Genomic DNA, 110804 nt, shown 5'->3' on the forward strand with positions numbered 1-110804 from the left:
ACGGAAGCAACGTTAATCTTCACTGTATCTAGTTGCGTGTTTCTAATCCTAGATTAACTTTCAAAGAAAAAGAAATTTCGTAATTTTTCTATATTTGGACAATTATATTTTGGATTTTATTCCACCCCTTGCGTGTGTGTGTGTGTGTGTGTGTGTGTTGGCAAGGCATTTAAGTTTAATTGCACTTAGCTTTATTACTGATATTTTTCTATGAATCTGATTTTGATAGATTTTAACTTCTATTTCTAGCTGGTCAAGTGACCACATAGAGGCTCCATCATTGGCTTGTGACTAGAATTGTTCTGTACCGGTGGAGGTGGTAATGAATATTTTTGTTGTATCTATTGTCATTTAACCCCAGGCCAGATCTAACTGAACAGACACATGATCAGTCATTCCAACCATGGCCATCCTTTACTTTTTATCTAGCATTAAATGTCTTGGACTATTTTTGTTTCTTTGTTGTTTTTGTAGGATGGTTTTGGTATAATTTGAGGGAGGTTTGGCTGCTACTTTGAGGAATCTATTCAATGGCTCATATACTTCTAGATACAATTTACATATATTTGTTACAAAGTGAATCTTGTTACAGTGTGATACAAAGGGAATTTTGTTACAGTCTGTTACAAAATGAATGTTTTTAAGGTTTGTTACAATGTATTATAGGGTGAGTCTTGTTACAATCTGTTTCAAGGTGAGTTTTGTTACGATGTGTGTTACATGGTGAATATCTGTATCTTTCACAGGGTGAATCTGGTTCCAATGTATTTCAAGGCAATTCTTTTCTATATTAGAGTGAATCTTGTTACAATGTGTTACATGGTGAATCTCTTTATAAGTACCAGTTGCATACTGGGGAGAGCTGGTTCTATTAACTCTCACTTTCCTCTCTGTAGAAATGTTTATTGTTGAGTGAAAACAAACGATTTGTGCGGAACGTTTTGTTTTTGAAAGTGTTTTACTGGGTTTGTTGAATTTGTGGCTGACTTTTGTTTGCATAAAACCTCTCTGGTCGGTCATGGTTAGCTTGACCTCACAACTAAGCTAATCTGTGTTAGCATAATGCAGCCAGCCTGATGTAACAGTGTAAATTATATTAATGACTCAACAATGCTTTCTTGATTAAATCACCATGTCAACAAACGTGACTGAAAATGAGTGTTAAATATGATATTATTATTATTATTATTACAACATTCCCTGTACGGAATTAAGTTTCAACATTGCTTTTTGATGATGAATTTTTAAGAATCGTGCTGTAGTGGTGCATGCATGAGTGGATGTTTCAGTGCACATGTCCAACTTTCAACATCTTGCATTCCTTGAAAACATTTCTCAGAGCAAAAGATTGAAGATAGTTTTAACTTTGTACCAAATTCAGATTTGGCTAAACCTCTAAGCTTTTAGTTGATACTAAGAAACTTCATTGTGGTAAGCAACATTTTGTTTGGGACTTCTCCCTTCCCTGCAGTGAAGGGTGGGGGTGAGACATGAACTCAATACTTAAATCTGGTCTAGACAGAGAAGACTCCAAGTAAGATCAAATATAAGCAGAACATGACAAGCAACAAAGCCTCCAAAATCTTGATTAAAATGCGAATTATGCATACGATTAAGGGGGAAATATCATTAGCAGAAAGACTAATATTAATTTAATCTGATCTTTGGTCAGTACAGCGTCAGTTCTCCAGACATGTTTCGGCTTGCTTGTCAGTCTGCTCTGGCTACAAGAACAAAAGCTAGGTTGCTTCTCTTTCTCTAATCCTTGAACAAAATCTGTTTGCTTGTCAGATTGTTAGAAACAATGGAGAAGCTATATTTCTGTCTTTGGTACCAGATCATAGTGCCGTAGTTTGGTTATCTCTGAGTGTGCTTATGGTAAGGTTTTTCCTTTACAAACAAATATATATAATATATATATATATATATATATAAAAGACATCAGTATCTAAATTCTGAAATGAATACCAAAATTTTCCTTCAATCTTTTTTTTTTTTTATTTCTTTTGAGTTGAATTGTTAAAATTTCTATTCCAGTTTTAGTAAAACAAAATTCAAATAATAATTGGTTTATATCCATGACCATTCTCAGACCGTCTACCATACACACCTCTGTCTTCCTCTTCAACAGCGTACAAGATTACACGCACATTCATTCAGGACCAATTCTATTGGCACTAAAAGCAATGTCTTCATTGCAGGAAAAAAGCTTTATTGATTTTGGTATTTGTGGATTTTTTTTTTTTTAAGGTTTGTTTCTTTGGTAAGATTTCTGAGAATCTGTTAAAACCGATATTGGTGCTTCTTGATAGTCTCCCCAACCCCTTTCTTTCACCATTCAAAGACACACGTGCACTGTTAGTGACTTCTTTACTCCAGTAATATTTCTTTAAATAGTTGTTTGGTTGAATGAATGAAGAGCCTTCTTCAGACATCTCAAACTTGGTCGTTTATATTTTACAAAGATAGTCTTTGATAAATTTTACAATTTAAACATAAACAAATAAATAATAAACTAGCTTGTGTTTTAAACAGCCAGACTAAATGAATACAGATGAAACAATAATTTCTTAATTGAAAAAATATGATTTAAGATGTGAAGAGTGGTGAGGTAATATTTTTTGTAAAAAAAGAAACCTGCTTCTTTTGGTATATAAAAAGTTATATTTTTCCATAAAAGTAAATAAAATGATGAAAAACTTACAAACTTGTTTTTTCTTATTATTTTAAAATGTTTTCTGTGCTTTTTAATAATTTATTAGTGCAAGATGCACTTTTGAAATGTTCAAAATTTAATTTAGATATTTCAGATTTTATCAAAAACCTTTTAAGTAAATTATATTCCAAACATCGGCTTAATAACGAAAATGTTTTTTGGTTTTTTTTCACTCAATCTTTTCAAATTCTTGATTATTTTAAAAATTGATTAGAATTGTGTAAATGGTGTGTTTAAATTGGAATATAGTAATAAAAGGATTTTAAGCAGATAGAACTGAACTGAAGAAAGAACAAGATATCTAAAACATTGTTACAGAGCTGACTTGATGCCAATATCTGGACAATAATGGGAATGGACAAGAGAGGAAGAAGTGAATTAAAATTGTCATGGAAAGCACAAGAGTTTCAGGTAGATCAAAGAATATTAGGGATGACATAACGAAGCTAAAGAATGTAGGACCTTGCTGTTGTGATGAGACAAGGGTGAACAAATTGAGATTGATAAAATACTGGAGTCAATGTAATTAACTTGTCCCCCTCCCCTTAAAATTCTGCCAGCTTGCTGCCTCAGTAATAATAATAATAACTCGTCTGCTCTCACAAACGAGAATTCTAAAAACGAACCCGACTGCTCTCAAAAATTAAGTAAAATAACAGGAAAAATAATCTAGAATCCTTGTCCAGTATCAGATCGATCCCAAAATCTAATCAGTTCGTACTAGTCATAAGGCCAAACATCCATGAAAGTTTCATCCGAATCCATCCAGCAGTTCTTGAGATATCTTGTCCACAGACAGACAAACAAACATGAGTGAAGTCAATACCTCTGCCTTTGTTAAGGTGGAGGTAATAATCTTGAGGTTATCATATACAGTGCTCCAGTATGATTCATATTAATTTTCTTGTGTTGTCATGACTGTGTTGAGTTTGCTGAAAAACTTTGGATATTTCGTCAAGTGTTTTAATAGAAACTTTTGTGTTGCTGTTATATACAAGCAAGAGGTGTGTCACTTATTTATTTTTAGTTTTAAAATGTCTTCATAAAATGAACAAAGAAGGTGACATCATGTGACAACAGTCAGACACGATTTCATATTATCTGATATGGGGTGAAGATAATGTTTTGTCAGACAAGATTATATAAACGGAATCAAAAATAACTTCAAGAAATTAATAGAGCTTCAACTTTTTATGTAACCATGTTTAAGTTAACATAAAAGAGACTCAATTTTGCACAGCTAGAAATAATTATGAGCTAATAAATATTTTTACATTGTGATAATCTAGAATGTTCTAAGTGTGACAATTGTAGAAGAGAACACATGTGTAGGTGTTCTACTCTAGGTCAGTTGTAATTAGAAAGATCTATTGCTCAAAGACATTTCTTTTGTGATCATACCATTTTTTTTTTTGTCTTTAGGCATTGACTATTTATGACTACATTATCCAATGATTGTCCTGAGTTCAAATAATGTCTGTGGAAACTTAGCCTTTCTTCTTTCTGGGGTCAATAACATAAATTGTGAACAAGTGTGGCTGCATGGTAAGAGGCTTCTTTCCTAATATCATTGGTTCTGGGTTCAGTTCCACTGTGTGGCATCTTGGGTATGTGTCTTCTACTACAGCCATAGGTTGACCAAGGCCCTGTGAGTAGATTTGGTAGGCAGAAACTGAAAGAAGCCTGCCATATATATATACATACGTACATATATATAACTATGTGTGTGTTTTTGTGTCCATGTTTATTCGCCACCACCACTTGACAACTGGTGTTGGTGTGTTTATGTCCCTGTGGTTCAGCAAAAGAGATCGATAGAGTAAGTACCAGGCTTTAAAAAAATAAGTACTGGGGTTGATTCATTCAACTAAAATTCTTCAAGGTGGTGCCCCAGCATGACCGCAGTCAAATGCCTGAAACAAGTAAAAGATAAAAAATACTGGAATCCTTCCCTTTGTTACGATATTTCTGTTGAAAATCACTGCTGATGTTTGGGATGTAAATTAAGAAATTTGATGAAAGGTTTTAATTTTGATCCCTTTAAAACAGGAAATTTGTAGAATAGAACCAGGTGGCAGTCTCAGACAGGTAGATATCAAAAGGATTAGATGATCAGTTGGGATTGGGGGGCTATTTCTAGCAGATAAAATAAACATGTAAAAGCCCCATCCTTAGCATGTGTGTGTGTATGCGGTTGTATAAAAAGTCTGTGAAACATTATCTGTGAAGTTTAGTGACAGGAAGAGCATCCGGCCATAGAAACATCTACCTCCACAATTTCCTTTGACCCATGGCAAAGTGAACTTTAAAATAAACAAGACAAATTGACATGCAAATTGTAGCATATAAAATTTTATTCAGAGAACAGGATATTTACAGACGCTCTGAGTATTAAAAATTCTAAAGGGCTCTTGGATTAAAAAAATACAAAAAAAATTTAAGGCTTGCTTAAAAAATATAACTAGATTTGAAATGAGGAGAGAATCGAAAATGGTCATCAGTATTTTAAAATAATATTTATATTTCTTGTCTCCAATGTGTGGACACATGCACACGAGTAGAGATTTTTTTAATGGTAGCCTAATGACACATAAATGATACATAAATTAGATGAATGAGATATTAGTTTCAAGTTATTTATAGTATTTCCAACAGATTTTTATTAACATCCTGTTTATTGTAAGTGTTTAGTAGTAGAAGTTGAATTATGGGCAGCCGTCTACTTGGAATCTGGATGTTATTGTCCATTAAAGTGACTGTAGTGCATGCATCAGAACAGAGGGCTTTCTAAGGGGTCAAACAGTTTATTTATTGTGTAGTGAAAGTAGGGCAGGGTTTGAAGGGGAAAGAGAGAAGGGAGGCTGTGTACTGTTACAGAGAATTATTTTGCAATCGACAAAGCATGGAAATTAATTGTGAATGCATGAATCTTGCCAGTCTCGACCAGTCAAGAACATTCAATACACAGAACCAACTCTAAAGAACACTGGTGCCAAACATGGTACTAATTAAAAATGCAGTGCTGCACTCTCTTGCATTAATTAACTTAAAGCTGGAAGGGTTTAATTAGTGAGCAGAATAAAATCTCAGGAAATCAAGGATTAAATCCTTAACTCTATGAAATAATAATTTATTACCTTTAATTAAAACCTCTGTTAATTACTTAATAGAAAAAAGTTATGGAGTATGGAAGAACTGTTTTGTTGAGAGAAGGTATTTCACAAGAATTTTAAGAAGAGAATTTGGTGTGGCTGTTTGAAGGAGTTTGCTTTCCAACCACATTGGTTTCAGTTTCAGTCCCACTGTGTGACACTTTGGACAAGTGTCCTCTACTATAGCCCTGCTTTGACCAAAGCCTTGTGAAGGTATTTGGCAGTTGAAAACAAAGGAACTTGTCCAAGTGTGAATGCCTTTGTGTCTCCTTGTCTTGACATTACGTGATTGTTGTCATTGGGTGTCAGCATCATGCAAACAGGGTCATTCATTCCCAGTCTTCCATGAAAACATGTCTGGCGATGAGGAAATAATACTTTGCTTTCAAACAGGTGAAAGTTGGTAGCAGGAAGGGCATCCAGCCATTGAAAACCTGTCTCAACAAATTCCATCTGACCCATGCAAGCATTAAAAAAATGGATATTAAAATGAGGAATACAGCTCATGACTTTGGGGTTGAGTACACCACATCACAGGCTTTTTTGTTGTTTCTTTATCATCACAAATTAATTCTCCATAAAAACCCTTTTCACGGTCAGATTTGTAACAAAATACATTGCCTGTATGTTGCAGGTCCATTGGAAGACAATCAAGAATTTGGAGGGATTTAGTAAAATAATTAACATTGTCATTATTAGACTGGTGTCTTTAACATAAGGTTTTTGTTTTTTTGTAAAATTATGATGACTGATTTAAAAGTTTTAAATTAAAATATGAACACTTTAAAATGAAAGGTATTTTCTCTTTCTTTCTTTTTTTTTTATAGAACCAGAATTTGTCTCAAGCAGGATTGTGTCAAAGAGAGCTAAAACCTTGAGATTTAGTTGTGTCCTCTGCAGTGGCTGGCCAAATGATGCTGGGATTCCAAGGAAACATTTGACCAATATATGGTCACATAATATAATATAATATTTGACCAACACATGGCCACATAATATAATATAATATTTGACCAATACATAGCCACATAATATAATATAATATCTGATATACTAGAATATAATATATGATATAATACAGTAGAATATGACAGAGAGACTGATGGGGGAGAAGGATATACAAATAGGATTAGCAAAAAGTCAAGACTTAAATAGTAAAATGTCTGTTGAGAGAAGATGGACTGATATATTGAGCAAGTTGATTATCCAATTTTGGTAGGTTATGAATTAAGATGTTTGGAATTGGTGGGGATTCCGCAAGATTAGACGGTCATGCCTTCTACAGGAACTTTAGAGAGTTTTTCAACAGTTTCTTGATTCGTTGTTTCTTTCTTTTCTTTTATAATTAGGAAAAAATTTAAATTTACTGGTTATTAGAAAAATAAACAATTTAAAAGCAGTAGAAAGAGGTAGATGAGCTGTTAGGAACAGGCCATTATTTCATTTAGCTTTATGTCAGCAATGATTGAGTAATCGTATGATTACAGCTGAGGCCATCAAACCTTTTTTTTTTACACACACACACACACACATATATGTGACATACCATATTTTGGTCTATATTACATCCAATGCCTCTCTTCTTTTTTGTATGACAAAAGCATGTAAGTTGAGTGGGGGTTTGGCTGCCATCTCTAGCTAGTTGAATGAGCATGTAGGGGCTCCTTCTTTGGCTTGGCACTCTACTATTGAGTCTGCATTGACTTGGAATAATGCAAGAATAGTCTTCTTAATTGATATTCAAAGAACATTGATTGGGAAATTCAGAAGTAACTCGTACAGGGTTTGCTGATCAGCTTTAGATACAGTGACCCAATGAACCAGTGTTTATATATTTCTGCATTAAGAGCAATACACCCACACTTATATAAACCTGTATTGCAGGGGAGTCGATGAAACTATAAAAACAACAACATTCTATGAATGCACATACAGGATGGCGGTGGGGACAGATGGCAGTCAACTGGTGGAATCAGTTGAGTTTGGTTTATTGCATTCTGAGTTCAAAACCTGCTAAAATTGACTTTGCTTTGTATACTTCTGGGGTTGATAAAATACCAGTAAAGTACTGGGTTGGCTCTTCTTCTTATCTCTCCCAGAATTGGCTGTAAAAGAGTCATGTGTGGGTGGGGGTGATCTCATGCAGTGCTCCCTTCCTCCAAGACATTGCTGGTCGAAGTGCAAACAAACTCTTCTCATTGAGTATGTGACAAAAAACATCCAAAGTAACCACAGAATATGGCAGAGGTGGACAGATTGATGTATTGTATGGCACACACACACACACACACACACACACACACACACATAAAGATAGGCATAGATATATATATCGAGTATTACAAAATGTATATTCAGTCAGACCTGGGTTTAGCTTTGATGTGAATTGTTTTATAGAAAAGGCTATAATTTTCTTTAAAAATTTAGTTGAATTTAAATTTTTTTTTTTTTTAAACTGCTCTTCGCATTAGATTTTTAGATTTTCATGTTATGTATTTTCATATTTTTTATATTTAAAATTTATATTATTACCTCATGTTTAATATTTACATTTTTAACTCATGTATTTTTTTTTCAAACTTTTACACTGGAATGTCAGAGCTGAAAGTAATGGAAACCTGTGTGGTTGAAGTTAATATGTTATATAAGGAGACTTCCTGAAGTGTCTCCAGAGGAGAATGGCCATCTTGAAAACAAAGAAAGCGCCACTGGCAGACAAACAGATCAGAATCAAGATGTCTATCCGGTCGTAGACATCTGTATTCAACTGCTTGTAGACCACACCACAGAAGGCAACAATGAACACAATGTACTCGCTGAACAGGTAACGAGTGTAGTTGTCAAGGGCAATGACATCAAGAAGGAACCAGGTGCAGATGATGACAAGAAGCATAATGACTGCAGTGAGGTCACAGGTATCGCTGTCGATTTCCCAGGAGTAACGCAGTGCAATGTCTAAGTTCAAGTGAGTGGCAACTAACAGCCATGCCGCATAAAATGCGATGCCATTCTGCACGAAAAAACGAATCAGCCAGACATGAACAGACAGCTTTGTTTCGTTGATGAGGTCAAAGTTGTTGGTGAGAACGTAGCATGAAATGCAGACACAGGTGACCGCACTGATAAACATGAACAGCAGCACGAAAAGGCTGACTATGAACAGCTTCCGGTCAAAAAGAATGAGCCAAGAGATATTGAGGAGCAAGTTGACAGAATAGATGAAGAAGAAAAGGCATGGCATGAAGATGACACTGGTGTAAAGATATTCGTTGCCGACTTTCAAAAAGATGGCTACTGTACTGTATACGAGCCAGAGAATCATCCAGAAATAGATAAAACCCCAAATGCCAAAGGTCCAGCTAGCTGGTGTAAGTCGGGTTGGGTAAAAATCTGACACATTTCCTGTTTCAGTCGTGTAAATACCTGAAATTATATCAAAATGAAGCAGGTAAGTATGGAGAAAGGAAGGAAGGGAAAAGACATCAATAGAGAAAATAGAAAACAACAATAAGAAAAATGCCAAAGAAAATCTAATCAAAACATAATTACACCATTACCTTTTACCATTCTTGTATGGAGTGTGGGATGCTGCAACTATTTCTGTAGTAGAAACACCTGTTGGAACCTTCCTAGGCACCTAATTTGTGTGGCTAACAGACAATGCAACAAGATTCCTGGAACGTCTGTTATACCATTGCCAACGGGGGAGATTTTATGTTGTTATTTGATTGGTTTGTAATAACAATGAAATTTCCACAAATCACATTCTGTAGCCTTAAAACAAGAAGGACACATTGGAAAAGGAAATCCAAGAATTACAAATAGATGAGGATGGTGAGGCCAGCATGCCTTTGATATTAGGTCTACTCAATCTAGGCTGACCTAGGGCTAAAACAACATCAGGCATTCTTATAGACACATTTAAGCATTTAGAATACAATACTTTATAATTACAAACCCATTTCTGATAGCAGCAACCATTCAACAATGAAGTATATATGCTATTTATCTCTCATATATATATATATATATATATATATATATATATATATATGAGAGATAAATAGCATATATACTTTATTGTTGAATGGTACTTTTTATGTGCCAGGCGGCATTGGCTAGTGGTATGCAATAAGCACCATTCATGCATGGGTCGTTACCAGTGCCGCCTGACTGGCTCCCATGCCGGTGGCACGTAAAAAGCACCCACTACACTCTTGGAGTGGTTGGTGTTAGGAAGGTCATCCAGCTGTAGAAACTCTGCCAGATTAGACTGGTACCTGGTGTTGCCTCCTGGCTTGCCAGTCCCAAGTCAAACCGTCCAACCCATGCCAGTATGGAAAACGGATGATGATGATGATTATATATATATATATATATATATATATATATATATATATATACACACACACACACACATGAAATGACTGGGGGGAATATGTAGGGTTTCTGCTGCATGAAAACTTGATAGTAAAGTGGGTGAAGGATGGGTTCATTCACAAACATATGATTTACTGCTCTAATCGTTTGAGTTCCGCAGTAATAGTTAGACCATGCTTAGCTGATGAGGTCCAATAACATTGAAACTTAGCCTGTTAGATGTCAGACTTATTCTCCGACTGTATTTTATATTCAATTAATTTACATTATTAAAATTTCACAGTTGTTCCCATTATCTTTTGTTGTTGTTTTTAACCAGAATTAGTAATTTGGACAATGGTTGTTCTCATCACAAAAGTCTGCTTATAATTATAAATAACAAAAATGGACTATCGTTATTGTTGTCTTCTAAAAGATCCCACCAAGAAAATTTGAAAAGCATTGGAGTAAATCACCATATGTCAAACACTATACTCACAAACGCCTATGTAGAACTCTTTCTCTTGTTTGTCAGACAAAAAGTGTGTGCATATATGTCTCTCTCTCTCTCACCATCTGTCTACATATGTAGTAAATACGTCTGCATGTGTGTTTAAATAAGTTTCCAATTTGCAATTACTTTCAAATATATTTATAAGAAGTGTATTCTTTTTGTTACGATGTTTGTAGAATAGATTTTAGAAAATTAGTAATAATGGCATTTAATCAGTGACTTTTAAGTATTACTCCGATTACGCAAGTGTATTTCTTATATTTTCCCCATATTGTTTGGGTTTCATTATCAATCCTATTCAAATATCAACCAAAAAACTTTCCCAAACTCGGTGAAGGATTATAGTTAATATCGACCCCAGTCTCTGACTTGGGTTGACTTTTGGAATAGCTGTCCTACATACGATAGAATCTTTCTGTTTAGTTGGAAGTTATCCAAATATCTTTTTAATACATATTTCAAAACAATAGGAGGGAAACAACTTAAAAGAAAGAAAAAAATTAATCCATATCCCCCCCCCCCCCAACCACCACCACCACCTTATCGTAACCCTTCAGAACAACAATCATTATTATAGTTTGTTTTTTTAAAAATACATTTTAATTTATTTCTCGCCATTTTATTATATTTATTCTACATTCTGAAACTTTTGGAATTCGAATTACTTAGAAAGACAAAACAAAACAAAAAGTAAGTTAAATATTTACACCGCCCCTCCCCCCGCGCCATTGTATCTTTCCTGAATTACAAAAGAAGGACTTTTATCGCCAAAAAAAAGAAAACGAAACAAAATAATATTTTGAAAGAAGTATCAAAAATTTCAGTCATTTTAAATGTAGAAAAGAATATTTTTTTAATTGAAGAAAAGCATAATGAGACCCCTAAAATATCTCTTGACTATAAAAACTGTTGTCTTTTGTGAAAGATGAAAAAACGATTTATGAAATGAAATTTGATGAGAATTATGTCAACTAAATAAGGTAAGTGTTATTATATTCTTCTTTTAATTCTCTCAATTCAGTTTTTATGCCGTATTGAGAAAAAGCTTGGCCTTCCAACACAAGTGACCTTCTCCACCGATTTTCCTTCCTCGTAACTTTCTGAAAAATGAATGTTTTTTAATGAGATTTTCACAATTACTTTCCTGGTAGAGAAGATTACGATTATAGAAGTAATTTAATGTAAAAAGAAACTGGTGGGCGCTTACACGAATACCTACAAAATGAAACAAAATGAAAACTGTATGTCTGTATGCACCCACCAAGGTCTTTCTATATTGTTTATGAGTCAAACGCTTTAGTTTGACCTAAATAAGATCGATGTGGAGGGTCACTTGTGGAGGGAATGGCAAAAGTATAAAAAAAAGAAAAAGAAAACAAAATTAACGAAAAAAAAAATTCATTTTAATTACGAAATGTATGATCAGAGTAGGAAGAGGTAGGAATTTTAAAAATTTCATTTTAATTCGAATTGCAAATATTTGAGAATGTGGAATGCAACAATAAAATGATGAAAGATATTGTGAAAAGGCAAAAATGTGATGCTTCAAACGAAAATATGTGTAATCCTTCGGTAATGGTAGACGTCATTCGTCCTCAACCTTTTCCGAATCACAGAGGCGAGGCTGAAAAGGACGGTGAATAATGTCTCCTCATACTGATACTCTATAGACCAATACCGAAGGATTGCCAAATAATATTTTTTTTGTTTTGTTTTAATTTTAAAATGTGTATTAAAAAAATTTCATCTGGAAAAATCCTGGCCAAACTGGAGAAATTGCAATTTATAGGGGCAGCTATTCCGAAAGTGGTCCCTAGTCACTGTAAATGGATAACTGAAAACTAACAAGATTTGTGAAAGATGGGAAGGGCTTCCATCAAGGAACCATTATTTACACGTCAGGCCCCGGTCAAGAATCTGCAAGGGTGATGAAGAGAGGAAATCCTAAAAATAACTGGCGGTAGGATAATACAGAAGTAGAGCGAAAAAACAGGGATTGAAAAGACGACCCAGAATTGAGAGCGGTTGGAAAAAGTCGATGGCCTCTCTGTGTGTGCCCCCATAGGGAGCACGAAGGGCTTAAGTAAATAGAGCTGAAAAGGCATAGTTGACTTCGGCAGGATTTGAACTTTGGGACAGAGATAGGTGAAAGTAAATACCACAGGGTGGTTTTGTCTGACTCTCCACCCCTTTAAATGGTTACAGAACATTCGAGTGAAACAGTTTGTTATGTAAGATCAAAGTTAAACGTTTACATAACGAGTATTATTCACAAGCTGTTATGTAACTTATGTCGCTGTGTTTAACAATAACCACTTTAATGACAGCAGCAGCAGCTCCTATTATTCTACACAGCCAGGACTTATTTATAAGTTGTAGTTATATATATACACTCAGTGATGATGTATGTTAGAGTTATCTGACAACAGAAAGTATACGATATTATCAAATAGTTCACACACACACACACACACACACACACACACACACACACACTTCATGTCTTACTTCACTGAAATTGGTTCAATTGAAGTTGATTACGTTCATATGTAGTACTCAATACAAAAAAGCAAGTGTACACTAGTTCCTTTTCTTTTTTTTTATCCAAATGGTTTACACTACAATCATTTCGACCCTCTGCCCTCCTCAGTTACTTAAGACAACCTGGTTCCTAAATAAGCGTAGTGCGAACTCTTAAATGAATAAATAAATCACACACACACACACACACATGCATATATGTTTATATATATTGTATGTACACATCCACAATATCTGTATATTATCGTCAAATGGGTTGGCTAGGTTGTTATGTCCATCTCATTTCTATTCAGAATTACTGCCCTCCTAGTTGGGTTGAGGACGACATCTTAATTAGGTTTCATTATGTTTTTTTATTTCTATGGTTGGATGCCCTTCCTCATATCAGCCACTCTCTCCACACACACACACACCTGTATGTGAAATAAAGGTATAGGCATATCTTGGTGGTTAAGAAGTTAATTTGGGAATTATACTTTACGTTTCAGAGTGTTGCTGGTGTCTTCTACTACAGCTGTACATTGATCAATACCTTTGAGTGAAATTTGTGTGTATCTGTATATATCTACTCCATATGTGGGAAATTCTGTCTGTGGGGGTGTTTGTGGAGTTGTTAGCTAACTCCTCCTACATCGTTTTATCGATTTTGATGAAACTTGACACATGACTAGAATTCATGTCTGGAAACTACGTGGCATACTCAGATTGTTTAAAAACATCGATAATAGGGCCCCTGGAAGGGATCCTTATATATATATCTAATATGTTTATTTTTAAAGCCAAGAGAAATAACCCATTCGCCCCTAGTAGGGATCCTTATATATAGCCAATGGAAATAACTCAATTTTCCTAAATTATTTGGTAAATGAGTATGCTCATTTCTTAGTATTTGGACTAATACTATTTTCACAATTTATTCAGTACAATCCTTAAACAAATAAATAGTATTTTTCTAAACAATAGATCCCTTATTTCAGTTAGTGACTTATTCACGAATATACCAACACTAGCGCCCCTGAGGATAATATTCTCTGGGAACGCACAAAAGTCCTTTTCTGGGTTATTTACTTTGAATTATTAACTCATATCTGATTATCCTGTTATTACGTAACATGCTTCACAATTTTAGCATACCTTAGTATTTCCTCCTATGTTCTATATACTCTGGGAATGCATCAAAGCACTTTTCAGGGCTACTTTATTTGAATTCTTACTATCAGGTAACTAATTTCATGTTATTACATAACTGACTTCACAATTTGGGTTTTCATAACTTATTGCGAATCCCTAAAAACAAGATCCTGTATAAGACAGTTCGGTATTCTCTGTAAATGCACAAAAACTGTTTAAGGGCTACATGCTTTGTATTGTTGTTACTGGATTAGTGAAACAATTATGAGAACTGAACCAAGGGATAAGCTCTGCTTTCCTGGGAATTACCGAGTACGTCAGCTAGTATATGTATATATATACATACAATATATACACCTATAAAAGCATATGTAACCACATGTGAATCGTTGTTGATTTTCTTCCTCTGTTTTCCTTTTTATTGGACTTTCCTCTGTTTCCGAAGAAGAGCGTTTGCTTGAAATGTTAAACCATCTTTTTTTCCTTCCCTGAGCGTCTGCTAATACTTTACATGTACCATGTCCTCATGCTGTTGTTTTTTTTTGTGTTTGTTCTTTTTTGGATTTACTATATATATATACATATATATATATATATATATATATATATATATATATACGGGCATGTGTATATCCTTGAAGAAATTGTGAAGACAACAGGCTCACATGGAATTCAACATCTCTGCTCATTATCATAACCCTATTAATGATAAAAAGGTACTTTAAAGCAACAGAATGTTCAGACTAGTGAATCCCCAGTCTGCCTCCAATATGTACAGAAGTGTGTGTGTGTGTCTATGTTGTGCCCTGACCCTAACCCTGACCTTGACCCTGACCCTGACCTCTTGAGTGAGGTGATGCTAGTGCTGGCACTCCATGTCATTCTTTGCTGTCAAAAACCTGTGGAATAAAGAAATTCCTTGCACCTTGCTTTATTGATTCCCTGATTCCATGGAGCAAACACATGATGAACAATGACTTTCTATTAATTAAAAGACCAACATCACCTTCACACTTGAGCGACTTTGGTATGCTTTATTCTTCTTTGATTACAGTGATGATGATCCAGTTTGCTATAATGGCTGCCTCACCATTCCGTCATTATTGCCACACTTCCATGCAGCCATGTTTAATTACTTATTTAAGAAATTCAACAGAAAATTTTCCTCAGCACTCAAATGTGACTCAGTTCTCTTTTTCGTTTGTCATCGGACACAGCACAGACTTAGCAGTGACATAAGGCATCTGCAATATTTCTTTTAAACTTATGTGCCATGGACTTGTACAAATGCCTGCTTCTTGGGAAACTTCATGGATAATAAGTCATGATTTTCATGGTTCCCCACAAACACTTTCACAATGTCATCATCATTTGTTAATGTAGAAAGCCATCCACACATAGAATCATCCTTAGAAGATGTCCTTCCTGCTCAAAGATTCTGGCACCTCTCAATAACATTGCACATGGTTCCAAAACTCCTCACCATAGGCTGTAAGTCTATCAATTTTTGACAAAGGGAAATATAAAAGTGATTATAATGTGACGGAAGTTGAAAGAAACTCAATGACACCAACCTAGCTGTTAATTTGTGTCTAATGAGCATATAGGTAATTAGTTAAATGGGAGTGATACATAACTATTTCTGTAAGGGCATTGATAAATTCCCTCTAAGGTGGACATAGGCGTGTTCCTGAAAATAGCAGTACGAAGATCTGTAAACATTGTTAGGGCATTAGAACACAGAATATTTGTTAATGTTGGACATGCTGTGTTAACCTTAGACATTTCTTTACTCATGAACTCCTTTGTTAACCTTGAACTCTTCTCTGCACATTTGTGCTCCAAGATATACCTAAGTCCCTGGTTCAAGAAAAACTCTCTTCATGTATTACTCAGATCACGAATAATAGCAATAATAATAATCTTTTCTACTATAGGCACAAGGCCTGAAATTTTGAGAGAGGAGGTAAGTTGATTCCGTTGACATCAAAAGGATGAAAGGCAAAGTCAACTTTGACGAAATTTGACCTTAGAATGTAAAAATGGACAAAATACTGCTAAGCATTTGGCCTGGTGTGCTAACGATTCTGCTACCTCACCATGTTGATAATAATAATAATAATAATAATATTAATAATAATAATAATATTAATAATAATAATAATAATAATATTAATAATAATAATAATAATAATAATAATAATAATTGTTTCAAAGGCCAGCAAGTTTAGGGGGAGTGGTTAGTTGACTGCATCAACCCCCAGTGCATAACTGGTACTTATTTTATTGACCCTGAAAGGATGAAAGGCAAAGTCAACCTTGGTAGCATTTGAATTCAGAATGTAAAAATGGAATGAATGAGTAAAAGTAATTAATATAATTTTCTTTTATTTGCCACAGGGGTATCAAAGTGAAAACACAACTACAATATCATCGTCTGTGCATCAGAATATTTATTGCCAAACCAAAGTAGAAATACAAATATAGATTTGTAGTTTTACAAAAAGCTCGTGTCTGTGTGTGTGTGTGTGTGTGTGTGTGTGTGTGTGTGTGTGTGTGTGTGTATGGTGCAAAAAATACAATAGAGTTAAAAAAAAAAAGGGGGCAAAAAAAAAGAGTGTATTAGGTTGACAATAAAGAACTGGCAAAAAAAGAAGAGCATGTCTTTTATGTTTCGAGTATTCACTCTTCTTCTGAAAAGAAGGAAGGATAGACAAGAAGAGAAAGAAATGGGAAAAGAAAATGGAGAAGGTAAACTGGATAATGTGTGTGTGTGTATATATTTATACATACACACACACATACATACATATATATATATATATATATATATATACACACCATCATCATCCTTTAACGCCTGTTTTTAGATGGTATGTATGTAAAAATATGTATGTATATATATGTGTGTGCACATACACACACAGACATCTCACAGCATGGGAGACATAATTGACTACGTTTATGAGAAAGAAAAACAATCAATTTAAATTTAGTTTTTACAACACTTTGCAACTGTGCTGCAAATATTTCATGTCATTTACATGGCAACTCTATCTGTCTTCCATGTTAGAAGATTGAGCAAAATGCCTTGTGGTGTCTTTCCCTCCCTTTATACCTGACAGCAATGCTTGAGATGACAGAGATGTTAAACTGTATAGACCTAAGTTGATGGTTGTTTGTCTGGAATAAAAGATCAGAGACGTTTTATTGTATTAGCACAAAGTCTCTATCAAAAGCTGTCGTAGAAAGTAAATTTTTCTTTCTTTTGAGAATAATAACATATTCAATATTATTTTCAAGAAAAAAACCCCTAAGAATAAAGATAATCAAATATGCAGTCTGTTCTGTGGTTGTGTGTGTGTGTCATCAATTAATACCCATTTTCTATGCTGGCATGGGTTGGACAGTTTAACAGGATCCAATGAGCCAATGTGTGTGTGTGTGTGTGTGTGTGTGTGTGTGTATACATACACATGTAGATATGTATGTGCATACATACAAATGCACAAATAGAGTTTACAAATGCAAAGTCGAATACTTTTCAAGCCTTTTATATTCCAGTCTCTCATGTTTGAGATGAGATTGCAAATTGTCTTAGTTATTCTTCTGACAAAATAGAGAAGTTTTAATGTTGTGGTATTTGATGCCTGATTGCAGAAGGCATAGTGTTACCAAGTAGAAAAAAAAAGCGGGGAGCAGATACAAAGAATTTAGTAAGACAAAACCCAAGGCACAAAAAGCCAAATAAAGGAAGAAAAAAGAAAAAGTGGAGGTTATTTTTATATGTTGTACAAAATATGTAAAGGTGGTGTGATGTACAAGAAAGGGATGCATGTGCTGGAAATGTGAGAGATTTCAGTTATGTCATGGTTAATAATTAAAAATAAATAATTGTATTGATAGCAGCCACAAGAAGAAATAGACCTTATGAATTTTATATGTCCATTTAGATTGGTTTAAGGCAACATGGATATTTTGGTGATGAAATAAAACTGAATTAATAAAGCATACATCTTAATCTTACATTATTGTGTAATGGATATTAAGAAACATCCATATATAAAATAGAGAGAGAGAGAGAGAGAGAGAGAGAGAGAGAAGGGAGTCAGGTACACAGAAGAAAATGTGATAAATTAATATACACATATACATAAATGTAATGTAATATATAGATAGATATATATATAAGTAGATAGTAGGTATGTAAACTAGTGCAGGTTCACGTACACATGTAGTTACAGAACAATCAACATGAGAATTTATAAAATACAAAGAAAATATAAAAATATATTTAAAGTTACAACTTTAAAAGAATATAAAAAGATATGAAAAAAACAAGAGAGGATAACAGAACAAAATAGCCAAGATTTCTATAACGAAATAAATGGAGTCCATCCTGTCTGACACGACCTTCAGGTTTTTGAAAGAATGTTACTAGTTCTGATGAGTTTAAATTAATTGTTCTGTAATTCGAGACCCTTTAATTTAAATATTTATATTCTAACAGTTTTACATCAGAACTTTACCCCATTACGTTATGTTCCAAAAACCAGCTTGATAAACAAATGTTATGGTATTTGCCAGTGTATAAGACATGTTTCTTTTTATTTCTAAATTTATTAAAAAACTGCCCCTGTCAACTGGTTACATCAACTCATACATAACCCACACCTGATATATGTCTTATTTAAGGACTGCATTACATTTAAGAAAGTTTCTTTTTGTTATTATTTAAGTGAAAATTCCCCAAGAAAGATGAAAGGAATGTTTCGTTAACCTTTCATATGCCTGTCAGGATTTTGCAATGAGTGGATGACACCAAAATCATAGCAGTGGTTCAGCACCCTGGTGGCAGATTGTTGTAACACAAAACATCACAATCAGTTTTGAACTAAAGCAAGATAAATTTGAAATACAATACTTATATGTAACAGTTTATTTATAGTTTCAAACTTTATTGCTGTATACTGTCACAGTATTGTATCTACTTGCACAGAAACATGCATTGCCCCCCCCCCCCAGCCTAAAATGTCTTCAAATAAGTGTGCGATGAAACATTTGTTTTTCTCCACAAAATATATTTGTAAAACAGAAATGCATCTTACATGAGAGTGTGTCTTATACACCAGCGAATATCGTAATTTTGTTTGATCAATTCCTTCCAAATACTTTATTGCTTTCAAAATTAGCTCAAAAACAAATTGGACGGTGTCTTTTTTTAGGAATGGGTTAAAGAATTTCCTGATTTCTAGTTACATGTTCCATCTTTATTGTTTGAGAATCATATTGGAAAGGATTAAAAGGAACTCCCTTCAGCTTGAGTAATTTTGAAAAGATCAATAGATCAATACATGAAAATAGATGACTTTGAGCGAAAGGAAAAGTTATGAGAAAAAACTGACTTTAAAAAAATAAAAGTTGCTGATAATAATTGTAGGAATACAATGATACAAATTTGTAAGGGAAGGGCATGGTTGGCTAAACTGAAATCAGTACATGACAGACAGGTGTTTATTTTATTGACCCTGGAAAGTTGAAAAACAAAATCAACCATGGTAAGATTTGAACACCACAAGCCCAATGATAACAATGTTAAGAATTAAAATAATTTCAAATAAAACCAGAACCATTTGCAGAATGGTGGTTGCCTCTTTCACTGGCTTTAAATGGACGTTATGATGAGGGAGATGCTGTAAAGATGCTGTAAAGACGGGAGATGATGGATGAGATAAAAAAGTTGTATATAGCACCAAGTCAACCCTGATTAAACATACCTACAATGAAAGCGGTTCCAACTGTGACCATCCAGTTTTTTATTTTTCAAATTGTGCATCTGGCACTATGCAATAACAATACAACATAAAATCAATTGGTCGACAATGACACAATATTTATGTGTGTGTGTGTGTGTAACTTTTACCAGGGAAAGGTTAACAGTAACTTTGAAGTTTTGGTTTCCTCACCTTTGTCAGACAGTCTGATAGAGGTGAATCCTTTCCTTTGTAAAAATTTAATAAACATTTACTCAACTATAAAGTATTAAACAATTCTTCAGTTTAATCTTAAATGGTTTTTATATATCTCTTGACATAAAAACAAACATTATATATATATATGTATATATATATATATATATATACATATATCATGGTGATCAACCAGACTATCAGATGTTGTTCCACATCGCTGGTCACAGTGCACTTTGCATTGTTTTAGCTTTCAGATGCTGCTACCCCACAAGCTAGGTGAAGAGGCCAACATTCCGCCTGATTGGGAGGCTGGCCCTTTGCAGGGTAACTCATTTACGCCTGAGTGAACCAGAGAAATATGAGATGAATTGCTCATTCAAAAACACAATGTACCACCTAGTCCAGGAATTGAAACCACAATCTAGCTATCGTGAGTGCAACTCCCTAACTACTAGGCCACATGCCTTCACACACACAGACACACACACTTTTAACTTGAGTTAAAGACATTTCAGTAATTTAGTGTGTGTAATTTGTGTCAGAATTGAGACAAGAGTTAACGAGAGCAAAGCCATTATTATGTCAAGGTGAAGGACAATTAATTAACAAGATTGTGAAATTGATTGAAGCGACAAACGAAGAAAGACGTGAAAGTTGCAAGGTTTCAGAAAATACAAAGTGCAAATCTATAAATTTTAACAATTTGCACTTAATATTCCATAATGGAAGAAATGAAGCAACTTGTCTTTGAAGCAGAAAAACCGAAAAATACTCCCAAAACTCCGAAATAAATGGAATAATAAGGTACCGTATTTGTTGGCATAAAAGACACTTGGCCATCTTAAATGCATCCCCAATTTCGACAGCACATAGTGAGAGAAAAAACATTTAGTGTATTAAAGCATGTAGGCCCAACATTACATATAGGACCCTGGAGGATATTCTGAGACAATTTTGAGGGGAAGTAAGTGTCTTATATGCCACTAAATAAAGTAATTACTAATTAGAAAAATTAATTTTTTTTTTGTATATTTTTGATGAGATTAAAATGACAAAGCTTTACTGATGGAAAATGAAACAACTGAGCAAGACAGAAGAAGCTAAGAATGGAGGAGAAAGCCCAAATAAAATACCATCTTGGTTATCAGGAGTTTTTATAGGATTGAAAAATAGTGCAAGCAAAGAAATGGGTGAGAGACAAAGACTTGGAGGAAGCTGTTCTAGATTAGTGCTGCAGGCCGTTGACATCGGAAGTGTCTCCAAATAGTTGCAACAATTTTATAGAGAAGACCACCACAGAAGAGGGCCAGTACAACTATCATGAATATACCAATACGAGACAAGTCCTCTATATCAACATGTTCATCAACAACGCCATAGAGGGCAACCACCAGAACCAAATAAGGTGTGATAATGTAAAGAGTATGTTTCTCAAAGATAATCATGTCTGCTGAAATAATTGTTGCACCAATAAAAAGCAGGACGATAAGAATCACTGTGTCTCCATTAAAATTCCATGCATATGTCAGAGCAATGTTGAGGTTTAGGTTAGTGGCTATGGTCAGCCATGTAGCGTAACAGGCAATGCCGTTGAACATTAGGATCTGGATGAGCCAGAAGTGGAGCTTGAATTCAGATTGGGCAATGTTTTGCATTCCCTTCTTAAACGCGTACATGGCTATGCATAAGCATGCAACGGCAGTGATTGCCAATGCAAGGAGAACAAAGAAAGAAGCAACAATGAGCTTTCTGTCGAAGAGAATGAGCCAAGTGAAGTTGAGAATCAGGTTGATGCTATAAAGGACAAAAAAGATGCCAGGTGCAAATACATCGTTTTTATACAAGTAATCACCGTCCCATTTAATGAAGATAGCAGCATGGCAGTAGATGATCCAGGCAGCCATCCAGAAGTAGATTACTCCCCAGATACCAAAGGTCCATCGAGCTGGAGTGACTCCAGTCATAAACTCATTAGATACATTTGACATGGTGGACGTGTAGATACCTAGAAAGATTTAAAAAAGAAGAAACACAAATATCAGGAAAGACAAAGTAATCAACTAATGAGGAAAATATTGTTTTTATTTTTTACATGGTGAAAAATGGCCATGCTTGAGCAAAACCACAAACACATGCAGAAATAAAACCCAGTGTCTTTTTAAAGAGTAGAAGCCATATCATGATGCATTCGAAACAGATGTTAGGATATTAATTGTGCTGAGAAACTTTTGGAAGAAAACAACATTGAACAACAATTAAAAACTAAATAGAGATAAGGACTTTTGATTTATTAATTGGTTTGATCTTGAAAAGGGGGCTTTGCCAAGGCCTTCACAAGGTCAGTGACACCAATATGGTTGATGATGTTCTTAAAGTGCAATGAGGAGGGAGTTCCAGAGGGATAACATTCTGAAGAATAAGGACTGGATAGAGTGGTTAATACAAGGCTGGGTAAGAGTTACACTCATTTCAAGAAGACCCCTATTATCAAAGGCATTCTCTCTTCCTAGGAGTAGTGAACCAAGAACCATATTTTCTATGACATATATGATGTTACTTCATACCAACATACCACACACCCACACATTGCACTATTACATCTGGAGCATTGTTGAGAGAGAGGTCAATGAACACACCCATATATATATGTGTGTGTGTGTGTGTGTGTGTGTGTAGGGTGCATAAGGTATTGAGGACATTTCTTTTTTGGGTCATTGCTGCATTTTTTGCTAACGCTGTATAATCTTTGCTTCAGAAAATAATAAATGGCAGACCCTCAGCTTATTCAAGAAATGAAGAGGCATTCTGTTATTGTGGTTATAAAAGCTGAGCATAACGATTTAGAAATATCTCGATTTTTAAAAAGTTACCAGATCTTTCATCTACAAAGTTTGTAAGGAGTTGGAGATTAAAGATGGAAACATATCACCAGTATCAAAGCATAGAAAGCATTCTAAATGCTCTGAAATCATCAGATGACCTGAATTTATCCAGCAAATTCAACAGACCATTTGATTACAATCCCAGAAAGTCCATGAGGTCATTTGCAAAAGATCACCATGTGTCAGAAGGAATAGCGATAAATGTTGTCCATGAAGACATCAGATACAAGTCTTGTATGATGAGGAAAAGTCAATTTGTCCCCAAAAAGCAAAAGAAAATCACTACATCAGATCTAAAAGGCTCTTAAACAAACTGAAAAATCCAGCAAAAGAAGATTTGATTTGGTTTTTCTTAAACGAGGAAAACTTCAACCAAGAACAAAAAGTTAACAGAAGAAATAACAGATGGTTATATACAGACCCTTATTTCCTTGTGTTCCTTTCTGTTGAAGAGCATAGGCTCTAAACAAAAGATTTTCTCACCTTCCCGAGCATCAAACTAATACACCTGCTTATTGTTTATACACCTGTCTTTGTTTTTGCCACCTCACTGGCTCCCATGCCAGTGGCATGTAAAAAGCACCATTCAAACATGGTCGATGCCAGTACTGCCTGCTAGTTCACCAGTCCTCAGTCAAACTGTCCAACCCATACCAGCATGGAAAGAGGACGTTAAACGATGACAACGATGATGATGATATATATATATATATATATATATATATATGAAAGAAAGTGGCACTCAACACATTTGATAGGTGTTCCCTATCAAATTATTTAATAATAGTTTGATTTAGCTCCATGTGACTTAAAGTTTTGTGGGTTCATAGAACAAACCCATCTTATTAGATATCAAGAGAAGAGTAATGGGTTTTGAGAGAAACTCAAGAAGGCCTCTATTGGTCAACACTGCTTAATGAATTACCAGCTTATCGACTGCCCCACCCCAAATTTTTGTGCCTTGTGCCTAGAGTAGAAAAGATTATGCTGAACCCCTACACTAGGGATCTGAGACGCTTTGGCACTACTTAGTTGGCATCACAGACATACCCGACACATTTCTTAATGTTTCTCTCCCCTCCCTCTCTCTGCCAGTGAGTATATTTCTCTTTGTGTGTCTGAGCAGGAGGGGGGGGGAAGTGTTTCTGTCAGTTGTACTTCATTAATAAATTGCAATCTCTCCCTCCCTCCCTCCCTCTCCCCCTCCTTCCCTCCCTCTCCCCCTCCTTCCCTCCCTCTCCCTCCTTCCCTCTCTGCTTATGTGTGAGCATCCAGTTGTGCTGACACACCTAATGTTCCTCTCTACCTGTACACTTTTCATCTTTTACTTGTTTCAGTCATTAGGTTGTGGCCATGCTGGGGCAATGCCTTGGTCAAATGAATCAACCTCACTACTTCTTTTCTTTTTTTTTAAAGCCTGGTGCTTATTCTATCAGTCTCTTTTGCTGAACTGCTAAGCTATGGGGACATAAACACATCAACACTGGTTGTCAAGCTGTGATGGGACACACTCACACCTGCACACATATATGATGGGCTTCTTTCAGTTTCCGTTTATCAAATTCACTCACAACGCTTAGGTTGGCCCAAGGCTATGGTAGAAGACACTTGCCCAAGGTACCATGCAGTAGGATTGAACCATGCTTGCACCTATGTACATATTTCTGTACATGCATGTGTGTGTGTGTGTGTAAGTGTCACAAGAACCGGTCGAGTGTCCAGTCTGCGAAACCAAATCATCAACAGCCAAGCAGCTGACCTCTGTCCTCTCATTCTGTCCTCTACTTACTTTAATTTCCATTTTGGTTTCCATTTTTGGCACAAGGCCAGTAATTTCGGGGGAGGGTGGTAAGTCAGTTATATTGAGCCCTAATGCTCAACTGGGTCTTATTTTATTGACCCCAAAATGGATGAAAGTCAAAGTTGACCTTAGCAGAATTTGAACTTAGATGAAATGCCTCCAAGCATTTTGGCACGCCACCAATCCTGCCAGCTTGCCACATTACTTTAATTACCATTATTAATTACCATTATTAATTACCATTATTAATTACCATTATTAATTACCATTATTAATTATTAATTACCATTATTAATTACCATTATTAATTACCATTATTAATTACCATTATTAATTATTAATTACCATTATTAATTACCATTATTAATTACCATTATTAATTACCATTATTAATTACCATTATTAATTACCATTATTAATTACCATTATTAATTACCATTATTAATTACCATTATTAATTACCATTATTAATTACCATTATTAACCCCCATTATTAATTATTAATTACCATTATTAACCCCCATTAGCATCACCATTAGTTCAATATTTGTTGCTGTCTTTGCAGTGGAATGGTTTCCATAGGAAAACATTCAGCCGCAATCATTCTTACCTATTATTAGTTTGACATTGTGGGACGACGTCTCAATTGCCTCATACCTTATCCAACTGCATTCTCTCCTTGCTTCCTAAACTATTTCCTGCCTTCTGTATGATTCTGAGTTATTTGGTCCTAACGCTGACCTAACCATCTCACCCCCAGATCAGTTTTAGTCTGTCCTCCTTATCTTCAACTAACAACATTAACTTCTCGAACTCTCTCATCTGATAATTTCTACAACTGGATGCCCTTCCTAAAGCCAACCACTCCAAGAGTGTAGTGGGTGCTTAGGCCACATATGTTTTCCCAGCTAGCAGACCCTTGGAAGTAATGATTACTCAATGAGGGGTTCCTCCACTAACTACTCATCAGGCTGAAGATACCTTAGTTAAACGGAGGTTACATACATTGTCATTAAAGAATCCCAAGTTAACTCGCCAGAGATATAATTTAAAAGTAATTAGTAGAGCACCTCTTATTGATTAATTATTACTTTTGAGGATCTGCTAGCAAGGAAACCTATGTAGTCAGGATTTTACCTGCTTCATTCCCTCAATTTTGGATTTTTATTTGCATTCATGGCAATCCTACTTGCTAACTGTGAACAATAAAGAAACTTTTTTTAGCTTATTGAACTTTGATATGAGAAAAACCTACAACCTTCAATCTCAATAAACTATTATTATTTCTGAAAGTTGTTTTTTTTTATACCTTCTACGGACTGCTCGAAGCTTACTAACTTCCTACACCTAGATACCTGGATCTTATGATTTTAATGTCCACTTTTCTAAGTGTGCATCGGGTGGGTGAAAGGAATTTGTTGAAGCAGATTTTCTGTGGCAAAATGTCCTTCCTGTTGCCAACTCTCACCTGTTTCCAAGCATGGTAATATTTCTCCATCGCTGAACAAGTTTCCATGGAAGAATTCAAACGAACAACCTGACGTGTATGATGGTGATGCTCATTTACAGTTATCGCATGATATCAAGACAAGTAGACACACCCACATTCAATGGCTTCCTTTCACTTTCCATCTAGCAAATTACGTAGCTTAGATTGGCCTGGGGTTAACTGACTGGGCTGAGGGTTTCATACATTACACTGATCATAAATGCCATGCATGACACTCTCAGAATTTGAGTCACTTTATAGCTTTATATATATATCTCACAATCCAGCAGCCATCAGAAGGAAACAACAACCAATACCATGAGAATTTTGTAAGAAAAACAAGTGGACTTCCCAAATATATGAAATAGTAATTTCTTCTTACAGCATGACTAAATTGGTTTAAAAGAATTGAAACCGGTAGCATATTTAGATGAAATTGTAAAAATATTTTCTTTTTATTCATAAAATTCTCAAAGCATTTTCTCCTTTTTTGATATAAATTTACTAGCCATTTTTGCTCCTCAAAATGTTCCTATATTTCAGCTGACATATTCCTCAAAGCTACCTCTACTATCAAGAGGTAACACAGCTCCTCAATGTTAAATGCCTTTCATCAAGGCTGCCCTAACTTCACAAATCAAACTGTTGAACAATCCAAAGTGTAGTTTGCAGAGTAAATTAGAAAAAGAAAGTCCACACATGAATATGTGTGCATGCATACATGCATGTATATGACACAACTACTGAACAAACATGCATAAAACAATATCAATACTACAGAAGCAGATAAGAAAACAGCAGTCCAACATGCACAACAACAACAATAACATGTAACCAATATCAGTAACCAGTAACATTATGTGTACACACACACACACACACACACACAGAATCTTATTGTCTGCATAGCAAAAAAAAACCTTAATTTATAGCAGACAACCAAAACAACTGCAACAATATTAAAAGCAGCCACTTCAATAATAACAAACTAATTTGTCACAAAAATACACAAGTTCAAGATTTGGGAGGTTTATTTTATATTTATTTACTAAAAAAAAAATAAAACAGCATTAATAATAATAATAATCATAATAATAATAACAATAATTGTTTCAAATCTTGGTAGAAGTACAGCAATATTAGGGGAGATGGGGTAAATCAATTACATTCAATCCCAGTAGAAAACTGGTACAGATTTTATTGACCCCAAAAGGCAAAAAAAAAAAGGCAAAGTCGACTTTGGTGGAATTTGAATTTGGAATGTAAAGAGCTGGAAGAAATGTTGTTAAGCATTTTTGGTCTGATATGCTAACAATTCTGCCAGCTTAATAATAATAATAATAATAATAATAATAATAAATAATTTCAAATTTTTGCTTGGGGAAGGTGGGGTAAGTCATTTACATCGCCCCCAGTACTCAATTGGTACTTATTTTATCGACTCCAAAAGGATGAAAGGCCAAGTCGACCTTGCTGGAATTTGAACTCAGAATATAGCAATGGGCAAAATACCGCTAAGCATTTCGTCCAGCGTGCTAATGATTCTGCCAGCTCACCACCTTAATAATAATAATAATAATAATAATAATAATAATAATAATAATAATAATAATAGGAAAAATTAATGGAATTCAGTAAAAATATAGATAGAATTTCACAAATTTTGTTGAAACCTTAATAATTGAATGATTGTCCTTTTTCAGTTATTTTAAAATTAAAATTGAGAAAAACAAATCTTATTTTCCATGTTTCAGTAGTCATGAGATTTTACACAGAGAGACTAGTCTGTGGGCCATTGAAATGCCTCCAGATCATGAAGAGAAATTTGGTCACTAAAGTCACAGAACTAAGAATTAGCATCACCAGAACAACAATCCCAATTCTGTCGATGCTGTTTACATCGACTTGTTTATGAACGACCCCAGAGAAGACAATCACCAACATGACGTAAGGGCTGAGCAGATATCGGGTGAAGGTGTCGAAGATGGCTATGTCCAAGGTGAACCAGGTGACTATGAGAACAACCAGGATGCAAAGCGGAACCAGGTCGCTGATGTAACGGCTCACCTCCCATCTGTAGTGTAGGGCTATGTCCAGATTCATGTGCATCAACAAGGTGACCCAGGTGCCAAAGAAGGCAATACCATTATGGACGAGCAGCTGGATGAGACAGGCCTGAGTGCCAAAGCTGTTTTTAATGAGTGTGTTCGCATATAGATAGAGATAGTAGATCGATATGCCGAGGGTGGTGAAAGAGAAGACAGTCATGGTAAGTGCGACAAAGAAGCTAGCAATGAAGAAGGATCGGTCATAAAGGATGAACCAGCTGATGTTGAGGCAGAGGGTAACGGCAAAGATCAGATAGAACTTAGAGGGAAACACATCGGGTTCGAGGTAGAGGTAACTATTGCCGCTCACAGTACAGATTGTAGATACACAGAAGAGAAGCCAAGCAGCCGTCCACATGTAAACGGCATACCAAAGATTGAAAGTCCAGTTTGCAGGCGAGAATCCTGTAGCGTAGACATTAGAAACATTGCGAATGGATGTAGTGTAGATACCTGGAAAGGGAAGAGGTGGTTAGTAGGTTAAAGAAGAAGCAAAATTAAATAGGGGTTAGACAGGTCAGAGGTGGACAAGGATTTCAGAGCTGAAACGGAAAAGCGAAAACGTATTTTATTCTGTATTTTACAGAATTTTTTATGATACATTCTGAAAGCTTTTGAGAATTTTTAAATGCTGTAAAAGGGAACATTTCTTGAAATATATCTATTATTTCTTTATTCTAAGTCAAACTATTATTAAAAAAAAAACAATATGTGAGGGTTATATTGGATTAATGTAGTCCAAAATAAACTATATCTGGAAAGGCAGAATGATCATGAGTGGAAAACCTTCAATTATATGTCTGCTCCACCAGATGCAACCTAAGGTGGAACAACATCAAGAACTGGTTCTTGGAGAGAAGGGTTTTGTTCTGCTTCTTTCAAGTAAGTTATTAGCTCTTTATATGAATTAACCTCAACCGTAAGACCTAGCATTTCTGCAGCTCATCTGTTTTAAGATTAGGGAGAAATTAATCGTGCAAGGTCTACTTTGGGATGGGATTTACTATGGCAATCTACTATTTTGAAGTCTATATTTTATAGCCCATTTGTTGGCCAATAGCATCGTTGGTCAGAGGTTTGCAAGAGGCCATTGGTTTACTCCATTTCCAATGGTAAGAGTGACAAGGGAGTAACTGTGAAACTCAACAAATATCACAAGGTATTTTTGTTCAAAAGCACAAGTTCATTGATTTTCTTGCCAACATTTACACGTTTTGTTTTTATAAATTGGCAGAAGATAGAACACATGCATATGTGAAAGGCTTTTCACAATTTCTGTCACCAAATTCTACTCACAAGGCACTGGTCAACCCAAGGCTATGATAGAACACTTGTCCAGTCATACTACTGCCACCTGGTGGTATCTTTGTTGCAGGTGGGATTTTCTCTCTTGTTTGTTTTTACTTTGGAATGTTTGGATCTTCATCCACATAACAGCAGTATCATTTCCTTCAAGAGGAAACTCAAAAGTTGTCTCTTAGTTCATTCTTTATAAATTAATAATATTAGTTCAGAGTTTCTCACATTAGAAACCCATTGGACCTACAGCCTCTGCACTGACCGAACCAGCCAGATTTGGGTGTTCAGATGATTGTGATGTGAGCAGCTGAATGGAAGAATGGAAAGTGAGCAGGTTTAGTTAGTCAAGCCACAGAAAAGGGGTTAGGAAGCTAGATAAAGCATTTTCATTTATTTACATGGAATAGGAAGGAGTTCAAAAGTTAAACAGGGGTTTTCAAAGGGCATCAAAAGGGTTAGAAAGCTGGACTTGAAAGATTTTAATGAAGAAATACAAGTCTCTTTAGATCCAATGTATGGATGGATCCAGTCAATATGGCTTGGAGAATGTTAGTGGACATATTTGGGTACAGAAAGGGTAGCTTAACATGGTAAATTATCTGGTATCTGCAACTGAAGCAGTATTAACCCTTAACATCCTAAACTTTCCTATCCTATAATCTAGAAAGGGCCAAAGGAAAAATAACACAAAGACCATTTACATCATGAGAGGAAGAAGATATCTTAAACCAATGCCAACAGGAATCAAACGTTACTTTAACAACAGCAACAGTCAAAAATACATTGTTTTTTTTTATTGTTTTTTGTTTATTGCTGCCATTGTTAGAATCCTGACTTCTTTTAATATCAGAGACAGACAGATGTCTGTTATTAAGTTTTGAAAAAAGAGGGCTGTGTGAGAGAAATGTTGAAATTTTTTTCTTTTCCATGGACAATATAAACATAGTGGACTGAACTGTCCTTGGCTGGGAATTGAAACCGTATTGTAGTCTCAGCTTGTCAAGTAAGAACTTACCTCTTTTTTTTATACTAACCACATTATGGAGTTATTAAAACAAAACGAAATAAAAAAAACACCTCCCCAACCACCTAATACAAAACACAAACACAACAAAACCTGGAAGTGATGATATTGGTTTCAAATTTTGGCACAAGGCCAGCAAGTTTGGGGAGGGGAGAAGTTGATTACATCAACCCCAGTGTGCAACTGGTACTTATTGACCCTGAAAGGTAAAGTCAAGCTTGGTAGAATTTGAACTCAGAATGGGAAGACAAACGAAATGGCACAAAACATTTTATTTTGCCTGGCATAGCTGACGGATCTGGATCGAAGGATATCATCAAAATAATGCAACCACTGAAAGGATTCTAATTAATAAACCAAAACCAGGAAGGGCTGTAGAAACGTTGCCAGATCAGATTGGAGCCTGGTGCAGCCTTCTGGCTTGCCAGTCCTCAGTCAAACCGTCCAACCCATGCCGGCATGGAAAGCGGACGTTAAACGACGACGACGATGATGATGATATATTTAGAGAAAGATTTTTTTCAAAAAGTTAAGATTAAGAAAAAAGTTTTTAGTGAGTAGAATGGCACTAACCTTTAGGAAGGAATTTCACAAATTGTGTGTAGGCTTTAATAAGTGTGCAAAGCCTACACACAATTTGTGAAATTCCTTCCAAAAGGTTAATGCCATTCTACTCTCTAAAAAGGCTTTGTAAATCTTAACTGTCTGAAAAAAATCTAATGTCTAACACATTGATAATCACATCACCGGCAAAGACGAAGACTATCACAGTCGTCTCCCTTAATCACTTGTTTAGACCTGTAATTACTCCCCTTGTTTCAGATTGACGAGATGAAAGGCAAGGATTCAGAAAGACGATCGACCATGTGTTTTGTGTTTCACGCAAACGTCATTCTGTCATGCATGTCCCTTTGTTGTGTCCCATTACATACCTGAATGGACGTTTGTTTTATCTGGAAACTAAAAGATCATTAAACCAAAACTTTCCGCTAGCATATTATTATTATTATTATTATTATTATTATTTTAAGGCAGCGAGCCTATAGAATTGTTACTGCGCCGGACAAAATCCTTAGCAGCATTTCGTCTGTCTTTATGTTCTGAGTTCAAATTGCGCCGAGGTCGATTTTACCTTTCATCCTTACGGGGGTCGATGAAATAAGTACCAGTTACGCACTGGTGTCGATATAATCCACTAGCCTCCTTCCCCCAAGGCCTTGTGCCTAGAATAGAAATAATAATTATCATTATCCTTATTAATTGCCTTGATGCTTTTCTCTGGCAGATGTTATACTGACACCATAGCAGAAGAGCGAGCCATATCAAATGGCCAAAGGTCGTTTGAGTCATTCTTGCCTCAACTTTCAAACACCTTCTTTAGAATCCTTTCAGGAACTCAACTGTGGCCATGCTGCAGCATTACCCTCCAAGTGTTTTTAAAAAATCATTTATATCACTCCCACTACTATTTCATATTTCAGGGATCTCTGTTCAGCAAATGTCCCAAATCTTGGTTTGATATAAAAGGACATGGCTAAACACATGGTATGTGTAACCATGCAGCCATGCACATACACGTGCGCATGTGTGTGTGTCTTACTGAGTCCTGGACATTTGCTGTATAATTGTAAACGCGGATCCTTCATTTGTGGTATTCTGTGAAAACATGTCTGGTCATAGAAAAATATTACTTTACTTGGAAACAGGTGAGGGTTGGTGACAGCAAGGCCATCCACCTGTACAAAATCTGCCTCAACAAATTCTGTCTGACTCATGTAAGTATGGAAAAGTGAACATTGAAACAAAGATGGTGATGACTGGTTGATTGATACAAACAAACAAAACACACACAGTCGAGGCACATTCTACATTATATTAATGACCAAACGGTGCCGCCTTAGTCATAATTAATTTTTAAAGTAGTTTGGTCACATTATAAAAGAAAGAAGCAATCTCTCTCTCTCTCTCTCTCTCTCACACACACAAACACATGCACACACACACAAACAAATGCACACACACACACACACAGAAGGAGAATGTAGGGGCGACACAGACAGACAGAAGAAAATGAGTCAAAATATATTTTAGTTGTCTCTCTTTTCACAGGTAAATTCATGGGATTTTTAACAAGTCAAACCTGTTTTTGTTTAGCTTAGTTGAAAACTTCAGATAAAAGGGAGATTTGGTACAGACTTCTCATCTCCATTCTAAATGGCATAAATTAGTTCATCCTGTATATCTGACTGACTTTGAAAGCGGTAGGGTAGTATTCGAGGAAGATTTGACTGCAATTTCTTACAAGCCAGACAACCACATAAAAATGTCCTTCCTTGATCAGAACAGAGCCAATGCTATACAACAACAACAGCAACAACAACAAACACTCCATTGTGCTGTGAAATAGATTTAGACAAAAACATGCCAACATACAGACATGCAAATAAGTTTACGAGTTATAATATAGACTGCATTGATAAGCATACACACATGCATGTATGTGCACATTGGTGTGTGTGTGTCTTGTATGTACATGTATATATACATATATGTGAAGTGTTGGTGACCCAAAATGAGCAGCTGGTATACATGAAAATGGTTGGTATTAGAAAAAGTATGCACACATAGAAACCATGCAGAAGCAGTCAGTGGGGGCCAAATGGAGACCTTGGATTCACGGGATTCTGTGTCAACATGTCCAACCCATGACAGGATGGGCTGGACACATTGGCAGATATATGAATGTAGGTACAGCAGGCATGGTTGTGTGGTTAAGGACTTCAATTCCCAACCAAATGGTCTGAGGTTCAAGCCCACTGCGTGGCACCTTAGACAGGTATCTTCTACTATATTTCCAGACTGACCAAAGCACTGTGAGTGGATTTGGTTGACAGAAACTGAAAGAAGCCTATTGTGTGTGTGTGTGTGAATCCATGTTTCTTTGTGTGAGTGAGTTTGTATTTCTCCTTTTCTGTATGCATAATCACTGGCTGTAAATAAATGCCTTGCAAGCATCCAGCCACAGAAATCTTTGCCCCAACATACTCTCGTCTGACCCATGTGATCATGAGGAATGATGATGATGATGAAGGTGTATATGATTTAATATATTTCTGTTATAGCTGTAATTTAATATATGCATATATGGACTGTAAAGATATAATGTATGCATGAGATATAATGTATGCAGTGAGAGGCACAGGGTTGAAGAGTCAAAGTGTTTGTCTTACCCGAACTGCTATCAGGTTGGCTGGCATAAGCATTTAGGACAGCTGTCACAATGAATATTATTAGAGTGACAACGATCACAGCAATCTTGGCAGGTCTGTGTTCCAGCATGTTGGCTGCAAAAGAAAAAGTATTTGAGTTAAGCAAAAGAAAAAGTGAGAAATGATAAGAGAAAAGTCTATTAAAAAGACCCTTAAAAAAATGAAAAAAAAACAAGGATCTTGAAATATATTGAGTCCGATAATACCTAAAAGGACTTGGCTTGAAAGCAGGTAATTTTAAGGGAAAGTCTAAGTCAATCACAACGACCCCTATGCTCAAATGATACCATTTTATGATCGGAAATGTCAGTTTTATATAGACATATGTATGTATACATGTATATATACACACACACACACACACACACACACACACACACACACACATATATATATATATATATATACACACACACACAAACACATATATATATACACAAACACATATATATATACATACACATATATACATACACATATATATACATACATTTATATACAAATGTACATACACATATATACACACATATGTACACACATATACATATATACACACACATATATATATATATACATACACATATACATTATTTACATGTGACGCATATTTGTCCTCATCTTGTTTGTCATGAACACAACGTTTCAGCTGATATACTCTCCAGCCTTCATCAGGTGTCTTGGGGAAATTTCGAACCTGGGTTCTCATTCCTAAGGTATTTATTGATATTATTATTATTATGAGTGCCATACCCCAACCAATAATCTACAAGCCTCCACACCCATGTACAGAGGTGCGTGAACTGTATGAACACTTTCTACGATACATATTATGCGACTGACTTTGTAAAACAAACACATTTCAGTAAACTCTATTTCGGTTGATGCTCTAAATTGAGAATCTTTCTAAGACTTGTCTTGATCGGTCTCCTATTCAACCAACACTCACAAGCCGCATGCTGCGTAATCATTATTGCCTTATTGCACCAACAATTTTAAAAGATGTCTATTCTCTGTAGATAGGAAGGAAATAAAACCAAAAGCAACATAATCCTGATCAACCAGGAGCTAGTCAATAAGTTACATCCTAATTATTTCCCCTTAATTATGTTATGGGAAATAACTCACTAATAAAAGCCAAATTGAAAGTAGAGTTCTTTCCCCTGAAAATATACTATGATATCGAAGAACAAAATACTTCTATTAGTCCGTTCGATCTGCTAAAATAACAGTTGAATCTAAAATTGCAAACTTGTTTTTAAAAAGAAAATAATGCATCTTATGATGTATTTCCAGACAGATTATGCTTTTAAATATAGTGATTAGACTGTCACGGCTGACTTAAAGGTTAGCTGCAGCAACAAGACGATTGTAAACTGCGGTTAACTACCAGAATTCACAAGGAAATGACGTGGGTTTAACCATTCGTAATGTTTAAAGTGCTTCCTTACAGGGACACAGGTTCACACGTTTGGTAAGGAGCCATTAGTTGATGATATCTACGTCAGTATTTCCCAATATGTAATCATCAATTTTGAAAGAATGAAAGCCAGTCGACGCAAGCGTGATTTGAACTCAGAACATAAAGGGAACTAATCTCGTTCGTTTATTGGTGGGTGTTGTGTGTAGGCGGTGTTGAAAAGTAGAGCAACTTTATTCCATGAAAATTATCGCTTAACGAAAAATCTGGGAGTGGAGGAAGGTTGGAGGGAGGGAGGGGATAGGTGGACTTATGGAATTTTATTGATAAGGGGGAAGAGAAATATGATAGGTATTTCTGTGTGTATGAGAGAGAGAGAGAGCGACAGAAAGGAGAGAATATGTGTGTTACAGGTATATACACACACATGTAAATACATAAACTGGCACTCCGTCGGTTACGACGATGAGGGTCCCAGTTGATCGAATCAACAAAACAGCTTACTCATAAAATTAACGGGTAAGTGGCTGAGCACTCCACAGACACATGTACCCTCAACGTAGTTTTCAAGAAGACTTAGCGTGACAAAGCTGGCTCCTTGAAATACTGGTACAACTCATTTTTATCAGCTGGGTGGACTGGAATAACATGAAATAAAGCGTCTTACTGAAGGACACAGCCAACCACCAGGAATCGAACTCACGACCTTAGGATCTAGAGCTGAAGACCTTGATCCACGCACTTTCACTTATTCTAAACACATATGTGTCCGGTGAAGCAACGAGTACTCGTGGATGTTCCTTAATCTCTATATAATAACATTCTAAGTGCCTTTATGTGTGACAGATATGTTATTTGTTTGGAGGAAGCGATGTGTTTATTATTGTCGTTCTCCTATGACAAACTCCAACGAACATCAGATCTGGTCATGGAGTGAAACGAACGTCATGTTCTACCCCCACCTAAAGCAAAAACAGTAATCTTTACTTCTCAAGGAGCAAACAATGTATTTAAATCGTGACATTCCGTCGGTTACAACGACGAGGGTTCCATTTGATCCGATGACTGGAACAGTCTGCTCACGAAATTAACGTGCAAGTGGAAAGAATTAGCAAATGTGACAAGGCTGGCCCCTTTGAATTACAGGTACAACAGAAACAGGAAAAAAGAGTGAGAGAAAGTTGTGGTGAAAGAGTACAGCAGGGTTCGTCACCGCCCCCTGCCGGAGCCTCGTGGAGATTTAGGTGTTTTTGTTCAATAAACACTCACAACGCTAGGTCAGGCAATCGAAACCGCGAGTCTGCTGCCCTAACCACTGGGCCATTGCGCCTCTACAATGTATTTAAATAATGGCGACTATAACAATATCGTGACAGCAGCGGCAACAGCAGTAGTAATAGTAGTAGTGGCTGCAGAAGCAGCAGCTTTCATACGTGTAATTCAAGTGTAGTTGGAAATGTATTTTCATGATTAAATAATAATAATAATAATATTAATAATATTAATAATAATAATAATAATAATAATAATAATAATAATAATAATTATTATTATTATTATTATTAAATCGTAGTTGATGCGCTGGAGAAGCCAGAGCCAAAAGTTTTAAATGAGTTTGAATTTGTTCAATTCATTCTTCGTTGTGTGGGTGGGCACCGTTTTTCTCCCCACCCCAGAAAGATGGCGTGGGTCACGTGAAACACAAAAACAAAAAAAAGAGAATCAATTAATATTCTTCACAGCCAGCATTTAGTTGTCCCCCCCCCGTCCTTTTTACAGTGTTCAAATCCTAACAGAGACAACTTTACTTTATACCTTCTGTTGTGATGCACTCACGCACACACAAGTGGGGACACCCACCCTTCTTCCAACAACCAGTGCTATGTATATTAAAGATAATTCAATTAAATCTTGTATTCTTTGAAATATTGACATTGTGCTCGGGGAATGTGTAAAAGTGCCACATGTTTGCTTTTACTTCATTTTATTATATTTCTGGGTTAACTTAGAATCGTCATATTTGTGTAGACTAATGCCACACCTTAATTCCAAAACCTATCCTTCCTGCTTTCCTGTCTTCCATCCAAAATACCTCCTTACCTCTATAAATACCTTCCCTGTCTACTCACATAGCCACACACCTAATGACCTCTCTCCTTCTCTTCCTCCCTCCAACATACATACAAAGGAGTTCTTCCCAGAATGCTAGACATCTCTCCTTTCTGGCAACAAAACAATTGCTGCTGCTGCTGCTGTTATTATTCGGGATTGCAGGACAGTGTGTGAGAGAAAACCGTGATGTCGCAGGGGAGAAATGTGTCTGCATGGATGATGGTGTGTTTGCGTTTAATGATTCTGCAAAGAAAATGGCTTGGAAATGCCATTATGAAAGACTGCTGAATGTAGAAAATGAATGCACGGAGGAGAGTCTGCTAAATGTTAACCGAATTGAGTGACCAGCTACCCAAATTGACAGTACCTTGGTAGATAAAGCAATTAAGGGCATGAAGAGGTGGAAATCCCCCCCCCCCCCCCGGCCAATTGGGAATCACTGTTGAGATGCTTAAAATATCTGCATTATGGCCTAGTTACCCATATTGTAAATCACGTGATTCACAAAGGAGTCATACCTAATGATAGGCACCTGCTACAAAGGTAAAGGTGATACCTTAGATAGAAATAATTACAGAGGTATCAAATTGCTGGATCAGGTGATGAAAGTAACAGAGAGAGTCATAGCCCAACCAATTAGGGAGAGAGTTAATCTAGATGAGATGCAGTTTGGTTTTGTGCCAGGGAAACACACCACTGATGCTATATTTCTGGTGAGGCAGCTGCAGGAGAAATACCTAGCCAAAGATAAACCTCTAAACCAAATTGGTTTCTGTTGACTTGGAGAAGGCTTTTGTCAGGGTCCTCTGATCTCTTACCTAATGGTCAATGTGGAAACTAGGGATAGATGAGTGGCTGGTGAGAGCTGTACAAGCCATGTATAAAGACACTACCGGTAAGGTGAGGATTGGCAACGAGAACAGGGAAGAATTCAGGGTACAAGAAAGGGATCAGCAAGGATTGGTCCTAAGCCTCCCTCTTGTTCATCATACTCCTCCAGACAATAACAGAGGAATTTAAGACAGGCTACCCCTGGGAGCTTCTCTATGCTGATGGCCTTGTTCTTATAGCTGACTCACTACCAGAATTAGAGAAGTTGTTCCAGGTATGGAAGCAAGGTCTAGAATGAAAGAGTTAACCTAGCAAAAAGCAAAGTCTTAGTAAGCAGGAAGGCAGACAAATCAGACAAGTCCCTCCAGGTAGACAGCCCTGCTTGATCGGTGGAAAAGGTGTGGGTAGTAACTCTGTAAGATGCACCCAGTGTAAGCTTTGAACACATAAAAAGTGCAGCAATATCAGAGGAAGGTTAAGAGGGGAAATAGCTTTTATGTGTGGAAGATGCACAGGTACAGTAAACGTTGAAAATGTGCAGAAAATAGATTCCATCAACTGCTAGGTGGATAAGCTAGAGGTAGTAGATAGCTTCCGTCGCCTAGGTGATCAAGTTAGTAGTGGAGGTGGATGATCTGAGAGCATAGCTGTCAGAATAAGATTAGGCTGGGCAAAGTTCAGAGAGCTCCTACCTTTGCTGGTAACAAAGGGCCTCTCCCTCAGAGTGAAAGGCCTGTGTGTGAACAGCTATGCTACATGTATGTATATGTGTATGTATATATATATATATATATATATATATATATATATATATATATATAGAGAGAGAGAGAGAGAGAGAGAGAGAGAGAGAGAGAGAGAGAAAGAGAGAGAGAGAGAGAGGAAGAATTCACAAAAAAAACAAAAAAAACAAAAGATGAAGACAGGTGATGTAGAAAACAAACAGATGTATTAGTGTAACGTTCAGGAATTGAAAAAGTCTTTAATGTTTTGAGCCTATGCTCTTCCACAGAAAGAAACAAGACGAGAAAAAAAATGTGTGTCGTTGTTAGCGATCTATCATGGCGAATGCCGGACAGATGATTCACACAGGAGAGTTAAGAAGTAGGGGAGATAACAAAGTGGTAGTGATCCCAAAACGAGGGTGCGCGTGTGTAAGAAAATGTTGGTGATCTTGACGCATGCATGTGTGTATGTGTAGGTGTGAAAATGTGGGGATGGGAATTGGTCAGTGCTGGTGTGCGCGTGGTAGTGTGTTGTGATATGATGTGTTGTGTGGTATGGTGTAGCGTGGTGTGGTGTTGGGAGGTGGGGGAGGTGAGAGTGAGGAAAGCACTGGTGGGGTGTGGGTTAGGCTGAGGCAATTGGAGCCTGGTGCAGTTCATCAGATGACCAGCACCTGCCAATCTGTCCAACCCATTCCAGCTTGAAGAACAGATGTCAAATGCTGATGATGTGATATGTATGTGTGTGTGCGTGTGTGTTTGCGTAATAAAATAACCCTCGTTATTTTTTTTTATTCTCACATTTCTATATAAATTGTTTGGAAATCTCCCCACTCCCTGAGAATAAAATAACCAAAGACAACTGAACTCTCATTGCCAATGTAAGATTCTCATCTCTTCAACTGACGTAACACGCACACAAAAAACAAAACAAAGCTTTCTCTTCTCATTGTTTCTTTCCCATCCTATGTTAGTCACCTAACCAGTTACACACACACACACACACACACACACACAACATAACTATTATTAATCTATCATAAAGGTGTTACTAATAAAATAACTGATCTCTCAAGCTACTTTGTTCTTTCTTTTAACAATAATTTATAGAATTTGAATAAATAAATATGTAAACATAGAAACAAAGATCTGAAAATGACAAAGAGAAAGGGAAGTGATGTAAGAAGCAGAAAACAAGTCGTGGGAATTAGGTGGGGAAAAGAATGTGATTTCTGTGCAAGTTGTGGGAAATTTTTTGCTGAGTTTTCTTTAAAAGTGAAAAACACACAGAGAACCTTTTAAAGTGTATTCAAAGAAGGAAATTTCAATGTCAAATATTTTGGCTTTGATCGATTTCATAATCTGGGATGAAGTTTTCTCTTTAACTCTTTAATGTTTTCTCTTTCTTTTGAAAACAGTTTTAAAAGGCTAAAAAGTGTGAGAAAAAGAAATTATCTCAATGTGACGGGTACATTGTTAAGTTTGCCACCCAGCCACGTGGTTTCAGGATGCATGACATCTTAGGCAAGTATATATATATATATATATATATATATATATATATATATATATATATATATATATATATGTATATATATATATATAATTTTTATTAGTATTTGGCAGAAGTAACAGAGTGACTTAAGCACTGAAAGTTTCATGAGCTGGCACTCAGATACACAAAACTCTCAGCTCTTGAGTCACTCAGAAACTTCTGCCAAATATTAATAAAGCATATATACATGCTCTTTCTCTCTCATGTTTTGAATTCTATTTTCCTGTTTACATTGCCAAACCTGCATAAGTGTGTGTGTGTGTGTGTGTGTGTGTGTACATCTACACAGAAAAATCTTTCATGTTTCATACAGCCCCTGGTGTAGCATTAGTGAAGTTAACTAAATGCAGACACCATTATCATGTGTTTAAGGTTTTTACTACTATTATTTTTTTTTTCCGTTAGCATCAAGTTTGCCCCTGTAACATTTAACTAGAAAGGTGAATTGGTGTAGGTTCTGCACCGTGCGTGTGGGTGTATGTGTGTGGGTGTCTAAGGTCTACTTGTTTTGACATCATGCAATAATTATAGAAGCAAATGTCACAGTTATACAAACATTGTCCCTGTCTCTCCATGAAAACATGACCATCCATCAAGAAATATTATCTTGACTGGAAACTGGTGAAAGCCAGCAACAGGAAGGGCATCTGATTAAAGAAACAGAATCTCCTCTCCACCCCCACCCACCCCGACATAATTCTTGCTGATTCAAAGCATTCAGCAATGTCCTCAGTTTCTTGTTTTAACCCTAAAATAGATTTACCTTGGCAGATTAATCCTTTCTATATTATTCTCCAACATTGGTGTCAACAAGATAAGAAGGAGCTTATATAAGAGGCTCAGTTATATAAGCAAAACCCCTTATGAAGTGATTTATTCAATGCGACAATGCTCCACATGTCCAATCTGTCACTTTGGATGAAAGGTCATAATCAAAATGATTTTTCTCTCCGCCAAATAATGTTTATATCATCATCATCATCATCATCGTTTAACGTCCGCTTTCCATGCTAGCATGGGTTGGACGATTTGACTGAGGACTGGTGAAACCGGATGGCAACACCAGGCTCCAATCTAATTTGGCAGAGTTTCTACAGCTGGATGCCCTTCCTAACGCCAACCACTCATCATAATTGTGTTAATGCTTGAATTGAGTAGGTATTCAGTACAATGTCTTATCAAGAAGTGGCTGTAAGGAAGATAATTTCAGAAAGCCCTTGAGAGGTCAATAAATACAAAGGTCTACTGATCTGTTGACTGATTGATTGTTTGTGGTGATTGATCAGATATTTGATAAGAAGTTTGGGAAGCTGGAAAGCCTGAATATCAATCCTGTTTGATCCAGTCTGTGATGACACTCTAGCTGTAAACAGGACTAGGAACATCTGTGGATCTAGAGTTAAAGAAGTGTCTGCAACTTCCCAACTTGACTCTCATAAAAGCCTTTTTGAAAGATTAAGGGGACAGATTCTGGGCTCCAACCATGGCATGTCTTGAGCCTTTGTTCTGCTCTTGAATTATTTGCTTCATTTTGAATATGCTTTGGTAATGAGATTCCTAGCATGGATCTTGCCATGGCCCCTTGTGCCGTAGCCAATCAATGCTCTGTCCTCTTCATAGTAACCCACATCTCACTTGTGTCTCACTTGCCTAAGACATGCAATGGCAGATCATAAAAGACAGAGGTTAGGGTTAGAAAATGCACAAAGCAGAATAAATTAATTTTGCTGTAAGAATATAATACTTCTCCTCTAAACAGACTGGGTCCAACATCCTAAGATCCAACCTTGCCACTCCTTTCTTAGTTTTCCTATTATGATGATGACCTTCTCCTATTATCATACACACCACCACCACCACCACCACTCACAGGCTTCAACCATATATACATTGTACTACAAACCATTGCAGTTACTCCTTCTATATATCTGTTAGAAATAGCAGCCAAGTTTAAAGAAAAGAAGGGAAACAGTTTATGCTGTCTGGACACCTCTAAAAGATGGGATGGTCATGGCTGGAATGCCATTGATAGTATCTCTACAGTCTCACACAACTTGCTAGAAATAGCAGCCAAATCTCATTCAAATCAAACCTGCACCATGTTAAATTAGGAAATCCAAGATATTTCTAAAATAATGGGATAGCCATGGTTGGAATACTTTTGATCCTAATTCCATTCAGTGAAGAACAGAGAACTGCAGCTAAACAACGGCACCAGGTGATGCTTCCTTGTTTAATTCTTTTGTCAGCAGACTTCCATTGAAAGACTCTGCCTTTGTTTTATTTCAGTTTGGGAATAATGAAGAATTTTATTGAAACAACTGTCATTATTAAACTGGTGCCTGGGACATAATCTAATGTGGAATTTTATTGAAATGGTTTAATTTAGATCACTTTAAAGTAGGAGATTGGTATCACAGGACCCGGAACACTCTCAGGAGTGGGATGGTACTGTAAAAGTTTAAGTAGCTTGCCTGGTTCACTGTTGCTAGGGTGATCCTGGTTTCTTGCAATGAAGATTCAGACTGTACTGAGTGATCCTCACTCCCACCCCCACCCACATGAAATACAACCTAATAAGGCAATTAATTACACTAAACAATTAGGAACAATTAAACACAAATAATTATTTCCCTCCTCCACCACTTCCTTTCCTATCAATACAGCAGCAAATAAGTCTGAGTTTGCTGATTGGTTGTTTTTATTTTGATAGGAGGGGGGTGACTTTGGAAAACTACATCTATCTATATATATATATATATATATATATATATATATAATACACACAAATGTGCACACACATACATGCATAGACACATGCACACACAAATACATGCATACACACACACACACATCACATACACATACAGCTATGTATGTGTATGTATAAGACACCGAGGAAGAGTGGAACGTAGCATTAAGTCTGGTCAATTTGGTATTTTTGTTTCAGCAAAGTCAAAGGAGGGGAGTGGAGAGGTGGAGTGGAGGTGGTCACCAAGTAGTGGTAGGGTGGGGTGAAGTGGATGGTGCAGCTCTGAGAGAGTGGGAGGAAGATGTGGAGGAACTTGTCAACAGTTAATGACAGGGATTTTCGAATCAGAAATTCAGTTGCTACGTCAGTCAGTGTCCCAAATTAAATACAGTTGTAATTAGAACCTTAATTAGTGCAACAGTAATTAAAGATTTCTAGCAAAAATAGCAATTCTTTTCTCTTCTTTATTCAATTAGAAAAATAAAGAGACAGAGAACTTTGTTTCCAATTCTGTTTTATTATCCATCTTCCTAATCAAAGAATCTTATTGCCAAGGGGTCGGCATTCTGCTGTGTTGATGGAAGCAGTGATGGGTGACAGGAATGGTCAAACGATGAAGGAAAGGCCCAACAATAGCCAGTTTCATGCACCAATATTCTGACCTCAAATCCTAAATCTGAATTTTGGGTGGCTGTGTGGTTATGAAGTTTGCTTCTCAAACATGTGGTCTTGGGTTCAGCCCCAATGTGCAGCACATTGGGCAAGTGTCTTCTGCTATAGCCCCAGGCTGACCAAAGCCTTGTGAATGGATCTAGCAGACAGAAACTGAAGGAAGCCCATCATGTGTGTGCGTGTGGGTGTGAATATGGAAATTTGTGGGAGATTTAAAACCAAAGACATTAATACAAATAACAAGGAGCAGAGAAGTCAGCGTAACAGGTGCGACAAGAATTTCGAACACGTTGATTAAAGTGGCAGAAAGATTAAAGAGTTAAGGAGAGAGAAGAGGAGAGGGGGAGGGACATGTACAAGGACGGGGGGGGGGATGGATCCAGGATAAGGTAGTGGTCAACTGTTGGTGGTGGTGGTGGAGTTGAACAGGTGTAAAGTATTGAATATTACTTAAATAGATTGAGAGGGAGGCAAAGAAATAATTGCTGGGTTTGTTTTAGGGTCCCAGCACATGCTTACCCTCTTTTTGTGCAATCCCACCTAAAACTACCTCTGATTCTTTGCGAGAAAACCCTCTCTGATTGAAGGTATTTGAGGTCCTTGAGGCTAATACATGGCACAAACATCTGCTTAAAACCGAGAAAGAAATGTGGATCTTTTTACTAAATGCAAACAAATTCTTTCCAGAATTTATTACAAACACACCAACATTAAGAATATGGCCATGAAAGAGTTGGATGCTTAACATAGAAAGAGGTTTACTGAAGCATTAAGCATATCAGGAAAGAAAGTGAATAAAAGATCTGATAAATAAGAAATAATAATAATAATAATGTACATGGACAAATATTTCTGAGAGAAGTGAAGGTTGTTGGAGAGGAGAGTTGAATAAGAGCCGTACAAATACCTGGCTAGCACTTGTCACACACACACACACACACCAATCAACAAGACTGGTTAGTCTTCAATTCTAACATTAGGCCTTGGCCTATATTCCAGAACTGACCAATTTGTGATTAACATTAAGATCCCCCACCACCACCATCAATAACCTTCAGTTGTAAATCTCCCATGGAAAATAATTCCTGTGAACTCATCAACATGACAAAAAGCACAAAAAAGATCTCAGACTTGCATAATTCTTTGTAGGTACGGGTGTGATAATAAGTTTGCTTCCCAACCACATGCTTCCTAGTTCAGTTCCACTGCATGGCACCTTGGGCATATGGCTTTCATCATTGGTCTGTTGATTTAGTGCAGACCCATGCCATCTAAACATCAACAGACTCTGGATAATGTGATAATGATGGTCTACGTTAGCAAAATATATTTTTTGTGAAGTTTAGAAATTTTTAGATGTCGATGGGAAAAGGAAAAAAAACAATGAGAAGAGTTCTTTTTTGATTTTTCTTACAAGGAATTTTAGCTTTTCTTCTTTTCTTTTTTCTTTGGCGGTTTGATCTGAGGGGGAAAAAAAAAAGACTGAATTTAGGGTCTCCGCTGAACCTCACGGACTAGGGAGACTGACGTAGTGGGTTGGCTCCTCTGTGTGGCCAGCCGCATTGGGGTGTCTCTCCTTTGAGTTCAGCGACCACACGAAAGTGGCCTTCGAGTACAGACCCTACACCCCACTGGTTCAATTTAGGTCCCTTAAAACAACGGCACACCCGACTTTGTTTCCTCATAACTTTTTTGAAAGATGGATATTTTTTAATATTTTCTATAAATAACTTTAAAATGGAGTATATTACAATTATATCAATTTAATACAAAAAAAAAAATGGTGGACTCGCACACTTACTTTCTGACGCATATCACAAAATGAAACTTGAAATTTCGAAAAACATTGTGATGTGTGTCAATAAATATACATGCGAGCCCACCTTTTTTTCCCCCTTTCGTATTAAATTCCGATTTAAGCATAATCTACACCATTTGAAAATTTCATAAAAAAAAATATCCATATTTTTTAAGTTATGAGGAAAGAAAGTGAGGGGGCGGAGACTTGTGTTGGTATGGCAAAACAATTAGATGTGGAGAGAGAGAAAAAGAAAACACGGCTAGATGAGACAAGCCAACGAAGGACCCTATATCTGATCGCTCGACAGGCTAGAAACAGCAGTCAAATCTCCTTCCGTCTCAAAAAGGAGAACAGACACACTGGTTATATAATCTCCAGTCGAGATGTTCGTTGTTGGAAGTGGAGTTAAACAACAACAACAACAACAACAACAACATGAGCAGGTAGAAGATTTTTATAGAGACGACGTTCTGAGAAGGAAGGTCCACGAAAAGGTTTAGTAGGAACCCTGGAAGAGAAACCGTTTACTAAGTTATATAAGACTGAGACGAGGCTTAAATAACAGCACGTGCTGTGACTTAGCACAAATCCTTGCCCTGACATGTCTCTGTTACGTAACACGCATCGATGACACATTCCAAGCCTGTCCCATGCACGGCTAAAACATTAAAAGTGCAACAGCATTCTTTCAACCTTTTGAAAGTTTTATAGAAGCCGTAGGGTTGGGCGTGGCCTGGAGTTTATAGACACCGTCAGAGATAAAAGCTTAATAGTTTCGTGACACTATCTTCGAATGTGTGGTGAGGGAGGACGTGGGAAGAGAAATCATTTATTAAGCTATATAACACCGAGACGAGTGTCGATACTTAGGTTATATAAGAACTTCAAACGTCTAACTCTAGACCACACACACACACACACACACACACACTTCTGTAGATTTCCAAAAACATGGATCTCAGAGCTATCTGCCTTTTTTTTTTTAAACGAGATCATATTTCGCTACTTTCGCAATGCCAGTCCTAGCACCAACGGCATGAGGTCAGTTCAGACAGCCTTCGAATGTTGCATTGTATCACTCACACAACATCTGCTGAACATTTCGTGCATATTCAAAAGTGAGAGCAACAACATCTTCAGAGTTGGAGAAGGACTCCTGTGCCGGTACTCTGAGGATACAACTGTCTCATGTGACTCAAAGGAGGCTGAACTGGCCTACGTAAACACAATCTCGGAGGAGAAGCAGGCATCGCGCCAACAAAAAGCAAAGCATGGGTACATATCCTGTAAGCTAGAGTATAACAACAGCATTGACAGGAAGAGTAGTTTCTCTTGGATCTGTGATACCTACATCCCCCCTCCCCGAAGGGTATGTGTACATTCAGGTATGAACAAGCAAATCTACTCATATCATAGCTCAGTCTAAGCCGAGCTCTGTATGTCATTATCAAAGGTTCAGAGTGGGCATGCTGTGTGCCTTTGTCGTAATAGAATTCCTAAGTTACAAGTCAGTAGGTATTATAGTTTTACAGACATTTTGCTTATCCACGGATTGCGGGATTAAAAATGACTTATTCCCGAAATCCGGAACATGTTATAAAGTTAATAAAAGCTTATGACTTTCCCGTGTTATTTCTTACAAATAACGGATAAGAACCTTAGCGTGTTCTAACAAAGTCTGAAGTTCAGAATTTGAGGGGAAAGGATACGCGTTGTGCATTAGGAAAACTAAATTATGCAGCTATGCCTATGATACCTTTGGCTAGAAGGTGGTCCCCTAAACTGAGCCTAAGTATTTTTTGCAAGTGCGCCCGCGTCTGCGTGTGTGTATGTCCATATGTTTTTAGCGGAACTGCAAAGAGGTTTTGCAGTTTTGGGTGTTGTGAATAAACTGCTTCCACCATTGTTACTTCTCATTGACTATATAATTTTGTAACGGCTCTCGCCCGAAACATGTTTCCCTGTATTATGTAGCATACACAGGACCAACCATTGAAGTTGGTGAAATGATTTTGATACCCTGACTTTAGAATGAAAGTTTACAGAATTTAAAAGATATTTAAAATGGTTTCAAGGTGAGAATATTTAGGCCACTGTTGGTGACGTGGGTTTTTAATTATCTTAGCGACATAAGGTATTTCACTGTATGCTCCATGTGGTAGAGTAGACAGTATGTTGGCGTCAGTTAGACGGCATTCGGTTGTAGAATGTGACATTACAGTGACAACTTTGTGTGTGTGTGAGTGTGAACACATTGGAAAGATTGTTTGAGCTCTCTTTATTCCGCTGTTGATGTTTTCCGTCTTATTACTTCTGTAGAACAGAGTCAGAAATTATCTAACATGCCATTTCTAGCTCCCCACTCATTTCACCAATGCATCTGTGTCTCTGCTGTCAACTATAATTCAACCAAACTTGAGATGCACACACACAAAGGAGCATTAAAATTCAGGATAGGGATCTATTTTAAAACGGGGGCACCAGTATTTTCTTAACGAAACACTAACGAAACACTTTGAAACTTGGGACACTGGTAGAATGTGTCATATAAAACATCTTTTACTCTTAGTCTTCTTAACAAAAAAAAAAAAGGAATTCGCAAGTTATTCCATGTTAAAGTTGTCGTATTTCTGTAATTTCAACCAATCACTGACGTCTATTCAGCTGAATAGAGTTACTGCTGGGCAGTCATAAAAATGTTATTCCCTGTGACATATTTCATCCGGTTTAATCGTAATTTATACACATATATTGTTTATATAATAAATTACGCTGTGCGTATCTATGTGTGTAACAATTTTAGAGTTCGGATTCTAGAGTTAGGGTTAGGGTTAGGGTTACGGTTAACAGTCTAGTTAGGGTTAGGGGATTAATACGATATACACCGTTACAGCGCTAACTGTTTTCAACTGAATAGACGTCAGTGATTAGTAGAAATTATCGAAATAAGACAATTTTTTACATGAAATAAATTCGAATACAAAATTTTTTTTCTGTTCTATAACACAAAATAGATAAGTATACGAAGTTTGAAAGTCTTTCGGTACCAAAAACACTACATAAAACATAAATGAAAACTGGTGCCCCCGTTTTAAAATAGATCCCAGGATAGTTACACAGCACTTTGTCGTAAATGAATAGAGATGCAACGGTGCGGTGTAAAGCTTCTGGTCTAGATTATGTAACGACATTTTGTGTGTGTGTGTGTGCGGTCACGTACCGAGCTAATGTTTTACACTGTAGCACTGAAACCCGTTTGTAGCCTCAACTAACAAAGAACTTGTAAATTCAATTTTAACATATTTAATACAGAGAACGAATCAAGACGTTTTACTTAATAGACTCATAAGGAAAAGAAAACGTCATAATCTAAAATAACTATGGCCAAAAACGAGGGGGGAGACAACTTAGCGGTAGTGTGTGTGATTTTCCTCAACCTGGACGCAACATTGATTTTTCTTCTACTGAGGGACAGAGGAAAGGGAGGAAGGGGAACGAGGGTTTTTTTGGAGGGGGGGGTCCTTGTAATAAATAAACGTCTTCATTCAAACAGAAGGTCCGAGATTTATAATAAATTGGAAAATGGGAGGTTGTGACATTCAAATATTTTCGAAGACCGTGAAATGAAATGGTTCCAGAAATGTGAAATCCACCCGCGACTACACTCGTCCTTTCCCCACCACCAACACCATCACCACCACCACCACCATCATCATTACAATAAAGAATGCTACCACCAACATCGTAACAAGAACAACAATAGTGACAAACAATATCCCTGACAATACTAACTCTTTTAAATATCACGATGTATGGAGGAGAGGGCAGGCGATACGGCGTCGGTGGTGGTGGTAGTAGTATTTCAGGCATTTAGTAGTAGTGGTGGTGGTGGTGGTGGTAATATTTCAGGTATTTTCGGGGAGAGGTCAGAAAGGGTCAGACTGAATTAATTAAAAGACAAAGGAGTCAGTCAGATGTGTCAGAATGGGAAGATAAGGGACATTCCGAAACAAAATAGTCGGAAACTATCTTGCCGGCTAAAACAGCCTTACCTTCTGCTATGTTTTACGATTTTGCACCAAAAAATGTCAGGGTTGCTCCCGCTTTTCGGTAATCTTTTAGTTTTTACATTCTTTTGAAACTTTTTTCTCGGATCTAAAGTTTTTAACATCTGAGATTACGATTCTTCAAAATTATGCCAAACACTTATTTAATAAAAATCGAAAAAAAAAAAATGGGTGGAGCCAAAATTGCTAGCCATTATTTCCCCCCTTAAAACAGATTTAAATATTATCCGAAGAAATTACGGGGTTTTGGTGTGTTAGATCATTTCTGACTCTATTCTATAGGAATGCAGAGGATTATATTCAGAAAACATGAAGAAAGAGAAGTTGGTGGAATTGATTCTATACGACGGACTGAGAAAGAACGAGAAGCAAAGGATCGCAGGACATTGCAGGACAGATCGGAATCACTGTGTATTGCAGCATCAGTTGAATTAAAAGGGATTGGGAAATCCCTCTGGTGATGGATTGACAGAATCCGGAAAGCGTCGAAGATAATCTCTTGACATTTTGAGTTGAAATCCCGCCCACGACAATTCCGCCTTTCATCCTTTTCGGACATTGTGCCTGTGTCAGAAACAGCAATCTTTCGGTATTGGTACACGACGTCATTCACCCACACAACTTCCCTTCATGACAGATAAAGAGGCGAGACTGAAAAATAGGGTGAATGACATCGTCTCACAACGACACTCTGGAGACCAATACCGAAGGGTTGCCGAGATTATATATCTAGGACTACACGATCTAAATTGTACTTTCTTTTTTAAGGTAGCAAGGTATAATCTGAAGGAGATTTGGCTATTGTTTCTAGCATGTTGAGTTACCACATAAAAGATCTGTTGTTGGTTCAACCCTTCAACATAGTTTCTAGCTTAACTCCAGGTTTTGCCTTCTTAGTAGAGCATGACCTATAATCAAGACATTGCATCCAACCCATCCCTTTATGTAGCTCGGACTACATCAGGCAATGTGTCCTTCTTTTCATAAGTCGGTATGGTGTGGTTTGTAGGAGTTATGCTGTAGTTTCTAGTATGTACAGCCATAAAAGACGCAACCTCAATGACTTGTTAGCGAGGAATAACGGATGATAGGCTTCGAGCTGATATTCCAGTTCGCAGAGCAACCGATCGTCTCGCCCTCCTGCCTGACTTAACACCCCAGTGAGTGTATATAAATATACGCCATTGAATATATAGATATAAATAAACCTAAATGTGAGTAGTTTACAATCAGCAGTGATGGAAATGAATCGGGCGAGTTGCCGTTTCGACATATTTCTCAATTTTCTGTGCCAGTATCTTCATATCTATTCTATTAGCTAAAACCTCCCACTCCTAAACTGAAATTCAATCAATTCCGTCAGCAAACAGTTTTCACCAAACTTGTAACACTTTCTCGTCCAGAAAAGCTGTCTCCAGTCTCCACCAACACTATCATTATTTACATTACTAACAAGACTGTTTTCAAAACTATTTCATTACTGTTCAAACAATTACACAAACTCGATCGGATCGAAGACGGAACCTCAACGCGGTCGTTCGATCTGCTAGAAATAAATCACCTCAAATCATGTCCTTTCACAATAAAAGAAAGAAGCAACTTTTGCTCACCGCCACCGTCCTGGAGCCGCCGAACAAAATCGAGCTTTTGTTTTGTCTTTTTTTCTTTGTACTTAACATTAAAAATATGTTTTTTGTGGTGGTTTTTGTTTCATTATTTAAAAAATATATATATTTGCCTTTTCATTTCCTTCCTGAATGACGAAAGGAAACGTAAAAAAGCCACACTGAAAAAGTTGCCAAAATTCCAGAGAATGTAGCCGTTTTTTTCTTCTTTTTTTTTTTCATATCGTCAATTCCCTCTTTCTGCTAATTGTCTTTGCTTTTCTTCACTAATCAAATTATAATTTAATTATTTCTAAGTTTAAATATTTATTGAAATGGTTAGGAAAATGAATCATGTGCATTCCGGTTTGTAACTCACCGAAGAGCAGTAACAATCTTGTCCTTTGATTCAGAGTGGATTTGGGAGATTATATAACGAGTCCTTCCTTGTTGCAGTTGTTGAGCCACGCAACTCAACAGTGACAAAGCAGGTCTATGACCAACGGCATTCCAACTGTGACCATTCCGTCTTGTTTCTTTTTCTTCTTTTTTTAGACAGTGTATAATGGTGTAACTTGAGAGATATTTAGCTGCGATTTCTAGCAGAACGAGAGACCACATAAAAACTTCCTCATTGGTCAGATGTTGCTTTACTAGATTAAGATGAAAGGATGTGATTGAATTCATATCTTGAATTAGGGAGCAGAATTTCATGCAACAACATTTGGTTGAATATTGTTGTTGCTGATTAACGCTCTATCCCTTGATATCCACAGGATCTTTGATCCAAAAAGCCTTCCAACAGTGACCACCGTCCTTTCTAAGAACATGTAGGTTTCTTATTTTTGACGGCTGGGTGTGACTACATCCAATTGTTATTTCTCATAGGTTCTCAATCACGGCTAACCCAATGAAGGGCCGGCCAGACATAGCAGCCAAACTCCTTCTTCACATCCCTACCGTCATCAAGAGGTCACACGAAACATTGTAGTCCTAGATATCCCTAAGAAACAGAATGGCCAATGCCTTTAATAATAGATATACTCAATCACGGCTGACCTGGGGACAGCGACAACCACGGCAATACAGGCGTTTATTGAACTCCAGATCGGTCCCTACGGAACCGACATGATTAAAAGCGTTCCGACTATGACCAACCCGTTTTCTTTTTCATTCAAATATAGTCATTGCTATCTTAAGGCTTGGGTCCCCCGCGGGCAGTGCTGTCTTAAGGCATAACCACACTGGACGGTTGCCCAGGGACCTCACGGATCTAGGGATCCAATTCTGATATATGTATGTTATAGCTTGCTATCGATAGATATTTAGGGCTCAGTGCATTGATTTGCCTGGGGAGGCCTATGATGCCCCAAAGGCTGTCCTACCCACACGTCTAGGGGCTCGATATTAATTCTATATATAATGTGGCTGTCAATTAATGAATATTAGAAACCGCAGTGCATTGCTTTGAAGGCTCTGGTGTTAAGGCGGCCCTGAATGGAGTTTATTTAGGACTGCTTCGTTCAGCATGCCCCTCCTTTTACGATAATAACGTGTGACTATGGGAGACTCGGTTGCTAAGTCTAGCAGGTCGAGGGATCGTGTAGAAACTTTCTCGCTGGCTCGTTTACCTTTGCTTGTTAATAACAATATCAGGAAGTAAACACAGGCATTGTTAATCATAGCAGCACGGGTAGTACTGTAGCGCAAATATAACCCGTAACAGGTTTCATAATAAACATAAGGCCTTAACCGAGAAAGGGAAAAGCAAATTTCTCTGCCTCTCATCTCTAGAGGAACATCTTGTTCGAAGCGAATGATGCTTAACGAAAGTTTTAGCATTAAACGAAGGAAAACTGAATCTCGGAATTCTGGTTTCATCATCACTGGGCGAATCTGGTGCAATCACTGTTATTATATTGGATCAAACAATACCATCCTTAGCCAATATGTTTTAAATATAATTATATACTTTATGAAAATTATAGATTAAAAGATTACAATTTGTTTCTTGGTAGAAAATTTAGCGGAGGTAAAGAATACGCATACCACCCGTTTTCGGCGTAACCCTAATCCCAACAGTAATCCTAACCCTAATCCTAAACGCCGAAAACGAGTGGTGTTCGTATTCTTTACCTTCGCCCGAAAATTTAATAACATTCACGTTTGAATTTTCTTTGGTGTTTGTAACCGCAACACGAAAGATCGTTTGTTTTGGGACTCATCAAAACGGTAATTAAATTTAATATGTGTGTGTGTGCGTGAGCGCAAAAACTAAAATACATGTTAGTAGCATAAAGATCTTCAGTTGTTTGTGCCACTTTCCAGGTTTTCCTTTATTTTTCTGATGACATGGTCAACAACCTCAGCAGACTTTTAACCCTTTTTCTTTCTCAAAGTCAAAACTGAAAATTTTACGCCAAAACATTTTAATAAATACAGAAGAGAAAGAGAGACAGAGACAATCATTTCTAGTTAATATTATTACGATAGAGACGTAACTATATTATAATTTATAATCCATTACATTATGTTAGCATCTGCGTGTGTGCGATTAGTGGAGTGACTTGAAAGTTTGAAAGACGGGATCGATAATTAAAAGCAACACTTACCAAGAAATTGAAAGCTCCAGTCGACGATCAAAGGTTAACAAATATAGAGAAGAGGAATTATATAAATAAGGAGTTAGTGTGGTGGTATCCAGTTGATAAACTAGTTTATTAATCACTAGAAATGGTCTTCGGCTTCTGGTTTGTGAGAGACAACAATTAACTCTGTAAATGGGAGGATAAGCGGAGGAGGAGGTAAACGGAGATGTGGTGGTGGTGGTGATAGTGCAACTTACGCTCCCCTCTCTCTTCAACTCTTTCCTGTCTATTTTATTTTCATCTCCCCCTCCCAATTTTTCTTCTTTCTCTCATTCTCTCTCTATCTTCTCATGTCCCCCCCACCCTTCTTGTCAAATACGTATATATATATATATATATGTGTGTGTGTGTAGTTGTTCATATGTGCATAATTATCATTTCTTCTTTCTCTCTATCTTTCTTTCTTCTTCTGTGTTCTCTCTCTCTCTTTCTACCTCTGTCTATCTGTCTGCCTCTCTCTCTCTCCCTACATCCCGCCCTCCTCCTCTCTCTCTCTCTCTCTCTCTCAATATATTTTCTCGTCGCTCCGCTCGTGTCACTCAGTTTATTTGTCTGCATTCTTTCTCAATTTTTCCTTTCTCTGAGTAGACACGCACATGCACACATACATATATACATACACACATACATACACACACACACGCACATACAACATGCACACACACATACATGCATACATACAAACACATACATACATACATACACATTTGACACTCATATACCTCCCCCCTACCTTAAAATTTCCTCTTCCTTTCCACTCACCCCCACTTTCCCCCTCCATAAACGACTCCCGCCACCCGTCTACCCCGCTTTCTTCACTGAGTCCGGACAGAGCGGGACCAGATGACTGAATGATTGTGTTTTCATTGGCCAGAAAGAGAGCAGAACGGCTTTGATGGGGGACAGCAGAGTCGGCTAAATTTAGAGAACGTTGGTAGTATCGGGGTGGATGTTCGGGTATTATTTGGAGAGATAGAGTGGGGGGGAGCTGAAACAGATAAGTAAGGATAGAGAAAGAGAAGGGACGCGCAGAACTGAAATGTTACGAAGGAAGACTACCGAGGGAGACATGAAGTTTGTGACATTCAAACTTGTTTCTTCGTTGAAACCATTAATTCTCAACTGGTGTCCATAGGAGACTTTTAACAAATTTATCTACAATAGGCGCAGGCACGGCTGTGTGGTAAGAAGCTTGCTTCCCAACCACATAGTCCAGGGTTCAGTCCCACTGCGTGACACCTGGACAAGTGTCTTCTACTATGGCCTCGGGTTGATCAAAGCCTTCTTTCATGTACTTAATTATTTACTTATTGGGTGGCTCCTATGAAGACTGCTCTGGGCATTTACTTATGGAATACTGGAAAGATAAACATGCTATCTATATATTAATTATAAAGTATCAGAAAAAATAAAAGTTGTGTACAGATACACACACACATATTTAACTATGTGCACACACGCAAACATACACAAATATTTATACGTTATTATCGATATATTACAATCAACTCTTGCTCTATTAGAGTATTTGAATAAGATTATATTAATGTATCCGACTGATTAAAGTTCTATTTATATATTTGTGCAACTGAGGATAGCCCTGCATTCAAATTAATGTAATGATTGCATTGTTCAATTAAATGGAGCCGCTTGAAACGGTCGTAATGCATCACTTCTTGATATCCTGTTGCTTATTTTGATAATATATATATGTGTGTGTGTGTGTGTGTGTGTGTGTGTGTGTGTGTGTGTGTGTTAAAAATGGGGATGGCCGGTATATGGAATTACCTTAGATTTCCCGTCCATAAACGGTTAAGCTTTATGGCGTATCGTCAGATCCCAAAACCCTGTTGGCCCATGACCTCTTAAAATATGGAGGGGCAGATACGTCGCTTAGGCAGAGCGACTCTGATAATCTGGTGTTAGACCTCAGTATACATTTTGCACCAGAGGAAAGCGTTATGTCGAGTAGAGAGCATCATGATAAGAGATTAAATAAATGGCGAGGGAAGAGGAAGTTGTGTGACGAACATCATTAGCTTGAAACCGTTTCTGCTACTATAACATACAATGCACTTGAAGTTGAGTGCTTGCGTCACTCTGTGACTTCGACGGAGCTTCAAAGAGCACACACACCCACACTTATACACGCGCGCACACATGCACATACGTGTGTTTGTGTGTGCGACTGCGAGTCTATGTATTGAATATTTTTCTTGTTTATGCGTGAAGCCTGTGATTCCGAGGGAGGAAGCGGGGGTGCGTCAGCTTGTTGCATCGGCAGCATCAATGTAAAGCAAGCTGCACGTTGAAATGAACACTCTCTCGCGTGAGCTGAGGTCAGCAGGTGCTCAGCGTTCTCCGACAAACACTTCTCTATATCATATGTATCCATTTATTCACGCTTATCTGAAGATATTTTTATATATAGGCTGTAACACATGATATTCTGGTATGCATATATGCATTCCTGTCTTCTTCCTAAAGATAAACAAACGCGGTTATTAACATATAAATTTGTATTTAGCTCATACACGCACAATTACACACACACACATTTTTTATCTGACTATCTCGTTTTTTATTTGGTTTGTAAGATTCTTGATGTGAACTCGTGTGTTGAAGCAAATTTTGCTGTCATTTTTAAGTTTATCTCTACAGAATGACTCTAGCGTTCAGAGCCGGCACCGAGAGTTACGATGTTTCGTAAGCGAATACGTCTGTGTAAACAATGCGATCGAAGACAGGAAAGGTGGGAAATAAAAAGCGGAGTGTCGAGAAGTAATCCCCATGAACACCACCACCACCACCACCACCACCGCCGCCGCGGAAATATAATCATTTCTGTGACGTATGGAAAACGAAGTGTTCAGAGGGAACCGACACATCGAAATATTGGAATTGCAACCCAGGCAGCGATAAAGAAATGCGACGAAGAATTGTCAACAAACCTCACCTCAGATGATGTTAGACCCATCGTAGATTTGCGAGTTCTGAATACTCGTGTCAGCACCTCAGGACACCCAATGTTTTCTTTTGACGGGGTGGGGGGTTGGGGTACTAAGTGGGTCACATGTAAAGAGATTATGGGGCTTCCAACTCTTGAACATCTCAAATAAAACTGCTTCAGTATTCCTGAAGATGCAGTTCGTTCTTTTCAGTATTTACCATTTGGAATTTATTGACATGCCAAAGTGAAGTCATACAGGGGAATAAGTCTTCTAACGCGAGAGGGTACATCCGTTGGTATGGGTGGAATTCTGGCTAGAGTTGCATCGTCGCATTTGGCGCACCCAGTTAGAGTAGTAGTAGTAGTAGTGGTATCCGAGTGAGCTCTTAACTGTTGATCTTGTCTCTCTCTGCATAACTGCAGCTGGTTTAGATTTCACAGTGGTTTTTATCGGAATACTTTTGTAGCTGGAGTCGGTGAGGCGGGAGATATTAAGATTCCAAAGAATTGAAGTTTTGCTGGTTAGGAAAACATTTGTTGCTGATCTACAGCAGTGTCTATCATCCCTAAATCATACCCAGCCGGATTTGTGGTGGATAAGATACTTTTTCTCCATGTCTGTTTCCAATTTATTTATTATATATTTGTGATTGAGTGAAGGGTGGCTGAACTATTGTTGATGTCCGATAGGCAGAGAGAGATGCCGACAACCACTGAGCGAAAACAAGAGAGACAGGGACAAAGAGAGACTGACAGACGGAAAGACATCTGCAATGCTATAACTAACCGCTCCACCGACCACCGCAGCCGATTCTACCGACTTCTGCATCCATTGCTTATTACTACAAAGGCCGTTGTTGTTGTTGTTGATGGTGGTGGTGGTGTGTGTGTGTACGTGAAAGAAATCAAACTATTTCTCTATAAATCAGGTTGTAGTTCGTGTATGTGTGTGTGTGTGTGTGTGTGTGTGCAGAGAATTACCTGTTTACAGTATAAAATGAGACAGTCGGTTGTGTTTTTAATTGATGATGAGGAGGAGGAGGAGGAGGATGGTGGCGGCGGTGGTGATGGCGACGACGACCATGATGATGATAATCAGCATCATCACGATTGCAATGAGATGTGTGTGCGTGAGAGAGAGAGAGGGAGAGAGAGAGAGGGGAGAAGAGGAGGAGGAGGAGGAGGGGATCAATTATTTATTTATTCTAAAAATCAAAGCGAACAGAAAAGCACCGGACTACAATATAAACCAAACGTTATTTTCCCCTCTTTTGTGATTGGTTAAAAAAAAAAAAACCAAAATAGCTACCCCCACCACCATCGCCACCACCATTACCGCAACCACCAAGACGACCACCACCATCGCCCGCCCTCCACCGCTCACTACCATATTATCTTCATAGATAATGCATAAATGTGGGTTTGGTAGAAGAAAGAGAGACAAAGGAATAAACTAGAAGAGGTGGCGGGGGTGGGTTACTGTCTTATTATTCCATTCGCATCTAGAAACAGTAAATCGACAACAATCCACCCCTCACCCCGCTCCAGTACTTGGCTGGTAATATATTCTATCAAATCGTCCCCCACCCAAGCAAATACATCTAAAATTACATTATAGTTCCATCTTCAAGGCAATTGGATGTAATTTAAGGGTTAATCTTTCTAGCAGATCAAACGACCGTGTAGAGGTTCTCTCATTGGATGTATTCTACAATTGTCAACTTGTAGAACTTCAAGCTTAACACCAACCAAATCGGAGTCACTTCGATCAAGGGGAGCATACATATTATTGGAAGGTGCCACCTTTCTCTTTCTCTGCCGTCTCAAAAAAAAAAACACGAGTTGTCCCAATCTCCCAGGAGGACTTCAACAATCCACGGCTACTCCACTTCCTGCTGAGGCTGCTGAGATCATATCTCGTACTTCGTGGCCTCACCATTAAATGAGAATTTCTCGCGACCTTTATAGTAACACAATAAAGGTCGCGGGAAATTTCCTTTTAAAACCTCGCCTGAAGACTTAACGTCTCCAAATGGTATGCCAAAGTCCATTCTTCTGCACAAATCACAGAAAAGAGGTGGAGTGAAATGAAGTCGAAAATGAAAACCAGGTCAGAGATCTGTCGAGACCTTAGAACAGTGTGGAGAAATAATTCCAAATTTCTCACCGTCTCATTCAGCTCTTCGTTGAGCAGAAACAATGCGGATACGGTTTCTTTGAATGTTTAGACTTGTACAGATACTCAAATATGTGAGGGCTTCTAGCGAGCAACAATGGCTCGATAATGAGTTTTAAGAAATGACTGGAGCAGAAGGAATAAAACAAAAAAGAGAAACAAAACAAAAATGACACACATTCACTCAAAGACAGAGAAACACACAGAATGCATCTGTTATTCTTTACTTGTTTCAGGCATTACTCTGCGGCCATGCTGGGGCACCGCCTTCAAGATTTTTTTATAGTTGAATGAACCGTTTTGCTTTTAAGGCTGATACTCATTCTATCAGACTCTTTTGCAGAACCAATAAGCTACGGGGACGTAAACACACCAACACTGGTTGACAAGATGTGGTGGGGGACAAAGCAAACACAAAGACACACACACACACACACATACATATCTATACACACACACACACACACACACGCACACACACACACACACAACGGGCTTCTTTCAGTTTCCGCCTATCAAATCCACTCATAAGGTTTTAGTCGGCAAGTAGAAGATACTTGCCCAAGGTGCCACGCAGTGGGATTGAACCCGGAACAATGAAGGTATTATAATAAGAATGGTTTCAGAGCAAAATGCCAGGAAAATGCTTAGCGTCATTTCGCCCAGCCTTAAGCTCTCAGTTCAAATTTGGCCGAGGTCGACTTTGCCTTTCATCCTTTCGGGGGTCGATAAAATAGGTTCTAGTCAAATAGGGGTCAATGTAATCGACTTAACCCTTCCCTTGAATTTGCTGGCCTTGTGCCAAAATTTAAGGAAATTTAAGGCAGTAAACTGGCAAAAATAAGAGCCCACCTTATATCGAAATAGGACGGAGGCTATAAATAATTGTTACTGCTTCATTTCCTTCCCTCCTGTCCAGTTGAATCAAGCCTTACTGTTAGAAATCATAATATCAACAAAGAAATTGTCTGGAAATTGCTGAAAGAAGGGACTTCGTGTGTTTCTTGCATAAAAAAAAAAAAGATCGAATTAGACATAAAAAAGCTTTTGCATTCCAGCATCAGGTTGATCTTGTTAAACGAAAGATAATTTCTACGAATTTCTTTATTCCATGCAGATATGTTACAATGATTCTAATTCTGGTCACTTATCATAGTTTATGAGCACAGATTCAGCGATTTTAACTTTTTATTCTCTGATATTGAAACTAAGGAAAGAAGCAATTAATATTTGCTCAATAGCTTTAATTATTATTCCCGATCATTACTGTTTTTGTTTATAATCTGTAACGGTGTATTAATAAAAATAGATGAAGAATATACGCTCCATAGATTCATAGAATGTTACCACAAATTCATTATAATTAGTAGTTTTATGATTAAAGTAATCAAAGAAATATCGGCAGGTGTAAAGAATGAACAGGTGAATTACGAAAGTACACAATACTTTCCCATTACTGAATGTTTGCTCATTGATCTAGAATTGCTATCAAATGTTTAGGTTTTGTGATTTGGTAAATGATCGGAAGGAATCCTGCAACACTAGTGTCAGTTGTTGGAAAAAAGGATCGCTCCGGGAAGCGGTTGAGTGGTTTTGCAATGAAATGATTTGACTGCACTTAATTACCAACGGTTTACAGATAATCCACATCGTGATTCCACAAACTCCATTTCGGTGTGGAGGGAGCGTACTAAGAACGTGAGGTGGGTGGCTTTCTGTCAAAGATGAAAGAAAGAAAGGGAAAGAAGAAGAAGAACATTTAAAACGAAACCCCTAACAGCAACGGTGGATCCAAACGATTCGTCTTCGGTGACTACCTGAATATTTATTTGTTTAACTTTCCGCATCAGCTCCATCATGAAACTTTGATATGTTTTCGAAGCAGGTCACTGAGAGACAAGCCTCGGATTAACCACGAAACAAATTCAATCCGTTGCATGGAGCATCAACGAAAAACTGAGGCTCCACCGAGTTGTTTCTCCACAGGGAAATAGGGAACTGAACCAGGATCCCACAAAAAGTGTTGAATTCTTTGGTGGTGGTCGGGGGGGGGGGGGGGGCGGTCCCCCCCGTTGCTTATTTGTAAATGATTTGTTTTTACGGCTTATTGTTTGTTATTTAGTAATATATAAAGTCATTAAAAAACATGGTTTATATTTAATGCATTCTACACAAAGAAATAAGCTAAAAGCGGGAAACAATTTTGAGTGAGAAATATCTTCAAAGCAAAATGTAAGAGTTGAAGGCAATGATTCTGTGATATCGGAACGTTTTCGACTCTGGACGGTCGTCCACAGAATCTCTTACCTGAGGCTACATTTGACGGCACCAAATTGGGATTATTACCGTTCGGTTTGGTTTGGGCCCTGGCGCTTGGAATGTCCCTTGGACTGCTTGCCATACTCTTCTTCCTTTCTACTTGGATTCTTCAACTAAAAACCACACCATGCAACTGACGATCACAGAATTTCGTTTCTGGCAACGCTTTTGTCTCGTCTTTTTCTTTCTGTCCCTCACCCACCCACCACCACCCCCGTCTGCCGTTCCATGTTTTTTCTATTTATTGTTTTAATCACTTAATTCGTTCGTGGGTCAAATGAAAAAAAAAACCAGCGTTGTACAAGTATGCATGTACATGATTGTTGTATGTACACGTGTGAATAGCTAGATATTATTATTATTATACGTATGTGTGTAACTATACGTTTTTGTAAAGGAAAACCAGAAAATATCCATTAGAAGAAGACGAAGAAGAAGAAGAAGTCTCAACAGCGGCGGTTTAACCCTTCCGTCCTTGACTCGGACATGTTAATCTGGTTTACAAAAGATTTCTCGGGTAAAGCTGGGTCAGATGTACTGATTATACAGGTAAGACAAGTTAAGTGATCTCCTAATTAAAAGAGTTTTTACAACGTCATTGCAAGACACAAACAATGCTTCCACAGAGTCATTAAGAGACGAAAACCAAAACAGGTAATAAAAAAAAAAAGAAAAGAAGGTAAAGATTGTGATTTCGGACTCAAGAGATCAGCTTTGAAATAATTGTCAGAACAATGTAAAACTTTCTATAAATTATAAGTACATTTAACATTACTAATCAGCTGGCTAATTATTTGTCAATTATTATTCATCTCAGATGCGTCGATTTCAATCAAAAATTCTAAAATTAAAAAGAAAAACAATATGAGTTGGCGATCAAAGATTCATCTCATACTTTTAACGATAGGCATATACATACATACATATATATATATATATATATATATATATATATATATATATATATGTTCATATATATACATATTTATATATATATGTTCATATATATACATATTTATATATATATATATATATATGTGTGTTCATATATATACATACATATATATATATATATATATATATATATATATATATATATATATATATATATATATATACATATCTACATATACATATATATATATTTATGTGTGTGTGTGTGTGTCTATGTATGTATACATGCATATATGGGTACAGGACATCAAAAAAACGTACACAAAATGAGAAACGAGACATGCAACGTAAAGAACATTCCCTTCATCAGTTGTCCCTTGTTTTATCAACTCCGCATTTCGAAGGTAGGGACAAGACGCGACTTCGTTAAAACAGTCCTTCCCGCAAAGCAAATTAAATAAAATTTGGGATTTTTTGCGGAGGGTTAAAGTGGTATATATATATATATATATATATATATATAATGAGAGGTGTAAGATACGATAATCTTTATTGATCACCACAACCGTTTCGATCTTTCTAGCATGGATCCCTCGCAAGTGGGATACTGTACAACTGGTTTGGGTGCATCCCTCAGTGTAGATGTGTCTCCTCGGGTGAATTCAAGAAGTATCTCGTTAAAATAAACTCTGTTTCGCACAATTTATTACTGCATGTTTTCTTCTTGGTCTTCGTAGATAGAAATGGCAAATTAAGGGATATTGTTTCATTCTTATAGAATAAGTTGTGCAAAACAGTTTATTTTAACGAGATATCTCTTGAAATCAGCTGAGAAGACACATCTACACTGAAGGATGCAGCTAAACTAGCTGTACAGTATCCCATCACAGTCCAGGCGCCCTTTCGAACTCAAAATCGAGCTTTTTAGTTGCTGCCTGCATGATAGAAAATTCGTTTTAGAAACGTGGTGCTCCTCTTTTCGAACATGGGAACGGGAAAAACGTACGCAAACATAGCTGGCCCTTCATTGGCCTCGGCTCGAATCAAACGACGGGAAACAACTCTTCCATTTTCTCGTTCAATTTTTTTTTTCTTTGGTTTTGTTAATTCCAAGCTAGCCAAAACTATATTTTGCTCCAACATTGAAGAGACTATGTGCTTCCAGCCAGCATGTCTGGTGAGTCGTCTGTATTGCCGAATGCAACGATAGATGCAAAACCAGTGGTAATTGTCCGACTGGTTTATATGAGATAAGCAGAAATATACAATTAGGCAATATTGTAGTAGGCATCCGTTGGTCTCGGGAGGCCATGGATCTGCGCCGGAAGAAATTGTGTCAGCTGCTAATGGTGGCCCGGCATCTGTTGTGGCTGTACAGGCCCACGCGGGAGTGGCAGTCACGCAAAGAGCGACTGCATTGGAAGGTGGTCTCTGCCGGCGCTGCTGGTTTTTCCTTCCGTCCAGTGCGCTTTTCTTTGGCGACGACTTTCTGTTTTTCTTCCGCTTTCTTCATCCCCTTTCGCAATATTAGTCTCCAGTGGGGGCGATCATTTGCAACCTCCTATCTCAGGACGTCCAGATCAAATGACTTCAAATCCCTCTTACAGACGTCCTTAAAACGTAGATGAGGTCATCCGCGTACTCTTGAGCCGGTGGCCAATTCCCCATACAATATAAAAAAGTATGTGTGTAGGTATTTTAATGCAAACAGGAAAATTGTATGTATGTATGTATGTATGTATGTATGAACCTATGAATGTGTACTCTAATGAAACTGAAAACGTTCACAGCTGTCACATTGCCTTCGAAGATCAAATTTTCCCACAAAACGTCATTCAATTTTATGAGAAATTTGTTCGGTAATTTCTTGTAATGACCTTCTCCTCCTTTAAGCTTCAACAATGAAGGCTTACTTTTTACAGTACATCAGCATTTACCTAAATATTGTATGTATGTATGTATGTTTCTGCCGGTGGTGGTGGTGGTGATGATGATGATGATGATTAAAGCCCCTGTAGCCACACGAGTCTTTTATTCAGATTCAGTGCAACTTTTGGACTAAATAAGGGATTGTGCCTTCACATCGGCTTAAAAGGAAGTCATGCAGTTTGGAAGCAAATTCAGTTGCTATTTCTAGCAATTTGGGGGACCACGTAGACGCTGCCATTGTTTGGTTTGAAGTGAGGAACATAGTTCAGGTGTTTGGACCTGTTTATCTGTCTTTGGTTGGCCCCTCACAAATATTACTAGAGAGAGAGAGGGGGGAGGAGGTAAAGGGGAGAAAGGGAGAGAGAGAAGGAGAGAGAGGGAGGGATAGAGAGCGTAAAGAGGGGAAAGAGAGAGAGTAAAAAGAGAGACAGAATAGAGGAGAGAGAGAAAGAAGGGCAAAGGGGAGAGAGAAATGTGGGAGAGCAAAAAAGAGGTGAGAGGGGGGCATAATTAGAGAGATTTTAGCAGTTTTATTGAAACTTGTTTGTGTTATCAAGATTACAAACAACGAACGGTATGACCTCTCAGATTTAAATACTTTGACCCAAGCCAGTTAAAGAACCTCAGCATGGTGCTTTGACATGCTAGAAACAACAGCCAAATCTTATTCAAATCATATATTTTCATCTCTAAAATATGAAGGACACATTGGATAATGAAGTCCTACTTAATCCATACTTTAAAAATAAAGTCTGCTGGAACACGACCAAGCTGGAGCTAGACAAGAACAGGAATGTACTTCCTACAGATATGTTCATTTTATTTATCAACACCTTCTGCCCTCACCCCCCTCTCAACCATTCAATATATGAAAAACAACAATGTATCAGTTGGAATGTGTGTGTGTGTGTGTGTGTGTGTGTGCATGCGTGCGTGTGAAATTTTGATTGTGACGTTGTTTTCCGACAAGTTTTCTTTTTCCTTCAACAAGTCGTCGTACAACCTACACAAACAGGTGGAATATTCCGGTTGCGATGATGTTGTGGCTGATAAAGGACAACCGAATTATTGTTCAATAAATCAGAGCACTTCCTTGAATCTCATTATTTATCTTGGAGAGTCATCGGATGACATTATTTCATAATTAGTTTTATTAATTAGGCTGACATGTTTAATAAACATATAATCAGGTTTCTTTGAATTTTACAGCAATTTTATTTCTTTTTCCATCTCCCCCCACCCACCATGATGTGAGCAGACATAAAACTCTACAGCAAGAAACCTGTTTGATTCTGGACCCCTTTTTTATATTCTAAGCTGCTGTCTGCCTTGTTCAGTTGAAGGAGATTTTAGTCTTGTAAGGGCATCCAGCTGTAGGGATCCTGCCAAAGAAGGGCATCCATGTGTAAGGACCTAGCCAAAATTGAGACAGCCAAAATTTTGGCTGACATACCCTCCAGCCTTCATCAGGTGTCTTGGGGGAAATTTCGAACCTGGGTTCTTATTCCTAAGGTATTTTTACCCGAGACACCTGATGAAGGCTGGAGGGTATATCAGGCGAAATGTTGTGTTAACAACAAACAAGATGAGGACAAATATCCGTCACATGTAAATAATGTAAATAATTCCTCGTCTCTTAAATATAGAACTGAACTTATAAAAATATTTAGCCATAGTGAAAACATGGTGAGAAAAAAATTAAGGCTTACAGTACAAAAATATTTAGCCAAAGTGAAAACACAGGGAGAAAAAAAAAAACTAAGGCTTTGGAGAGATTTCAATTTGGAAGTTAAATGAAGAATTAAGGAATAAAAGTAAGGCTGAGAGAGATAACGATTTGGAAGTTAAATGAAGAGTCAATTAAAATAATTAGTTTATAAAAGTACATATTAACAATAATGTGAGTTAGATGAATGAATGAAGCAATCAAAACGACAAGAGAATATCTTAGTTTAGCTGTGCATATCATGGGTGCCATTCAATAACCAAACAGTGGAATAAAGTGCAAGAAAGTCTGAGAGGAAAACAGGTCCCTTACACACACACACACACACACACACACATAGGATGGACTTCTTTTCAGTTTCTGTGTAACAAATTCATTTCCATGTCTTTGGTCAGCCCTGGGCTACGGTAGAAGACTCTTGCTCAAGGTGCTGTGCAAATGGGACTGAACCTGAGACCAGGTGTTTGCAAAGCGAACTCTTTTATCACGCACCATTACTTGGCAAAAACATCTGAAAAACACTGAGAGTCCCTCCCCCCTCCCCCACCCCAAATAAATATTGAAAATCTAAACTTGTCAAAAGTACAGATTGGCAGTTAAGGTGTGTGTGTGTGTGTGTGTGTGTGTGTGCACGCGTTGAAAGAGAAGAAACTCTCATGTGTGTGTTGTTGTTGTAATGTCTTTAAGGTTGCTCATTTTTAAAACAAGAAATAAGAACAAACAACAACAACATCAAAACCATGTCAGTACTTGTCTTCATCATTGTGTTGTGTAGAGGGAGAAATACTTGACCTAAAAGAACAACAAAGAAATTGGGTGAGTGAGGGGGGGCAGAGGGGCAGGGGAGAAAGAAAAGAAAAGGGAAGCTTTTGATTTTCTATCATACTTTGTGTGTGTGTGTGTGTGTGTGTGTGTGTGTGATTAGATTATTACTGTTGTTGCTAGTGTGTATGGTAAGAACTACATTTTTACTAGTGTGTGTGTGTGTGTGTGTGTGTATACACACATATATATATTTGTTTATTCTCTTACTTGTTTCAGTCATTTGACTGCGGCCATGCTGGGGCACTGCCTTTAGTTAAGCAAATCGACCCCAAGCATTTCACCTGGTGTGCTAACGATTCGGCCAGCTCGCCACTTATAATAATCATAAAATCCTTTCTGCTTTTGGCACAAGGCCTGAAATTTTAGTGAGAGTTGACTAGTTCATTATATTGATCTCATTATTTAAATGGTACTTATTTTATTGATCCCAAATGGAGGGAAGGCTAAGTTGACCTCAGCCAAATTTGAACCCTGAATGTAAAGACAGAGGAGGAAGAGGGGGGGGATTCTGTCCAACTTGTTAACAACTCTGCAAGGAATTAGTAAAATGAAGAATTTTATTCTTTTGCAATTGTTTGGAGCAGGATTTACATGAGATTGTGGCATAAAATCATAAGGGAACGGTTTATTATGTTTCTTTTTCTTTTTTTCATCATAGAACTAGACTCAGCCTGTGCCGAGTTAACCAAACTGTTTAAAAGCAAAAGAGACTTTCTTTTGAATGTTTCATAATAATAATAATAAGATACTTTTTATACCACTTTCAAGGTTTTCCACACTTTACTCCTTTAATTACCAATAATCTTGTTTATTTATTTTGTTGTTTGCTGCTCAAACATTCAAATCCATGTTTAAACCGGTTCACATTTTCAAAAGTTTAGCTGCCAACCTTTTAGTGACATTTGTAATAGAAGATGAACAGTTTATGTTTCAATTTATTTTGAAAATAACCAAGATTTTGGACAGATTTAGTACACTAATTTTGTCAGTATTTGGGTGAAATTAGCAAAAGATTCTTAAATAAAATGTTGATGGAATTTTATGAGCTTCAGAAATATTTTCTTTTTTTGCCCTCAGAATTGTTGATGCTTCTAAGAACAGACTACCTGCTGTCTGCTGCTAGTTGTAAGAACACTGCATCCTTCCAAAAGTTCTATGCTTCCCAAAATTCTCCAACACCACTCCTGACATGCCCACCCACCCTGTTCCTCTTTTAATCTTCCCTTTTCTCTATTTCTGTGTCTTATTCTGTCCCCTCTCCATGTATTTTTTTTGCTTTCATTGCTGTTTCCTTTCTCTCCTTCACATCTATGTCTGCTTTCTGTCCCCTTTTTTAATCTTTTCCAACAACTTGTTGTGCACCCAAGCACTAAGCTCATTATATATTATATAAGCTCATTATATTATATGATTAAAATAATAATAATTATAATAATAATTATAATAATAATAATAATAATAATAATAATAATAATGATAATGACACCCTAGGCATAATACCAACTTGAACTTGTTGTCTCTTGAGGTCTCTGGGTGAGACTTGCAGTCAACTTGTACAAATATAAAGCAAAAGTCAAACTTATAATAAAGTAACAACTTTACAGGCGCATGAGGAGAGAGAAAAGGTCCTCAATGCCCACTTGATGATGTGGACAATTGTTCTCGGACCCCAGAAATGCACAGTCAACAATTTCCAAGCCTGGAACGATATCCTGACACTGTATGGGCTTCGTAAGGATCACAAAGTAACTACTGATCCCGTGGTGGGACCACCAACAAGACCAGTCTGTGGAGCGAATGTCGCTAGCAACTACAGGATTTCCTACTTCCTCTCAATGATCATACGCCCCATAATCCAGATGTCACCTGATGTTTGTGACAGCATGGAAGATCTCCTCAGCAGGATCAACGACTGTAACAACACCTGTGACCTGACAGGGTGTATAGTGGGTAGCATGGATGTGGTATCACTATACCCATCTATCAACGTAGATTTTGCGGTGGAAAAGTGTGTGGAGATGATCAACGAGAGCGAAGTGGAGTTCCGCAATGTCAACACAGAAGAACTGAGCCTCCTACTTAGATTGACATATGACAACAAATATCTAGATAAACACGACCTTAGAAGTTTCTGCCCTTGAATCGCCTGGTATTGCAACATCTATTGTCTTTACTTCTTTTTCATTTTTATGGATAATCACAATCATCATCGTCATCATTGTCATCATCATCATCGTCATCATCACCATCGTCATCATCATCATCATCATTATTATGCCTACGTGCATAGATGCATGCAACATACATGTGTATATTCATGTCTTTAAAGAACAGTGAGTTGTTCTCTCTGCTACCATATTTATTTATACCAAGGTAGTCTTGGCCACTTGAGAGTCAAGTGTCTTTACCACAGTGCTGACCACTTGACCAGTTCTATATCCTGCACCAAATCACACTCATTTATACATCAATTAACATACATTCGCAATTAGTGCAACATTAAAGTTAATTATATTGCCTCATTAATTTAATATTTTTTAACTTTCAGTTTTCTGTTTACCAATTAACACTGTATAATTAAGATCTTAGATATTAATAAATAACACACATATGCATACACACACGCATATATGTATACACATACATATACACACATACTCATGCATATACACACACATACTCATGCATATACACACACATACTTTTACAGACACAAGCACACACACACTATATATACATACATATATATATATATATTTATATACTGTTGTGTCTGGGGAGAGTCATTCTCTTTCTGTGCCTTATAATTTAACCCACTCACATGCGCACAAACAAACAAAAAGGAACGCAGTGTGAATAACAGACAGAGTGAACTACTATTAAAAAGGTTGCAAGACGCAAGGAAAATTTTTGAAAAATAAAAAAGAAATAAGTGGAAATTTTACTGGCGAATGTGTTAAATTTTAAGGCACAATAAGGAAATGACTCTCCCCAAACATAACAGTATATAAATATATATATATATATATATATATATATATATATATATATGAAGTGCAATGGCCGAGTGGGCAAGGTATTGCACTAATAGTTGATCGGTTTCAAGTTCAAATCCACTTTGGGTATTTTACGTAATTTCTTGAGTTGATTGTCAGGAATATATGATAGTGAGGTTGATGATGATGATGATTATGATGGGGGATGCTTTGGGATGCAGTGAGGTTCATGATAGTCACCACATGCACACAAGAACTAAAGGGAGACGCATGGGCTCATAATGATAATGATAATAATAACAATAGTTTTGGTGGTTGAACTGTTGGTGGAGGTTATTAAAGTATTATCAAAAAGAAAGATTGTTTTACATTGACACATCATCATCATCATAATTGTCATCATTATCATCATCATCATCATCACCACCACCACCAGCATCATCATCATCCTTTACTGTCCATCTTCAACGTTGGCTTTGGTCAGAGAGATTGACAGGATCCAATAAGTCTGAGGACCATGTTGTGCCCCCGTGTCAGGTTTGGCCTGGCTTTCTAAGACTGAATTCCCTCCCTGATACCAATCACTTTACAGAGTGGGCTGAGTGCTTTCTGTGTGTCCCCAGCAAAACAATGGACCCCAGGTAGGGAGGGAGAACTTGTTGCTAAGAGAAAAACGAATGGAAAGGAGTGAAGGGTCAGAGGAAGAATGGGTTTCTTGTTGAGGAGAAGCAACAAATTTTAGAAACGATGGTGGCCGAGTGGAATTGGCGTGACATAAATTGCGATGAGGTGTCCAACCGCAGGGAAATACAAAGTAAATTTCAGTTAGATTTGATCTCAGTTATAATGTCTCCACTCAAATTTCTAGTTGTGAGCGTGTGGTGGTGGTGGTGGTGGTTGGGACAGTGGTAATGATGATGATGATGATGATGATGATGATCTTATGTTTAGCAAAATTTTTTCCTTTGTCAAAAGTATCTGATCAGTAAATGCTTGAGAAAATATAGACTTGAAAGTGTCTCCTGATAATTTTGGAACAGATTCTGTATGTCCCATTGTTAATAAAAAACAACCTGAAAAACATTGACACATTTCAATGGGGATTTGATTGGCATCAAATCACACACAAAATGGTTTTTAAAAGAAGCACATAAAAAAAAACAAAAAAACTTCATCATTTAGTAATCTTAATAAAATATACTTACCAAAACTACTGCAGGCTTCCTAAGTATTACAACTCAAACACTGTTCTGCAAGCAATGGCTGCACAAACTGGAACAGGAGATGACGGGTGGTGGGGGAGATGGTGTATATTATTGATCTGTAAATATGATGGCTTAAAAAAAAAAATCACAGCGCACAGTTAACTAAAATATTAATTTTAATAAGTCTAATTAGTAATGGCTCCATTACTATTAGCAATTAACCTTGTGGGCATGGTGCAAATTGTCTTCTGTTTTGATTGAAGAAAGTGTGTGTGTGCGCGCGCCCATGCATGCACACATGAAGCAGTTTCGCTGAAGCAGCGCGCCACAGGTAAAGGGAGATAATTACATGCGCTCTAATGGTTCGGCAATAAACCGGTTTTTACAACTGCATCGATAGCAACAACAACAACTGGACACCCCCCACCACTCCCTGCGAGGTCATGCACTGGGATGGGATCCCCATGTCGTGCACATATGATTGTGATGCGTGTGCCTGGTAATAACCCTTACCAGACTTCGTATATTTGTAGCCGTGTCACTTTGATGGCATGCGCTGGTCTCTCTATTATAATGATAATAATAATAATAATAATGATAATGATGAAGAGGATATGACCAAGATGTAAACGTTGCAGTATTTTTACTGTTACGAATTGTTATTTTTATCTTATTTTTTTTTTTACAGCCCTTCAAATCCAACATTATCAATATTTCTCTGCCAGCCAAAGCCTCTCTCCCTCTCCCTCTCCCTCTCTCTCTCTCTCTCTCTTTGTGACTCCATTGATCAAAACTTGAATCATAGATTTGCACCCGGGTGTTTATCGGTTGAATAGATCTCAAAAGGAGCCCTTTTGTGTGTCCCTCTTCTGCACTCAGGGCCTTAACCCTCATAAAACAACTTTGTCGTCTTTGTATTCCTCGTCCACGTCTATATTCTTCTGCTTCTCACATCAATATTTATCACCAGTGACTGGGGGTGGGGGTGGGGAATCAACCGGGAAATGGTGGTGGGAGCAGGGGGAGGGGGAGAGAATGACGACGAGGACGAAGTTTAGATGAAGTTTAGATGTTGCCTTTCATGATGAGGATGATGATGATACGAAGAAGAAAAGAATGATAATGATGGTAGTGGTGGTCGTAGTTTTGATGATGCAGATGACGATGATGCATACAAATTTTCTCCAGATTCCCTATGGTTACATGTAGTCCATACAGCTGTTTCCATAAGCACTCCATGCCCTCCTACCCTCGAAGACTGGGTCTTTGGATTCCCTTCTACCGCATTCCTGGAAATAGTATTTGCTTCTATATTTATATTGATTTATTTATTAACAGCCACCTGACTGCCTCCTGTGCCAGTGGCATGTAAAAAGCACCATTTGCGTGTGACTGATGCCAGTGCTGGTGGAACTTAAAAAGCACTCACTGCACTCTCGGAGTGGTTGGCATTAGGAAGGGCATCCAGCTGTAAAAACCTTGCCAAATCAGATTGGAGCCTGGTGCAATCTCCCGGATTGCCAGTCCTCAGTCAAACTGTTCAAGCCACGCCAGCATGGAAATCGGATGATGACGACGACGACGACGACGAGATATATATAAAATTATGAAAAGCACCTGTGTTGGTGCCATGTAAAAAGCACCGTTTGTACACTCTGTGAAGTGGTTGGTATTAAGAAGGACATCCAGTCATAGAAACCATACCAAAACAGTTTGATTGGAGCCCTCTGACTTGCCATCTCCAGTCAAACTGTTCAACCCATGACAGCATCGAAACCGGATGTTAAACGATGACGTTGATGACGATAAAGCCAGTTGGCCATAAGTCAGAAAAGAAACTGACTTATGGCATAGAACTGGTCAGATGGTTACCATTGATTTCATGCCTAGCACTTGGCAGTAAAGACCAATTCATCAGACCTGCTGGTCAAAAAACACGTCACCTCTTTACTATATGGCTGCTATTTCTAACAGGTGAAGAGACTACGTAAAGGATTTATGTGTGTTGTTCCCATGGCGACAAACAGTCTGAGGCTGCCAAATGGTTAAAATTACGTAACTTTAAATGCTTGTAACTTTTTTATTCATTATTTTTACATTTGAATAAATAATCTGGTGAAAATTTGAAATGGTTGGAAGACACTTAACAAGATTCTCGGGTATAATTGGAAAGATTAAATTAATAAAATTAAAGAAACAGATGATGAGATAAAAAAGGGAACCCGAGAGTACTTGCAAAATAGGAACTAAATTCTCCCTCAAACCACATTCTTCCACTCTTATAAAATGGATTCAGTATATAATATAAGCCCTAAATACACTCTGTCGGGAGAACTATAGGTTTTGGGGAAAGGGTTCAGCGCTGGAATATTTTCCATCCAATTTTTTTTTTCTGGGTCAGAACTGTCCTCGTATTAAACACAACAAGAGGCAAATTCACAACTGTCTTTCATTCCTAATTTTCACCGTTTTTGCTTCATTTTTATATCAAACGTCTTCAAGAAATATATAAAGATCATAAACATTCAATCTTCGCTTCTTGTAAATCGGAAATATTCTCAGACTGTTAAAATTCATTCATCAAGTTAAAAAAAAAAAATTAATGTCGGAACAAAATTTATTCAACTCTCATTTCCTTTAACACCGGCTATATCCGGTTACACCGTTGTCCACGCGATTTCTCACATTTTCGGGTTTGGTTCAATTCTGGTAAGTTTATTAGATTCTAGATTTCAGTTTGGTTTCTTATTGATTTCCAACATTTTTGTTAGTATGTACAATACGCACACACATATGTATATAACCTCTCTCTCTATATATATATATACACGCTTTTATCGGCCTTCAACTTGACTCCGTATAAAACACGTGGGCTTATTTCTCGCCGATCCTTTTACTCTAGAAGTGGTGCATCTTCGATTCAGGTACAGATCTTACGTAACTTTTCCCTTCTTTGAAGAACTGTGTCGTTGGGTTAAAGAACATCGAAATTCTGTGTCGCAAAACGGTTTCTGATTTCAGTAGAAAATGCATTGTAAATGAACATCGCCAAACCTCACCGCGGAACTTTCAGTGTGCTTCTCCGTTTCGATTCTCTCCAACCGATCTGTCTCTCTCTCTCGCTTGCCCCCTTTCTCTCTGATTCTCTTTCTAAATACGCGACACTGTGTCCCGTCTCCTCAAGGGCAACTTCTATATAAACAAACAAAATGATAAGGTGGGGGGAGACATTCAGTTCAACAGTTTTGGAATAGTTTGACATGAGTGGGAGCAGTTGAAAAGGAGATTTTCAAAAATCGAATGTCCAAATATTGAGAACAGAAATGAAAACTAATTTTCAGAAACCGTTTTGCAACACAGAATTTCGATGTTCTTTAACCCAAATCAAGAGGACGTTGTCCGGAACACCACCCACCAAAAGATGTCAGTTGTGTTGTGTAAGGGTTCGCTAATGAATGGGGACAGTTTTAAAATATCATCTCTTTTAATCCTGTTGAGTCTGTTGGCTCCCTCACTGATCACTAGGGCAGATTCCATGGATCCAAATTAATAAAGGCTCTCTCACTGTTCAGAACTTTGACAAGTCTTACTCTTGACATCAGCAAAGTTGCTTATTTAATTCCTGTATTTCCTGATCTCTTGGATTCTAAGTTCCAGTCAGACCATTTGGCGATCCTTCGTTTTGACTCGAAAAATGCCCTTCCTAATAATGCCAACCACTCCGAGAGTGTAGTGAGTGCTTTTTACATGTCACCGGCACGGGAGCCAATCAGGGAGCAGTGGCATCGACCACATTTGGATGGGGCTTTTTACGTGCTACCAGCAAGGGAGCCAGTCAGGGGTCACTGTGAAAATATATTTGGCCAAAGAGAAGTGTTACCTTATTTGGAAACTGGGAACGGTTGGCTACAAGAAGAGCATCTCTGGCTGTAGATGTTCCATCACAGCAACTTCCATCCAACCCATACAAACATGGAGAAGTGGATGTTAAAATGATGATGGTGGTGATGTGTAGCTAAGACGACATTTTCCAATCTTCCCTCTGCATTTTTAAGAACAGTTTGGTGCCCCATGAAGGAAAGCTTACGTTTTTAATTCAAATGTTTTCTCAATGCTGCATGTATATATTTTTGTTTTGTTTTCCAGAATTAGAACCTTCCCAAAATGGGGGACTTTAAAGTTCACCAAGTCAGATTTTTCTCTCCCAAAGTGTTGGGGATCCAGTGTTTCTCTTACAATGAACTAAACAAAAAGTTGGCCTTATCACGGTAAACTATTCTTTACTCTCAGCTTTCTGTGTGTCTGTGTGTAACATGAAAATTGTTAAATGTAAAATGCTTGTGGTTGTTGCTGTTTTGTCCCAGGTCAGCTCTGGTCAAGCAGATCTGTAAATCAAGAGCATTCTGGCCATCAAACCATTTGACCATCCCATCTTTTATTTAGGCATTGTCTCTTTGGACTCAGTGCACTTCTAAGATAGTTAGAAGTGAATTGATGGAATTTGGCTGCTATTTCTAGTGAATGGAGCAACCAAGTGGAGGCTCGTTTTTGCAGTTGTGATTAATGATAATTGCAGATGTGTCTGTGTGGTTCACAAGTTTGTTTCCCATCTTTGTGGGGGGTGGGGGGAGTGTCATACTGCTACGGCCCTCAGCCAACTGAAGCCTTTGTGAGTTGATTTGCTTGAAGGAAACTGAAAGAAGTTTTTTCATAACTGATTAAATAAAATATTCTCACATTCTTTTCAGAACTGATGGCTCCATTGAAATTCTTGGAAACTGGTACAAAGAAAAGGTAAATTATTTTAGAATTCCTCTTTCCCTGAAGAACCAATAATGGTTTCGAATTTTGGCACAAGGCCAGCAGTTTTAGGGGAAGGGAATTAGAGCAAACCCAAGACTGAACCCCTAAAAGGATGAAAGGCAGAGTTGGCCCTAGTGGTGTTTGATGTGAAACATAAAGAGTCAGAAGAAATGCTGCCAAGCATTTTTGTCCGAAATGCTAATGATTCTGTCATCTCCGAAGAACCTGAAATAATTCTGCATATTCTGTATGGGAAATGTCTGAGATTTAAAGATATTTGGTTTGGTAAGCTGAGGGAAAGAACTAAAACTTTTAACATCATCCACGAAATGGATTTTGTTTGTGAGTTAAAGGAAAATATTCTTATGGCTTAATCAAAAGAGAAGAGACAGGGCCCGCAAGCTTTTATTTTCTCAGGACCCCCATTTATCTGTCTGTTTACTTAACCACTTGTCTCTTTATCTATCTCTGCATCTTTTTGTCCCTATAGCTAGCTAGATAAGTAGCCAGTTGTTTATCTAAACCAGCTGCTTATCCACCCATTTACTTGTCCTTCCTACATGTGATATACAATTGGAACATTAATGGTACCAATCTCACCCACCATGGGCATTGTCCCTTTCCTCTAGGTAACATCTGAAGACAGGTAATGGCTTGCACCAGCCAACCGTAACAAATCCCTGTGTTTAGTTTTAGAAACCTTATTAATTTTTTGTGCTGCTTCTTTGTTTCAGGTGATTCCTGGTGACATCGACCATCCTATTGAAACGATACTCTGGGTTTCCAATCGACTGTTCTCAGCTGGAGGTTCTGGAGAAGTTGTAGAATATGATCTTGTCAAACTTGAACCAAAAGTAAGACATTAACATTCTGTCTTTGTTTTCATTTCTCTTCATTTCTTTCTTCTCCGTTGTGTGTGTATGTGTTCTCTTGATATCGTGCAATGGTTGTAGACAAAAGCAATATCAATCATTTCCATTATTCTGCTAAAACATGTTTGGCCATGGGGAAATATTACCTTATTTGGAAACAAGTGAGAGTTGATGACAGGAAGAGCACCTGGTCTGCTTCACTAAACTCCATCTGATCCATACAAGCATGGAAAAGTGGACGTTAAAAGCAATGAGAAAGACAGTCGAACAGTGTTAAGCTCTCGTTAATGTTAACCAATCTAAATAAGCTCTCTTTAATTAATATTAACCACTACTCTGTCAGTACGCATTGGCTAATATTAATTAATCTATATAAGCTCTCGTTAATTAATCTACTAACAAGTAATGACCTGTGTGTAACAACTCATATTCGTTAATTTAATCTCTGATTTCTTTTGTTTTAGATGAAGGCTCATTGCAATGCTGGTCCGATTTGGTGTTCGGTGAAAAATCACTCAAATACTCGAATTGCTGTGAGTAGATTTCTTTTAACTTCTATCAATATAGAGTGATGGCTAACCCCTTGTATGTTTTCTGTCAAGACACTGCATCCTTAAGGAGTGCACATAACTGGATTGGTTTTGTTCATAAGGTCTGCTCAGTCAACATGATGTGAGGGGCAAGACATAAACTATCAAACCTTGAGCAAGTACATCAGCTACCTCTCCAACTACTAACAAATCTCATCTCTATAATATTTCATGCTTGAAGGTTTTTTTTCTTCCCCAGGTTGGCACAGACGGAGGTTGTGTGGTTTTATTTGATGTGGAGAATGGTTGCTTGAATTATCTGAAAACCTTCAGCAAACAGGAAGGTCAGTCCATCCATTCATGGTTCCCTTTGTTGGGAAATTTTATTTCTTGCTTGGCGTTTGTGTGTGTGTGTGTGTGAAATGTAGAGCAGGTGACTTCCACCACAGCCTGGCTGGACAGGAACACCACAGAAGCCTGTCAGTGACTGTAGTCTTGACCTGTTGCCTGGCTTAACCCCATTATTTGGCCCTCAGAAGATACCTTTATTTGCATTGAAACCAGTTCCCCTGTCTGAAGAACAACTGATGAAATATTTCCTTTTTACCTTCCCTTCAATATTTTCTGTGACCCTCTATATGCTGCCCTTTCTTCTTTGATTATATCAGGAAAAAAAAGAACCCATACTTTTGACCCTTTTCCCCTTCCCTAAGAACCATATTAACCCCTAGCAATAATATCTACCATTTATGAGAGGGAAGAAACTGAGAATGTCATGGAGATTGACCCCACAATGTTAGATTAATTAATTAATTAAGATCAACTAAATGCAATAACATACCAGATGTTTTGATTGCTTTATTTCAGGTCGAATTCTTTGTTTGGATTGGCACCAAGCTGAAGAAATCATCGTCACCGGTGGAATTGATAATATTCGCGTGTGGAATGCCAATTCAGGAATTGCAGTTGAGAGGTTCACCATGAAGAGACACAAACAAAAACAGACCATTGTTTGGTGCATCAAAATTTTAGCGTCAGTAATACTTTGCATCGTATTCTTCTGTTCTTCATAAATTTATCAGATTATGATTCACTTAAGTTTTAATAATTCTTCCTGGGTTCAGAATCAGTGAATTCTGTCTCAGAGATTGTCTTCTGTCTTCAACTAAATTCTGTTTGCTTTCAAGTAGCCGTCACTCTTATTTAACCCTTTTGTTACCATATTTCAGTTGAGATGCTCTGTGTTTCTTTCAATTAATTTTAAATATAACAAAGAATTTAGTAAGGCTTTGAGCTTCAGAAGACATTTGCTGTAGGTACCATGCATCGGAACTGCATGGCACATGGTTGGGAAGTGAATTTCTTAATTGTACAGCCAGGCCTCCATGTGTGTGTGTGTGTGTGTGTGTGTGTGTGAGAGAGACTTAAGTACTGAAGTTGACATGCAATGGCAACATTTTTCTTTTGTTCTTTTTGTGTCGTTTCTAAATTCCAATTAATTTTTGACTTTCTTTTGCTTTTTTTTTCTCTTGTAGTAATTTGACTGTGGTCAGTGGGGATTCCCAGGGCAGAATTACATTCTGGGATGGCAAATATGGCACTGAATTAATGGTAAGATTCTTTACTAAACAACTCCATCATCAAGGGACTGAACTCAGAACCATGTGGTTGTAAAGTAAACTTCTTATCCACACGGCCAAGCTTGTAGCCATTGTTAATGCTTTTTAAGAAAAGCATAAATGGGACAAAATTCTTTGTTTCTCTGGGATACAATTTCTCAGCTGTCGTACTTGTCTCCTTTTATAATTCTTCACACACTGAATACCCCATCTAACTCTGATTTTAATTTGCATTTGGAATTGTTATATTTCTTATTCTCATGTCTTTGGGAATGGTATGAACATCACAAGATCTTATTGACTTATTTTCTGTTCTTTGCAGAGTTTCTTTAGTCACAGGGCAGACATTCTGTGTTTAGCTGTCAGCAAGGTGAGCCATGTCTTTATTTTGATTCTTGTTTTGCTCCTGGATTTCTGTTGCATAGAACCAGGGGCAGCTTAGGTGGGTTGGTATTAAGAGGCGTTTGGGCAATAATTCTTAGGAAATTTGAATTAACTTAGGTATATATAGCTTCTTGAATTTTTAGTGAGAATTCAGTGTTCATTCCCATTGCATGCCATTGTCGGTTTGGTTCTCTGATTGACCTGTCTAATTTTTATCCACCTGAGATTAAATTAGGGTTCCTTTTCTTTTAAAATGGTAAAAATTTGATTTGAGAACAATTTAGTTGCTATTGCTAGCATATCAAGTAGCTGTTTAAAGACATCTTTATTGGATTAATGATTGAAATATGATGACTAATAATGATTAATGGTGTTGTTACCTTCTGTTGGCAGGATGAGAAAACTGTGGTTTGCAGTGGTGTCGACCCAAAACTTATTTGGTTTGAGCTCCTGTCAGAAGAGACGGATGGTTTACCTGCTAAAAAGTTAAAGGGCAAGTTTGGGGCCACTCCTGCTGCTCGTGAACAGAGTAGATGGGTCCAGTCTTTTGCAAAGAACTTCCAGTCCCATGATATTAACTCTTTGGTATTCATCAAAGATGAGCTTGTCAGTGGAGGTAAGTAATTAGAAGCATTTCCTCTTACACAGTGGGTTAGGGGTGGAAAGTCTGCTGTAGGTAAACCCTAAGGTCCTTGGTTCAAATGGCAAGTAAAATAGCAATTGTCTCTCAAAATAGACGTGTGTCTGTTGACTTTTCCTAGTTTTACTCATTGAACTGCTGCCATGCTGGGGCATTGCTGTCAAGCTTTTCGGCACTCATATTAAATGCTGTACTTATTTTATTGTTCTCTAATTTGCTAATCTGCTAAGTTGACAGGACATAAAGGCAAATGACATAATCAGCAGTAGTTTTTTTTTCCAGACCTATATAAACACACACACACACAGGAAACAATAGTTAAGTTCCTGTTAACACATTAGATGACCTTCACTACCAAAGTGGGTGAGTGGGGTGTCTAGATCCATCACAGTCATTGTGCGAAGTATCAGTCTTCTAAGAACCTATCAAATACTCACATCAACCATTCTTCATTTCCAGGAGCTGATTCTTTCATTTCCCTTATTTCACCCAAGAAGAAATGTTTCAAATACAGTGGAATTCCTCAGGTAAGTCAGTCAAAGATTCTTTAAATTCTTTAATAATGTCACTGAAGAATAATCCTCAATGGAATACAGCACCCACATCAGAGATAGTGCTGCTGCTGTCCAGACAAACAGTGTTGCTTGTGCAACTCAAAAAGAAGTCACCTGATTTATGTGGTGGTGATGGGGTTCTTTCACCATCCCACTCCAACTTCTTACCCACTGATGTCTCTCTCTCTCTCTCTCTCTCTCCTTACCCTATCTTTTCTATTGTCAGAGTTAGGATGTTGTAGCTTTCAAAATTACCTTTGATACCCTCAAAGGTAATTAGTTTTTCATAAATTGATATGCAGTCATTTAAAATAATTTTACCCAAATCTTAATTTGGATTGAACATTTCTTTTAATCCAATTCAATCATGGTTTGTTTTGTAGAAGAAATTGGTCCACACTGCTGCCGATGCCAACGTGTTGTTGTTACAGTATCCCACTTACCTTGAAATTTGGGATTTGGGACAAGCCTCCGGGAAAACAGGTAAGTGCTCACCATCTCGTTACTTATTTCATAAGCAACCAAAAGTTTTTGGTTGGCTCCAAGTCCTCCTTAGTCAAAAATTGTTCAGCTGGAAGAATACATTGTCCATTTTGTCTTTCCTAATTTTAAGATGGTAAATAGTTTTGGAGACCAAGTTTTTAGGTCTGGCTGTTCTGCTGCAGCAAACTAAAAAAAAATTCCTCTCCCTCCCTCACCTCTCTCTCACACACACACATATTCCTCATGAACCTGTGAGAGGATCACTACATGGTCTCTCAGCATGCTAGAAATAACAGTCAAATCTATTTATTAAAACAAAAGGCAGGGATTGGAACACCTTTGACCAAGACTAACCTGGACATCAGTGACTGATGACCATCCAACCTGCTTTTTGTACACATGTCCCCATCCCTTCCTGACCTGCAGAATATAACCTTATAAGATCCTTTAATCTTAAGTTTGGGTGTTTTTATGTTTGCAGGGGATCAAAAAATCCTGACATTGGAAAAACAACCAAGAAACCAGGTCCAGTTGAAGAGCAAACATGACAGACCTGTCATTTGTTGTGCGTTAACGAGTGATGCCAAAATGGTAGCATATTCTACAACAACAGACTCTCGTATTTATTGCTTAAATCTGGTGAGTCATTTCTCTTCTCCATTTCATCTCTTTTTTTTGCTTCCAACCATTTTGTGACAATATTTCCAGAGAAATTCACTCCTTTTACCTTTTGCTTGCTTCAATCAGTGGACTTTGAAGAGGTTTAGTCAATCAAATCAGTCTCTTTTTGCTGAACAACTAACTTGTGGGGATGTAAACAAACCTACACCAGTTGTCAAATGTACATACATACATATATGAGTGTGTGTGTCTATATATAATGTAAAGAATGGAGATTAGCAAAGCAGATTTTATGTATGTTACAAGTAAACAACATTGTTTTAGCCTTGAAAGAATTCTTGTCGTCCATGTTGACATGGGTTGGACAGTTTCACCGGGGCTGGTAAGCTGGAAGGCTGCACCAGACCCTAGTCTGGTTTGGCAGGGTTTTCTACCGCTGGGTGCCTTTCCTAACACCAACCACTCTCAGAGTGTAATGTGTGCTTTTACCTGCCACAGGTATGGGTGCCATTTGCATGACTCTGGTATCTGTCACAACTGCAATTTAGCTCAGCTTGATGGGTCTTTTTCTGAAGCACGACATAGTATGTATATATATGGATGTCTATAAATGTTTGTATATATATATATATGTGTAGATATATGGATCTGCAATCTCCTCTCACCTTTTCACCTTCCTACAGGTTACTGACCCGAGTCAGTTACCTTCTTGTCCAGCAGTCGAACACCTGAAAAACTTCAGCAGCATGCTGTTACCTGCACATCAAATGGTCTTCACTCATGACTCTTCCAAATTTATTCTCGCTACAAATGCTGGAACCTTACAAATCCTTAATTTTGAAGACAACGAAATCACCTGCATCAATCCAGCGAAAGGTAAGTTTCTTTCTTTTTTTCTTCTTTTAAACAACAATGAGGGAAGTGGGGAGGGGGGGGGGTTAATTCTTTTATTTATTCGTTATCCTGTGTGTAGTCGGAGTTAATGGTGGACTTTGAGAGGCCATAGAAATGTTTGACCATCAAATAAATAAGTAACCACATAAATGACTCCAGCAGTTGACTTGTGTGTGTGTGTGTGTTCAATATCATCATTTTCATTTGATGTTGTGTTCCAAGCTGGTACGGACTGGATTGTTTTGGCTTGATTTCTATGGTTGGATACCCTTCCTAATGACCACCACTTTACGCAGAATACTGGGTGTTCTTTTATGTGGCACCAGCACCAATAGGGGTCACCATGTAACTCACAAGACAGGACCCCTTGACAATGTGGTGGGGTGGGCTTTCATCCAGACTAGATTGACAACAACAGAATGGAAATTTTAAGAATCCCCTGCTTCATTCTTGATGTGGATTTCCTTGGGGTTTCAAAGTTGTTGGTGTGTTTGTTTGTTTAGGTCTGGAAACAAGGTTCCAAGGCAAACATTCTTTGATGAACTGAAAAGACAAAATAGAATTCTAAAAATATTGAGTTTTTCTTTTTCTTCTTCCATTGCATTCTAAATGTGCACCAGGAATTGCAGAGTCAATACACCTGCTGGAAGTGAGCAGCGACAGCCGATATGTTGCAACAGCAAATAGCAGTCAAGAGGTCAATGTCTTTGACACAGTTTCTGGAGAGGTAAGAATGGTTCCAGCTGAAATAAAAACAACAAGTTCCAATATTTTATTTCTTTCCTTCGAGTCACCCTAATGGTCTTGAAGCATTTTTATTTAAGGAGATTCTTGTTTTGGCTTAGTCAGGGGAGTTTAAGGAGTAGACCTTTGGCATTTTTGAGCAGAAGTTTCAAAACTAATGGAAGAAAGGGAAGAAGGAACCTGAGACATGGTGCAAATACTAAAGGCACCGAAGGTCTGGGTGGTGGTGGCGGCGGTGGCTGTTGTTGTTGTTTGAGTAACAGTAAATTTGCCATTTTAAAACAGATACATTTCTGTGGGGGGAGAGAGAGAGAGTGTGTGTGTGTGTGAAAAGGAGAGAAGATGAATTTGGTTGGACCAATTTATTTCTGACAATTTATAAAGAGATCTTGTCTTACAAAACTGGAAACGCTTTCTCCATCTTGTATTGCTTTTCTTCCTTCCTTCCTTTCTTGCTATTCCTTGGTGGGTTCATAGAGGAACCATCATGACATGTGGTGTATCTTATGTATTTTAAGACTTGGAGGAGTTCATCCCTCTCCAGGTTTGACTGCAGCTGATTTCTTCCAGAAAGAGAGACAAAAGGAATGAAAAAGTGAAAGAAAGAAAGATAATTAGAGAGGTGGTCCTTTATTGATTGACCCCCAAAAAGGATGAAAGGCAAAGTTTACCTTGGCAGTATTCAAAACTCAGAATACAAAAATCTATAACAATTACCAGAAACCAATCTATTTAATGATTTTACTAATTAGTTGGGTTTATATTGCTTTGCCAAAACTTATGATGTGTTATTCACATGTTCATCTGTGAAGATTTTGTCTGAAGTAACAGAAGGTTGTTAGACACAAACAAAAAAACACCTAAGAAAAAGACTTGGGACTCATAAGACCAGGACTTATCTCAGTTTCTAAGGGGCTGAGATGATAACACTTCTCCCTGGATGGGCTCTAGTCCATCACAAGGTTAACTTTCCTGCTGCTATTGTTTAGAGATGAAAGAAAAGAAGTGTTTTGGCCCCAAAACACAACGCAGCACCTGCTTGGGAATTGAAACCATGATTTTAGAATTGTGAGTGCAACACTCTAACCACCAGGCCACACACTTTCACCTCTGATTGTGGAAAAGAAATGTGCTGAGTGGAGATGAAAAATATACTAATTAGCAATACTAATTAACATTTCTTTTTTGTAGCATGTGACCACGGTACCACTTCAGAGAGTAATGCCGACTGCAATAACGTTCCATCCATCGTTACCAATGTTGTTCATTGTCTACAGCAACATGCAAGTAAGTGGGTCTTTAATCAATTATTGATCACCTATCGATTGTGGCTTCATGAAAGAAGAGCTCATCCAATTGGTTGATGCTTTGCCAATAGCAATAAACAAGTGAGGGAACTTTTACATGGTTGCTCGACCTGCTGGAAATAGCAGCCAAATCTTCCACACGTTACACCCTATTGTCAGCGATTTTGATTTGATTTCACTTAAAATTTCCATCATTATTGTTGTTCTTGTTTATTTATTTTAAAATTTGTTTTGTTTTGCTTTTTTTCTCTTTAGTTTCAAGAATTTAATTTAACAGAAAATAACTTCACTCGTTGGTCAAAACAAATTAAGAAAAAATGGCATTCTCAGTGGCTTTCAAGACGAAGGAAAATCACCAATGTTAGCTATAATCCATTAAACCCAAACCAGTTAATCCTTCAAGATGAAGAGATGATCTGTCTGCTGGTTAAAAACCAGGTAAAAATTATTTTGACTTCTTCTAAAAGTACAATTGTAAGCTGTTGCAACACTTGTATAATGTTTTTGTATCACTTGTGTAACTTATTGTTGGTTATACAAGGATCTGGGCAGTCACTCAGATTGCTAGAAATAGCAACCGAGTTCCCTCAAGCCACCTTTCTGTTTTACTTGCTTAATGTGGAGGAAGAAGCAATACCCATGACTTTTGTGGACGCTTCACAGATTGGTGAGCTTGATGCCATTAATGTTCCAGTTAAATTCTTATCAAATCAACCCCTGTCGGAAAGAGTAAGGAGAAGGTTCCATCATCAACGAAACAAACAACTTCACTTCCAACCTCTTATTCTTCAGAAATTACACTAGAAATGATGGCTGCTAAAGGAGTTCACAAACAGCTAAACCCCTGAAAGAGTTCACTGACAGCTAAACCCCTCAACTACCATTGCAGTACAATAAAACATCTGAAATATGCAAAATAAGAGCACAACAAGGTTTCCTCTTCTCATACACTTTCTTTTTTTTTTTTCTCTCTTTAGCCATTCCCAGACCCGAAGGTTCATTTTAAAGTATTTGGTCACCAGGGACCACACAGTGAGGCCCACGCTTTTCATATCGTAAATAAATTCAAGGTAATTATTCCTTTACAATGATTTTTTTCTAATGGCTTAGTTAGGGGAGGAAGGGCAGTACCCTTGGCCCTTTTTAGGGTTCTCTGAATCTAGTGAGAGGAAGGGTTGAAGACCCAGGCTGAATTTTAGTAGCAGGTTGATCTCCACTGAAAGCATCTAAGGCTCAGTTTGTGATGTTTAATGGAATGATGGGCTAAGCCTACCGCCCACCATCAGGAACAATCAGTTTAACAGGCTTCCACATAGTTTCCATCTATGTCATTTCACAAGGTTTGAGTCCACCTGAGGCTGTGGTATGAGAAACTTGCTCAAGGTGCCTCAAAGTAGGATTGATTGAATGTGAAATACCATCAGTGCAAAGAAAACTTCCTGACTCATTCAACCAGTGTACCCCCCCCCCCCTGTATTGTGGTGGTTCCTCTTTCTCCTCTAAACCATTTACTCCTACATCAGTTGTCAAACCAACTGGTGGTGGGTCACTGCTGCTGCTGATACTACTACTACTATGTTCTGAACCAACTCAATAGTTGTTATAGGGTTGCTTGACTTGCTAACAAAAGCCCCTTCAAATTAGTCACTGCTGTCTTATAAGAAGAAGGACATTTTAGATAATGTAGTCCTTGATACATTTTGCTTGGAGAAAAAAAATGGTCTTTCCATGAAAGGCATCCTTTCACTTGGCTTAACATCACTTCTCTCCTTCAAATATATTAGTCAGCAATTAAATATAAATTCCCTCACAAGGATCCCTTGCATGATGGGGACCTTGTGAGGGAATTTGGCGACAGAAGCTGAAAGAAAACGTGTGTGTGTGTGTGTTTCCATTTTGGATCCACAGCATCACAGTGGCTGTGGTTGTTACTTTCTTGTATCCTGTCATTTCATGCCTTTGAAACTGTGTGGAGTAAGAGATCCCTTAGTGACAGTTAAAGGTTGGTAACAGGAAGGGCATCCAGCTGTAGAACAGGGCTTCTCCATCTTTGCTCAAGAGCAATGTGATCACACGGCTACATTGTTCTGAAAGAGATTTGTTTAACATTATTTTACTTTCTCTACATTTTTTACTTGACTTTTTATATTTGTTTTTTTTTTCAGTATATTCTTGGAAGCAGCTTCTTAAGGAATGGACAAATGGTTATTGTAGAAAAAACTCCAAAGGATTTTGAAGATGATTTATTGCCTGTTTTAAGAGTCAAGAAATTTGGAATGGGATAAATTTGATGGAACAATAAAATTTAATTTTTCATATTTTTACTAATTTTTGTCTTATTTGTTTTATTTTTGTTCCTGTGGAATTATAGGATACATTTACTGTAAACAATCACCTAATATTTCTTCTGAGAGCTTGGTTTTTTTTTTATATCATACAGTTAGAATTTGCAATTTGAACCACCCAAATCAACGTAACGCTTGTGCCGACTCTTGCATTACTTTCAGGATAACCGTTCTCTGTGGCTTCTCTATATTTGCTCTGGACCAAATCTCACTCACAAAGCATTGGTTAGCCAGAGATTATTGGAGCAAGCACTTGCTCTAGGGGCTCCACAGTAAGATTGAACCTAGAACCATTTTGTTGTGAAGCAAAAGTCTTAACTATGCGACCACGTCTACACCTATATACAGTTATATACACACACACACATATATATATATATATATATATACATACATTCACATACAGTGAGGATGATCAATATATAACCATGTGCCGAGTCTTTAGTTCTGAGCTGATCGGTTCGTTTAGATTCTGCAAATGTGTTCCAGAAAGAATTAACTTCATTAATGCAGTTATTGTAAAAATGTCTGTGTGTATTTAATTAAACTGGCTCAAACTTCAAGGACTGCTATAATGAATTTGTCATTAATGATCAGTTTAATTTTCTGTTTCCTAATTTTACGAAGAATAATCACAGAATTCAAATCCAATGCTTTCTTTCAGCCGATTGAGTATTGCTTCTTGATTTCAGACCTTCTTCGACCTACGATCGAACAGATCAAATACATTCCCAACTTCACTTTTTTTAAAGCTTGCGTATGTTTTGAGTAAGACATGGTTGCTATTTCAAGCAGACCCGACGGTTACGTATTCGTTCTGTCATGGGAACATTGCATTCACGATTCGCCAAGAGGTTGCTGGCCCTCAGTCAATAAGAAGCGATCCTATACCTGAGCGTCGTCGTCCGAATGCTTCGTCGCTGTTTGTAGTTTTGAAATATTTTTTTTTTTTACCTCAAATGAACTCTGATCAACCAAACTTATCATCAAGGGCGTCCCATCCATGGCTATCTCTTCTTTTAGGAGTTTACAAGACTAAGTGAATACAAATTTTGGGAGAGTGTGTAAGTCGGCCACAGCGGAATTTGAACTCAGAACGTAAAGGCGGACGAAATGCCGCTAAACATTTAGTCCGGCATAGTAACTATTCGGCCTGCTCACCGCCTTCTACACAAGACTAATTATCCAATGTCTCATTCCTTCCGTTTTAAGACAGTAAGGAGTTTTATGAGGGAGATTTAGCAGCTATTTTCAGCAAATTGAGTCAATAACTCCCTCGCTGGCTTCTATTGGTAACTGTTGTTGGTGGCGGTGAGCATCGAGGTATGTCGCCATACTGTCTATCTAGAACTTCATTATTTAAGACGGAAATTTAGGTGCTATTTCTAATAAACGCTCACGTAGGAACTCCCTCTTTGGTTCCTAATGATAAATGGCACTGGCAACGCGCACGTTTGAGCGGTCAACGACTGGGTTAAATATTTTAATTTGGAAAGCGAATTGGAGCGAACGTTGTATCTCGATGTCCTACTTTTGTTTACATCACAAACGCACGTGCTCTCACCGGAAATGTTGGATGCTGGGTAGTGTGACGTCACACCATGCCATCATGGCGGGCACCTGCCGAGAAAGTTGCGAAAACTTTTTGAAAAGTTCTTCGAGAAGTTTTTACAGAATTTTTTGAGTGTTTTAACGATGGAATATTGAAGTAATGTGGCTATTTTAAGTGTTAAAGCATTCTTTACATAAAAAGGACATTTCTACACGTGAAGTTCTTTCGAATTAGTGACAACTGACGACTTCAATTTATTTACTTTTACAAGAAAAAAAAAAAAACCTTAAAATTCTTCTGGAAAAGAAAATCCTTGGAATTTCGAACAAACTTTATGGAATTGAATTCCCAAACATCTCTCGTAGAACTCAGCAACGCTGTTGGTAACTTGTTCTGCCTTCATATGATTTCATAATAACAATATAACATGTTAAAATAATTTGGTGTTTTTTCTTTCTAGTTTTTGTAACTGGGAAGGGTGTTGTCAGTTGACCAACAGACTCAAAAATTATTGCAACTAATTTTGTCAAACTGAAAAATTCCTATTGAGAATTGGCAGACTTTTAAACTCAAAACTGACTCTTTTTTTTTTTTTTTTAACTCTACCGCAGAAGTAAATATTCCTTGAATATCTTTAATCAAATCCGCTTGATTATCGTCTGCAATAATTCTTCCATCACTGCACTCGGATGCTATTGTGTGATTAATTTTAATTTCAGATTTTGTAAATTTTTATTATATTAACCTTTCTTCTTTTTTTTTTTTTTTTACAACTGGGTGGGCGTTATGGTTGATGGACGGGTGATGGCTTGTAATCATGGACCATGGATAGATTCCGACAACTTTTGAGCGCTTGTGAACATGGCGAGGTTCACGTTATCCTCAGCCAGTTGGATCAAGGATTCGTACAGGTGGACGATGTGGACGATGACGAGATTACTGCCTTACAAATGGCAGCAGCAAACGGCCAAGAACAAGTGGTTCGGCTTCTGTTGATGCGAGGAGCTGCTTTGGATAAACCCAACATGGCTGGTTGGACGCCTCTAATGCAAGCCTGTCGACACGGTCACACGAATGTGGTAGCCTTATTGTTACAAAACAAGGCTGACTTCAATGCTTTGAATCGACTCGGCGCTTCTGCACTGACCATTGCTGCTCGAGGTGGCCATTTGCAGGTTGTACGGATGCTGTTAGATGCTGGGGCCGAATATAACAGACATGGGAAAGACTGTGAGATCACGCCGTTGATGTCTGCTGCTCAGAATGGACACGATTCCGTTCTGAGACTTCTGCTGGACAGAGGATACGAAGTCAACTACCAGACGCCGTCCAATGGCCTCACAGTTTTAATGGCAGCTGCTCAAAACGGACACATGACCACTGCTCAAGTGCTCATCGAACGGGGCTGTGATCCGAATTTGACCGACATTAACGACCGAACTGCCCTGGAAATGGCGAAAATGCGGGGGAAGCGAGAAGTACACGGCTATTTAGATCGAAAAACCAAAAACAAACCGAAAGTTTGTAAGTTATATTTATATTTTGACAATTTTAATTCAAGAGTCCCGTTTTTTGTTGTTGTAATTTGGCTTACATTGTTTTAATATGGCGCTCAAAATATTTGAAATTGTAGACGGTTTTCGATAAATTCAAATATTTTTTTAAACCTTCAGCAGGACATGTTTTTTTGGTTAAAAAATTTGTTTTTTCCAACTTTAGTTTGTGGTTCAATTCCTCTACATAGCACTTTGCGCAAATGTTGTCTACCATTTTCTTGGGTTAACCAAAGCCTTGTTGAATGGAATTTGGTAGATGAGACAGAAAGTGTGTGTGATATCTTGTCTGTAAGGACCATTCCTTGTACTTGTGTGCTTTAATATCAGTCTCAGGCCACCACCTTGTCCACACAATTGCAAACATTTGGACACAGTCTCTCGTTTAAGGATGTCATTCTCCTTCTCTTTCTCACTTGGCCGTTAAATCTAATTCCCTTATTGTTTTTAATTTCTGTTTTCCCTTTCTTTTGTAGCGCCAGAAGAAGTGAAACCTGACATCATAACTGCTTCGAAACAAGGTATGTCTTCTTTGTTTTGTAGCTTTGACAGCGAGTGTCCCCCCAGCAGTGAGGGGTCCTATACAGACGGACTTTGTTTGTATCAGGATTAATGTAACACGATGCTGCTGTCTGATGTATTTTCTGTTTTCAGTTTTAATGAAGCACTGCACACCTGTAATGGTATGGTTTAATCTTCCATCATTAGAATTACATTGGGCCTTCATGGGATCACATGATCAACCAGACTATCAGACGTTATACATCACTAGTCACAATGCACTTTGCATCATTTTATCTTTCGAGTGATGGCTAGGTGAGCAGAGCAACAACATTGCCTCCGACCGGAAAAAGATTATCCTGTTGCAGGGTGACCCGTTTACAGCTGAGTAGACTGGTGCAATTTGAAATGAAATGTTTTACTCAAGAACACAAATGCACCATCTGGTCTGGGAATCGAACCCATGATCTGGTGATTGCAAGTGCAACACCCTAACCATTGGGCCACACACTGAGTGATGTGACAATGTATTTTATACGATGTGAATTGATAATTTCATGTTTATTTATTTCTTTTTTTAGGCGATCTTGAACGCATTTCTCAGATTCTGAAAGAAGATAAGATACAAGTTGATGCTTGTTCACCTCAAGATGGAGCGACGCCTCTTATGTTTGCTGCCATGATGGGACGGTTGGATATTGTTCGTCAGTTAGTCGAGAATGGTTGTGACCCCAACAAACAAGACACCATCAGTGGTTGGACAGCATTGATGCAAGCCACCTACCATGGGTAACTCACACGTTCTTGTTGTTGTTGTTGTTGTTGTTATGCAGTCCACAGTTTAGCTGTAATTAAGAAGTCCTATAGTGAACAAATGATTATGTGGTAAAGAAGTAAACTTCCCAGCCATGTGGTTCTGACTAAATGACACTGAGATATTTGGTTGGGTGCTGGGGTGTGACCCCTCCCCTGCCCCTAAGTCTATGTTCCAGACACCTCATGTCTCTCTCTCTCTCCAGCTGACAGCCATACTTCTTGCTCCAACATACTGCTCCTTACCAAATACATGGACACAACTTGCCTTGGAATGTCTTTGATCATGGGCCTGCTGGAGCAAGATTGACCTGGGGATAAACAGCATCAAAGTCGTGTTGCCTGCTGACAAAGCTCTCAGAACAGCAAGGGAATTAGGGACCTGGGTTTTATAAGAGGAGCAAAAGAACCTTTACAGGTTGACGGTTGTTGGAAATATTTGCTTCTGGATGGGATCTGATCAATAAGGGAGTCTGCTTGTGGTTATTCATGTTGCTAGAAATAGCTGTGAAATATCTCTCAAATCACAACTTTCTTTGTAAAATGAGTTAGAAACTCACTGATTCATTAGATAAGTTTGTAATCGTAGATATATCCTAATAAGATGAAATGGTCATGGCAGGAATATCTGTGATCATTGGTCTCCTCAATCAAGGCTAACCTGGGGACTAAGGAAATAATGGAGCTGTGGGGAGTTTGACTACAAGATGATGTTGGGATTTCAACCAATTAAACAGCATCTTCATCAAATAAAATGATTTTCTTTCTTTTTTTCAGACAAAAATCTGTTGCCATGTTTCTCATCAATGAGGCCAAAACTGAAGTGACTGTTCAAGCGAAAAATGGATGCACAGCCTTTGACATGGCCTCCCTACTTGGTTGGTAACATTTCTTAAATTCAATTAACAAAACTCTTATCTCAACACTGTAATTTGTCATCTAAAATTGTTTTTTTTCGGGGAGTATAATACCACAAGGCATTTTCTTCTCTGTCCTCAGTAGTAGTAGTAGTAAAGCTTTGTATGCAATAGATGCACTGGAGCAGTACATTCTGTGAGCACAGCAGAAACAGCATGCTCCACTGGATGTGCAATGTGAGGATGTGCATGGATGACATAGAATAAATATGTTGAGAGAAAAACTGGGCATAAGAGGCATCAGATGTGCAAGAAAGAAGACTGCACTGGTAGGGCTACATACCAGTGTTTGGATGAGGAATTGGTGACTGCTAAATGTGGATGAAGAAGATCCAATGTGGCTACAAATTAACTCCAATACTTAACCCTTTGCTAGAATATGTTGTGCTATTTAGTAACATTCTGTTATATTCTGAGTTCAAATCCTGCTGGGGATGACTTCCTTTCCTTTTCAGGATGGAAGTAGAATAAATAGTGGGGAGTGGGGTCCAAATTGATGGCTTTAACTAAACCATCCCTCCCATTAAAAAAAACAAAAAAAAAAAACAGTTGTGGCCTGGTGTCTATGTTATAAATTGTTGTTGCAGATGATGTTGACACAGAATTATTACGTTTACTTGCTGAGAAGACAATGAAAATAACAAACCAGCGCCAGGGCAAAAAATGGGTCAAACAGAATGGCACAGTTCAAGATTTCAGGTCAGACATCAAAGCATTTCTTTTGTTTCTTAGACTTTGTATTTCTTCCCCTAATACTGTTGGAGGGGGGTGGGGTAGCTCTGCAAATCCACACTTTATCTTTATGAATTAGCAGCTCTTCTTAACCACAAAATGTAATAGAGGTATTTACTCATGTTTCTTTTTCACTAAATTAATTGTGACAAGTGGTGGCATGATGTGTCTTGCTTAAAGAGTATTTTTCTTTCACCTCAGCCAGCAAACTTGTGGTCAAAGTTGTCCTTGAGGCAGAACTATAGAATCCCTACACAAAATCTTTGACTTTTAACTCCTCAGTTTTTAATAAAACTGATTCCAATTGCAAAATGAAGATTATAAGAAATTCTTCTGAATCTGATTTCATTATTTTCACTGAAGAAAACAGGAAACTTTGCATCAGTGATTCTATGCAGTGGATTATATTTTACATTTAATCAGAATTGGTATATGATTCTTACCGAGTTCAGTAACCAGATAATTACTTTCAACTACACAACTTTGTCCAGATGTGACCATCAAGTCATATTTTATATCAGTGACTATATTGTCCAATGTGTTCGTTTTCTTTTAAGATGGTAAAGTGTGACTTGAGGGAAAATTGACTGCTATTTCTAACAGGTCAAGCCATCATGTTATTGGTTCAAATACAAAGAAGTTATTTCTAAAAGTTAAACCCCTTCCAACAGCAAAAAACATCTGTTTGTATTCCATGTCCTTACAAATGGTTTCCACAATCAGGACAACCTTGACCTTTTGGTAACATTCACTACAACACCACCACCACCACCTTACACATTTATACATCTTCATTGTGTCTTTTGCTCTCTTTTTCTCTCCTTTCTTTCCTTCTTCACTGTCTTTGTGCAATATTGCTTAAACATTTCTATATATTTCCTCGTTTCAGCGAAGAACACTCACAGAATGGATTGAGAGTAAGTTTCATCTCATCATTTTGCTCCATTCAACCCAATTCTTCATAATTCATTGGTTGCCAGCTTTGTCTTCTTTTTTTTCTATTTATTGTCTCTTGATCTTTTGCTTTCTGCTGGGTTCTTCAACCATTCCACTGACCAACAACACTATATCCATCCATGGCTGTTATAGCAAGATGTTTGTTTCTGTCCCACTGTGTGTCACCTTAGGCAGGTGTCATCTACTAAAGCCCCAGGCCGATCAAAGCCTCGCCAGTGGAACTGGTAATCAGAAACCGAGAGAAACCCATTGTATGTATATATATACACACACACACACACACATAAGTGTGTGTGTTACTGTTGGCTTGCCTTGACATCTCATGGTCGCTGTAAACGAGTGTCACTGTCAAGAAAGCAGTGTCCTTCATTTCTATGGAAACATGTCCTGTCAAGGCGGGAATATTACCTTAGAAATGGGTGAGGGTTTGTAAGAGGAAGGACACCTGGTCATATTAAATCCACCCAAACTAACTTCATACAACCCATGCCAGCATGGAAAAGTGGATGGTCAAAATGCTGAAAAAGGTCCCCAAAATGATGTTTTTGTTCTGCATATTCATAATTTAAGCATTTAGTATTAAATTTCTGTGAGGAACAGAATTTGGCATTTATGTATTTTTTAAAAATTTTCTTTTTTGGCAACAGTTTAGTCTCAACATGTTGCCTGTCTCTAGAATTATTATTCCAAAACCTTATTTTGTTTTTTCCCTCCAATACTCAGGCCTGGTGGAGTCGTATGTCAAACCGTTTCCGCAATCTGAAACTTGGTCGCACCTACAGCACCTCTCATTACTTTGCAACGGGACCGTTCCAGCCTGATACTGATGTAAGTCATCTCAATTTACCTAAAATCTCTTATTTTCTGCCTCTTTTTCGCCCCCCCACTCCCTTATTAACTCTGTCCTTTGAGTCATCACTCAATCCCACAGACCCTTTTAATCAAAAACATTCCATCTGCAACCATTCTGCCTTTCTCCCTCAAACACACTCTTGCATACCTAATCACATTATCCAATTTGTCTCTGTTTTCTGAGACAAGCAGATGTGATCTGAGGGAAAGTTGACTGCTATTTCTAGCAGATTCAATAACCACAACGAGGTTCACCCTGGCTGAATTGTTAAACCTGATGGTAGAGATTCTCTTTCAAATCTCCATCTTATCATTTCACTGGGTTCAATCCCACTGAATGGCACATTGGGCAAGTGTCTTCCAGTGTAGCCTTAGGTCAACTCTAGCCTTCATCGTCGTCATCAGCCTCATGAGTAAAACTGAGTTGGTGGAAACTGTGTGGAAGCCCATGGAATGGACTGTATTTGTTCTTTGGTAGTACACATAATCTGTCATCCTGTTTAACTCCATTACTTGGTTTGTGGGTCCTTTTTGTGTTGGCCCCTTTATTCTAAACATTCAAGATTATTGTCCAAGTCTATGGATAATCAAACCCCATCAGTCTTCACTCAGTCGGGCAAGGAAGGTGGGAGAGAGTTAGGGAGACAGCTGGAGTGTGAGTGTGAGCAGGCTCTCTCTCTCTCCCTCCAGCTGTCTTTCTAACTCCCTCCTTCCTTGTCCGACTGAGGTGGGCAAATAAGAGGACCACCTCGGTTCCTCTCATATTCTAATCTCTCCGTTTCACTCCTTCCCTCGGCTGTCTCTTCAGATCACAGGCACTGGTGCCACTTATAAAAGCACCCCTGTTGATGCCACGTATAAAGCACCTGTGCTGGCGTCACATAACAAAGCACCCAGTACACTCTGTGAAGTGGTTGGCATGAGGAAGGGCATCCAGCCATAGAAACCTTGCCAAATTCAGACAAATGGAGCCTGGTGCAGCTCTCCAGCCTTGCCAGTCCTCAGTCAAACTGTCCAACTGATGCCAGCATAGAAAGCAGATGTTAAATGATGATGCTATATGTCAGGGTCTCCAATTTAAGGTAAACTCAAAGACTGTTACAGCTCGTAACATTAAAGACCACCATGTTCTCTGAAGTTGTTGTTTAGCCACAGGCCAATCCTGTTTAAAGAAACCTATGATCAAAGACAATCCATCCCTGCCCCTTTTTTTTTTTGTTTCAAGTATAGTGTATCTAGGACTGCATTATCCAATGTCTTCCCTGTCTCCATTATGTTGCAGGAGATTTAGCTGCTGTTTCTAAAAGTCAAATGACCAGATTTAGTCTCCACCCTCTTTAGTTGGTTTTTGTCACTAGTTCACTCTAGCGTCAGTGTTGTTTATTGTGTATTTCAGGTTGCCATGGGAGACCAGCATGTCTCACCCGCATCTGCTTTGCCAACTCAACAAATGGTTGACTTCAACAGTTACGAGATGATTCTTCAGGAAACTAAGCGAAGTGCAACAATGTGTACTCAGGTGAGATCATCACACTAATTAATCAAAACACTTAACATGTGTGTTAATTAAATTTGAAAATTATTTGTAAAGCAAACAACTTTTTTCTTCTTAAACTGGTATTTGGAATGTAACATGTGAAAGTATTCAGCTTAGTGTTTAGGGTGTTGAGCTGTCAGTCATTAGGATGTGGGTTCAATTCTTGACCCAGACAACATATTGTCTCTTTGAGTCAAATAATGGATGAAGATTGTTGTTGTTGTGTTTCTGCAGGATATGAGCACTCCACATTCCAACTCTTGTGACACCCTGAAACCAGTTATTCCGCCATTCCTGCCACAACCAACGTTTGGTCTGGACAGTACTGACCACACATCACGTAAACTCTGTACTGGACGCAGGACAGCACCAGTCTCTCCGGTCCTCATGAATTCAACAACGGTAAGTGTCTTGTGTACCTTTATTGTTTTTTTTTTTTTTGCAGGTTTACAAAAGAGGCAGGAAAAAAAAAACACACGAACCCTTTAAATAATCATCTGGCTTGCTAAAAAAGGGCAAGATTCCCTCAAATCCCGTTTTACTCTCTTTAAAAAAAAGTATATGAGAGACAGGAGTTTTATTTTTAAATTAAATGTAATGACTTTCTTACCCAGCAACCTGCTCCTACAAGCTGATTCAAAGTCTACAAAGTCTAATTATTAAAAAAGAGATGGAAACAACTAATGCATTTATTTGATATTTTCAACAGTTATGTTGTATTACCTGAAGTTTTGAATTGTGTTTTTTTTCTGTGTTGTAGAGATCTAGTCGATCAGTAGCCTGTCCTTCAAAACTGCTACACAATCGATCTACAGGAAATCTAAATATGCATCACCAAGTGAACCCATCAACACCCATGATGGCCCCAGCTTCCCGCTATTTTCCTTCAAGTCCTTCTCTTGGAATCACCGGTTCAACGACTGCTACAATCATTCCTGGTTACAAAAAGCATTTGCCATACCAGTTTACAAACAACCCCAGTGCATCATCTGCTCCTGGGCCAACGTCTGCTGCAGCCTATTCAAGAGTGGCAATGTCTAATCGTGCAGCAGCTGGAGGAGAATTCAGTTCTCTTGGGTTGTGTGCAGAACAGGGTCCTGTTGGCAACCCTGCATCAGCTTCTTCTGCTGTTGCTGTTCCTAGCTCAGGTGAGTGCTACATCTGACAAATATTCATTTCATTTTCCTTCTAGTTTTCCAAACCCTTTTCCTTAGTTACAATGAGAGATGGTTCTGCTCTGATTTTCAAGTTCTGTGTTTTACAACCAGGGATGCTCAAGAGAAACAACAGAGGCACCGCCTGGCTGTGTGATTAAGGCTCTTTGTTTCCCAACCTCCTGGTTTGAGATTCAGTCCAACTACTGTAGTCACAGACCAAACAAAGTCTCGAGTGGATTTGGTAGATGGAAACTGAAAGAAGCCTGCTGTATGTGTGTGTGTGTGTATATGTATGTATGTACATACTGGTGCATGTCCCCTTGTCTTCACATCACATGATAGTTGTAAATGAGTGTCACTGTCATACAAGCAGGGTCCTTTCCTGATGACAACAGGAACATTTGGCTGTCAAAAATCTGCCTCGAAAATTCCGTCTGACCCATGCAAGCATGGAAAAGTGGATTATGAAATAATGATGAAGAAACTTGGTCTGCAATGACAAATCATCTGTTCTCCAGGCTGGCTTAGCAGGAACTAATTTGACAGCACACTGGACAACAGGTCAAAGGGTCAGATCCACATTTTGTGGTGTTTGTGGTCAATAATTGATTTCACTTCGTTAAGAGTTGTTAAGGATGACAATGATTATGATACATTTATGTTTTTGGGTGGGGTTTGTTTTCTAGACTACCCTCCAACTGATGTAAACCTTACCTGGACAAAATGTGGACCCAATCCTGCAACTTATTCTCCAGCTCATCGTTTGTACAGGTAAATTTATTTTTTAAAACATCTCAAATTACATTCCCCTGTTGCTCTAAGTTGATGCTATGTCAACAGCATGAAATTTGTGGTTTCAAGCCAAACTAGAACACGCTGCTTCCACCACCACTAATAATAATAATCCTTTCTACTATAGGCACAAGGCCTGAAATCTTGGGGGAGGGGACTAGTCAATTATATTGACTCCAGTGTTTCACTGGTACTTTATTTATCGACCCTGAAAGGATGAAAGGCAAGGTCAACCTCAGTGGAATTTGAACTCAGAACATAGATGAAATGTGGCTAAGCATTTTGTCCTGCATGCTAATAATTCTGTCAGAATATCATCATCATCATCTATGCTGACATGGGTTGGTTCTTTATTAATATTACTTGTAATTTGTAGAATTATTGGCATTAGAATAATTTATATATACATACAGACATTGGAACTTGATGCTGTCCTCCAACTCATTTGCTCCTGTTGAACCATCCAACCCATGCCAACATGGAAAAACAGGCATTAAATGATGAGAAAAGAAAATTTAATGTTCCCCTGTAACCTACCGTTCACTCTTATTAACACCAAGAACCTTTTCCTTTCTGCATAATTTAGACATAGTCTTACTATTATTCCCATCTTTTGCTTCCAACAGTGGTAAACTTTCAATGGGTTTATCGGCGTTTCGCAATGCATCTAATACTACCTCACCAGACAGTTCTACAAGTGGCAGTTCCTCAATGACTCCACAACGATCATCTCATGGCCACAGTACATCTACCTTAACACCTTCAGCTTCTCCAACACCTGGTAAGGTAAGTTAAACTTTGAAGTAATTAGATTTCATACGGCACCTTAATGAACTCATCTTCTCAACAGGATTTTAAATGTAATTAACGTCCCCTCATCATCGTAGGTTGTTTTGAAGGAAGAAAAGTATTTTAGATGTGACACGATTCATAACAATGTTGTTAATGGGCAGGCCCATGGCGCTATGAAAGAATTCCTTATTTCATTTATTGTATCTAAAGGGGATAATTTTAGGGTCCAGGCAGCTGATACACGAGTTCCCTGACTACGAAAGAACTGGTTTATTTTGTGTTTTATTTTCTCTTCTATTTGTAGACTGAAGAGGAAATTTACTGTGAAGACAAGAAGCACATAGGATCAGAAGGTGAGGAATTTTTGTCTTGGATTCTTTGAAAAATCTGTTTAATATGGTTTGACTGCAGACATTGGAATTAAAACCAAATTGTTGTTTGAGGGTTTGAGAGAAGAGGAAGAAGCAGAGATGATGGTTTGGCATCATGGAGTGATCTAGAGAGTCAGGAATAGAGGGGAGGGAGGGGTCGAGATTGTTGTTTAAGCTCAAGACGACTTTCATCGAGCAAGTCTGTAATCAAGAGCAATCCAAATGTGACCATCTCATCTTTTTATATACCAAGGACTACACTGTCCAATGCATTTTCCCTATTCTATCAAAGTTGGATGTAATTTAACCCTTTAGCATTTAACCAGCCATATCTGACCCCAAAATATTCTCCCTGTTTTATGTTTAAACTGGTCAGATCTGGCCTCTCACCAAAATCTCAAAGCTACAACACAATGAGAATAAAAAAAAGCATTTGGCTGAATAATAATGTGAATGCTAAAGGATTAAGGATGATTTATTTCTGGCAACTCCAACTGTGTCAGAGAGAGAGAGACAAACCCAGCAAACTGTAACTAAGATACTGACTCAGCATCAGATAATGAAACAGCAGACTAAATATTCAAGAAGCAGAACAGAATGATAGCTTGCAGCAGTTTTTTTTGTTTGTTTGTTTGTTGTTTTTGCAAGAATCCTGTCATGGTTTGATAAAAGGCAGGAATATCCAAACAGAATGGCTAAGAGATGCACAATTAGCTTTGTCTGTTTACTTTTTACTGATTACAAAACAGAATTAGGTTGCACACGAAGAACATAAATCAACTTGGCAGAAAATCAACAGAAGAAGGCTATACATGTGTGTGTGTGTGTGTTTATATTTATATATATATATATATATTTATGTTTATATACATATATACATGCACATATGAAAATATGAGATGTAATCCACTGCAAACATTTAGGACAAGCGTTGGAATTTAGGTAAGATAGAAATGTGCCAAGAACACAGCAAGACAATGGATGGATGTTATAATTGGCTGCTAAAAAGGATGGTTTGGTGAGTTGCTGCAGGTGATAAGGTATTTCTTTTCATTAGTGTATTTAATTAAAGCTCATCATCATCATCGTTTTTCATGCTAGCATGGGTCAGACGGAATTCATTGAGGCAGATCTCTTACAGCCAAATTCCTCTTCTTGTTGCCAGTCTTCACTTGTCTCAAGCAAGGTAATATTTACCCAAGAATGGACATGTTTCCATGGAAGACTGGAGACAAATGACACTCCTTTACAACTAGCATGCAATGTCAAGACAAGGAGGCACAAATATACAAACACAAGGAGCTTTTTGTTATATTTCAGCTGCTTTTAAATAAAGTATATATATATATATATATATATATATATATATATATATATATCAAACTTTATGAATTTTAAGCATTCTAAAATTTTCGTTTCCTTGCTGCTTCAGATGAATTATCTGGAATACTCAAGAAATTATCTCTAGAAAGATACCATCCGATATTTGAAGAACAAGAGGTAATAAGCATTTTCTTATGTTATGTTGGGTTTTCACACTTTACAGTTCATAAGACAATTTCTACACTGCAATGTAAATGGTTTCCTGATTTTTAAAACATCGAATCACATTTTATGCAAAAGAACACCCTCATTTGCAGCAGATCAATCATCGATTCACTGTATTTTGATGGCAAGAGTGACAAGGGATTGTCTGTGCAACATGGGGGAACAAATATACAAAGCTTCTTTTTTTCTTTTTGTTAAAGTCCTAGTTTACCGATTCCTTCAATGATTGGCAATCACTGCAAGAACACACAGTAACAAAAGAAGAGTTTAGCAATCAAGTCCTGCACTGATGTTTTTCTTTGCCCTTAATCAAAGTCTGTTTTTGATTTTCTCCCACTAATTAGGTTGACATGGAAGCATTTCTGACTCTCACTGACCGAGACCTGAAAGAACTTGGAATCTCACACAATGAATCTCGAAGACAGATTCTAGCAGCAATCACAGAACTAGAGACAGGAAAGGTAATTTTATTTCGATGTTTTCATCATCGTTACTATTATTTTTATATTTCCTGAAATATAAAAAACTTCTAATTAACAATGTCCGTAAACTCTGAACATCTCCCACCTCTTAATGCCTTCACCCCTCCCCCGACAATTTTGAAAATAAAACTTAGTGTCCATTTACATGAAAAAGTAATGAAGTTAGTGTCGACAATATTTAATGATGGGGCATTAAAAAACTAATTAGAAATAATTATGTGGGGAGGAAAAGACAATATGAGTTAATGACTAACCTTGTTCTCTGAATTATTTTAGCAAGCATGGGAGACAACTCTGAACATAGTTCCATCTTGATATATGTATATGACCTCATCAACAGAGCATGCACTTTGTAGTATTTGTTGAAGTCTTGATGAGTGAATCATTAAATGTACATCAATTAATAGACACAAATTTAATTAATATGTACATTAATTGATGTAGAAAACTAGAATTATTTAGAGACTGAATGAATAATCTGAGACATTCCTTCTTTTAACCCTTTAGCATTCAAAACGAGCACAGTGTGGCTCAAATATTCCTTGTTTTATGTTCAAGCAGGTCGGATCTGGCCTCTCATACCTATCCTATAATGTCATTCTCAAAATATAGAATCGTATCATCAAAACCGGAAACCTACAAGATAAGATCCAATTAATTCTTCAAACATTTGACTAAGTAATCTGAATGCTAATGGCGTAATTAACTCACCTTAATTCTAATAACAATTACCTTAAGGGTGTGGAGTTAAAAAGCATCATTTTATATAATTGCAGGGTCGTGAAAGACAACAATTCCGGGAGACTTTGACATTGTTTCAGAAAGCTCAAAGTTTAACTGAAGGTAAGCAATTCCTCTATATTCTCAATGGCTTGATTTGCTTTATTGTCATTTCATTATTTAACCTCCAGCCCCAACTCACCACATCATTGATCCAAAATGTTCCAGTCATGACCAACCCTGCCTATTTTTTTTGTGTTTTCTCTAAACATAAAGAGGCAGTGACGGGGACCTTTGGTGATATTCTGTGCTTGAGAAGACCCGACAAGCCGAGTGAAATCGTGGTCGTGGCTGATGTCAGTGTTGTGTAACTGGCACCCACTACACTCTTGCAGTGGTTGGCATTAGAAAGGCCATCTGCTAGCCATAGAAAGCATGCCAAATCAGATTGGAACCTGGTGCAGCCTCCCAGCTTTCAGTCAAACCGTCCAACCCATGCCAGCATGGAAAGCAGATGTTAAATGATGGTGATACATTGAGAATTACATTATTCAAAAAGTTGTTGTCGGTCGCTTAGCCACAAATCAGTTCCGATTAAAAAGACCACTAGCAGTTTCCTGTCTTATTACGCATCAACATCTATGCTGTGCTTTTTTCTGAAGATGGTATTCTGTGTTTTGAGTAAGAACTGGCTATTACTTCTAGCAACTCCAGCTGTGTGTTTACAATCCACATCTTCATATGAAAAGTATTGAGCCTCAAATGATGAGGTTTGACTAATAACTCTGCATTTTACAAGACATGGAATAAAAAAAATATTTGTAAAACAAATAGTAACAGGGAAAAGCTATAAAATTACAATGGAAAATTAGCACAAACACACAATGGGAGTTGCTTATTATAATCACATGATTGCAAAGTTAGTGTGTTCCAAACTGGGTCTTTTTTTTGTTTTGTTAAATGTTATCAGTCAGTTATTGCTGCTGTTTGAAGGCTTCAGCCCCGAGTGATCAGAATAACTTTCACTGTCTACAAATCTAAAGACTTTTTTTTTTTTCCTCTCTTTTAGACTTGAATTAAACAGTATTGTGAAGAAAACTGCCCCATTATCAAGAATCTCAGGTGTTTCATTTGCAAAGTACACGTTAATGCTTTTCTCATCACATTTGTAGTACGATACACCACCCAGGGGTTTGAATTAATTTGGAAAAGAAATCACAAATTCAAGGCTTAACTATTTTCATTACTAACATAATTCAAAACGATCAAGATTTGGAATTAATTAAGAAAGAGTATCTCTAATCTTAGCTATCGGTTCGTTATGTTAGAGTTGACCAACTGAAATATTCCTATGATGAGAATTGGATATCAGTTGGGACACTTTACTAGTTTGGCTGCAATTAAAAGGGCTAAATGGGTGTTTCAAATTAACACTTAAAGGGGTCACATTTATGGAAGGCTGATATGAACACTTTACAAGATATGGCAGTTTTATATCCTAAAGAAACGGTCTTGGATCAAAAGACACACAACAAATCAAAACTAGAAAAAAAACTTTTACACTTCATTTACATGTTTTTTTTCTAACAAGTCCTAGTCAATTTGCATTCTCTTATTTTTTAATATTCTTTATCTTTCTGTGATTCAAACAATACAAAAGAACTTTGTGCCAAAGATGAACTATTCTGGTAAACTCATCAGGATTTGCTATATTAAATAGCATTCAACTCTGATCAATTTTCTAAATAAACTTGTAAATTTATCCAAAACTTTGATTTTTTAAATTAATTTCTGTATTTCAGGTAATTCAAAAGTAATGTTTTTTTTTTTTATTCAAAATTTATATCAAAAACATTTCTGAATAAAAACACTTTAATTGTCCTCAATTTCTTTCAAGTTTTAGTTTCTAATGATTTAAAAAACATTACTTTTGAACTACCAGTGAAGAACTGAAAAAACTTTTTTCTTTATATTAAGTTTCCTTCATTTTGTCTCAGAATCTACGTTTCCTACACTCTTCAATGCCACCAATATACAAAACATGATACAAACCAAAGAAATAGTTTTGCATTTCAGAATCTCTGGTGATTACACAATGCATAAGACAGCAAGGCCTCTGCTTCATGCTAAGAAAAAGAATAATCAGTTTCCATCTAGAAAGTTCTCAGATGGAACCAACTTTGGATTTGCTAAACAACATCCAAGGCCACTTCCAATTGAATTAATAAAACTAGTTTACGAGAGAGAACTCTAGAGATTAGCTCAGCCTGGAAGAATGTGTCATCCCTGCCAGCATGGAAAGCAGATGTTAAACAACGATGATAATTTTCAATCGTGATTAACCTGTTGAAATTAATTTGGAAAATGAAGAATTTAGCAAAAAAATGACTCTTGTTAATCTGAGGCTTGGAACATAAATTGAAATGCAAGGTTTTTATTTAGGTCCCCCTTTAAAACAGGAAGTTTGTATCAGAAAAGCAAAGGCAGTTTCAGGCAGCTCTGGTAACAGAACAGTTAAAGGGACCAAAATTTATGCCCTTGGTGATGAAATCATGCCTCTCACCCAGACTCAAAATCCATTAGAAAATGCTAAGGGCCTTAGCGTCTCCTGTAAATACAAATGGAGAATGTTCTGTGAACTTGTAAAAATATAATTCCACAAGGAAACATCGTGTGAAGTTTAACATTTCTAGATTTTAATGATGCCAAGGATCTGAGAATTACGATTAAATTAGTGGAAGCTGTGTAATTCTTCCATGATGATTAAAAAGGCTTTCAAAAGCCACATACAGGAGAGAAACCATAAGACTGTGATGTCACTAAGGTTGTTAGAGCTGCGAGTGGTCGCTTTGGTCATTCCATTTAACCACTGGCCTTTAAGTATAGAAGCATCATTGTTCAATATGAAAGCTTAGGTTGCTGTGTTAATAAAATACCAAATCTTTTCTTGATGGTGACTCTGTGTCTTGAATAAACATCATCAGGTGAAAATCTGGCTGGGTGAGCAGAAAATGTTGGGTTTCCTTGAGGGTCCATCTTCTGTAAGAACAAGAGAAATTATTTAACAAGTAACAAACAAAAATAACACAAAAAAAGCTACATTTGAAGAACATAAAAATACAATTTCAAATGACAACTACATCAAATGAGACCATTTGATACTGGGGCTCTTCATGCCAGTGGACCCCGAACGGGCCAAGAATGGGACTGTTTCTGTGGTACACACGTGCAGACAGACACAGATACACACATGCACAGGTACACAAGTGCACACAGACACAGGTACACAAGCTTCTCTTTAGAGAAATGGGTGGTTAAGGAAAAGGCAGAACGGATTGAGACTCGTTTGGCCTCTCACAAAAATTACAAGAATAATCCATTCTATTTGCCACTAAACGAATAAATTATTATTCTTAATCGGCAGAAAAATGGTTAGCATGAAAGAGAAAATGCTTAGCGGCAGTTCATCCATCTCTATGTTCAGAGTTCAAATTCCACCAAGGTCGACTTTGCTTTTCATCCTTTTGGGGTTGATGAAATAAGCACCAGCTGAGCAATAGGGTCAATGTAATTGGCCAGCCCCTCCACTAAAAACATTTCAGGTCTTGTGCTCGTAGTAGGCTTTGGGCCATGGAAATCGTGCTGAAGCTGACATTGGAGCTTAGCAGCACATCTGTGGTTTGCCTTATTCCTGCCAAACTGTCCAACCCATGCCAGCAAGGAAAACGGACATTAAATTACGACGATGACATGTATGTGTTTGTAATTAAGGATAAAAAAAAATGAGAGATACAGATGGCTATATAGAGAAACAGACAAAATGATGACGATCATCATCATTGCTTAACGTCCGTTTTCCATGCTGGCATGGGTCGGACGGTTTGACCGGGGTCTGGGATGCCAAGAGGCTGCACCAGGCTCCAGTCTGATCTGGAAGTGTTTCTACAGCTGGATGCCCTTCCTAATGCCAATCACTGAGTTTAGTGGGTGCTTTTTACATGCCACTGGCACAGGGGTCAGAGGAGGCTGGCAATGGCAATGATCAATTGGTGCTTTTTATGTGCCACCAGCATGGAAGCCAGTCAAGCATGGAAGCTGGCATCAGCCAATAGTTATGCAATTTGTAAAAATCAAATATTTTTTGTCAATATTTTCAATTGTAAATCAAGCATTTCTGTTAATTTGAAATCTAATAAACTTTGTATATCTAGAGGGTTTCTTTTTTTCTCCTAGTTTTTAATATTGTACTTCCCATGATTTAAGAGAAATATTGGACAGAAGTGGCACCAGCTGTGGTGCGCAAGAGAGAAGACTGCACTGGCATGATCATGAGACGCGGATGAAGACAGCGGCAGAAGAAAGTGTGGATCTTCAAATATGGAGGGAACCTGTAGAAGAGCAAGACATGGCATGAAGTGATGAAAAATGATCTAAAGGTGAACCTCATCAAGGAGAGGACAAGGTTATTGGTAATTCCATGTGCTTGAGAAGATGTGAAATCAAGGCTCTAAAGGCATTGTCCCTCCCTCCACCCAGGTTCCCCATTTACTTGCAAACCTATCTGCACCCGTGTCCCTGTCAAATCTCTTTCTCACAACAAACCCTCCTGAACTCTGCTCTCTCTCAACTTCTGCCTACTCATTATACTCTCTCTCTCTCCAACCGAGGTAGTCATGTATCTCTTCCTCTACTGCAAGACACCTATTTCTGTACCTCCGTTCATATTCTAACCTCTCATCGCCTGGCACAAAGCCACCTCCCTCCAAAACCTGTTCCCTTCTCAGTTAAGGAGTCTTGTCTAGCCACACACAGGCCCCGTCGTTGGTCTGTCTCAGTAATAAGTTTGTTGTCATTTAGCCTCAAATCAACCCTGATACAGTAAACCTATGTTGCTATAAAAACATCTTTGGTTATTAAAGAAGGGTTTTGTTAAGGGAGTGGACCCGGAAGTTGTTCGCAAACAGCAGCAGTAATTTTCTTTAACTGAATACACATCATTGATCGGTTAAAATTACACAAATACGACAACACGAAATAACTTCTAAAATACAAAATGTGTTTATAAATTGCATCTTTTCGACATTTCTGATAATTTATATACACCATAACATCTTATAAATTAAAAAAAACATTTAATAAAATACTTTTAAGTCACCAAAATGTTTTGTTTCTTTTATTCACGTTTTTAAAACAAGAAACATTGCCGACTCTTATGCGTTATTAAATCTAGAAGTAACCAAGATGTTTTGTATTTTTCTCTCTCGTCGTAATAACAGGTCTTTTTAAAATTCAAGTATTTCTTTTTTGTCTCTGAAGTAACGAAAAAATAGTAAACAATATTTTGTGGTTCTATCTTTCATGTAAACTATGATGGTTTTTCATAAAATTAGGTCGCTATTCTCCTCAGTTACCTATTAGGTACCTACTTCAAACAAGGTGTTTTATTCGTTTCGGTAATTCCTGAAACCAAATTGTACGGTTGGTTTTGTTTCTAATTAGACTACTTTGTTATACGATTACCATTTTACTTATTTCAATTAAAAAAGTGTTAGATATTAATTGTAATGTCTGTTCATTAACAAGTTGGCTTCACTGCGTGTTGCTAAGACTAGATTGTATTAATAACACGGAATTTAGCTTTGGCATATTTCACAAATTTGTTCAGATATTCCAAACCGAATGTCCCACACGGGAAAGCATCAATCCCTCATAAACTTTACAAGATCAGAAAAATAGAAAATTAATTTAATCAACAAAAATCGGGGGGGGGGGGGGCTGGGATAAATCCGAAACACCACAACTGGACTCCGTTAAATGAATACTTTTAACGAAATTTTTCAAGAGAGACATTTTCGAGGATGTATATTACGATTATTTTGATTATATGCAATTTCAGTGTACAAGTAGATCTCCGTAATTGATATAAAATGTATTTGTTGACAAAGCACGAGTCCAATATTTGCAGGTAACAGATGATATCCGTATATATAAGGACCTTTTGCTTTTTATAAACCTTGTGGGGTTCAAAAAGGAGTCAATAACTGCAAGAATCAAATCAAATGAATAATAAAAACCGCAGCAAGATTCCGTTGAAACTGGTAAATGAGAGATTTGTAAGAACAAATATTGAATTAGTCGGGAGATGTTTTTTAACTTCAATCGTTTGGTATTTCTCTATTTCGTAAAATATTCTAATTGGGAAAGAATTGCTTATTCCAAAAATGTCTATTTTCTTCCCATTTCGACGCATTTCTTCCAAATACGTTAAAGTAAAATATATTTAAAAGTAAAAAATAGCAAGACTTACTTTCAGGGTATAAACCTTTTCTCCCTTTTCATTCATATAATACATTAAAAGCATTTTCGAAGAGTTTTCTTCTAAACCAAATGAGAAAAGCCAACTCGTGGAGACGGAGCGAAACACACGTGGAAATGTGTTGAGGTCAGGTACTGCAAGGGAGATAACTTAAATATAATTTTCTTTTTTAAATACAGAGGGAGCACCTTGTGCGAGAAGAGCTACTCAGAGACGCCTCTGTATGAAATAATATCAGTTAAGTTAGTCTTAACAAATTTAATGCGGAGAACACCGAAATGCCGACTGGCTAGATTTTCCCATGCTCCTTTGTATTAAATATGTTAAAATTAATTTAACATACAAACGAAGCAACAATTATATTTATTAATATATATTTGGAATAATTGTTTGGCCAAGGGACAAAATGTTTTGCAGAATTTGTTGTAGCTCTTGACATTGTGATTTCAAATCCTACTGAGGTTCACTTTGTCCTCCATCTTTCGAGGGGTTCGACAGAATAAGATAGAAGCTCGATTCTGAAGTCACATCTTATTGACTACCCTCTTCTCTCAAAACTGTTGGGGTTGTGCTTATATCAGACAATCATAATTATTATTTTCCTCTGACACTCAACTAAATTTTTATTCTCAGATTTTCTTTCCTTGAAAGCAGGTAATAACGAATTACCAACGTTTTCAAGTAAGGCTTTCTCCTCTAAAAGACAAGACTTTCCTTGTTGAGTCAACAAAGCTATTTTCTGGATCACTTCAAGTCTGAGAGTAACACCAATATTCTCCATGATCATTTCAAACCTCTTAGAGACCGCTCCCAATGCTCCAATTACTATTGATACCGCAATCACTTTCCTCATACCTAAACTCCTTTCTAACTCGTCCCTCATTTGCTGGTATTTCTCCATCTTTTCTCGTTCTTTACCTTTCATCTCCGAATCACCTGGTATTGCAACATCTCTGACCTTAACCTCTTTTCCATCTTTATTGATGAGATTAATATCTGGTTGACTCGACTCTATGACCTGATCACATTATATATCAATATCCCAGTGGATTTTATGTTTTGTCCATTTTCCAGTACCCCCCCCCCCCTCTAGCTTGTGTTCATACCATAGCTTGGTTCTCACAAGCTTTTCCTTTATAACACAGCTACCATTACACATACCTGGCCATGATGTCATGTCTCCTTTTATATTCTCACTGACAATGTGGCTTCAGCTTTCTCCTTCCAGAACACATTCTACATTGGTGATGAGTCAGTGCTTTTATCAATACTCAGTCTATTTCATTCTGAGGTCTGTTCTCTTGCTCTGCTCACTAATGCCTCATTGCAGCCTTTCAAGTTGCCCTTCCATAGCCCTTGCCAGGTCTTTTACCACTCAAACTCATCTTTATCTTTTACTTTTATTATTATTATTATTATTATTCAGTAGTCTTTCACTGCACTACCCCAAGCGCAGCTCTCTGTGCCTTGGGTATGTGCTGTGGTTTGTTGTGGTGCTCTTATTTTCACTGTATTGACAGTGTTTTACATAGGACTTGTATTCATTTCTAAATTAAAGTTGCATGTGTGCATGCATGCCTCTGTGTGTGTGTGTGTAAACCATGTTTCTATTCACTAAGACCCAAGTGGATAATTGCCCTAGTTTAGAAATAAAGGTCATTGTGCAAATCTGACAATAAAATACTTGAAATAATCGCAGAACTAATTAATTAAAACATAATGGAGGTTCTAAGCATTTGCTCTAACAATAAATTTTAATACTTCAGGAAATTATAATCTTATAAAGATCATTATCAATTCAATTTACGTAATTCATTTTATAAAACTAGTTTGTCTTGTACTCAACACACATTGTTTCATACCCACTGTACATTTAGCCTAGTTAATTTAGGATGTAAGAAATGAGGTCACAAAAGGGGATATTGTTGACAAAGACATCTGGGTTAAGTTTGGTG

General features: G+C 37.6%; 4 protein-coding genes across 11 annotated transcripts; 2 read left to right on the top strand and 2 right to left on the bottom strand.

Moving 5' to 3' along the window:
• Positions 1 to 5050: 5050 nt before the first annotated feature.
• On the bottom strand, positions 5051 to 71711 carry LOC106877552 (uncharacterized). 7 transcript variants are annotated; one of them, XM_014926485.3, is made up of 3 exons: positions 54406 to 54569; positions 34219 to 34332; positions 5051 to 9291 (listed from the first exon to the last, which is right to left on the bottom strand). In XM_014926485.3, exons 2-3 carry the CDS (start codon positions 34325 to 34327, stop codon positions 8501 to 8503), a joined length of 900 nt encoding a protein of 299 aa, XP_014781971.2. In that variant the 5' UTR covers positions 34328 to 34332; positions 54406 to 54569; the 3' UTR covers positions 5051 to 8500. The 7 variants fall into 7 exon arrangements, with proteins under 7 accessions (XP_014781971.2, XP_052831120.2, XP_014781972.1 ...); XM_052975160.2 differs by lacking the exon at positions 54406 to 54569 and adding an exon at positions 71462 to 71711 and having other exon boundaries at positions 6589 to 9291; XM_014926486.3 differs by lacking the exon at positions 5051 to 9291 and adding an exon at positions 20545 to 22390.
• A 2417-nt stretch (positions 71712 to 74128) lies between these two features.
• On the top strand, positions 74129 to 87240 carry LOC106877551 (U3 small nucleolar RNA-associated protein 4 homolog). Of its 2 annotated transcripts, none has more exons than XM_014926482.3 (19): positions 74129 to 74385; positions 75608 to 75729; positions 76210 to 76255; positions 76999 to 77118; positions 77601 to 77669; positions 77926 to 78010; positions 78534 to 78699; positions 79202 to 79277; positions 79608 to 79655; positions 80063 to 80285; positions 80769 to 80836; positions 81247 to 81346; positions 81828 to 81985; positions 82651 to 82843; positions 83482 to 83588; positions 84797 to 84892; positions 85168 to 85350; positions 85890 to 85982; positions 87078 to 87240. In XM_014926482.3, exons 2-19 carry the CDS (start codon positions 75626 to 75628, stop codon positions 87195 to 87197), a joined length of 2055 nt encoding a protein of 684 aa, XP_014781968.1. In that variant the 5' UTR covers positions 74129 to 74385; positions 75608 to 75625; the 3' UTR covers positions 87198 to 87240. The 2 variants fall into 2 exon arrangements, with proteins under 2 accessions (XP_014781968.1, XP_014781965.1); XM_014926479.3 differs by having other exon boundaries at positions 74129 to 74170.
• Positions 87241 to 88853: 1613 nt separating this feature from the next.
• Positions 88854 to 104302, top strand: LOC106877556 (ankyrin repeat and SAM domain-containing protein 6). The gene is made up of 17 exons (XM_014926490.2): positions 88854 to 90333; positions 90839 to 90883; positions 91445 to 91652; positions 92454 to 92554; positions 93181 to 93292; positions 94215 to 94242; positions 95006 to 95110; positions 96531 to 96653; positions 96906 to 97073; positions 97432 to 97819; positions 98515 to 98599; positions 99247 to 99406; positions 99717 to 99765; positions 101216 to 101283; positions 101676 to 101792; positions 102590 to 102656; positions 103603 to 104302. Exons 1-17 carry the CDS (start codon positions 89634 to 89636, stop codon positions 103611 to 103613), a joined length of 2535 nt encoding a protein of 844 aa, XP_014781976.2. The 5' UTR covers positions 88854 to 89633; the 3' UTR covers positions 103614 to 104302.
• Positions 104303 to 105207: 905 nt separating this feature from the next.
• LOC149131575 (H/ACA ribonucleoprotein complex subunit 3-like) lies at positions 105208 to 109079 on the bottom strand. Its single transcript, XM_089338683.1, has 2 exons — positions 108841 to 109079; positions 105208 to 105572 (listed from the first exon to the last, which is right to left on the bottom strand). The coding sequence occupies exons 1-2, from the start codon at positions 108892 to 108894 to the stop codon at positions 105432 to 105434; spliced, it is 195 nt and encodes a 64-aa protein (XP_089194809.1). The 5' UTR covers positions 108895 to 109079; the 3' UTR covers positions 105208 to 105431.
• Positions 109080 to 110804: the final 1725 nt, after the last annotated feature.

This window comes from Octopus bimaculoides, chromosome 20 (genome assembly GCF_046866305.1).
Source record: "Octopus bimaculoides isolate indiv1 chromosome 20, ASM4686630v1, whole genome shotgun sequence".
NCBI classification, from domain to species: Eukaryota; Metazoa; Mollusca; class Cephalopoda; order Octopoda; family Octopodidae; genus Octopus; species Octopus bimaculoides.

Bases quoted from the DNA above. Each gene is read 5' to 3' on its own strand.
- LOC106877556 (XM_014926490.2), top strand. From the start codon at position 89,634: ATGGATAGATTCCGACAACTTTTGAGCGCTTGTGAACATGGCGAGGTT. The intron at 97,820-98,514 runs GTGAGTGCTACA...TTTGTTTTCTAG, and splicing joins TGTTGCTGTTCCTAGCTCAG to ACTACCCTCCAACTGATGTA. The intron at 101,284-101,675 runs GTAATAAGCATT...CCCACTAATTAG, and splicing joins CGATATTTGAAGAACAAGAG to GTTGACATGGAAGCATTTCT.
- LOC106877551 (XM_014926482.3), top strand. From the start codon at position 75,626: ATGGGGGACTTTAAAGTTCACCAAGTCAGATTTTTCTCTCCCAAAGTG. The intron at 81,347-81,827 runs GTAAGTGCTCAC...TTATGTTTGCAG, and splicing joins ACAAGCCTCCGGGAAAACAG to GGGATCAAAAAATCCTGACA. The intron at 84,893-85,167 runs GTAAGTGGGTCT...TTTTCTCTTTAG, and splicing joins TTGTCTACAGCAACATGCAA to TTTCAAGAATTTAATTTAAC.
- LOC149131575 (XM_089338683.1), bottom strand. From the start codon at position 108,894: ATGCTTTTAATGTATTATATGAATGAAAAGGGAGAAAAGGTTTATACC. The intron at 105,573-108,840 runs GTAAGTCTTGCT...TTGTTCTTACAG, and splicing joins AAAAGGTTTATACCCTGAAA to AAGATGGACCCTCAAGGAAA.
- LOC106877552 (XM_089338682.1), bottom strand. From the start codon at position 61,968: ATGGCAAGCAGTCCAAGGGACATTCCAAGCGCCAGGGCCCAAACCAAA. The intron at 34,333-61,874 runs GTAAGAGATTCT...TTTCTTTTGCAG, and splicing joins GCCGTCAAATGTAGCCTCAG to CCAACATGCTGGAACACAGA. The intron at 29,119-34,218 runs GTAAGACAAACA...TTCCCTTTCCAG, and splicing joins CCAACCTGATAGCAGTTCGG to GTATCTACACTACATCCATT.